This window comes from Sciurus carolinensis, chromosome X (assembly GCF_902686445.1).
Source record: "Sciurus carolinensis chromosome X, mSciCar1.2, whole genome shotgun sequence".
Lineage (NCBI taxonomy): Eukaryota > Metazoa > Chordata > Mammalia > Rodentia > Sciuridae > Sciurus > Sciurus carolinensis.
In genome coordinates, this window is record NC_062232.1 from 18,452,463 (window position 1) to 18,596,641 (window position 144,179).

The following is a 144,179-nucleotide window of genomic DNA, read 5'->3' on the forward strand; positions in this document are numbered from 1 at the left end:
CTTGCTTGTCTCACTCAAATCACATGAACCTCTTATTCTTCCTCATAAACTCCAAGGTTAGTTCTATTTCAGGGATTTGAATTTGTCTTTACTCTGTCCAGAATCCTCTTCTTCTAGATCTTTGTATCAATTATGCCTTCTTATAAATTCCAAGTGCTATTGTTGTTCCTCTTTCCTGTAACCAAAAGAAGCTTATTTTTCACTATTTCATACTTCTTAGTATCTCCAATAATGAGTAGAAAGAGAAAAATGAAAGGAGATTTAAAAAAAAGGCTCAAAATAATCTCAGTAAGGAGCAGGAGTGATGAGAAGTAGTAGTAGAGGAGATTAAAATTAACATTTGAAAGTAAACTGTTAGATTTTCTATGATGCAGTGAAAATCAAGAGGTCCCTGAGATTTGGTTCTGGTGCCACTACTATTTCTTTTGCAAAATAAGTGTGTTGGGTTTCTAGACACATTTTCAGCTCTAAAATTACTTGATTCCTCAATTCATAGTTTCCTAGGGCTTAAAGTTAGATAACATCAAGTGTTTCCAATGATTTCAGAATACAAAAATTAGTGTGTATGAAAGCTTCTCTCAGATATTTATGTCAGACCCATAAAACAATCCTGAGATGTTGTGCTTACATTATTCAAGGCTTCTGAAATATTCTAAATCAGTATGTTTTAAGAAAGGTGAACATGTGAATCAACTAAGATATTTTTTTCAGAGTATACATGTTTGAGCCCTGCCAATACCAGACTGAGTAAATGAAATTCTCCAGATGTATCAAGATGGGTTCTCCCAAATCAAATGCTGAAATGGAGTTTTGGGTGCAAGATGTTTGATAAGGATTAATACCTGTAAACAGGTGGGGAAAGGAATAGGATCACCTAGAAAGAGGAATATTACTGCCATATAGGTGAGACAATCCTCAGCCAACACAACAGGGGTCTCTAGAGTAAGAATAGCTTCTTGATATCCCACATTGAGCCAAAATGGCCATTATGCCTCTGCCTTGTGTAGTCACTGGATGCCAGCTTAACCACTCAGCCATATTCCCAGCTAGGTGATATGAGAGACAGGGTCTCACTAAGTTGCCAAGGCTGGCTTTGAACTCACAATCCTCCTACCTCAGCCTCCCAAACTACTGGGATTATAATCATGTACTACTTTGCCTCACTTTCTCCCTTAATTTTAAGATGGGGTTCTGTTAGGTTGCCCAGGCTGTCTTTGAAGGAGCCAGGAACTTTCAAACCTCCTGAGTAGATAGGATTACAGGCATGCACCACTTTTTATAAATATACAGCATTAGAAAACATAGTATTCCCTCATTTTCTACACAAACTTATTTCAATTTACCTCAGTGCCATGCCAGAAGGGAATAAATGATGATGATGCTTTTTTCAGAAGGATTCAGATTTGTTTGCTGCCTGGTGCCCTTGGTGTTTCCCAAGGCAATATGAAGCTTTGGACACCATGAGTAAAGATAACCACTGCCCATTCAGAGTTCCATTTGGGTATGAATCCTCTTATTCTACCCTGTGTTGGTCTTGTGTCAAGATAAGATGTCCTCATTATTCATTGTCCATTAATAGTACTGATTCTGGACCAGATGCACAGTGCACACCTGTAATTCCAGATATTAAGGAGAGGCTAAGGCAGGAAGATCACAAGTTCAAGGCCAGCCTTGGCAATTTAGTGAGACCTGTTTCAAAATAACAAATAAAAAAGGGGCTGGGGACATGGCTCAGTGGTAAAGCATTCTTGGGTTCAATCCCCAACACCTCCCCGCCACCAAATAACTAATAAATTGTACTGATTCTGAATCAAAACAAAGGAGGCCTGGACCAGTTACATGAGAATTACATTTTCGTGCTGGAGCTAAGGCCAAATGAACCTTGCAACACATAAAGCAGAACCTGACAATCTTCCCCATTGAGAGGTTGGTGGGGTCTGAAAGGGTCCCCTTGCTGTAGATAAGGATTCAGAAAAAATTTTACTGCAGGACACAGTGGTACATGTCTGTAATCCCAGTAACTTGGGAGGCTGAGGCAGGAGGATTGCAAGTTCAAAACCAGCATCAGCAACTTAGCAAGGCCTTAAGCAACTTAGTGAGACCCTGTCTCTAAATAAAATATATTTTTTTTAAAGTCTGGGGATGTGGTTCAGTGGTTAAGCACCCCTGGGTTCAATCTTAGGTACCAAAAACAAAAAAAAAGTATACTGAGATGCTATAGATGACAGGAGTTCATCTAAAGACTTGAGGTTTCTATATATTGGTGGTGCAGCTAAGATGACTCTCCAGCTGACAATGCCTGCAGTTGTCACACATCACTCTCAGTATAAATCTTCAAGAGTTTGCCATTTCTGAATCAGGGCTTGGTGGCCCTTGTCCCACCACTGCATGATGTATGATATGTCAATGTGACCCGGATACTGTGGTTCCTTATTTTCAGGTTGAGGCTGAGAAGGATCCTTCAATGGTATGACTCCTATGACAGTTTGTTCTTTGTGATTTTGGCATTCTTCTTGGAACTGGGTCCAGAAAGGAACCTGAGTATCCGAGAAGTCCTCTCCTGGAGTCAGCAGTTCTGGTAGGTGGTTCATAAACCTCAGAGGCAATTCAGAGTCCTATCCTCCCTGCACAGCCTGGATGGGCTGCGTGATCCCAGAGGATAGAAGAGGAGCAGATGGAATTGTTTGGTTGTCGCAGAAAGAATAAGAAGAAGGCAAATGATAACTCCCATCTGGGCATATGAACAAGTTCGTTTCCTGCAGTTGATCAATCAGCTCTGGTCTCCCACTTGTGTCACCTACCAAGAAATTTATGGGATCCCCTCTGCTCCACTCAGGGTACAGAGATCTTTGGTTCTGAAACCACATCTGAATGCTCAATTCCTGAATGCCTGTTTGTTTAGCCAGTTTTTTCCTGGTAGCAGCATCAGGGACGTGGTTCCTCTTAAAGGCTTGAACTAGGATCCTTCTCTGAGTTGTTGTAAGGGGTATCTGGTCTTGCCTGGCTTCTTTTGTTACGCATTCTTTAGTCCGTAACTGAGATTGATCATGTCCCTGGATTGGATCTTTTCCTATGGAGTATCCAGACTCCAATTTTTTCCATCTGGATCTTTGGTTTTTAAACCAAATCTGAATTTTATATCCTGTAATGCCAATTTCCTTGGCCGATTGTTCCCTGGTAGCTTTATCAGGATTAGAGTCATATTCAAACCACACCAGGAAGGTTTTCCTTTGGCTCTGGCTATAGACTATCCTGCCTTGCCAGGTGTCAAAGTTGATGCCTCTGAAGAGCCCTGTACAGGCCACCCAGAGAAGTTGCAGAAGAGATGTCTCTGGGAAAAGATCCAAGGAGTTCCCAGAGACACAGTCGAGGGAGAACAGGGGAAAGGGACAATGTCAAAAGAGAGACCCCTTTGGGGCACAGCAAGAGATGTGCACTCAGAGGAGAATGCAGGACACCTCTGTGCAACAGCAATCTGCTGGTGTGCTTGTTTTATTTTTTTAAATTATTATTGTTTTTACAGACAACATTTTGATTCATTGTACACAAACGGGGTATATCTTTTTGTTTCTATGGTTGCCCTACAACTTCTTATTATTGTTCCAGATAACTATTAATGTAGAATAAATTGATCAAAACTATGTAGCCTAAAACAACCAGCATTTGTTATTTCCCATAAATCTAGGGTGACCTGGAAGTTTCTTATGTTAGTTTTCCATCACTGTAACAAAATACCCGAGACAAACAACTTAAAGGAGGAAAGCTTTATTTTGGATCATAGTTTTAGTGGTTTCAGTTCATGGTTGGCTCCATTGTATCTGAACCTGTGGTGGGGTAAGTTATCATGGTGGAAAGGCATGGTGGAACAGCAAAGTTGCTCACCTCATGGTTGTCAGGAAAGAAATAGGGGGAGGGAGGGACTGGGAACATGACAGATTTCCCAAGGGCACACTTCCAAGGACCAATTCCCTTCAACTAGGTACACTTCTTGATGTTCACACCACCTCCCAATAGTCCATTCAGTTATGAATCCATTAAAAGTTTATTCCATTGATGAGGACAGAACCTCATGATCCAATTCTTTCCCCAAAGCCCCACCTCTGAACATTGCTGCACTGGGGACCAAGACTTCAGTACTTGAGTTTTTGTGAGAAACCGCTGTCTAAACTATAACAGTTCTTCTAATCTGGGTTAAGATCCTTTGATCTATTCTGGGCTTTATCATGCATCAATAATAGTCAGTGAACTGACTGATCTAGGATAGCCACAACTGGAACATCTTGGTTCTTTTTCATATGGTCTCATCATTAAGTAGACTAGCTTGGACATGGCAGGATCCAAGAAAGAAACCAGAACCACACAATACTCTGCTTTTCTCTTTCTTTCTTTCTTTCTTTCTTTCTTTCTTTCTTTCTTTCTTTCTTTCTTTCTTTCTTCTCTCTCTTTCTCTCTCCCCCTCATTCTCTCTCTCTTTTTTCTACTGGGGATTGAGCCAAGGAGCACTCTATCAATGAGCTATATCCCCAGCCCTTTTCAGTTTAATTTAATTTAATTTTTTTTGACAGGGTCTCACTAAATGCCCAGACTGGCCTCAAACTTATGATCCTCCTGCCGCAACCTCCCAAGTAGCTGGGATTACAGGTATGCACCATGAACCATGGCACCTCAGTCACACAAGTGCTTTTCTAAGCCTTTGCCTAATCATGTTACTATACTGTATCTTTGGCCAAAGCAAGTTACATGGTCAGTCCAGATTCCATGTGAGAGAGCACTATGAAAGGGTATAAATACAAGCTTCCATGAGAAATTTGGGGCTATTATTGCAATCAACCTACTAAACTCTATCACATATTTATTGGAATCATGTATCCCAGCACACTATTCATGCATGTAGCATGCCACAAAAGTCTATTGCTAATAACATGCTAAATAATTGAAAAGCATTGTTGTTCTTATCTCATTTATTCTCTGATTAATGGTTCCTTCAAGTTATCCTTTTGAAAACTAGCTTTCACTGAAATGGTATTGGCAGACTGTGGTGATTTCTTGACAACCCATTCTTTCCCCTCTTCCTTCTCAGTATATTTTCTTTTTCCTGTGATATGGCTTTTCTATGTCCACAGACTTGTACATCACTTCCAATTTTTCAGAGAATAAATTTGACTAGGTGAAAATATTTTTAGGTTTTTATAGGAACTCCTGAATTCAGCTATCTTCTTGCTACTCTTCCTTTCTCCTTCCCTCTCTTCTATTCATGCATTTATTTTACTTAAGAGTTCATACATTCTTCTGTTTATTTGTTATGAAAATATGGATCATTAGGATAAAATTTAATACATTTACCATTTCAATTTCTTCAATTACTTTAAAGTGTATTTGTTGCATTGCATAGAAGACCTTTGCAAGTCAATTAGTCTTACCTAGAAAATATTGTAAAAATGTGAAACGTATGCTGCATTAATTAAAAGAATGATAACATAATGAGATAACAGCTTTGACAATGAAATTAGAGAATGACAAAAGATAATACTTTGAGCAATCATTGATGCTCTCAGATTAGCACGTTCAAACACTGCTCATGGGAGGATACATTGTTAACAATCCTTTTGGAAAATAATTTGGCAAAAGTACTACAAAACTTAACTATGTTTCCACCCTTTTATTGAGACATTCTACTTCTAAGAATCTACTCCAAGGAAGCATTTGAACATGTAGGGAAAGTTTGAAGAGATTCCTTTGATATCTAATATTAATTACACACAAAGTAATATTTCAGTCAAGCTGTAGAAATTTATCCCAAACCTATCATTTTCCCCAGTTTAGATTGACTAGGTAAAGTGAATGAAGCTTCAAAAATTCATACTGTGTTCCATTTCAAGAAGTCCCATGGATATATAGTCCATGTTTCCATGCTATACATTCCATTCTATTTCCAAATAGGCTTGCATTAGGTTGACCAAGAATTTGTTTAAGTTTGTTGTTTTGATATTCTGCTGCAAAAGACACCAATGTGTTAGTCTCTAGAGCACTGGCAAACAATTCAGGTGTGGAGAAAAGGTTTGCTGGGATGATAGCTTTGGTTTCTCCTTGGGGAACTCATTAAAAACCTGAAAAGGGCTGAGAGTCTTTTAGAGCCTTGTTACACTAGCATTTCAACAACACTGAAATTCATTCTCCCAATTCTCAGTTGTCTAGGAAATGTCCTTATATGGATATATTCTATTAAGTCATCTCACCTTTCTATTGACGTGCCATGATCTTGCCTCTAATTCTTCCAACCAAAACTGTTATGATAGATCTCGTTAGAGGATGGAGATTGACACTAAATCAGTGTTGAGATAAAGAAAATAAGCTGAAGTCAGACATACCAAATATAGGAGTTGAGGGAAAACAGATGTGGTAAGTATGATATTACAACAACAATGCTCCTAGGAGCCAGGTACTGTGCTAAAATCTTTACACAAATCATTTCATTCAATTTTCCTAATCATACATAGAGGCAGGAGTTATCATGAATCCTGTTCCACAAAGGATGAAATGTCAACTCTGGTGATTTGGTTCCTGAGTCCCTGCCCTTAACCATGAGATAAATATGAAATGAATTTGAGGATGTAGATGTTGGAATTGCCAATTCAAGATCAACAACTTCAGAGTCCAGTCTCCAAAGAGTTTCTGAAAACAATAAATTTAGGTTCATACACCTAAACAAAGTTGGTTACCCTCAGTGGCAGGAAGAATCATGTTTCAAAGACTCAAATGCTTGGCTGGACCTGCTGGTACTTCCTTCAAGTGTTATCATCAACTGGTCACCTCTCTGTATAACCTGAATGAATCTTACTCGTTAGGGTAGTGGAAGATCTAAATAGACATAAAGGAATATTCCTTCCCAACCAGCCTATGATTTCCAATGCAAAATAGAATTGACCATCTTTTCCTTTGATTTATATAAGATAATTCTAGCATTCCTTGTATTTTTTAAAAAACTATTTGAATGTATGAGCAATTACACATTGAATGAGGTCAAGCTCTGTGCTTTTGGGAGCTTGAAATCACATGTTTCAAAAGATGGAAAATACAATATTAACACAACTCAAGATCCCAGTGAATGTCTGAAACTGCAGATAGTACTGAAATCTACATATACTGTATTATTTTCCTGTGTTGTTACTCCTCTGTTAAAGTTTAATTTATAAATTAGGCAGAGTAAGATATTAATAATAACAATAAAATACAACAACATTCTATAATAAAAGTTTTGTGAATGTGGTCTCTCTAGAAATATTTTATTATTAAATTAATAACTTTTACCATTTCACTTAAAGGAAGTACTTCACAGCTTCTCTTTGGCATATTCAAATTGCTGGTATCACTACTCTTGCAATTTAGGGAATTTTTAAAATTTTTATGTGTAGTTATACATGGCAGTAGGATCTATTTTGATATATTTTTACAAAAATGAAATATATCTTATTCTAATTAGGATTCCAGTCTTGTGGATGTACAAGATGTTGAGATTCACTTTGTTGTATTCATATATGTACATAGGAAAGTTTTGTCAGATTCATTCCACTGTCTTTCCTTTTCCTATCCCCACTCCCTTCCCCTTGTTCCCCTTTGTCTAATCCACTGAACTTCTATTCTTTCCCCATTCCTTCTTGTGAATTAGCATTCACAAATCAGAAAGAACATTTGACCTTTGGTTTTGGGGGGGATTGGTTTATTTCACTTAGCATGATAGTCTTCAGATCCATCCATTTACTAGCAAATGTCATGAATTCATTCTTCTTTATGACTGAGTAATACTCCATTGTGTATATATATCACAATTTCATTATCCATTCATCTACTGATGGGTATCTAGATCGGTTGCATAGCTTAGCTCTTGTGAATTGAGCTGCTTTAAACATTGTCGTGGCTGTGTCACTGTAGTATGCTGATTTTAAACACTTTGGATATACATTGAGGAGTGGGATAACTGGGTCAAATTGTGGTTTGATTCCTAGCTTTTTGAGGAGGTTTGATATTCAGAGTTGTTGCACCAGTTTGCAGTCCCACCAGCAATGTATGACTGTATCCTTTCCCCCACATCCTTGCCAAAATTTATTGTTACTTGTGTTCTTGATAATCTCTATTCTGGATAGAGTGAGATGAAATCTCAGTGTAGTTTTAATTTGCATTTATCTAGATTGCTAGATATGTTAAACATTTTTTCATATATTTGTTGACCATTCATATTTCTTCTTCTATGAAGGGTCTGATGACATCCAATTTATTGATTCTTGATTTTACTTCTTGCACTTTAAGAGTCTCGCTGAGGAACTCGGTTCCTAAGCCAACCTTGTTGGGACTACATTTTCTTGTAGTAAGTGCAGGATTTCTTGTCTAATACCTAGGTCTTTGATCCACTTTAAGTGGATTTTTTTGCAAGGTGAGAGGGGTTAAATTTCATTGTGCTACATATGGAATTCCAGTTTTCCCAGCACCATTTGTTGAACAGGCTATCTTTTCACTAGTGTAAGTTTTTGGCACCATTGTCTAGTATGAGATAACTGTATTCATGTGAGTTTGCCTGTGCATCTTTGATTCTGTTCCACTGATCTTCATGTCTGTTTTTATGCCAATACCATGCTGTTTTTCTTACTACAGTTCTGTAGTATAATTTGATGTCTGCTTTTGTGATACTTCCAGCTTCACTTTTCTTGTTAAGGATTGCTTTTATTCTGGGCCCCATTTTTCCAAATGAATTTCATGACTCCTTTTTTTATTTTGATGAAGAATATCATTGGAACTGCATTTAATCTGTACAGCACTTCTGATATTATGGCCATTTGACAACATTAATTTTGCCTATTCAAGAATGAGTGAGATCTTTCCATCTTCTAAGGTCTTCTTCAATTTCTTTCTTTGGTGTTCTGTAGTTTTCATTGTAGAGTTCTTTCACCTCTTTTATTAGATTTATTCCCAAGTATTTTATTATTGTGGCTATTGTGAATGGGATAGTGCACATGATCAAGTGGGTTCATCCTAGGGATGCAAAGTTGGTTCAACATAACACAAATCAATAAATGTAATGAATCACATCAACTTAAAGACTAGAACCACATTATTACCTCAGTAGATGCAGAAAAAGCATTTGGCAAAATACAACATCCATTCATGTTTAAACACTAGAAAAACAAGGGACAATAGGAATATACATCAACATTGTAAAAACTATATAAAATAAACCCAAGGCCAACATCATTCTAAATAGAGAAAAATGGAAAGCATTCCCTCTAAAAACTGGAAGGAGATGTGAATGCCCTCTTTCACCATTTCTATCCAACATAGTCCTAGAAACTCTAACCAGAGCAATTAAAGGGATATGAATAGGAAAATAAGAGCTCAAACTATCTCTGCCAATGACATGATCATATATTTAGAAGATCCAATAAACTCCACCAGAAAACTTCTAGAACTCATAACTGAATTCAACAAGGTAGCAAAATACAAAATTAACACACATAAAACAATTGAATTTTTATAGATCAATGATGAATCAGCTGAAAGAGAAATCAGGAAAACTATCCCATTCACAAGCTGCAATTTGGGCAAAATTTTAAGTAAAATAAGGGTTACTTGAACACAGGCACTGTAATACCATGATAGGTGAACTTGTAACCAAGATAACTAGTCACTGACTAATGGTCTCATAGTTCATATGGTGTGGACACAATGAGAAAAATGATTCATGTCCTTGCTGGGATAGAGTAGGGTGGTGTAAGATTTCATTATGCTACACAGAATGCCATTCCACTTAAAACTTAAGAATTATCTATTTCTGAAATTTTCCAATTAACATTTTCAGACCTCAGCTGACTGTAGGCAACTGATACTGTGGAAAGTGAAACTGGGTGGGAGGCTACTGTAGTCATAACCAGAATTCATTAAGCACTTGGTATTTGCTCAGTAGGCACATCAATAAGTACTTACAGTTAATCCTCATAAAACTAAATAGATGTGATTAGCCCATGTTTTACACATATGGAATCTGAGATACAGAGAGCTTAAGTAACTTGCCAAAATTTCCACAGTTAATTGGAACTTGGGTCTCTCTGATTTATAAGTTTCTATCTATAACTACTGCTGGGCTCTTCAAACTTTAAAGTGCATAGAAGTCACCTGGGAATCTTGTTAAAATGCAGATTTCCTTGAGTAGTCTGGAGGGTGCTTCAGATTATGTACGTCTAATAAATTCTTGGCTATAGTTGATGCTTCTACCCCATGGACCACTGTTTGAATAGCAAGGCTTTATAGCTTCCCCAGAAAGAGAAAAAACTGACTGGGTAATTTAATACTTGGGATTAAAGACTGAGAATTTTTCCAAATGTTTCCTTATGAGTAAAAATGAATTTTGTTATAAAAATAGCAATAGCCAAACAAGTCTACTCTTTAAGCATGTTTACCTCATTCAGTCCATAAATGAAGTACATATTATTACTCTACCCTTTTATAGATGGGTAAAATGAGGCACTAAGTAATCAATGCATACATCTTGTACCTCAATCTCTTCCTATTATTTCCTTATTCAATACTTTTTCAATGCCTAAAATCCTATAATAACAGATTAATTCCCTTGTTTCTATTTTTAAAATCATCCATGTGTTGGGGGAGGCAACATACTGCTTTATCATGTCTTTGTGCCTTATTCTCTCTTTTATAATGAAGGAGTCTCTTGGTTTCTCTTTAGATCAAGTGCAAAATATAGGAGGACTTGAGTTTCTAAAGAAGAGGAAAAGAAATGGAAAGAGAAACTAAATCTCTAATGAAGTTTGGTACTACCTGCTTCGCAAAGCCCCACTGGTTTCTCCCACACATATTCTAAAGCTGAAGCCAGTGGTAATTTCAAGATGAGAAATAAAATTAAGTTGTGGATTTATTAGCTATAGAGGGATCACCATGGAGACAACCAAAAAAACTCTCACCATGGAGACCTCTTATTCCTCTCTGTCTGAAATTATTAGTACATAATATAAACAGATACAAAAATGAATTTGGGGAGGAAGACTACAAAGCAAGTAGGCTAGGACCCCAGGAAGACTAGTAATGGGGTAGCTTAACAATCGAGAGAGAATTTCTAAGTTTGGTCTTCTATAGCCATATGTTTTTGAGTGAAACATAGTTTCTCTGTGGATGAAGACAGAATGCCAGAGCTTATCTCATGATTGGAAGAGAGTAAATTTGATAACCATTTCACCAACTAAAACCCTGTCATATAAGAAATCTCACATGTGATTATTTTCACTACAGGAAGATGTCCATGGCCATATGACTCCTACCTTACTCCTCTGGGCCATTTACAAAGTGATGAAATAAAAAGGTATGATGGACCAGTAACCTTGACATTGTGGGCTTTTGTCAAGCAGTCCTGAACCACTATAAGTTTCCTTTCAGAGAAAAGACTCCACCAAATAGAGCAATTTGTCCTCAGTGGGTATTTATAAACAATCTCTATTTTGTATAAAAAGAACATGGATGTATGATTACACGAATGGTGTAACTCTACATCATGTACAATTAGAAAAATGAAAAGTTGTACCCCATTTGTGTACTATGAATCAAAATGCATTCTGCCATTCTGCTGTCATGTATAACTTGATAGAACAGACAATAAAAAGTGAACATGGAAATAATATAGGCTAAGCTCCTCAGAAAGCAGGTTTTGAAGTTTAACATACAAAATATTTATTGCAGAGTATGCTTGAGACATGAGGGGAACGAAGCAGAGCTAGGAAAGAGGGAGAAGTAAAGCTATAGGCAGGTCCAATAACAGCCTCTGCTTTCAGAAAGCCTGGAAACTAAAATGAACCATCAGGATTGTTCCAGGGGGGCGATCCAAGATGGCGGCCTATAGGGTGACTGCACCCCCAGTCGCTCCAGAACCCAGGAGTTAAGAAGGGGAGGCATTGAGAGACTCGGACTGAAATAGAGCCACAGGTGAGTCTGCCCACTGGGTAAAGCTCGGCCCGGGTGGCAGGCCCAGATAGAGGTGGCTTATCGGAGCCGGGCAGGGCAGCTAGAGTCTTCCACAGGCAGCCCTGCGCACTCCGGCGGTGGGCCCCGCCCACACAGCCAGCTTCTCCAGGTTCTCAGAGCAGGCCCCCTAGTGAGAGCCTTTCTGACCAGAACAAGCTCCAAGTCCCGGAGTCAGCACAGCGCAGCGTACTCCGGCACGCAAGCAGCTTCAGGGACCAGGATAGGGCAGCCAGAGACTTCCCCAAGTAGCCTGAACCCCTGCAGTGGGAGGTGCCTTTCAAGGCTAGCTTCTCAGACCAGACCACCCAGTGAGAGGCTTTCTACATAGAACCAGCCACAAGTCCCCGAACCAACGGAGAGCTTCGATCCGCAAGCAGCCTCTGGGATCAGGGCAGGGCAGCCAGAGACCTCTTCAGGCGGCTCTGCCCACTCCGGCCACAGGCTCTTTTCATGGGGCGATCCAAGATGGCAGCCGAGAGGGTGACTGTACCCCCAGTCGCTCCAGAACCCAGGAGTTAAGAAGGGGAGGCATTGAGAGACTCAGACTGAAATAGAGCCACGGGTGAGTCTGCCCACTGGGTAAAGCTCGGCCCGGGTGGCAGGCACAGATAGGGGTGGCTTATCAGAGCAGGGCAGGGCAGCTAGTCTTCCCCAGGTAGCCTTCCACACTCCGGCAATGGGCTCCTTCCACACGGCCAGCTGCACGGTGCAGGCCCCCAGTGAGAGCCTTTCCGCACAGAGCCAGCTCCAAACCCTGGAACCAGTAGGGGGCTAGGAGCAGCTTTCTTCGGATGCACTGCATTATCAACTCCTCCAAGACATCAGGCTACTGAAGGCTGGGAGGTTATACAATGGAAATCTACCGGGACACCATAAGCCAATAGCAGAAATCTGAAATATCTCAGGATCCCACTGACAGCTGACCAATATGAGAAAACAAGGGAAGAAAATGTCCCAAACAAACCTAGATACTATATCAATAAACCCAATGACAGCACAGCAGAAGAAATGTCAGAAAAGGAGTTCAGAATGTACGTAATTAAAATGATCAGGGAAGCAAATGAGGAGATGAAAGAGCAAATGCAGGCATTGAAGGAGGAGATGAAAGAGCAAATGCAGGCATTAAATGATCGCACAATCAACAGTTAAAAGACCAAATACGGGAAGCAAGAGATCATTTCAATAAAGAGTTAGAGATACTGAAAGAAAAGCAAACTGAAATACTTGAAATGAAGGAAACAACAAACCAAGTTAAAAACTCCATAGAAAGCATAACCAATAGGACAGAACACCTGGAAGACAGAACCTCAGACATTGAAGACAAATTATTTAATCTAGAAAACAAAGTTGGCCAAACAGAGAAGATGGTAAGAAATCATGAACAGAATCTACAAGAATTATGGGATATCATGAAAAGGCCAAATTTAAGAATTATTGGGATTGAGGAAGGCTTAGAGAAACAAACCAAAGGAATGAACAATCTATTCAATGAAATAATATCGGAAAATTTCCCAAATTTGAAGAATGAAATGGAAAACCAAGTACAAGAGGCTTATAGAACTCCAAACATACAAAATTACAACAGACCCACACCAAGGCACATTATTATGAAAATACCTAACATACAAAATAAAGACAGAATTTTAAAGGCCGCGCGAGAAAAGAATCAAATTACATTCAGAGGGAAACCAATAAGAATATCAGCAGATTTTTCAATCCAGACCCTAAAAGCTAGAAGGGCCTGGAACAACATATACCAAGCCATGAAAGAAAACGGATGCCAACCAAGAATCTTATACCCAGCAAAACTTACCTTCAAATTTGACGATGAAATAAGATCCTTCCATGATAAACAAAAGCTAAAGGAATTTACAAAAAGAAAGCCAGCATTACAGAACATTCTCAGCAAAATATTCCATGAGGAAGAGATGAAAAACAATGATGCAAATCAGCAACAGGAGGCGCTAGCCTAAAGGAATAGCCAAATAAAGGAGAAACCAAATCATGTCAAAAACAAATATGAGTCATTGACTGGGAATACAATCATATCACAATAATAACCCTGAATGTTAATGGCCTGAACTCATCAATCAAAAGACATAGACTGGCAGATTGGATTAAAAAGAAAAATCCAACAATATGCTGCCTGCAAGAGACTCATCTCATAGAAAGAGACACCCATAGACTAAAGGTGAAAGGATGGGGAAAAACATACCATGCACACGGACACAGCAAAAAAAGCTGGAGTATCCATCCTCATTTCAGATAATGTGGACTTCAAGTCCAAAACTAGTCAGAAGGATAAAGAAGGACATTACATGCTGCTTAAGGGGAAGCATAAATCCAGCAAGACATAACAATCATAAATATCTATGCCCCGACATTGGCTCATCCACGTACGTCAAACAAGTCCTTCTCAATTCCAGAAATCAAATAGACCACAACACAATAAATACTAGGCGATGTTAACACACCTCTCTCACCTACTGGATAGATCGTCCAAACAAAAATTGAATAAAGAACTATAGATCTCAACTATACACAATCAACAATTTAGACTTAACGGACATATATAGAATATACCATCCAACAAAGAACGAATACACTTTCTTCTCAGCAGCACATGGATCCTTCTCTAAAATAGACCATATTATATGCCACAAAGCTACTGTTAGCAAATACAAAGAAGATAGAGATACTACCTTGTACTCTATCAGATCATAATGGATTGAAATTAGAAATAAATGACAGAATAAAAAACAGAACTTCTCCAATACCTGGAGACTAAAATAATACACTATTATATGATGAATGGATAACAGAAGACATCAGGAGGGAAATAAAAAAATTCTTAGAAGTAAATGAGAACAAAGACACATCATATCAAAATCTCTGGGACACTATGAAAGCAGTACTTAGAGGAAGATTTATTTCATGGGACGCATTCAAAAAAAGAAGTAGAAATCAACAAATAAACGACTTAACACTACAGCTCAAAGCGCTAGAAAAAGAAGAGCAGACCAATACCAAAAGTAGTAGAAGACAGGAAATAGTTAAAATCAGAGCTGAAATTAATGAAATCGAAACAAAAGAAACAATTGGAAAAATTAACAAAATAAATAGTTGGTTCTTTGAAAAAATAAATAAAATTGATAAACCCTTAGCCACACTAACAAAGAGAAAGAGGGAGAAAAACTCAAATTACTAAAATTTGGAATGAACAAGGAAACATCACAACAGACACGAGTGAAATACAAAACATAATTAGAAGCTATTTCGAAAATCTATACTCCAACAAACAGAAAACCTCGAAGACATAACAAATTTCTAGAGACATAGAATTACCTAAACTGAACGAGGAGGACATACACAACTTAAATAAACCAATTCAAGCAATGAAATAGAAGAGGTCATCAAAAGCCTACCAACAAAGAAAAGTCCAGGACCAGATGGGTTCTCAGCCGAGTTCTACAAAACCTTTAAAGAAGAGCTCATTCCAATACGCCTCAAACTATTCCATGAAATGAAGAGGAGGGAACCCTCCCAAAACTCGTTCTATGAAGCCAATATCACCCTGATACCTAACCAGACAGAGACACATCGAGGAAAGAAAATTTCAACCAATATCCTTAATGAACATCGACTGCAAAAATTCTCAACAAAATTTTAGCAAATCGCATACAAATATATATTAAAAAGATAGTGCACCACGATCAAGTGGGTTTTATCCAGGGATGCAAGGTTGGTTAACATCTGGAAATCAATAAATGTCATTCACCATATCAACAGACTTAAAGTTAAGAATCACATGATTATTTCAATAGATGCAGAAAAAGCATTCGATAAAATACAGCATCCCTTCATGCTCAAAACACTAGAAAAAATTGGGGTAGTGGGAACATTCCTTAACATTATAAAGGCCATCTACGCTAAGCCCATGGCTAATATCATTCTAAATGGTGAAAAACTGAAAGCGTTCCCCCTAAAAACTGGAACAAGGCAGGGATGCCTCTTTCACCGCTTCTATTCAACATCGTCCTTGAGACTCTAGCCAGAGCAATCAGACAAACCAAAGAAATTAAAGGGATACGAATAGGAAAAGAAGAACTCAAACTATCCCTGTTCGCTGATGACATGATTATATATTTAGAGGAACCTGGAAATTCCACCAGAAAACTTTTAGAACTCATAAGTGAATTCAGTAAAGTAGCAGGTTACAAGATCAATGCTCATAAATCCAATGCATTTTTTATACATAAGTGATGAATCTTCAGAAAGAGAATTAGGAAAACTACCCCATTCACAATAGCATCGAAAAAAATAAAATACTTGGGAATCAATCTCACAAAGAGGTGAAAGACCTCTACAATGAGAACTACAGAACACTAAAGAAGAAATTAAAGAAAACCTTAGAAGATGGAAAGATCTCCCATGTTCCTGGATAGGCAGAATTAATATTGTCAAAATGGCTATACTACCTAAAGTGCTATACAGATTCAATGCAATTCCAATTAAAATCCCAATGATGTACCTTGCAGAAATAGAGCAAGCAATTATGAAATTCATCTGGAAGAATAAAAAACCTAGAATAGCTAAAGCAATCCTCAGTAGCAAGAGCGAAGCAGGGGGTATTGCAATACCAGATCTTCAACTCTACTACAAAGCAATAGTAACAAAACGGCATGGTATTGGTACCAAAATAGACAGGTAGATCAATGGTACAGAATAGAGGACATGGACATAAACCCAAATAAATACAATTTTCTCATACTAGACAAAGGTTCCAAAAATACGCAATGGCGAAAAGATAGCCTCTTCAACAAATGGTGCTGGGAAAACTGGAAAACCATATGCAATAGAATGAAATTAAACCCCTATCTCTCACCCTACACAAAACTCAACTCAAAATGGATCAAGGACCTCGGAATCAGACCAGAGACCCTGCATCTATAGAAGAAAAAGTAGGTCTAAATCTTCAACTTGTTGCTTAGGATCAGACTTCCTTAACAGGACTCCCATAGCACAAGAAATAAAAGCAAGATCAACAACTGGGATAGATTCAAACTAAAAAGCTTTCTCTCAGCAAAGGAAACTATCAGCAATGTGAAGAGAGAGCCTACAGAGTGGGAGAATATCTTTGCCAACCATACCTCAGATAGAGCGCTAATTTCCAGAATCTATAAAGAACTCAAAAAACTCTACACAAAGAATACAAATAATCCAATCAACAAATGGGCTAAGGAAAGAACAGACACTTCACAGAAGAAGATGTACAAGTAATCAACAGATATATGAAAAAATGTTCAACATCCCTAGTAATAAGGGAATGCAAATCAAAACTACCCTAAGATTTCATCTCACCCCAATTAGAATGGCGATTATCAAGAATACAAGCAACAATAGGTGTTGGCGAGGATGTGGGGAAAAAGGAACCTCATACATTGCTGGTGGGGTTGCAAATTAGTGCAGCCACTGTGGAAAGCAGTGTGGAGATTCCTCAGAAAGCTTGGAATGGAAACACCATTTGACCCAGCTATCCCACTCCTTGGCCTATACCCAAAGGACTTAAAATCAGCATACTACAGAGATACAGCCACATCAATGTTCATTGCTGCTCAATTCACCATAGCCAGATTGTGGAACCAACCTAGATGCCCTTCAGTTGATGAATGGATAAGAAACTGTGGCATATTATACAATGGAATATTACTTCCGCATGAAGAATGATAAAATTATGGCATTGTAGGCAAATGGATGAAATTGGAGAATATCAATCTAAGTGAGATAAGCCAATCTCAAAAAACTAAAGGACGAATGATCTCGCTGATAAGCGGATGAGGACATATAATGGGGGGTGGGAGGTGTTAGCATTAGGTTTAGGGTTAGGGATAAGGAGAGTGGTAAGAATGAAGGAAAGAAGGACTGTATAGAGGAAAAGAGGGTGGGAGGGGTGGGGGGGGAAAAAAAAATAAACATCATTGCCCTATGTAAACGTATGATTACACAAATGTATGCCTTGACTCCTTGTAAAATATAGAAACAACATGTATCCAATTTGTATACAAATAATAAAAAATAAAAAAAGAGGATTGTTCCAGGTTGTGTCAAGATGGCCAGGTCTTTCTATCTTTGCATAGACTGGTCATTGGATGTGGGTCATCAGGTAAGAGATGAGACAATGGACCGATGGCTATTTGCAGCAGAAGCAACCAGGAAATGACTGACAGCCAAAGATTGCCTGCCAGCAGTACTGTCAGCAGCTATAAGGTAGTAAGCTCATTACTGAAGGAGAATCAGGGTGGCACATCAGTGTCCATCACAAATAGTAATGGTTTCAGAGTACCAAGAGCTCCAAAGTTAAATAAGAATCAAGTTTTTTTTAAATAAAAAGAAACCTTTCTGATAGACTGAAATCTACCTGAGATAAATAGGTAAGAGACTCTACAAAGTGTGAGGAATTTCAATAGCATTTGTATTCAGAAATCAATAAAAATGCATTTTATCCTCTCTTCTGAATAAAAACCAATAGATTACTCATTTGATTTTACAGTGTACATAGGTGTTTAAATGTCAGTGTGTATTTTTCCACTTCTTAGTGAGTCAGGGAAGATGCAAAAAGGTTTTAATAATGAATTACCATATATGTCATATTAGTTCATTTAGCAAATATTTATTGAGCATTATATTAGTTCATTTAGCAATATTTATTGAGTTCCATTATGTTATGATACTGCCTGGACATTGGATTTATACAAATAATAACATAGAATCTGACCAAATAATGATGCTAAAACAAATTCTGAAAGAAAAAAAAAGAGAAGCAGGAAGAATAGTAATGGGTAGAAAATGTGGGTATAAAGATTTACTTCTAACAATGTCCTTTTCTGTCTGCCATTTGATAAATAAAAGATAGGCATGAGCAGTCTCAGCGTGCAAGCATAATAAAATAAACAACCATCTGTTTTCTTAACTCTTAATTGCATTTCTTCAGTCATTTTGGTTGTATTTTCTTAGGTTGGGTGTCCTTCCTCTGGAGATATTAGGATTTCACAGGCTTCTTTCATGTTCTGTGGAATGCAGTTCTATAATTAACTTTGAATCAGCTTATTTTAAAAATTAATTGACACATGATAATTATGCATATTTCTAGAGTACAATGTGATGTTTTGATAAAATACACACTATGTAATAATTAAATCACTGTAATTATCAAATCTATCTCCTCAAACATTCATCATGTCTTCATGGTGGGAACAATAAAAATCCTCTTCTAGCTATTAAAATTACAAGACTTTATTGTTAACTACAGACACCCTACTGTGTAATAGAACACAGAACTCATTTGATCAATGGTTATTGCACTGGATGGTATCTGTGAAAATGGGTATCTGAAGGTATCAGTAGCAGAGATAGGTAGAAAGTACATTCCACTTTTAGTGAGAACGTAACAATTTGGAAAGACAAAGAATTCTCATCTTTAGCAATCTAAGAACTTAAAGAGATTCCAAAATTGGGAAATAGGAGCTAGAAAATTTTTTAAATTAAAAAAATTCATTTTCTGTTTATGTTTACATTCTTGAGCAAGTAAGTAAATTTAGTAGGAAGCAAACATCTTCAGTACAGGATATTTCTTGGTATCCTAAGGAGTAGATTTCACCCAAAGTTTGTACCACGCAAAAGTGAATAGACCTTTACAAAACAACCTCTAACAAAATTTACTCTACTTCTGCATGCCATACAATATAGATTTTTATTCTTTAATTGAATCCACATACCTTGATTCATTTATACTAGGGAATTTGCTACTTGATATATACCCCACTTTATTTCATTGAATTTAAGAAGTAATTCTAAAGTAAATCTCCTTATCTTTGTGATGAATTCTAAAAAAAAAAAAAACATGATTCAATGGCTTCTCTCCACAAGATCTGCTGCAGTGCAGGTAGAAGCTGTGGTCTGTGGTCAATGAGATGATTAAAGGTGGCTATAAATTTAAAACCTTGAACCAACAGCATCAGCATCTCCTGGGACTTGTTAGAAATGCAGAACTCAGACCCATCCCAGATTTTCTAAGTAATAATTTGTATTTTAACAAGATCCTAAAGTTAATCTTGTGCATACTAAAGTTTTGGAGACACTGAATTACATTACCTGTGGGAAAAATCACTCTTCTATAGTTTAAAAAAACTCAGAAGTAATGATTAATTTTGTCCCCTAAGTCTCTGTTCTTGGACTAGTAACATTGTATCCACTTTGGAATTCAAAAGACAATTATCAAAGAACCAAAGACTAGAGGGGACAAAAATCAAATACTAATGTAGTAATCTTAAATCCAACTGTACCAATAATTACATTAAATGTAAATGGACCAAACACTCCAATTAAAAGGAAGAAATTATCAGATTGTATAAAAAACAAGATCTAACTCTAAGCCATTTACAATATCCTTTAATATAAAGACACAGATAGGTTGAAAGTTAAATGATGAGAAAAGATATAATCTACAAATAATATGCATAAGAAATCTAGTATGGTTATATTAACATCAAACAAAGTAGACTTTAATATAAGAAGTAATACCAGAGATAAAGAAGGTGATTTTAATGACAAAAGGGATAATCCACCCAAAAGCCACAATGATACTAAATACCTACATATCTAATAACAGTGTCAAAAATGCATGAAACAATTTAGTGAACTAAAGAGGAAAGACAAACTAGAGAGCATGGTTGGAGATCGTAACTCTCTCAGTGATTGAAAGAATAAATATGTAATACAAATAATGTACAAAGACAAAAAATAATAATTGAAGCAATATTATTCACTCTCTCCATGAGGAAATTCAAAGAGAGAAAACATTCAAAATCTGGTGAATTGAAAAACCTCATTTAACTCAAATAATAATATAGATTTTATCATGTGCTATATGCTATGCAAAAAAGAACAAGGCATAGTTCCTCTTTTTAAATAATTTTTGGACAAGGCGAGGAAGTTTCATTTGCCTCTATTTCATTTTTAATTGGGAATTTCTACCTCTACTATGAGAATTTCTAATTCCTTGGTTTGAAGGCATTGTTCAAAGTAGGTCAGGTAGTCAAGTTTTCCATAAATACAGCTCATGGAGGTTGATGAGGCCATCTGAAATGTAGTCAAACTTTTGGAAAAGCTGAAATGGAACTTTTCATTCATTTGTTTTCAAAGAGTCTAATTGGAGAAAATATATAAGAATATATTGTGGGTGCAAAAAAGAATCTTCAAAATGGAACCAAAGGAAAACATTTAGGAAATGGTTTTAAAATGAGTCTGATAAAATGTACAAAATTGAACTGTTTCTCCATGAAAAGAATGCAGCTGGAGGCAGCATTTACAGCTGGCAGGGAAGTTTAGGGCAGCAAACTCACCCAATTTTACATCATTATTATACATTACGAATTTGGAAAAAAACATTAAGTATTCCTCTTTGCAAATTTGCTATCTCTTCAGACATGAAAGGCAACATATTTGGTATATCTACACAATAAAAAATGATGCTTCTGAAAGAAATCTCCAAGTTGGTCATTATCAGCTGGCCAAACAAGTCCTGCTGAAACATTTGAGTCTCCTGTCTCCACTCTGCACTCAAGCATGTGGCTGTTTCAGTAACAGGGATAAGTGGCTAGTGAAGGGGTCAAAAGTCTAAATTGGAGAACTCCAATCACATTCTTTGTTGTGGAGGACCAGAGTGCTATCATGCTTTTCTAACACAAAGACAGCTAGTTTTCTGGTACTGTACCTAAGTGTAATGAAGGACTCTCAGCTGAACTATCACTAATAGAAAAAATCCTGATTACATGTAGAAAGAAAATAAGGAATGCAAGTACAGCTGAATTGGAGCATAAGGTTCCAAAATAGAGTGCTCTATTCTAAAGTATCATGCTTTCTAATTCGAATTTCAATTATTTCTCACTCTGCCTCTAGTAAATTATACAGAACTGTTATTTTTACTTTATAGAAAGAGAAAGGAGGCTAAATGACTTGCCCACATTTGCACAGCTTTTCAAGAGAAAAGAAGTTGGATTTTAGGTTTCTGATTGCCATCCAGGAGACTGATATGCTTTTAACCTGCACAATTACACATTGAAGTGATTCACTCAACAACTTTTTATTGGTTGTTTAATGACTCTTCTTATTGCTTACTAATTGTTTCAAATGTGTAGTTGTTTCACAAGCACTTTCTCCAACTAGATAGCAAGTACCTTGTGGGACTAAGGTGGACATATTTTAATGGTCTATGAAAGCTGATTGATTAATTAAAAAGAAAAATTAAATATTTGGAAGAGAATGGAAGACAATGCAGCTGAGGAGAAAGATATATCTCTCAGAAACTAGATCCTAGTCATTTAAATTCAGGACATAATATCATAGAATGCACTTGAAATGATCACCAGAGGCAGTCTTACTTAACCTTTACCTAACTTTCTACATATTAAGGAATACTTTCTGTAGAACCCTTTGTTGGTAACTCTTATGTTTCAGATATGAGGTATTCCCCAAAGCTCCTCAGTTAATGCAGGAGGTAAACAATTAGATTATGAGTGCTATAACTTAATCAGTATATTAATCCATTTGCTGGATTAATAATTTGAATGGATTATTGGGTGGTACTGTAGGCAGAAGGACTGGGTACTATAGGACTGGAGGAAGTGGGTCACTGGGGGCATGTCTTGGGAATTATGTATTTTCCTTGGCTTCTCACAATCACCTCTGCTTCCTGATTGTCAGACCTGAGCAAATTTCCTCCTCCAAACCCTTCTATCATGATATTCCAATCACCTTGGGCCCAGAACAATGGAATTGGCTGATCAAGGACTGAAACTCTGAAACTATGAGCCAAAATTAAACCTTTCCTCCTCTAAATTGCTCTTGCTGGTTTTTTGGTAACTGATAAAAATCTAACTAATATCATAGCCATCTGGTTCTGGTAAATTTTTTTCTACTGATGTGGAACTTACTATCTTGTCCACTTGTCCATCATGTCCACTGGTAGACAGATTCATTCCTTAAAAAGATTTTGTTTATCAGTTCAGCAATTATTTAGTGAACACTATGTCTCAGATAATATGCTAGATGCCAGAGACACCAAGAATAGTTCATAATCTCTCTCATGTAAAGTCCAAATGGGTATTTCTGTTTGGTAGGCAGCTCTTTTCCAAGTAAGTTTGCTTCATATTGCTTCCATCTTTGGATCACCGATGTTCAAATTGCAGCTTTGAAGTTTACCATGCTTTTCTGCCACAAGCCAGAAGTGATGGAAAAGGCACAAAGGATATGTAAGTATATCTTTATGAGTCATGCTTGAAAGTGATGCACATCACTTCTGCTCATATAGATCTGTCACCAGATCTACACCTAACATCAAAGGAGGTTGGGAATAGGTGTCTAGCTAGACAACTATTGTAGAGCAAGGAAGAATAGAATGAAGGTTTGGTCATTGGATAGTAATTTCTGCTGCATACTTTCATTATAAGCACTTTACAGATTAAATGAATGATGGTACTCTCCAAAGATCATGCAAATGTACATAGTGCCAGGATTAACACTTGGGTTGTCTGAGCCTACAACCCACAGTCTCAAGTTATTCTTAATGTGTAGCCCTTGGATCAACATCACCTAGGAAGGCATACTATTGGATTTCATGCCAAACCTATTGAATCAGAAGCTATGAGGGGGTTACCCAACAATTTGTTTTAATAAGCTCTAATTCAGACACACATTCATGTCTGATAACCCTTGTACTATACTACACTACCTTTCATTTAAGGGTTTCCAGAGTATTTTCTAGTTGGCCATTAATGTTGTTGATGTCTGACCTTATTAATGGTCAAATAGTAATGTAAATATTTGATAAGTTATTTTTACTTCACATTGCTTTAATTTAAAAATGTCATATCTATTATAGCATTGCCTTGTTTTAAGTTTTACTTATGCAAATGTTTCTTACAATAATTTCTAATCATCTAGAATGCACTTCTGTCTCCCATAGTCCCATAGTAATTGCTTTCCAAATAGTAAGCATTCAATAACTGTTAGCTAAATCGAATGGGAAAAATATGGTACAACAATGTTTCTCATTAAATCTAAGATATATGGAGAGCAGCTTTGGATGCTAAATCTTTTCAATAATATTTTCCATGATTATTTAAAACTTCACAGAAAGGAAACTTTAATATCTTCATTGTAAATAGGTAGTAAGACTTAAAAACTCCTGTTTTCAGATATAAAAATTTACAATGAGACATTTAAAAAATTATGTTACATGCACAGCATTTTATTTTTCTTCTTGAAATACTTTTCTCAGTTAGTTAATACATAATATACACACTAAAAACATTAAAATTAACTTTCATTTTTGGATATTTCAAAGGTTCTAATGAAATTTTAGAATACATCAGTGATATAATGAAATATATATTTGGTCTTGGACCTTGTTTCATTACAGAACTCCCAAAGTCCTTGGAATCACCATAGACAAGTTTTTTGTATGCTAATGAGTTGACTGATGACTGACAGCCCCAATGTAGATTCAGGATGGAGGCTGTTCACCTGAAAGAGCAAGACCTGATTAGAAGGTTGAACTTTTCAGTTCCACACACCAACATTCAGGGATGGGAGAGGGACTGAAGGTTATGTTATTACCAATGGCCAAACATGTAATTAACCATGCCTAGATAATGAAGCCTCAATAGAAGCCCAAAAGGACAGAGCTTGAATGAGAATCCAGATAATGGAACATATGGAAGTTCCTGAAGGGTAAAGCATAACTGGAGAGAACTTGGAAGTTCTGCATCCCTTCTTCCATACCTTGCCTCATGCATGTCTTCATTTGTATACTTTGTAATATAACTTTATAATAAATCAGTAAATGTAAGCAAAAATATCTCACTGAGTTCTGTGAGTGTTCTCGCACATTAATTGAACCTGAGGAGGGAGTAATGGGGAGCGTCAATTTATAGATGATCAAACAGAAATAGAGGTGATATCCTATTACTTGCAATTGTGTTCTGAGATGGGGGCATTCTTGTGGAACTCCTGAACCCTTAAACCTGTGGGTTGTGATACTGTCCCCATGTAGATAGTGTCAGAATTAAATTGAATTAGAGTGATATCCCATTTGGTGCCTGTTGCAGAATTGATTGGTTGCTTGGTTTATAGGGGTAAAACTCACACATCTGATGTCAGAAAATGTTCCATGAAATCATAGTAGAAGAACCAGTTTGTTTTTTCCTATGTATATTTAATATCTAAAAAAATTTTAGTGCTTCCAATAGTTATTGATTTTTCATTGAAGTATTTATCAAATAAGAAGCTATCCTTAAAGAGACATGTATCTAGAATGTTATTTACATGGCAGCATCTCATGTACATTTTGCTATTAGATGACACTTTTATCTTGTATTTATTACTATCTCCTTTCTTTTACTTCCATAAATCCAGCTATTGTGTAGATAACCAGAACCCACTTCACTATGCATATATGTGATAGCAAGTAATCTCATCAAATTTTTTCCCATGTTTTTATCTTCAAACTTAAAATCAAATAGAAGCATTTATCTATTGTTTTAGTCAGCTTTTTTGCTCCTGTGACTAAGAATCTGACCAGAACAATTTTAGGGGAGGAAAAGTTTATTTTAGGACTCATGGTTTCAGAGGTCTTAGTCCATAGAAGACCGGCTCCATTTCTCAGGGCTTGAGTGAAGCAGAACATCATGGTGAAAGAGTGTGGCAGAGGGAAGCAGCTCTCACATCATGATCAGAGAGCAGAGAGAGTCTCCACTGGCAAGATACAAATATATACCCCAGTCACACCCAATTCCCACCTCCTCCAGCCACACCCTATGACTTCAGTTACCACTCAGTTAATCCCTATCAGGGGATTAAATCACTGATTGGGTTAAGACTCTCACAATCCAATCATTTCTCCTCTGAACCTTCTTATATTGTCTCACACATGAGCTTTTGGGGGACACCTCACATCCAAACCATATCATCTATAGATGGTGAATTTCACCAGTGCATTTAAGTATTTCTTTATAAATAAATCAAATATAATTGGGTATTATTGAACAAAGAGGGGTGACTCATGTGCTATTGACCAAGTTCTAATGGGTAACTAACAATTGTACATCATAGCCCACACCAAACCCTTTAGTCCACTATTATGACTAATGGAATTTTAATGAACTATGTGAGACCTTAGTCAAATGCACCTGTATATCATTTCTTTTTTAGTTTTCAAGGCTGTACTTCTAGGTTCTTGCTTTAGAATTTCTCTTATCCAAAAGTAGTGATGATGATCCCTTGGAATTTACCACCTTCCTTTCTCTTGTTACCATTCTTGATCCAGCATTACCCTTTGTAGACTATGAGATTGATCATAGCAAGTCTGATAATGGAACTGAAGGTTTTCAATGCTAACCTGAACATGCCAACCTGGCCCCATGTGAATTTGATCAAGCTCCCCCATTGGTTTGGCCCTCTTTTCTAGCAGGCTTGTTGGAAATGTTCAGTTTGAATTTTCACTTGGGTTTCCATTCAGTATGCTATTTACTCACTCCATTTCTGCCTTCAACGTAACTTTGTAATATTTCCAAGCACTCATACATGGCTCAAAATGATGCATTTGAAATGTTATTCAAGAGGACTGGAATAGGTGTGATATGAAAAGAGCTCATCCTCCAAGCTGATATAGATACATTTGTTGGTGAATAATAAAATTAAAACATTAAAATAGGATGAGGTCTGGCTTGGGCTTAAGGTGAGTGAATGAATCATGTGCCTGATTAAATTAGCATTGCACAGAAGTGGAACCAGAAGGGGGGGTAGAGAGTATAACAGCTCTCTTCCCTCTGGGGTGACTTTTCCATCTGTACACTGCAGTCCTGCTACCAGATAATGAATGGTGAGAAATTCCGAGATGACAGGTGGCAGAAGAATACAAAAGAATCCCATTAGCCAACTCCTATAATATATATTCTGGGTCGAGGAGTTTTTTTCCTTAAAGAGTACCCATAAGAGAAATAAATCAGAAATAAATTTTACCTCATGATTCTTTTTAGGGACAGGATTATATTAAAGATATTCATGGAAAAGTATAAAGAAGTGAGGATACAGATGTAACTTTTTGATGGAAAGTTTATTTATCTTATTTGTAAGATCTCAGGGAAATCAATCTCCTGTTTACAGCCCATAAATGTGAAGGTAGTACTGGGGTAGTACTGGGTTAGAGGCATAGCCAAGATTAAACCGATTTGGTATTTTGAAGTTCCCAGCACACAGTGATTGATTCAGTGATGGGCCCCATGATCATATAAAAGTCTATTAAAACACTGAGGTTATTCCCAAGGATTCTAGAGAAAAGATAATGTTCCCTGCTTTGCTTGAACACAAGAGGCCTATAGAAGTTGTATTATTGCCCTCATACTGCTACTATGTGGAAACCTGAGACTAATGCAATAAAATACAAGGTCAGAGATAGTGAGATCGAAGAAGCCAAGTCTTACTGACACATTTTGAGCACTTACTCCAACTGGCTATAATTAGTCCTGCCTTTGGACTTTTCAATATGTAAACCAGTAAGTTCCTTTAATTCCATTATTGTTTACACCAGTTTGGGTCAGCTATTCTTTTATAAGTCCCAAATTGCCTTGACTTACTTAGAAATGAATATAAATCAAGCAGCTCTGTAGTTGAAGATTGAGTCACAATTACAAAGGAGGCCCATACATTTGGAGATTTATGTAGTTAATAATCAACCAAGATCAACATCAACCCTTCATAAAAGTATGTTAATGGTTCAGAATTTTAAGTTATTCTATTGGTAAAGTTCCGGGATATCCATCTGCCAATTGGTTTTCAGTAATTAAGACATGACCTAAGGTCATCGCCACACTCTTAAGATAACTTCTGGTGTCTAGAGCAAGCAATCATTCATGTAATTTTATGACACAGATATTCTCAAAGTGGAAAAAGAGACAGAATGACAACATCTATATGACATGGAATAAAATGAACAATCAGCCTCCCTTTTATAGGGTTAGCATTCACAAATCAGAGAGAACATTTAGCCTTTGGTTTTTTTGGGGGACTGGCTTATTTCACTTAGCATTATATTCTCCAGTTCCATCCATTTACCACAAATGCCATTATTTCATTCTTCTTTATGGCTGAGTAATAGTCCATGGTAATATAGCCACATTTTTCTTTCTTCATTCATCTGTTGAAGGGCACCTAGGTTGTTCCATAGCTTGGTTATTGTGAATTTGAGCTACTATAAACATTGATGTTGCTGTGTCAATATAGTATACTATCTTTAAGTCCTTTGGTATAGACCGGAGTGGGATAGCTGAGTCCATTCCAAGTTTTCTGAGGAATCTCCATACTGCTTCCATAGTGGTTGACCAATTTGCAGTTCCACCAAAAATATGAGTACCTTTCTCCCCACCCTCCTCCTAACATTTATTGTTAATTGTATACTGGATAATTGCCATTCTGACTGCAGTGAAAATGGAATATCAGTGTAGTTTTAATCTGCATTTCTCTAATTTCAAGAGATGTTGAACATTTTTTCATATATTTTGAACCATTTGTATTTCTTCTGTGAAATGTTTGTCAGTTCTTTCCAATTTATTGATTGGGTTATTTATTTTCTGATCTTAAAGTTTTTTGAGATTTTATATCCTGGAAATTAATGGCCTTTTCTGAGGTACTGAACGGAAAAATTTTCTCCAATACCATAGGATCTCTGTTCACCCTTCTTGATTGGTTCCTTTGCTGTGAAGAAGTTTTTCATTCAATAATAGAATTCATTGGATTAGACAAATGAAAACAAAAGGAAGGGAGGGAGAGGGGAATAGGAAAGGTAGTAGAATTCCTAGTCCTTGTATTTGAATACATAACCATGGGTAATTCCACATCATGTGCCCCCACAAGAGTGGGATCCTAAATAGAATAAGTTATACTCTATGTATGTATAATTTTCCAAAATACATCCTACTGTCATGCATAACTAACAAGACAAATAAAAACTTTTAAAAGTGTTAAATTCTGAAAAAAAAGGCCCCTGTGGAGGAAGTTTGAGGGGATTTTTGTTTCTTAATCATCTTTTCATTCCTTCCTATATGTACTATATAATATTATTTTGAAACAAAACATTTTGTACATTTTTAAAAACAATGAATAATCAGGAGTGGAATATTATAAAAATATCTTCACCCCCCAAAAAAAATAACTGGAAAAAATTCAAGTATGATAATTTGGTAATGTAACGATTAATTGAAAGAAATAATTTGCTTAAATAATTCAACACTGGCTAGGTTAAAAATAACAATAAAGCACAATAAAACCAGTGGTTGTCAGAAGCTCAGGATTGGAGGATATAGAGTTGAATAGGTGGATCACTGAGGATTTTTATGGAAGAAAAATACTCTGTATTATACCATAATGGTAAATACAATCTAGTTATACATTTATCCAAATCCATCGAATGTACAAAACTAAGAGTGAATCCTAATTTAAATTACGGACTTTAGGTGATTATAATGTTCAATGTAGGGTCCCCAATTTTAACAAATGTGTCATTCTGGTCAGGATACTGATAATAGGGAAGGCTTGTGAATATGTGTAGGTATGGAGTCTATTGGAAATCTCTATAACTTCCTGACAATTTTGCTATGAACCTACAACTGCTCTAAAAGAGTCTTTTTAAAAATGTACCTGGAAAACCAAGAACAAGGCTTCAGAATTTACCAACTTCATTGAGAGAAATGCTTGTTAAACATAGAAAATCCTCTAAAATGTTCAACCTTTATTTAAAAGTTTGATTCTTTAGTTATTTCAACTTAGTTAAACAGTATGCAGTAATCAATGTACATACCATATGAATATAAGATACAATAGAGTCACAGTGACTTTAAAAATAAAATTTAATAGTGTATTCTAAAAATATCATATAGACTAGTGATTTTAATTTTTGATTGGGTTCCACTGATAAAAGGTTAACATCTTATATTCATAAACTAGTTGCTATACATAAAAATAAACATTAAAGTTGCCCTTTCCAAGAGAGACAATTTTAAAAAAAACCTTAAAAAGATGAATTTTGAAGTATAAATATTGGAAAACTCAAAAATCCAAGACCTTTCCATGACGTCTTTAAACCAATTGAAAGAAAAGTTCAGACTTTAGTTTACAATTCCCTTTTTTTAACCTGATGATCAAAAGGAATACACTACCCCCCCCCCACCTTTTTGAGCAGCACTTCAAAAGTTGATGAGAGAATGAATGGATTTATTAAATAAACCAGAGTATTCCCTTCATAATGAAGTAGCTATGTCCATAATAAGTGAATTATGATTCCGTAACACTGTTGGTTCAAAATAGATTTGTGAGGACAGTGGAGAAATTAGCAAGTTATTGTGACCAACAATATGAAAATTTATATCATGGTTTGAAATCAAATGAATTATTGGGAATCTTGACTCCATTATTTCCTTACTGAATGACCTTGGACAATTTATTGATCTTGTCTAAATCTTAGATTCTTGATCTATATAATGTATCTAATAATTTATATCTACTGACACTTAAATTTTTCATGTTATAGCAATTATATTTTTCATTTGTAAAGTTTTTTTCTGTGTCATGTTCTGCACTTAGCAGTACACCACGTGCATGCGCGCACACACACACACCACAAATCCTTTAAAACTATGAGATAGGTATTTTATAATCCCTCTTTTATAAGTGTAGTTATTGGTGCTCAGAAAAATAAAAATTAAAATCTTAGAATCCTCATGGCTTGGGTGTGATGAAACAGATTTTTACAAATTCTGTCTGAATGCATAGACAACCCCAACAACTGAATAACCCCTATATGCTATAATCAGAAAAACAAGCAAGGTTGACCTTGCACTTTGACCCAAATCATTACAATTCACAGTCTGTGGAGTGCTTGCTTATTTGCCTTTTTTTTTTTTTTTTTTTTTTTTTTGGTACTGGGAATTGAACTCAGAAGTGCTTAACCACTGAGCTATATCCCAGCTGCTTCATCCATTAATTTAGGAGTGTCCCCACATCTGAATCCAATGAACAAATTCCCCTGTATCTCATCCCATCTTTGGGCAACTGCTGGATCAGCACTGCAGTTAATTTAGGAACTGGAGGGGTGATGAGGGAGTAAGAAAAGACAAACCAACATACACATAGAGAAAAAGGTGGGGCCAGGTGGTTCAGCCAAGCCCTGGTGGGACTTGACTGACACCAGAGCTAGCTCAGCACATTTATTATATAGGTTTTGTCATAGGGTTATTTGTAAGAAAGTGTTAGCAGAACAGGCACTGTGAAGGACTCAGTGAAACTTGTGAGACATTGAAGTCATCTTGTTATGCCCAGACCCAAGAGTTGGTGTCTGAATCCAAGGTTTGGACTGTGAGAGCTGGGCACCTTGGCTGGGTAACCACACCTGGCTGGCATTACCATAGCAACTGGGGCATCTTGACCCACACTTTTGCATAGTTAGCTCCCAGCACAAATGCAGCCACAAAGGAATCAGAGACCAGGATTCAAGTCACTGCTCTCCACACCCAGTATCTTTATTTTTTATTTGAGACAGGATCTCTCTAAATTGCTGAGGTAGACTGCAAACCTGTGATCCTCCTCTTTGAAACCGTGAGCCCTCAAATAAACCTTTCCTCCTCTATAATTGTGCTGGTCAATCATTTTGTCACAGCAGCAGAAAAGCTGAATAAAACAACTCCATTGTTATACTAGGCTTCCCTCTCAACCCAGAGCTTCAGGCAAAACACTGACATGGATTGAGATTGGCAGATAATATGAAACTGGGATTTCATAGACACATAGGGCACAAAACTCCACTAACATAGCAAATATTAACTCCAGTGCAAAACTGAGCTAGCTCTAAAAGTTGTAGAGTTTTAGAAGTGATAAATCTTGGCAGATTCTAAATTGGTATTGAATACTGGAAATAAGACTAGAATTTAGGACAGGAAATAACCTATATTCTGGCCTCACCCTTTGAATCAGACATTCAAGTTTCATGTACTTTAATTATTCTTAGTCTGAACTTTAAGTGAAATCTGTTTTAAAGAACTTGCTTAATTATTCTAGGTGTTTTTCATGGAGAAACCCCAATATCCATGTTTATTTGGGAAGTTAAACAGAGAATAGCCCACATGATTGTCTCAGTGAGAGTTACCAAATTCTCTATAAGGAAAGTAGACCAAGAGTAATAATGGTCAAAACTTTGAGAGACACTTCTTCCTTCTCTATGGAGATGTTCTGTAAATCAAACAGCACTTTCTTTTTGCAGGTCATCCTAATTACCAATCCAGTAGCAGATTTCAAATCTAATTTGAACCTTGTCAAATATTTGACCCTGATTAATTCTTTTGCCTTCTTAAAATTATCTTCTTCTTGGGCTGGGGAGATAGCTCAGGTGGGAGAGTGCTTGCCTTGCAAGCACAAGACCCTGGGTTTGATCCCCAGTACTGCAAAAAAAAAAAAATTCTCTTCTCACTTGAGTTCCTTCTATCCTAGTTTTCCTTCAAGTCTTTTTCAGACTCCTTTTTAAAATTTTTTAAATTTTGATTCATTGTACACAAATGGGTTAAAACTTTTGGTTTCTTTGGTTGTATTTGAAGTAGAGACACACCATTTATGTAATCATACATTTACATAGGGTAATGATGTTCATCTCATTCTATTATGTGTCCTTTCCCCCTCCCTCTCCCCACCCCTCATTTCCCTCTATACAATACATCCTTCCTCCATTCTTCCCTTACCCCATCCCCCCCCATTATGTATGATCATCCACTTATCAAAGTAATCATTTGGCCTTTGGTATTTTGAGATTGGCTTATTTCACTTAGCATGATATTCTCCAACTCCATCCATTTACCTGCAAAAGCCATAAATTTATTCTTCTTTATGGCTGAATAATATTCCATTGTGTAAATATACTGCAGTTTCTTTATCCATTCATCTAATGAAGGGCATCTAGGTTGGTTCTACAATTTAGCTATTGTTAATTGAGCTGCTATAAACATTGATGTAGGTGCTTCAATGTAGTATGCTGTTTTAAGTTCTTTAGGTATAGGCCAAGAAGTGGGATAGCTGGGTCAAATGGTGTTTCCATTCCAAGTTTTCTAAGGAATCTCCACACTGCTTTCCAGAGTGGCTGTGCCAATTTGCAACCCCACCAGCAATGTATGAGTGTACCTTTTCCCCCACATCCTCACCAACACCTATTGTTGCTTGTATTATTGATAATAGCCATTCTAATTGGGGTGAGATGGACTCATAGGGTAGTTTTGATTTGCATTTCTCTTATTACTAGAGATGTTGAACATTTTTTCATATATCTGTTGATTGCTTGTAGATCTTCTTCTGTGAAGTGTCTGCTCATTTCCTTAGCCCATTTATTGACTGGGTTATTTGTATTCTTGGTGTAAAGTTTTTTGTGTTCATTATAAATTCTGGAGATTATGACCTAAGAATTAGACCAGAGACCCTGTACCTAATAGAAGAATAACTAGGTCCAAATCTTCATCATGTTAACTTAGAACCAGACTTCCTTAACATGACTCCTAAAGCACAAGAAATAAAAGCAGAAATCAATAAATGGGATAGATTCAAACTAGAAAGCTTTTTCTCAGCAAAGGAAACAATCAACAATGTGAAGAGAGAGCCTACAGAGTGGGAGAAAATCTTTGTCAGACTCCTTTATGAACTCGTTTTCTTTTGCCTAATGTTTGAATGCTGTTTTTCTCCCAGGTTCTCCTAGGGTTTACATGCTCTTGTCTTTATATATCTGTAGTATATATAACAAATACCAAATTTGGTTCATTTCATTGCTGTGATCTTATTTAAGTGCTGAAAGGCTATGTATTATCACAAGAAAAACACAAAACGCTGGACTGTTATAAAATGAACGCAATTTGATTCTGTTGTTGTCATACAAGAGAGGCAGAATGGACTACCTCAACTTAAAATTGTTTTAGACATTGACATTGATGACACTGCACATGTACCAAATTGGTACCAAGACATTTATTACTCATTTAATGAGACTTTCTGCAGAGAGTCAGGTAGGAACCCAAACAGATCCAGCATAACTGACTGTGGACTTTATTTTAGTTAGATGGTGAGGCAGAGGGGTGAAAATTCTTTGCCTGGGATGGAGCTTGCATGATTTAAACATTCTCTTGGCACCAAAGTATGTAGTATTCAGGCTTTTTATCCATTTGTCCAGATGTGTGGGAAGAGAGAGACATAGAGCTTGAAAATTATCAGTAGTCAGACATTAAAAATGGAGTCATACTCTTTATTACAGACACCCATCTTAATTAAGTCATATTAACTTAGATTTGACCACCATTTGTATATGCATCCTGAAATCTACAGTTTTAGTCTAATTGTCTTTTCTAAATTATTGAATTGCCAGGCTGATATATCTCCTTGGATGTCTGATAGAGCCCTCAAGTTCTACATGACAAAACTGAGTTCTTATTCCAACTTAAGTTAATGGCCTCTCAATCCACATAGTTTTCCCAATTAGAAATATAGGAAATATTCTAAATGTTCCTCTTTTTCACCACTCCCATGCTCTTTTCTATTAGTCTTAAGGTTCTACTGAGGTCCTATTGATCCTACCTTCAGTGACCTTACTGATTCATACCCTTCTCTTCTAGATCCTCATTGTACTACTTCAGTTCAGTCTCTAGTAGTTTTGATAACTGGATTATTGAAACAGCCATATTCTAATGTCTACTGTGTCACTCTCCCTGATATTCAACCCCATAACCACCACATTTATCCTCTTGATCCCAAATAAAAGTAGTACTTTGCCACTTTCCTATTTAAAACTCCTATTATTCTTGATTGGTCACAAGATAAAGAACAAATGTCTTAGAATGGCAGACAAAAACTTTCATATTTAGGTCTCAGTTTATTTATTTGTCCTTACCTAACCACTGATCCCTTTTCCTAACTCCCATCCTTTCTCATTTAGCCTAGCCTAAATCCATATCAAAATATTTTCAATTCTTCAAGTGACTTAAGTCACCTTTTATCCTCATGCCTTTTTATATACTGCTCCTTTTTGCCCAGAAAACTCTTTATGCACCTATCTTCTAGACAGTACTATATATTCCTCCACTCAATGCAAATAATGTCTCTTTTGTAAGGTTTTTCTTGACTTTCCCAGGTCACATTATAAACATTGCACTCTGTATATAATGAGTATGGTAAATATTTTCCATTTGTTCTGTGTCTGACTCTGTGTTAAGTCCCACATATACATTATCTTAGGCAATCTCTATACTAACTTTAAGAACTTGAGTATTGATATCCCTATTTTAAACATGAAAATATTAAAATAAAAGATTGCAGTGATTTACCCAAGATCACATTGCTATCAAGTAGTGGATCTCGAATATGACTCACATTTATGTCTCATTTAGAACAAAGCACATCATCACAATGTTGCTTAGGATTTACATGCTTAATAACATATCTCTCCTCATGGTTATTGTTGTATTTCCTAGGTCAGAGAGTAGGTACCTAAAATATGTGCATTATATATCAAAGAGATTAGGATCCGTGGAAGTGGAACTGAACAGAAGTCAAATAACAGTATAGTATAAACATTTTATCTATATTTTAAAGTTGAATTATACCATTATATTTAAAATCTGAGAAAATTGATTAGGAAAAAAATGAAAATAGTTTTAAATCTTCTTCTTTGTCCAATTTAAATGAGGTAAATAGCTGTTCCTTCTTAAAAACCATCAAATGATTGAAATGAGCATAATGTAAATGGTGTGTAGCACTCATGTATCACAGCATTCATGTCCCTCCATTATATCCATGGTCCATAAAGAGAAATGACTTTGACTTCCATCATCTGTTCCCTGCATCAAGAATGAATATCATGGAAAATCCAGAGAATGCATTTTATGCAAGAACTGTCACACAAAGATCAGATGTTAAGACCAAAATTGCAGCATTCAAACTGAAGAACTGAACAATAGCCAAAGATAAAGAAATTCTCACATCTGGCAAGTCTGGGAATGGAAGATGGGAAAATGAATCTCACTGTTTATCTGAATTTCAAAAATGAAGTCATTAATACCACACACCCTAATTGCAGCTTTATTTTCATTTCTATAGTGTCTTTTTGTGTCACTCAACTAAACCCACCTGAGTTCCATTCTTCCCTATTGATCTTGCTCATCCTTTATGAAATAGTTCAAATATTTCCTCCTTTGTACAATACTCCCTGGTTCTCCACTCAGCACTGATAACCTACCCTTCTTGCTCACAAAGAACTCTGTTTGTGTTTCAATTTAGAACTTTTTAGCTAGATTCAGGACCAAGATTGAGCTTCTTTAGAGCAAAGAACAATTGTTTTTTCTTCTTTGCTCCCGCCAACCACCTAATGCTGAGCTTATGCTAGGTTGAACTTATACTAGGCTCTCAGCAAAGGTTTGTTGGGTTGAAATAAATCTGTTGAGGTTAAGGAATGACTCAATTCTAAATATATTTCCTACACAAATGATTTGTTCCTCTAATGACAAATTTTAAAGAATAAGAAAGTCTCAAATAGTCTCCTTTGATAATGTTTACATGATAATGTTTACTGAAATTGTAACCCTGAATTCATACTTTATTAGCAAAAAATGACTTTCTCAGAGGCAAAGCTCAGATGTTGAATATAATTTTGGTTGGGTTATGACTTAATATCCCTTCTACTTTCCCAGCAGTAAACCTTGATTCTTTCTGTTAGATTTCCTGAAAAGCACCTGCAGCAGGTATTGCTGCTACTGTCACTACTTATGTTATCCAGGCTGTCTTTGCTGCAGCTATCACAGGTCTAGTCAAGTGCTCCTCTGACCAAAGAGAGACACCTGAAGATAAAGCATCCAGGAAGTGAACCTAAAATCCCAAAGTGTGTGGAAAATGAAAAGTGAGAAGTTTGAGCAGAGAAAATGCTTGATAAAACTGATTGTGAGAGAAGACAGTTTCTATCTTAGAAGTTCATAAATTTTATGTATTCATTGACCTATCAATTTTAAAAAATTTAGGGATTGTCCTAAGGCCATTTTGCAAAACTTAAGAAAACTATAATTATTAGTATGAATGTAATACAGATAGAATGACTCAAGCAGCATCCGTTTTCAGAGTTACGTGCTACATTTTCACATCAATTACAATGATTTTAGCTACAAGTAACAGAAAACCCAATTCAAAATGACTTAAGCAACATAACATTTATTATTTAACATTACAATATGTCCAGAGTTAAAGTGGCTTCATTCAATTGTTTAATGCTTTTATCATAGACCCAGGTTCTGTCTGGTAGCTCCCCTCTAGGTTATAAAATGGCTACAATGGTTCCACAATCATATTTTGATAAACTGAAGTACATAAGCAGAAAAAAATCTTATATACTTTTTGTTTCCCTACTTAGGGAAGCATCCTCTATTAAGAAACATTTCCCAGATATAGCCATATATACCCCACCCCAACCACACACAAATGACCACAGATTTCCTTTTATGTCTCACTTTTATGTCCTAATGGGTAGTTACCGGCCAGGATGAATGGGTGATAAAATCACTGTTTGGGTTTATTGACTCAAGAGTCAACCACTGCGGATAAGGTTGCAGCCACCTTTTCCTGAAGCACTGAAGCACCATATGGAGGAACCATGTAGTAATATAGTGTTTAAAGGTATATGTTTGAATATCACTTCAGAATCTCTTTCTCAGAATTTGTCAGGTGGAATGGCATTGTTTTAACAGAAATTACTCAAAATCACCATATCCAAAGGGTAAGAAGAAGAGAGGCAAGCTTCATCATAATATGTATTAATTTCTATAGAACTCAGGGCTAATGCTACCATGCAATTTGTTCTAATAACTGCCACATTAAAATAGGTAGGGGAAAGAAAAAATAATTCTATATACAGAATTGTTTTATTGACAGTCTCCTGTCATTGAGCACCTCACAGATATGATATATTTTTATTTTTTTAAAATTTATTCTTTTTAGGTATACATGATAGTACAGTATATTTTGAAATATTATACATACATGGAGTATAACTTATTATAATTAGGATGCAATTTTTCAAGTTGTACATCATGTGGAGTTTCACTGGTTGTGTATTCATATGTGAACATAGGAAAGTTATGTCTAATTCAATCTATTGTCTTTCCTATTTCCATTCTTCTTGCTTCCCTTCATTCCCCTTTGTCTAATCCAGTGAACTTCTAATCCCTCCCACACACTTATTGTGAATTGGCATCTGCATATAAGAGAGAACATTTGGCCTGTGGTTTCTTGGGATTGGCTTATTTCACTTAGTATGATATTCTCCAGTTCCATCCATGTACCAGCAAATGCCATTATTTCATTCTTCTTTATGGCTGAGTAATACTCCATTGTGTACATATACCAAATTTTCTTTCTCCACTCATCTGTTGAAGGGCACCTAGGTTGGTTACATAGCTTAGTTACTGTGAAATGAGCTGCTATAAATATTGATGTGACTGTGTCACTGTAATATGCTGGTTTTAACTCCTTCAGGTACAAAATGAGGAGTGGGTAATTGGGTCAAATGGTGGTTCCATTTCAAGTTTTCTGAGGAATCTCCATACTGTTTTCCTGAGTAGTTGCACCAGTTTGCAGTCCCACCAGGAATGTATGAGTGAACATTTTCCCCACATCCTTGCCAACATTTATTGTTACTTTTATTCTTGACAATTGCCATTCTGACTAGAGTGAGATGAAATGTTAGTGTAGTTTTAATTTGCATTTCTCTAATTGCTAGTGATCTTGAACATTGTTCATATATTTGTTGACTGATCATATTTCTTCTTCTGTGAAGTGTCTGTGGAGTTCCTTTGCCCATTTTATTGGATTATTTGGATTTATTTTGGTGTTAAGTTTTTTGAGTTCTTTATATATCCTGGAAATTAAAGCTCCTAGGTGCATGTGGCAAAGATTTTCTCCCATTCTGTAGCCTTTCTATTCATTTTCTTGATTGTTTCCTTTGCTGTGAAGAAGCTTTTTAGTTTGATACCATACCACTTATTGATTCTTAAATTTGCTTCTTGCACTTTAGGAATCTTGTTGAGGAATTTGCTTCCTAAGCCTACATGAGGGAGTGTTTGGCCTACTTTTTGTTCTAGTAGGTTCAGGGTATCTTGTATAATAAGGCCTAGGTCCTTGATCCACTTTGAGTTGAGTTTTGTGCTGGGTGAGAGATGGGGTTCTAATTTCATTTTGCTATGTATGGATTTCTAGTTTTCCCACACCATTTGTTGAAGAGGCTATCTTTTTTGCCAGTGTATGTTTTGGTTACCTTTGTCTAGTATGAGATAAATGTATTTATATGGGTTTGTCTTTGTGTCTTTTATTCTATTCCATTGGTCTTCTTTTCTGTTTTGTGCCAATACCATGCTCTTTTTGTTACTATAGCCCTGTAGTATAATTTATGACTTGGTATTGTGATGCCTCCTGCTTCACTTTTCTTGCTAAGAATTTCTTTGGCTATTCTGGGTCTCCTATTTTTCCAAATGAATTTCATGAGTGCTTTTTCTATTTCCATAAAAAAATGTCATTGGAATTTTAATGGGGATTGCATAAAATCTGTATAGTGGTTTTCATAGTATGGCCATTTCAACCATATTAATTCTGCCTATCCAAGAACATGCAAGGTCTTTCCATCTTCTAAGGCCTTCTTCAATTTCTTTCTTTAGTGTGCTGTAGTTTTCATTGTAGAGGACTTTCACCTCTTTTGTTAGATTGATTCCCAAATATTTTTGAGGCTATTGTGAATGGGATAGTTTTCCTAATTTCTCTTTCAGCTGATCCATCATTGATATATAGGAATGCAGTTGACTTATATGTGTTAATTTTATATCCTGCTACTCTGCTAAATTTGTTTATGAGTTCTAGAAGCTTTCTGATGGAGTTCTTTCAGTCTTCTAAATGTAGAATCATTTTGTCAGCAAATAGGGATAATTTTAGCTCTTCTTTTCTTATTCATATCCCTTTAATTTCTTTCTTTCATCTAATTGGTCTGGCTAGGGTTCAAGGATTATGTTGAGTCAAAGTGGTGAAAGAGGGCATCCTTGTCTTTTTCCAGTGTTTAGAGAGAATACTTTCAATTTTTCTCCATTTAGAATGATGTTGTCCTTGGACTTAGCATATATAGCTTTTACAATGTTGAGGGATGTTTCTACTATCCCTATTTTTTTCTAGTGTTTTGAACATGAAAGGGTGCTGTATTTTGTCAAATACTTTTTCTGAATCTATTGAGATGATAATATGATTCTTGTCTTTAAGTCTATTGATGTGATGAGTTATGCTTTCATTTCTGTATGTTGAACAAACCTTGCATCCCTAAGATGAACCCCACTTGATCATGGTGCACTATCTTTTAAATATGTTTTTGTATATGATTTTCCAGTACTTTTTAAAGAATTTTTGCATCTTTGTTCATCAGAGATATTGGTCTGAAGTTTTCTTTCCTTGATATGTCTTTGTCTGCTTTTCATATCAGGGTAAAAGTAGCTTCATAGAAAGAGTTTGGGAGGGTTTGCTCCTTTTCTATTTCATGGAATCATTTGAGGAGGATTGATGTTAGTACTTTTTTGAAGGCCTGGTAAAACTCCACTGAGAACCTGTTCTAGATTTTGCTTTGTTGGTAGGCTTCTGATGATGTCTTCATTTCATTGCTTAAAATTGATATGTTTAAATTTTCTTTGTCCTAATTAAATTTTGGTAGGTCATATGTCTCTAGAAATTTACCTATAACTTCATGATTATCTATTTTATTGTGGTATAGATTTTCAAAATAGTTTCTACTTATTGTCTGTATTTCAGTAGTATTGTGATATTTCTTTTATTAATCACAAATTTCATTAATTTGATTTTTTCTCTTTTTTGTTAGCTTACCTAAATGTTTGTCAATTTTACTTATTTTTTTTCAAACAACTAACTTTTCATTTTGTTGCTTTTTAATTGTTTCTTTTTCTAATTTCATTGATTTTGGCTCTAATTTCAATTATTTCCTGTCTTCGTTAGGTCTTGTTTCATTCTTCCCTTTTTAAAATTTGTCTTAATTATTTATACATGACAGCAGAATGCTTTTCATCTCATTATACACAAATGGAGCACAATTTCTCTTTTCTCTGGCTATATATAATGCAGAGTCACACCGCTTATACAGTCATACATGTACATAAGGTATTAATGTCCATCTCATTCCACCATCTTCCCCCCCCCAAACATACCCCTTCCCTCCCTTCAATCCTCTCTGCACCAAAAAACAACCCAATCAATAAATGGACAAAAGAACTTAACAGATATTTCTCAAAAGAAATAAAATGGTCAACAAATATATTTTGAACATATCTCACAATCAAGGAACTGCAAATCAAACTACACTAAGATTTATCTCATTCTAGTCGGAATGGTAATTATCAAGAATATGAATAATAATATATGCTGGTAAGGATTCGGGGAAAATGTATACTCATACGTTTTTGGTGGAACTGCAAATTAGTAAAATCACTCTGAAAAGTTCTGTGGATATTCCTCAAAAAACTAGAAATGGTATCACTACATGACCCAGCTATCCCACTCCTTGGATTTGTCCAAAGAACTAAAATCAGCATACTATAGTGATACAGCCACACCAATGTCTATAGCAGTGCAATTTCCAGTAGCCAAACTGTGGAACCAGTCCAGATGCCTGTCAACATATGAATGGATTAAAAAATGTGCTATGTAGACACAATGGAGTTTTATCCAGTCATAAAGAAGAATGAAATTATGGTATTTGCTGGCAAATCAATGGAACTAGAAAACAATACCATGTGAAATAAGCCAGACTAAGAAAATCAGTGGTTGAATGGTATCTCTCTTGTGCAGAAGTTAAAGCAAAGAAAGGGTTTAAAGGAGGATGTGGTCAGATATCATAAAGATAAGGGAAAGATCAGTGGAATAGAAGAAGGAGATTGAGAAGGAGGGAGGAGGAATGTGAAAGGGGAGGAAATAAAGAATAAATTTGACAAAATCATGCTATGTGCATATATAAATATATCATAGTTAATTCCACCTATACATATATCTATAAAGCACCAATTAAAATAAATAAATAAATTAGGGAAAGAAAGACAAGTAGAAATAATAGAAGAGGAATGGGAGCATGAGAAGGTGAGGGAAAGTGGGGCCACTGGAGAACAAAACAGAGTAAATTAAATTCCATGCATGTATATTTTTGTCAAAATAAACCCAAGTAGAGTATATAACTATAATGCACTAACAAAAGAAATAAAAGACTTGAGTTTACAGTCTATATTGTGAGAGATTCAGTATTTCCCAATATCTCTAAGAATCCTGAGGAACCCATATATTTTTCCTAGTCCTCTCTTGCTGCAATACTTGCATCCCTTGGATTAATACTGTCCAATGGTAATACAATAAAAGTCACATATACAATTTAAAATATTATAGTAGCCTAGTAAGTTAAGCAAATATAATAACTTTTAATAGCTTTTCAATCCAAATATGTACAAAATATTGACATTTCAACATGAGGCACAAGCCATAATCAAGTGCTCAATATTAATTTATGGATAATATATACTTTGCTGGGCAGCACAGCTCTATATCCTCACATCTCATTTCTATTTTTCTTTTATTTTTTACAGAATGAATTTTGATTCATTGTACACAAATGGGGTACATCATTTCGTTTCTATGGTTGGACTCAGTGTAGATTCATACCATTCGTGTAATCATACATGTACATAGGGTAATGATGTCTGTCTCATTACACCATTTTTCATACTCCCCTCCCTCTCATTTCCTCCTACATAATCCAAAGTCCCCCCATTCTTCTCTCATTGTCCACCCCCACCCCCATTATATATCATTCTCCACTTATCAGGGAAAACATTTGGCCTTTGGTTTTTCAGTCTTGGCTTATTTCACTTAGCATGATATTCTCCAATTCCAAGCATTTGTTTGCAAATGACATATTATTATTCTTTATGGCTGAATAATATTCCATTTTGTATACATACCAGAGTCTCTTTTTCCATTCATATGTCGAAGGGCATCTAGGTTGGTTCCACAATCTAGCTATTGTGAACTGACCTGCTATAAACACTGATGTGACTGTGTTACTGTAGTTTGCTGATTTTAGGCCCTTTGGGTATAAACCGAGGAGTGGGATAACTGGGTCAAAAGGTGGGTCCATTGTAAGTTTTCTGAGGATTATCCATACTGCTTTCCAGAGTGGCTGCACAAATTTGCAACTCCACCAGCAATGTAAAAGTGTGCCTTTTTTTCCCACATCCACGTCAACATCTATTATTGTCTGTGTTCTTGGTAATAGCCATTCTAATCGGAGTAAGATGAAATCTTAGAGTTGTTTTAATTTGCATTTCTTTAATTACTAGAGATTTTGAACACTTTTTCATATATTTATTAATTGCCTGTGTGTCTTCTTCTGTAAAGTGTCCAGTTCCTTGGCCCATTAATTGATTGGGTTCTTTGTATTTTTGGTATAAAGTTTTATGAATTCTTTACAAACTTTGGAGATAAGTGCTCTCTCTGAAGTGCATGTGGAAAAGATTTTCTCCCATTCTGTAGGCTCTCTCTTCACATTCTTAATTGTATCCTTTGCTGAGAGAAAGCTTTTTTTTTTTTTGAGTCCATCCCATTTATTGATTCTTGCTTTGATTTCTTGTGCTTTGGGAGTCTTGTTGAGGAAATCTGATCCTAAGGCAACATGATGAAGATTAGGGCCTACTTTGTCTTTTATTAGGTGCAGGGTCTCTGGTCTAATTCCTATGTCTTTGACCCATTTTGAGTTGAGTTTTGTGCAGTGTGAGAGATAGAGGTTTAATTTCATTTTACTGCTTATGGATTTCCAGTTTCCCAGCACCATTTGTGGAACAGGCTATCTTTTCTCCATTGTATGTTTCTGGCTCCTTTGTCTAGTATGAGGTGACTGTATTTATGTGGTTTTGTCTCTGTGTCTTCTACTCTATATCATTGGTCTGCCTGTCTATTTTAGTGCCAATACCATGTTTTTCTTTGTTACTATTGCTCTGTAGTATAGTTTAATGTCTGGTATTGTGATACCTCCTATTTCACTTTTTCTATTCAGGATTGTTTTGGCTATTCGAGGTCTCTTGTTCTTCCACATGAAGTTCATGATTGCTTTCTCTATTTCTGTGAGGAATGTCATTGGGATTTTAATTGAAATTTCATTGAATCTGTATAGCGCCTTTGGTAGAATGGCCATTTTGCCCATGTTAATTCTGCCTATCCAAGAACACAGGAGATCTTTCCATCTTTGAAGGTTTTCTTCAATTTCTTTCCTTAGTTTTCTGTAGTTTTCATTATAGAGGTCTTTCACCCCTTTGGCTAGATTAATTCCCAAGTATTTTTTTTTTTGAGGCTACTGTGAATGGAGTGGTTTTCCTAATTTCTCTTTCAGAGGATTCATCACTTATGAATAGAAATGCAATAGATTTACACATATTGATTTTATATCCTGCTACTTTGCTGAATTCATTTATTAGTTCTAGAAGTTTTCTAGTGGAGTTTTTTGGATGTTCTAAATATGGGATCCTGTCATCAGCAAATAGTGACAGCATTAGTTCTTCTTTTCCTCTTTGTACCCTTTAATTTCTTTGGCCTGTCTAATTGCGCTGGCAAGTGTTTCAAGGATGATGTTGAATAGAAGCAGTGAAAGAGTGCATCCCTGTCCCAGTTTTTAGAGGGAATGCTTTCAGTTTTTCTCCATTAAGAATGATATTGTCTGGGGGCTTAGCATAGATAGCCTTTAAAATGTTGAGGTATGTTCCTACAATTCCTATTTTTTCTAGTGTTTTAAGCATGAAGGGGTGCTGTATTTTATCAATTTCTCAGCATCTATTGAAATAATCATGTGATTCTTAACTTTAAGTCTATTGATGTGATGAATTACATTTATTGATTTCCGGATGTTGAACCCATCTTGCATACTGGAGATAAACCCCACTTGATCATGGTGCACTAGCTTTTTAATATATTTTTGTATGCAATTTGCCAGTATTTTGTTAAGTATTTTTGCATCTATGTACGTCAGAGGTACTGGCCTAAAATTTTCTTTCCTTGATGCGTCTTTGTCTGGTTTTGGAATCAGAGTGATAGTAGCCTCATAGAATGAGTTTGGAATGGTTCTCTCCTTTTCTATTTACTGAAATACTTTGAGGAGTATTGGTATCAGTTCTTTAAAGGTCCTGTAGAATTCAGCTGAGAATCCATCTGGTCCTCGACTTTTCTTTGTTGGTTTGGTTTTGATGGCTTCTTCTATTTCAGAGCTAGAAATTGATCTGTTTAGATTGTGTACGTTTTCCTAATTCAGTTTGGGAGGATCATATGTCTCTAAAAATTCGCCAATATCTTAGATATTTTCTATTTTGTTGAAGTATAGATTTTCAAAGTAGCTTCTAATTATGTTATGTAATTCAATGGTGTCTGTCATGATCTTTCCTTTTTCATCACGAATTCTAATAATTTGAGTTTTCTCTCTCCTTCTCTTCATTAGCGTAGCTAGGGGTTTATCAATTTTGTTTACTTTTTCAAATAACCAACTCTTTGTTTTGTCAATTTTTAAAATTTTTATTTTGTTTCAATTTCATTGATTTCAGCTCTGATTTTAATTATTTCCTGTCTGCTACTATTTTTCATGTTGATTGGTTCTTCTATTTCTAGGGCTTTGAGATGTAATGTTAGGTCATTTAGTTGTTGACTTTTTATTTTTTTAATGTATGAGCTCAATGCAAAGAACTTTCCTCTTAGTACTGCTTTCATAGTGTCCCAGAGATTTTGATATGTTGTGTCATTGTTCTCATTTACCTCTAAGAATTTTTTAATTTCTTTCCTGATGTTGCCTGTCATCATTGCATCATTCAATAGCATATATTTAGTCTCTAGGTATATAAGTAGTCTTGGTTTGTTATTTTATCATTCATTTCTAATTGCATTCCATCATGGTCTAATAGGATACAGGGTAGGATCTCTATTTTTTTTGTATTTACTAATGACTTTTTTGTGGCATAGCATATGGTCTATTTTGGAGAAGGATCCATGAGCTGCTGAAAGAAAGTATATTTGCTTGATGATGGATGAAATACTCTGTAAATGTCCAGTGAGACTGTATCATTGATTGTATTATTTAGTTCTATAGTTTCATTGTTCAGTTTTTGTTTGGAGTATCTATCCAGTGTTGAGAGCCATGTGCTAAAGTCCCCCACTATTAATGTGTTTTGGTCTATTTGATTCTTAAAATTGAGAAGGGTTTGTTTCATATACATAGATACTCCATTGTTTGGGGCATATATATTTAAAATTGTTATATCTTGCTGTTTTATGCTTTCCTTAAGCAGTATGAAATATCTTTCTTTATCCCTTCTGACTCATTTAGGTTTGAAGTCAACTTTATCTGATATGAGGTTGGAGACCCCTGCTTTTTTACTAAGATCATGTGCATGGTGTATTTTTCCCCATCCTTTCACCTTTAGTCTCTGGATATCTTTTTCTATGAGGTGAGTCTCTTGAAGGCAGCATATTGTTGAATCATTCTTTTTAATTCAATCTGCCAGTCTATGTCTTTTGATTATTGAATTTAGGCCATTGACATTCATGGATATTAATGAGATATGATTTGTATTCCTGGTAATTTTGACTTATTTTTGGTTTTTCACTTGTCCTTTGATTGGCTTTTCCTTTAGGGTAGTTTCTCCCTTTGCTGACTTGTATTGTTGTTTTTCACTTCCTCCTCATGAAATATTTTGTTGAGAATGTTCTACAGGGCAGGCTTTCTATTTGTAAATTCTTTTAACTTATGTTTATCATGGAAACATTTTATTTCGTCGTCAAATCTGAAGGTTAGTTTTGCTGGGTATAGGATTCTTGGTTGGCATCTGTGTTCTTTCAGAGCTTGAAATATATTATTCCAGGCTCTTATTACTTTTAGGGTCTGGGCTGAGAAATCTGCTGATATCCATTTTGGTTTCCTCTTATATGTAATCTGATGCTTTTCTTTTGCACCCTTTAAAACCCTATCTTTATTTTTTTATGTGAGGTATTTTCATTATAATGTGTCTTGGTGTGGATCTGTTGTGTCATTTTGTGCATCTGGTGTTCTGTGAGCATCTTGTATTTGATTTTTTATTTCATTTTTCAGGTTTGGTAAATTTTCTGATATTATTTCATTGAACAGGTTGTTCTTGCCTTTGGTTTATAACTCTGTGCCTTTCTCAATCCCAATAATTCTTAAATTTGGTCTTTTCATGTTATCCCATAATTCTTGGAGGTTCCATTCATAACTTCTTAGCATCTTCTCAGTTTGTTCAACTTTATTTTCAAGGTTAAATATTTTGTCTTCATTGTCTGTGATTCTGTCTTCCATGAGGTCTATTCTGTTGGTGATGCTTTCTATTGAGTTTCTAATTTGGTTTATCATTCTTTCATTTCAAGTATTTCTGTTTGTTTTTTATGTCAGAATCTCTATCTCTTTATTGATGTGTTCTTTTGCTTCTTGCATTTGCTCTTTTAGCTATCTACTGGAATGGTCATGCATTGTATGCATTTGCTCTCTTATCTCGCCTTTGCTTTATGGATCATTTACATCATGCAGATTCTAAACTCTTTTTCTGTCATTTCTACTGCCATGCTGTCATTGGAGTCTATCACAATAGCATCTTGGTTTGTTAGGGACACCTTCTTCCCCTGTTTTTTTCATATTGTTTCTATATAATCCCCTCTAGCAGTGAAGATCAGAGATACTGAAGTTCCCCCCTTGCAGGCTTATTATGACCCTGCAGTTTTCCACTACCTCTCCTTTGAAGGGGAGATCAATATCATAGCACCCAATACAGAGAAAATGAAGTCCTGAACCAGATAGCCCCTTCAAAGACTTTAATATTTTAAAAATAAACAAGATCAGTTTAATTACTATTTATAATATATCTAATTGTGAACAGGAGGATGGGGAAGGGTGTAAAATGTAAGTGAGTAAATAGAGGTACCTTTCAAAGGGCCTCCAGACTCCTGTAGGTGTCGCAGGAAGGGAGCTGCCCTTCCAATGATGATGGCCACGCCCTCAGAAATAATTTAAAATGCCTGCACCAGCCTCCAAAGAAGCTGGGGAGCCCCAGTGATGGGGTGCTGAGTCAGTACAGAGGCAGGTGCAGTGTCCTTCAGCAGTAGGGGGTCAGGCTGGCAGGCTCAGCTACCAGTCTCCAACCTCAGTGTGGCAGGGGCGGGCTCCTCATTTCTATTTTTTAATAGTACATTATAGGTATACATAATATTGGGGTTCATTTTGACATAATCATACAAGCATTAAATATAATTTGTTCCATTTTAGTCCCCAGTACTTTCCCTTTCCCTCCCCTCCCACCTATTCCCCTTCCTCTACTGTAGTAATATTTCCTCAGTTTATTTATAGTTTTAATAGATGCTTTATAAACATACACAATGGTAAAATTCACTGTGATGTATTCATATATGTGCATAACATATTTTGGTCAATTTCATTCCACTCTTCCTCATATCTCCTTTTTATTCTAGTAGTCTTTAAAAATTTTTAGATTTCTTGTTAGTTATACAAAACAGTAAAATCTATTTTGACATATTTATACAAGCATGGAGTATACCTTATTTGAATTAGGATCCAAATCTTATTGATGTACACAATGGTGAAATTCACTGAGGTGTATTTATATATGTATATAGGAAAGTTATGTTAGATACATTCTAAGAATAGGTCACTTTCCTATCTGCCAACCCTAACCTGAAACACAAAACCAACTCCTGGTTTTTCAAAGTAACCCTAACTATAGTTTTTGCTTGTACTGCACTTTAATGTCAAATTGGAAGACAATGGCAGATTATTACATCATTACACATCCTGCTTAACCACTAAGATTTGACTACTGGCAATACCAGTTTATTTTGTCATAAAGAAATGCTCTCTGATCACTTTTACCTAGGTTATAGCATCCTATCAGAATTCTAAATACAGTATTAATGGTAAAGATCATGGACATCTTAAGATAAATGTGTCACAGAACATATTTCAAAAAAGGAAATGAGATTCTATCATTCTGCCCATCTCAATGTCACATCTCACAAAATAAATATTAATCTTTATGGACAGTCAACATATTTTGCCTTGTAATAGTTCTACATTTATTTACTTATACTCTATCTCGTTCTCTACAGAATTTGAGACCTGCTTTGTTTTTAAGTTATGACAGTTTGATTACTTAATAATGTTTCCTTGCCTATTTAACGATAGCTCCTGACTGTCTCTGACTTCTGCTAGCACAGGAGCACTGATTGTTCACATCTAATCTCTTCTATTGCTTTCGATGCTCTTGTCACTCCCCACTGTTAATTTTTTCAACTGAACTCTTATCACCACCTGTTTCAGATTATCATGTCTTTGTGTAGGTATGTTTAACCAACATACTTCCTCGTGTATCCATATTCCTGATGTGTCTTTTAGTATATCCATCTTCCAGGGCACGGTTGAGCCAAAATAAGATATTATTTGTCATCTTATTTCTCTAAACTATAACTTAAGAATAAACATTGGTTTGTAAGACAAAGATCTCAAACTGAAAATGAGACACTGGCTAATGGAAACCAAATTATAAACAAAAAGAAACCACTCATCATGATGAGCCTGATACTTTGGTGGAATTTTTATTATGTCCTTAATCACGAAAAATAAAAGAAAAAACAGACATAAATGCAGCCATGGTAGGAGGCACTAAAGTGTGTTTGTGGCCAGGTACAGTGGTGCATGCCGTAATTCCAGTGCCAGTGAGACTGAGAGAAGAGGATTGCAAGTTCAAAGCCAGCCTCAGCAATTTAGTGAGGTTCTCAACAACTTAGTGAGAACCTGTCTCAAAATTAAAAATAAAAATACTGGGTGGTGGCTCAGTGGTTAAGTACCCCTGGGTTCAATCCTCAATACCAAAAAATAAAAAAAGTCTGTAGCAAAAATTAAAAAGTCTTTATTATTCTTAGAGAGTTTATAAATTTCCAAACCTCCTGGTTTACAAATAATAGTGAATAACCAATACAATCCAAATATGTTAAATTATGTATTGATAATCATCAAAAATAAAGTATAAAATATCAATGAAAATGTATCTCTTGATGAGAATGACATATTTTTTATTTAATTATGTGTTTGAGGATAATTATCACATTGCTAGAGTAAAACAGGTCAGCATCAATTCTTTTTTGTATGTTATGTTTGTAAACACTGAGGAAGGTTATTTGCATACAAAAGTAGACAAGAAGAAAATGAGTTTATTTGCAGGAATGCCACTCAATTTTTTTGAATGTCTTTTGAGTTCTATGCCAGAAATTACATGTGCCATATCATCAAAAACTACTTTTAATGATCTATCAACCAACAACTTGATGAAGTACTTTAATTTTGTTGAAAACACAGAATTAGAAACTGACTTGGCAATGGATTTATTACCCTCTCTTTCAAATCATTCACTTTTGCAACAAAGAAATCAATATTTTGAATTGTTCCTTTATGTGGCACTAGGGAAATTTCCACACCCAAAGCAAGTCAATACCCACTAGTCAGGTTCAGGTTGGTTGCAAAGTAGGCTTTGTTTCTTGTAAAGTGGGAAAAGTATGATTCCAAAAGCAAAAGTAGGAAAGAAAAAGCAGAATAATGGTAGGCATATTCTGTCAGACGGATTTTAGAAAGAATGAGTACATAGGAGAAATGAGGATCTGGAAGTTTATTTCTTTAAAGCTAGGACTGCCCACATTCCCTTCAGATAATTTTTATGTACCTGAAGTGGTCCACAAAACCCCTTAGTCTAAAGTCACCCAAAATAGAGCATACATGAATCCCTTCATCCACGTGATTTCCTTTGGCATTACTAAATTGTATCCAAGTGGTTAATAATCATTTACTACCTTGGGAATTCTCTTTCGTTTTTTATTTAGAATTATATATGGCATGGTGGGTTATTTAATTTTACCCCAAAATAATATTAATTAGTTCTTTTTTCCTAATTGAATTGTGAATTGTTGATTAGCAAGAGGTATTATTTATTGCCACCCCATTGTCATGCTCTTCAGAAAACTGAAGTTTGCTTGATGATTGGTGCATTTTACCAATGGTCTTGGTTTAGTTAATTAAGAAAGTTTTACCCTCCCTTCTGTCCTACTCTGCTATAAAACACTCCTGTTCAGATTGCTTATCCCTAAAAGTGGTTCCTACAAAAGAAGAGGTTCAGGTCTCTGTTGTTGTGGTCATCTGACTCTGCATTTAGATACTGACTGGCCCCAGACTACAGGCTAATGTTGCAGTGGTCCATAGTCATTCCCCCCTTATCATTATTCTTTGCATTTCTTCTAGTATTTTTTCTTTTCCCTATTTGGTGTAGTTTTGGCAAATTTTATTAATTTCTTTTTCTATTAATGTTTTTTTAAAGTGATACTATTGATATTTTGAGTGAAATATTCATGACTATCTTCAGGACTGTCTTCATATTGTAAAATATCTAACGTCCCTCACTGTCACTAAAAAATTGCTAGACACAAAATCTCTGGGTAACAACCACAAATGCCCCTACCTACACAAATATATCCTAGAGGAGTAAGGAAGCTCCTAATTGTTGAGAACCCATATGCCTGTGTAAATGACTTTATTTTCTTTCTTTTTCTTAAATTGGAGTTTTATAGTCTACATAAGTCTTTTTCAACAGTTTTAACTGCATCAAAATCAAGAACTTTTGCTCTGTAAAAGCCTTGTTAAAGGGATGAAAAGAGAATCTGAATACTGTAAGAAATTATTTCAAATAAATTATCCATAAAGGACTCATATCTATAATACATAAAGAACACTAAAAATTCAATAGTAAAATATCAAATATTCCAATTAGAAAATTGGGAAAGACATAGAAAACATTGAAAAGGATATACAGGTGGCAAATAAGCACATGAAAAGATGTTCAATATCATTAGCCATTAAGGAAATTCAAATTAAGATCACATGAGATATTAATACACAACTTTTAGAAAAGCTGAAATAAAAAAATAGTGACAACAACAAATGCTAGGAGGATAAGGAGAAAATATGGGTTTGTAAAATAGTATAGTTGTTCAAGACAACAATTTGGCAGTTTCATTAAAAAAATGGATATCCATGAGCAACATGTAAAATATCACAGCAACAATGCTAAAATAATTTTCTAAAGTGGTCAATATGGGCATAAACAGATTTGATGACCTGCAAATCTATATGGAAAAATCTTTGCTAGCATTTAAACAGGCTCAGAAAATATATTTTCACAGTTGACCAAATTAAGCAATCCAATCAGGAATCTCTGGAGTCAACATTCCTGGGAAGGCAAATGAGGATCAAAGTGCCATCATTTATAGTTCTTTGGAAAAATTCTGCCATTTCTCTAGGAGACTAATATGAAATTATATTTATTACCTGGAGATTCAAAATATTTGTTTGCATCACTAAATCATTATCTAAAATGAGCCTCTCCCTGACCTGCAGTGAACACCGAGGTTGGATTTGATTGAAAGTAAAATTAATTCTCATTAAACCCTTCAAGAAGGAAACAGCTTCTTCTTAAATAGTTCAAGTTCCTTACTTCTATATATCTTTCTTTTTTTAAAAGTTAGTGGGAGTTTGATTAATGTCTTGATTAAAATGCTTTCCCCTTTCCATAAGGAATAAAAGAGTCTATTCATGTTTCAAAACAAAATAAAGAGTGGACTATACCTCCTTTTCCTTTCTCTTTCTCTAGATATATGGCTACTGTTTGCTGTTTGTTAAGGAATTTGATTAATGCTAAATATTCTCTTTTATTTGAATTTCAGAAGGTCCTGAAAGGTTCACTAAGGTTTACCTGATTAGAAAGTACATATTGACATTACATAGGTCTTTTAATTATATCATCTGATAGCATGTATCAGAGGGCACTGTTTGATATTTGTGCACCCCCTCTCCCTTTAACAAATGAACACTTTTTCAATAAAGGATAATGATAATGAAAAATAGTAAGGTTTTGTGAATAATGGCACTTAAAACAGAAAGGGGCACATACACAAATTTTGAAAGAATAAGTAAATGGTGGTAAAAATGTTATTAAAACTTCAGACAGCTTTAATTGAAATGGAGCTAAGCTAAGATACTAACAAAGAATACAAAGACCTTCATGAACAATTATATAATAAAGTTATAATTGGCAACCCAGAAATAAATCAGAAAACCATTATTTAAATACATAAGCCATAAGTTATAATGTTGGAAGATGTTATATTAACAATAAAATCACTAACATGTATAGAGTTCTTTACAAAATAATTTCTACACATGTTAATTCAAGTGCCCAATAAGTTAATAAGCTCATGACATAATTACTTACAAAATCTACAATAAACCAAAAATGAAGTAAAAGAGTTGAAAAAGCTAGTACTTATGTTAAATAATGTTAGAAAGTCATTCTGAAGAGAAGATATATTCTCTACTGAATTCACAGCTCTAATCAAGTTATTTCAAACTGAAAAATCCTCTGAAGGCCCTCTATTACCAACGGAGTCAAGCTGAGAGTCCTTGGTGAGGACATGAAGGTATTCAATCTGTTTTTCAGCTTAACATTTTAGTCTTATCTCTAAACATTATTTCAATCTCAAGAACTTAACATCCAGTCACAACTGTTTTAGCAATTGTTCCCCAAACAAGCCATACTTTTTCCTTTTCCTTTGTTGCTACTTATTATAAAAAGAATTGAGTCTTGTTTTAAAAAAACTAACATTGTACAGAAGAAATATATAATATGAAAACATAAGTTTTCATTCCTCTCCAATATCCCCACCTAATATGATTATTCAAAAATAACCATTTCTGGTTATTGTCAGTTTGTTGGATATTTTTCAAGACATTTTAAATGGATATAAGATATATGTGAAAAATTATATATACAATATTAACTCTAACCCTATATGATACACGATATAAAATGTACATATATAGAATAATATAACATGCAATATAGAACATAATATATATTTCTTACATACTATGCATTTCCTATCTATATATATTCTACAAATAGGATACAATAGAACCTTTGTGCCTTAAACTGGTTTTGTCACAATGTCATATTCCAAAAAAATCCAAATTTAACCTTGTAAAGCTTTGAAATCTAATATATACTTTTACTGAACTTCTTGAGCAGAAAATAGGGAGTGTATAATAACATCTTTATATTCTCTACAAGATCATACACAAAAATTTCCAAAAAATCATCTTTAAATAAATCTCTTCTTCAAAATCACCGTAATCTCTCTCTTCTCCCTCTCTCGCCCTTCCTCTACCTCTGTCATGGCAACAACTCCAACCCACCCATTTCTCTTCTTTCTAGGTACCTCCATACTGTGCCTAATGTGAATCAAATTCAAGTCTTTAAGCTTCTCTTAATATTTCTACCTATTACCTCTAAACAAAACTAAAAAGATTCAGAATCTGAAAGAAACAAATATCTGCCCTAGGAGGTTGAAGGGATTGTGGGGTGGGGTGAGTAATTAATTATATATTCCCATGCATTTATATCTGTGTGTGTGTGAATGCATGTCATAAAATTGTTCTTTATTCTTTAACTTTTATTCTATACCTTGATATTGGGTGTTTTGCTTAGCAGTCTTTCCAAGTTATGTACAGATAATCTACCTCATTTTCTGAAAGTATTTTGATATATTACCATAGGTGTAGATATCATAATTATTTAACCATTTTTTCACTGGTGGATATTCAATTATTTTCATTTTTCTTTACTAACAGTGCTGATCCAATGCACATAAATTGTGGCTCTTTTTATGTAACACATTCTTTATTTTATAGTACTTTGTTATCCTACTATTTCTATATGTCAAAATCTCTGTAAAATGGTGTTGACTGTATTTCTAATACAGTTCTGAAGCTGAAAATAATGTGTTAATTATCCACACATTCTAACATCAGGGTCAAATTCTGCCAGGTACCCTCTCAGGGTTTAATAAGTGGTAGCCCTTTACTCCTATTATCTCAATCTATCCATAAAAGAGAGCCACTAAAGAAAGATGTTCCATGAAGGAGGAAATTTGTAATATTTTAGTGAATTGTTGAGCTAGTGGTGTGTAAACTGACATTTTTTTCCCATTTGTGTTCTGGCCTGTTTCCAACTAACAATATCTGCTACTCCTCATCTAAGGGCTTTTTCTGACATTGCGCATGCACAGGGAAAGCTAAAAATTTTGAACAACTGACATCCCAGGAATGTCCTCCAACAAATTCCCTGACATTTGTGTATAATTACCTTAGCTTCCTTGTACCTCAAGTGGAAGAACTCTGATGGCTTGAGTTTCCCAACTCCAGTTGCTCACTGATGTAGATTTCTTAATAACACACCACATACTGACTTCCTTTCTTTCACTTTTTCACTTCCCCTCTCTCCTACTTATATTTCTTTGGATCACCTTCCAAATAATCTACTTATATTTGAATCCCTATCTCAGGTTGGAAATAACCCTACCTAAGACATTGAGGTTGTCAGGAAGAAATGAAGATTGACATCTCACTCCCAACTGGGTGCTCACTGAGCTGCTAAGATACAAATTCATGGGCCTACAATATCACAAAGTGTAGTTTGATATGGATCTTTTGGAATTTGAGGACATATGAAACCAAAATGATTGTAATCTTTTTCTCACTTGGCTATTCCCAAATCACAGTGCTTGCTGGAGTAGTCTATAATACTTCAGAGAATAAAAGAAAACTGGCTGAGAGATTAAGAATGAAATGGATCAAGTGCTCCCTCAACCCCACTGTGAGGTCTTCAGTCAGGCCTGAGTTGGTGAAAGAGGGGAAGCTTTATTGGGATATGATATTGTAATTTAGACTACTCTGGACCTTTCAAGGTTCTGAAGCAATTTGTGTTTACTAAAATTGTTCTTATAACCAAAAGTGGTTGGAAATTTCCAAAATTTTCTTAACATGTCAACATGTGTAAGAGAATGAGTTCTTGATTGAATATTTTAAGTCAGTAGATAAGAAAAACAAAGTCATTTCTTTTGTTTGTACTCTCAAGTTAGGCTTTTCTTTTTAAAAATATTTTTAGTTGTAGATGGACACAATACCTTTATTTTTTATTTATTTATACGTAGTGCTGAGGATTGAACCCAGTGCCTCATACATGAGAGGCAAGTGCTCTATCACTAAGCTGCAATCCCAACCCAAGGTCAGGCTTTTCTATAAACTAATTACATATATCTTCTATACCAGCCCCTCCCAACACTTGCTATTTAGTTGATTTGGGAAAATTTTTACCCTCTTTATTCCTTAGTTTCCTTATCTGCATATTTAGTCCTCATAAGATTCTTTGAGGCATTAAAGAGATAATGTAAGCAAAATATTTAGCCTGATACACAGTAGTTGCTTGATAAATGCTGACCAGTAGTGTTATTGAGAGTTCCTTTTAATGGCATCACTATTCATATAGGTTTAAATGCACAAACTCAGTTTGTGATGTCTCCCTCAGCTTTATCTCATACACACGTAAGCAATTTCCTTGTTAAATCTACCTTCTCAAATCCATTGCTCCTCCTTCACGACTACTGCCATTGAACTATTTTATTTTTGAAATTTTTAGTCAACTAAACTTTTGTAATAGCCTCCTCCTTGCTGTTATCCCATGTCCACGTTCTTTCTCTTCCAAACAGTTCTGTAGACTAATGTCCAAATTAGTTTCCTAAAGAACTCCTTTGATCCTGGCCACCCGAGCTCAAAAAATGTTTCCCTTACCTGCTACAGAATGAAGTTCAGATTCCTAATCTTAGTATTAGAAGTCCTGTATAATCTGACCATATCTTATATGCCTGATGTTTTTCCACTACTATTCTGTGTGCATTTTTTGGTTTGTTCTATCTGACTGTAATATATTACTGTCTACTTATGGAAACATCCCACAATTTGTTGTCTTCATTCTTTTGGTTATATTATTCCTGTATTCTGGACTGTTTTTCTCTTTATCTCTACCTTTCAAAAACTAGTTATCTTTTTAGACTTATATTACAGGTCACCCGTTTTATGGCTTTCTCTAATTCCTGAACATGTATGTGATATTTATCTTTCAAATTGTCTCCGTGAATACCTCTTCTATGGCACATGTTGTATTCACTGTTACATTATAATTATTAAGCAATTGTTTTCTACTAGATTCTGAGGTTCATGAAAGCAGAACGATCTAAATCATTGTATATTCCTTATTGTATTCAATCAAGGCTTTTAAGCATCAACTTTAGTGCCTACCATATATAGCATAAAGTAACAGCCAAGTACAATGAATCCATGTTAGACTAAATACTATTCTAAGGATTATGAGGCATTTCAAGTTCTTTAAGAACAAAGTAGTCCATATGTAAGCAAATACATGAGTTGGCTTCTGAGGAGGCTTCAGTCCCAAAGAATCTCATTTACTTGGTCTTCAGTGGGGTTGAAGCATCATTTTTAAAATACCAACCCCTGTCACCACCTAGAATTCTAATATACAGCCAGGATTGAGGTCTAGGGTCTCTGATCTAGGATCCATAAGTATCACTGATAGAGATATCTCATATTCAAATTAAATAAAAGAACAATCAGCAAATACACTACTTACCTATTTTTATTTGTCCTTTGTAGATACACATGACAGTAGAGTATATTTTGACATATTATATATACATAGATTATAACTTATCTAATTAGAATCCCATTCTTGTGGGTGTACATGATGAGGAGTTGCACTGGTGATGTATTCATGTATGAACATAGGAAAGTTATGTAGGCCACTATTTTATGGAGCTTAAACCCAGTCTGAGCTAAAGTGGTTTCCTGTGTTAGCTGCTCCCCTGAAAAATGTCCTGAACTGATCTGCATGTTTTCTGACTTCTCAGACCAGTAATGTAACTTTTGCTGTGCAACCATATGTGTTATCATCTGTTCTATTTCTTTATAATCAGACTTCTGAAGGTTCTCAAAGTAATGCTCCTTCACCTTCATGATAACACCATCCTGTTTTTGAGAAAATTATAGGTATATACATAGCATCAATCATGGCATCAAATGAAGAGAGAAGGGAAAGGGGCCAGGATGGTGACAGAGCATGGATTAAAGTTATCTAGTAAGCCAGACCTGAGAAAGAAAAAAAAAAAAAAAGAAACTGGGCTTCTCCCATTGTTTCTCAAGGATTCTGGCCCTCAATTGAGCCTACAATGTGGTTCTCTCATGAAGAGCTTCTGTATGCCATCTTGGGAACTAACTATGAGAGCTCAATAGTAAAGTAGTTTTGGATTTCAGTCATGGAAAGTTGACAAGAGAATAGGACCAAGGCTAAATCAGATGACAAATGTAGAAAAGCTATCTCCGGTAGGGGTTGATAATCCAGATGACAATGGTCATTACTGGTGAGTTGGGCACAACTTTTTACATCATGTCAGGCCTTGGTTTCTCTGTCACCTCTGGCCTTCATTTACTCTCTAATATGAATCCATTGCAATGTCTTCATTTTGTCCACATCTTGCTTCTTCTAACCTAACATGTCATAAGCCAAATGTTTTGCTCTGAAGAACAACTGAGGGAAAGTCAAGAATGTCACAACTTACTTCAGCTTGGTTCTCCAGCTAAATGGAGCACTCTTTTTCTGGAAATTTTTATTGTATCCCCACTTACATTTCTACAATATCTCTGAAGCACAGGGATGTGCCTTTTTTGAATGGCAGACCCCAAAGAAAAATTCTACTAGAGATTTAGTTCTTAGTCATAGAAAAATGATTGTTACATAAATATAGACAGAATAAATAAAATGTACTTTCTGAGAGTTCATTTCAAATCAGGCAAGTAATTAGAGAACAAAGCATGTTATATGAATAACCAAGAATATTTGCCAATTTTAGTAGTCAGACCAAAACTCAAAACTATTTCATCAAAATATTGCATTTTAATTTATTGTGTGTATATGTAATATAAAATCTGCATATATAATTGAATTGGAGCAGTGCCATTAAGCAGTGGTGCAGGTCTTTTTTACGCATTTCAACATGTAAGTATACATAATTACTTTGGAAAACTACTAAAATTACATGCACACTGTTATGGTTTAGATAAGAGGAGTCTCCCAAAAGCTCATGTGTGAGACAATGCAAGAAAGTTTACAGGTGATATGATTATGTTATAAAAGCTGTAACCTAAACAGTGCATTAATACCCTGATAGGTATTAATTGGGTGGTAACTGTAGGAAGGTAGAGTGTAGTTGGAGGACGTGGGCCACTGGAGGGATGTGCCTTTTGGGTATATAATTTGTCCCCTATGAGTGGGAAACTCTCTCTGCTTTCTGATTATTATGTCCTAAGCAGCTTTCCTCTGTCATACCCTTCTGCCCTGAAGTTCTGCCTCACCTCAAGACCAAACCAATGGAGTTGGCCATCTTGATCCCCAAATAAAATCCTTCTCTTATATACTATTCTAGTCAAATCTTTGGATCATAGCAGCAAACAGCTGACTAAAACACTCACTAACAAATGACTCAGTATTTCCACTCCTTGGTATACCTAAGAAAAATGCATGCATATGTCTACAAAAAGACAAATTGAATAATGTTCATCAGAACTTTATTCCTAAGAGCCAAAGACTTGAAACAAGTCAAATGCTCATCAACAAGAGAACGAATAGATGGATGGTAGCAATATTCATACAATGGAAAACTATATAGCAATAAAAAGAACGATCTGCTTGTACACATAACAACATGGAGAAATGCCACATATATTAATGTTGAGTAAATAAGCAATACAGAAAAGAATACATATATATGTTTCCATTTTAATCAAATTCAAGAAGATGAGAACCAGCTAATGAAGATAGGAGACAGAATATTGTTTACCTGGGGGTGAGCATAGAGGAGCAAAGAGAATAGGGAACTTTGGAGTGTATTGGAAATATTCCAAAGCTCGATCTGGCTTCTGGTTATCAGAAGGGGAGAAATAAGTTAGGGGGATGTGTACTAATACAGTAAAATTTACCAAGCTGCACAGTTAAGGTTAGCACACTTTACATAGTTTACTTTATGTCTATTATATCTCAAAGAAAATTTACTCCAACACAAACTGTCATAAAAATGTAGAAGCAATTTTCCTTAAGCAATTTACATTCAAATGGCTAAAGCCAGATATCTTTCAATGTTCAATACATATGTGTGTCTGAAATGATTAACCTTCAACAGATCTGATGGGTTGGCGTAACAAACTTCATTGGTGATTACATAGTCATTTTTTGTTCAAGTAACACAAAGGCTTTATAAACTGATTTCATGATGTGAACATTTATAAACAAGGTAAGTCTAATTCATAAGAACAATTATCTTGTATCCCAAAAAGGGTTAGTTTTATGAAAAAAAATTAAGGCTTAAAATCTGAATATGGATTCCTGTTTTTGTTTATCTTGTTATTGTGCACATCATAAATGCCTTGAGGATTTTCATAGACCACTAAAAAACTTAAGAAGCAATACAACCTAGTGATTAACAGACTCTCTCTCTTTCTAGATGTATGACCCTAAGAAACAGCCTTAGTTTAGGAATAATAGTTCCAAAGATTATCAACTTTGGTATTTTGGGGGGCTGTAATTCCTGGCACATATTATGTACTAATACATGTTAGCTCCCTTCACCACTTAAAAGAAATCAATTTGTCCCATGTACAGAAGAAATTTGGCTAGCCTGATGTCTCCTTTACAATATAAAAGTCAACTTTAAAATATATATATATATATATATATATATATATACTGATCACTAGTCAAAAATTTTAAAAAGTCAACTTTTTGTGACTGACCTTTATAAATCAGGATGCAGATGCATTTTTCCAAAAGAGCAATATTCTCTTGTGTCTTAATTCCTTCAAAAACAGTGGTTGTGTGGGTATAATAATCTTAGGACATGTGAATTTTCTCAGGCTAGGAAGCATACAGAGATCTCCTAGTTGATCTGTAGAACTGTAAGTAGGAGAAGAAATGCTTATTGTATAGCACTGAATTTTGAAGTTCTGTTATTTAACATTGTGTATAAATAGCTGACTAATTCACTAGGCAGTTTATAGCAGAGATTGGCAAACTATGGGTTATGAGCCAGTTCTCACCCAGTTCTCACTTCTTTTATATTATTCATGAGCTAAGAAATGATTTTATGTTTTTTTAAAGAGTTGTCTTTAAAAAAAGAAGTATATGCAAGAGAAATCTTACAGGGTCTACAAAGCTAGAATACTTACTGCATTATATGAAGCAGTTTGCTGATTTCTGGTTTAGAGTAAAAGGTAAGGAAAGAGAAATTCTCATTAGAGCTATGACAAAGAAGTGACATTTTGATGGACTACATCCCTGACTATATGGCTGGCCCTGATATACTTTGAATATTTATTTATGAGTAGAAGATCACAGCACATCTCGGGGAGACCACACATGTGGAGAGACAGGAGATTTGTAGGACAGGAGAGACTGTAGGGATTTCTTTAGACCATTGACACAAATAACTCCTGGCCATGAGCAGTATTCTTAGTAGGTAGCATTGTTGACATGGATAACCTAAAAAGAGATCAGTAAAAAACTTACAAAATGAAAGTAAATTTCTGCAGGTCTAATAATTCAGGGTTCTTTGTTTCACTATACTTAGTTAAGAAAAATTCCTAAACTTTATTTTTCTCTTATAGTACTATTTATACATATGATGTTTCTTTATCTACTTTGGTAGTACTTGTTCTCATTGAACAGTGGGCTTCTGGAAAATATAATTGAAACAGTGTCATAATACATTGAGCATGTGCTGATACACGCAGCTCCTCCCCCATGTAGTTGTTCACTTTGCAGATGCTGTTGAGCAAGCAAGTAAAGGCAGTGAGAAGTGATGCAGAAACATTGAATAAGCAGTATTATATTAGCAGAACACACAACAGCTGGCAATGAAAAGTAGCCACTGCCAATATCCAGATGTCCATATTAGGAGACAAAATTATATACTACCACTCTTGGTGAGACAGATCTTGGAGGGATACAGTTCACTAGTCCACAATATTTATATTTGATAAATATTTATGTGCTATATAATATTTATATAAATATTTATATGTTATCAACAAACTGAAAAGTTTGTTTTTGCAGACAAAACTTTGGACTTGAATCTATATTCGGTACTTACTTTCTCTAAAATGCTATGTACAAGTGGTCAAGTGAGTGTTGCAACACAGTTATTTTCTTATTTTTAAAAATCTCACTTGTATTAACTATGTTTTATAACATTATTTTGTGTGGTATACATATGCAAGGGAGTTTTACTCAGCCATAAAGAAGAATGAAATTATGTCATTTGCTGTAAATGGATGGAACTGGAGACTATCATGCTAAGTGAAGTAAGCCAGACTCACAAAATCAGGGGTCAAATGTTTTATCTTATAAATGGAAACTAAAGAAAGAGAGAACAGAGAAAAGAAATAAATATGGGGATCTCATGAAAATAGGAGACCAGTAGAGTAGAGGAGACCAATAGAAGAAGGGAGAAGGTGGGCATGGTGGCACACACCTTTAATTCCACCAGCTTGGGAAACTGAGGGTAGGAGGATCACAAGTTCAAAGCCAGTCTCAGCAAAAAGTGAAGGCCTAAGCAACTAAGTGAGACCCTGTCCCTAAATAAAATACAAAGTAGGGCTTGGGATGTTGCTCCGTGGTTGAGTACCCCTGAGTTCAATCCCTGGTGCCAGAAAAAAAGGAGGAGGAGGAAGGAGGGCAGGGCATAGGGCAAGTACTGGGAGAAGAAGTCTTCTAAATTATGCTGTACCCATGTACAAATGTACCACAATGAAGCCCACTTTTATATATTGAAAAGTCTAATTCAACACATAGTCTAACATATAATTAAAATGAACAAATTAAAATAATAATAACAATAACAATAATAATAATAATAGAAGGAGGAGTAGAGCATGTGGATCAGAGAGAGAGTATGGGAGGGCAAAGGAAGGTACTGGGGAATGAGATTGATCAAATTATATTTATGTACATGTTCAAATATGGCTTAATGAATCATACTATTATGTATAATTATAAAGAACCAATAAAAATAAATAAAATTTTAAAACATATCATTTTGTTTTTATAATTTGAAAAGAGCCTGGAAATCAAATTCCTAATTGGGAATGAGGTTCAACACTATTTGTATATACATGTTATGCCTAAGAAATAAATGTCCCTTGTAGAAAAGCCAGAGATTTTGATTTGTCTGAGTCATGTAGTTGTCTGCCTCTCTCTGCATAGGATGTCTTCCATTTCTGTTATTTTATACTTCAGTCTAGCCTTTGCTGACACTTTGATGTTGCCAATACAGCATCTGAGTCTTAAATTTGTTCTGCATTTTTAAAAACCTGGAGCTATATACTTGCAATTTGCAATTACATTTACTTGTGAGAACAAAAGAAAACTGAAAAGTAGTTAGTGACCTGAAAATAGTATATATTTAAAATCACGTACTGTGTGGATATGATGATCTCAGGGCAGAAGTGTGTATTTTGTCAGGCTGAGGTTGATGGTACTTATGAAAAGATTTGATACTGTACTAGGCTTATCTCTGCAGCTTTTATTACTCCAGTTAATTCATCTTATTTGTAATTTCCTATAAGATCTAGCTCAAGCCTTTGTAAACTGTTTTTAGGGCAGCACAGAAGACCTCTTCACCCAATACATCTCATCAACTGGGTGCTTGAAATGGAGGTGGTATTTAGGAGCAAGTAAAAAGCCTTTTTGGAGGCATTGAGATACTCTATATTCTCAGTTTCTCAACTTTGGAACTATTTTCAGGGTTTGTGGGGAATAGCCATAAAACTTGTCTTTAAACTTAATCCTTTGAGAATAAGCCATTATTTGTGAATGGCTGGAGTTCTCTGGAGAAAAATCTCATTAGGACTTCAGAATGAAGGGTTTCCTGTCTTGAAAGGACAGGGTGCAACCTTCCCCAAATGCAAGGAAGTGGGCTTGGTGAAATTCAAATGGTCATTCTTTTGTAACCTCTGGTTGAATGCTGGTAAAAACAGGATGTCTTGGCTTCTGAAGGACTCAGCAAAATCATAGTTTTCACTGACTATTCAATCACACTTTCATAATAAAACATTCAACACGTACTTGATTGACTTACAACTTTTTATGTTTTAATACAACTTTCCATTTCCTACTTTACTTTTATTTATCCCATCCTATTTCATCCTAATGTATTTCTTTTCATTCTATTCAATCCAATTTTCATTCCACTTTTCTCTGTGCAAAGCATTATTAATACTGTAAGATGTAGATGAACTTGACATTGTAAAATCTTCAAGGAATGTTGAATCCAATTGCAGAGACTAGAACACACATATCAAACAAATAGAAATAACACAAAGCCAAAATGCAAATAGTGATAATTTGTAAACACACATTCAGTATCTAGCTGAGGGTATCCTCTGTAATCTAGTTCCCCACCTGTGGTTCCCCGGATCTAGACTTGTGGTAAAGAAGCAGAAAGTTCATTCTGGTTTCAGATCTAAGCCACATTCTGTAATGCAACATTTGTAGAAATAAAACTGATACACTGACTCCTATTTCTTTCCTTTATCCTTTCACCAATTGGTTCAAAATCCAGAGAGACAAATATAAATAATTATTAGTTATAGATGATAGCATAAGGCATTATTGAATATAACATATTTGAGGTGGGTACAAGTGAAGGGAGCAATGATGAGAGAAGACTGGCCAGTCATAGGGCTTGTGGCAAAAAAACAAACAGATAATGATCTGTAATAAGAAGGAAGGAACAGGTGGTAAAGATTTTCTCCCACTCTGTAGGCTCTCTCTTCACATTCTTGATTGTTTCCTTTGCTGTGAAGAAGTTTTTAGTTTGATGCCATCCCACTTATTGATAAATGGTTTTACTTCTTGTGCTTTAGGTGTCTTATTAAGGAAGTCAATTCCTTAATGATATGTTGGAGTGTTGAGCCTACCTTTTCTTCTAGTATATTCAGGGTTTCTGATCTAATACCTAGATCCTTGATCCATTTAGAGCTGAGGTTTGTGCAGGGTGCAAGATAGGGGTTAAATTTCATTCTAATACATATGGATTTCCAGTTTTCCCAGCCCATTTGTTGAAGAGGCTATCTTTTCTCCATTGTATCTTGCAGGCACCTTTGTCTAGCTCGAGATAACTGTATTCATTTGAATTTGTCTCTGTGTTTTCTATTTTGTTCCATTGATCGTCATGTCTGTTTTGGTGCCAAAACCAGGTTGTTTTTCTTACTATAGCTCTGTAGTATAATTTGACATGGTTTTGTGTTACATACTGCTTCACTTTTCTTGCTAAGGATTGCTTTGTCTATTCTGGGCCTCTTGTTTTCCCAGACAAATTTCAAGAGTGCTTTTTATATTTCCATGAAAAATGCCATTGGAATTTTGATGGGAATTGCACTGAATCTGTACAGTGTCTTTAGTAGTATGGCCATTTTGACACTATTAATTCTTCTTATCCAAGAAAATGGGAGGTCTTTCCATCTTCTAAGGTATTCCTCAATATCTTTCTTCAGTGTTCTCTAGTCTTCATTGTAGAGGTCTTTCACATTTTTTTAGATTGATTTCTAGATATTTTATTTTTGAGGCTATTGTGAATGGGATGGTTTTTAAAATTTCTCCATCATTGGAGTATAGGAATGCAATTGATTTATCAGTGTTAATTTTGTATCCTACTACTATGCTGAATTCATTTATCAGTTCTAGAAATTTTCTGCTGTAGTGTGTTGGGTCTTGAAAATATAGGATCATGTCATCAGCAAACAGAGCTAGTTTTAATTTCCAGGATATATCAAAAACTAAAAAAAAACCACCAAAAGAAAACCAAATATCCTAATCAATAAATGGGCAAAGGAACTGAACATATGCTTCACAGAAGAAGAAATATGAATGGTCAAGAAATATATGAAAAAAATGTTCAACATTTCTAGCAATTAGATAAATGCAAATTAAACCTACACACAGATTCCTTCTCATTCCAGTCAGAATGGCAATTATCAAGAATAAAAGTAACAATAAATGTTGGTGAGGATGTGGGGAAAATATGTACGCTCATACATTGCTGGTGGGGCTGCAAATTGGTGCAACCGCTCTGGAAAGCAGTGTGGAAATTCCTCAGAAAACTTGGAATGAATCCACAATTTGACCCAGGAGTGTGTTTTTTCATTGTACAGACTCATACACTGCAGCATAGCAGAGTTAGGAGTCATAAGAAACACACCGTGTGAAACCTGACATGACTGTAGTGGGCAAAAGTTCTTCAAAGAGGAAGAGAGGAGACTGCTTTGTTATGGATGGATTCTATGAGCCATAAGGATATTCCCACTAACTTAGGCTTTCCTCAGAGGTACCTGCTTATAATTCTCTCAGTGGGCACATGGTACTAGTGCCAGGAGAAGCTTTGAAATGAGTGCAGTGTCCATAGAGAGGCTACATTGAAGATGTGCTTTTGAATAGGAAGGATAGAGCCAGGTATAAGGAAATGGAATTTGTCTCTCAGCTTCACAACTCGGCTACCATGACCTTTCCCTTTTCCTTTCTAGTGGTCCAAAGTTATCTCTATCTCATAACTTAATTGACAGGAAACATTACTAAAGTTCCTTGAATATTAACAAAAGTCCCTTCCTCTGGAATGTAGGATTTGGAATTGATATTTAAATCCTTCAAATTTTTTAATGATCTTAAAGCATCTTTAAGGGGAGACTGGGGGATAAAATACAAGTCCTGAGTTCTGCTCGCATATCACTTTTCCAGTGACCACCTTATTTATCAGGGTACTCCCCTGCTGCCTTACTCACTCCCTACTTCAGTACTCATCCTCTTCCAAAAAACTCTATGATTGACTTATGGTGTTAACTATTTCTCTCCCACTTGAATATAAAATACCTGAGGGCAGGCATTTTCATGTTGTGATCACAACTATACTTTAGCCTCAATGCTATTTGATACATGGTAAAAAGCCAATCAATATCTGTTGTATTAGTTTCATCTTGTATGAGTGTTCAGATAGGAAACAGCATATATAGTTTGCCCCCATACCCTCAGACCCTTGAGAGCATACCAGACTGACCTCCACCTGCCAGCACTTGCATCTTTTTTACTTGGGGAATTTCTTCGACCATCACTGACTGTTCTGCTCTGCAACACATGACAGGTCAGAAGGGTAAAGAATTAACACTCTACAGGAGGATACCTCAATTAGTGACTGACTGACAGGAGTTGGTGGATTAAAACCCTAGATTCCTCAATGCATTTAAGCTCTAGTAGCCCATAGTGAAAAATGTTTAAGTTAATTAATGATCATATTCTTATACTACTTTTTATGTCTGTGGAGTGGGCAGAAAACTGATAGACTGTAGCTGAATTTTGCCTGAAAATGTGGATTTTAGGGGGATGAGGAAATAGCAATATTTGATATATTCATGTATTCAACTTGTATTTCATATCCACATATTTTCCCACAGCCCCTGCTCCTCTTTATTGTATTACCTATAGTGACTTCAAAGATTTTATTACCTGCCTGGATCCTAGGACTAGGTGTAGACAAATATTTTTCCACAGTACACCAAATAGTAAATATTTTAGACTTTATAAATCATATGCTTTCTGCCATAACTGCTCAATTCTGCCACTATCATGTGAAACCAGTCAAGTATATTTAAATGAATGAACATGACTATGTTCCAAGATTCATAAATCTTTATGAATGAACATGGAAACTTGAATTTCATATATTTTCCCATATCACAAAATATCATTCTTCTGTAGAATTTTTCAAACATTTAAAAAATGTAATAATTACTCTTAACTCTTCAGCTATACAAAAAGAGGCAACAGGCTGAAACTGGTCAGTGATCTACAACTTGCCTAAGATCTTCTACAATTTTTTTCTATTTGTAGAAGATGGAAAGATCTCCCATGCTCTTGGATAGTCAAATTAATATTGTCAAGATGATCATACTACCAAAAGTGTTATATAGATTTAATGCAAATTCCTATTAAAATCCCAATGACATTATTCATAGAACTAGAAAAAGCAATCATGAAATTCATTTGGAAAAATAAGACCCAGAATATCCAAAGCAATCCTTAGCAAGAACAGTGAAGCAAGAGGCCTTATCACAATATCAGGCCTTAACTATACTACAGAGAAATAGTAACAAAAACAGCATGTTATTGGCACCAAAATAGACAGGTAGAACAATGGTACAGAATAGAAGACACAGAGACAAACCCAAATAAATACAGTTATCTCATACTAGGCAAAGGAGTCAAAAACATACATTGGAGGAAAGATAGCCTATTCAACAAATGGTACTGAGAAAACTGAAAATACATATGTAATGAAATGAAATTAAATATCTCTCACCCTGCACAAAAATCAACTCAAAGTGGATCAAAGACTTAGGCACTAGAACCCTGTGCCTAACAGAAGAAAAAGTAGGTCAAAATCTTCATCATGTCGGCTTAGGACCTGACTTCTTTAACAAGACTCCTAAAGCACAAGAAGTAAAATTAAGAATCAATAAATGGGACAGATTCAACCTAAAAGTCTTCTTCTCAGTAACGAAAACAATAACGTGAAGAGAGAGCCTACAGAATGGGAGAAAATCTTTACCATATGCACCTCAGATAGTGCACTAAACTCCAGGATATATAAAGAACTCAAAAAACTTAGCACCAAAAAGCCAAATAACCCAATCAATAAATTGACTAAGGAACCAAACAAATACTTCGCAGAAGAAGATCAACAAACATGAAAAAGTATTCATCATCTCTAGCAATAAGGGAAATGCATATCAAAACTACTCTAAGATTTCCTCTCACTCCAGTCAGAATTGCAATTATCAAGAATACAAGCAATAGTAAGTGTTAGCAAGTATGTGGGGGAAAAGTGCACTCATACATTGCTTGTGGTACTACATATTGGTGCAACCACTATGGAAAATGGTATAGAGGTTTCTCAGAAAACTTGAAGTGGAACCACCATTTGACCCAGCTATCTCACTCCTTGGTTTATACCCAAAAGACTTAAAAGCAGCATACTACACAGCCACAGCAATGTTTATAGTAGCTCAATTCACTATGGATAAACTATGGAACCAACCTAGATGCCCTTGAACAGATGAATGGATTAAGAAAATGTGGTATATATACACAATGGAGCATTACTCAACTGTGAGAAGAATGAAACTATGGCATTTGCAGGTAAATGGATGGAACTAGAGAACATCATGCTAAGTAAAATAAGCCAATCCCCCAAAACCAAAGGCTGAATGTTTTCTCTGATAATCAGATGTAGATTTATAGTGGGGGAGGGTTGGGAAGAATGGAGAAACTTTGGATTGTGTAGAGGGGAGTGAGGGGAGAGATGAGGTGGTGGGGATGGGAAGGACAGTAGAATGAGACAGACATCATTACCATATATACATGTATGGTTACACAACCAGTGTGACTCTGTACTATGTATAACCAGAGGAATGAGAAGTTGTGCTCCAGTTGTGTAAAATATGTCAAAATTTATTCTACTGTCATGTGTAACTAATTGGAACAAATTAAAAATATAAAATTAAAAAAAGATTGACTGTCATGGTATTGCAGTGTTTGTGTTCAATACCATTTTACTTAACAATGACCCTAAAGTATAAGAGTGATGCTAGAACATACTAGAGCATAAAATGTGGAAGGACATATTAACTACAGTACTATGTAGCAATATTTCATAGTGAATAGAGGGGAAATCAGTGTATATATTATTCAGTTCTATCTGCACCAGGCATCCACTGGGGGGATTAAAATGCATCTCTCATGTATAGTGAGGCACTACTGCATTAGATCATTTAAATTACAATTTTATAATTCCAGATGAAAAGAAACTCACATGTATTATGTATTTATTAATAAAGGAAGATTTGAAAAAGATATTTCTTAAAGTTCTCTAAGCTTCCTAAAATTGGAAAATAAGATAATGTCATTATTTGTGTGTGAAATTAGATTTTTTTGCCAAAATATTATTGGAGTTATTTTCATTTTGAAAGATAGTTGGCATGACTAGGAAGAATTGAAATATTAAGCTGTCTCTAGATTACTGAAGTTAGCCAAGAAGACATTTTGCAATGTTTTGAAATTTATTTTATAGCCAAAGGGCAATCATTGAAGTTTTATGAAAATGTGACTGAAGTTATAAGTTCTAGAACTGTGAATCTCTGTTCTGTGTGAATAATAAATTGGAAGGGCTACTAGAGAATAAATGTAGGACTAGCACTGCTCATGTATTAATACAATCTTCCTAGCTTGAAGGAGTGTGTTATAGAATCAGGCTGCTGGCAGTGAACTTGGAAAAGAAAGGCAGGATATAAGAGATAATGTGAATAAAAAAATTCGCAAAAAATTTGTTTGCAAAGAAACTAGTAAGAGAAAACTATCAAGGATGACTTTGAAATTTAGAGCCCAGGAAAATGTCCTGCCATTTTCTACCCTAAAGTAATACCAGGGAGCAATAGGTTAATAGCTAATTTGGCTTCTTTTCATTTTTTATTGGTGCATTATAATTGTGCATATTGATGGTATTCATTATTACATATTCAAATATACATACAATATAATTTGACCAATATCACTCCCCAACACTTCCCTCTCCCTCTCTACCTCCCACCACTTGGTCCTTTTCCTCTACTGATTTCCCTTTGATTTTTAGGAGATCCACCCTCACCTTTGTTTTCCTTTTTCCTCTGTTACTTCTGTTTATGAGAGAAAATATACCTGCTGAGTTTGACTTATTTCACTTAACATGATGGTCTCTAGTTTTATCCACTTTCCTGCAAATGCCATAATTTCATTTTTCTTTATGGCTGAATAAAACTCCATTGTGTATATACACTTCATTTTCTTTATCCATTCATCATGGATGAACATCAAGACAGGTTCCACAGTTTTGCTCTTGTGAATTGTGCTGCTGTAAACATGGGTATGCATGTATCACTGTAGTAAGATGACTTTAATTCTTCAGGGTAAATATCGAGAAATGGTATAGCTGGGTTATATGGTTGTTCCATGCTCAGTCTTCTGAGGAGCCTCCATACCGATTTCCACAGCAATAGTACTAATTTACAGTCCTACTAACAATGTAAAAGTGTTCCTTTTTCTCCACATCCTCTGTAGCATTTATTATTATTTGTATTCTTGATGAGTTCCATTCTGACTTGTGTGAGATTAAATCCCAATGTAGTTTTGATTTGCATTTCCCTAATTGCTAACTTAGCATTTTGATGTTCTCCTGAGCTGTAGGGAAATTGACAAGTAACCTTAAATCTTCTGAATTCTAATGTTAAAGTAAGCAACTTTGGGAGCATGTGCAGTATCCTGATTTGTAGCCACAAGAGGCCTGAGCTATGGTTCTTTTATTCAAGATATCCATAAGGATTCTTTGGTGAGAACATTCAGAGAATGACAGACCCACCATAGGAGCTAAATTCCTTGCTGTCCAAATTATAATCCATTTTACTGTACTTTCTGAAAGTGGTATGAAAAGAATGTTTATTGTGAGATTTCTGGAAACACATGTTCCCTTTACCTTTTTAAAAAGGGCAGAATTAGATGCCTTTGCCAATTCTCTAACTCTCTGGGGACAAGAAAGAATGTGTTTAATTCTATTTTTCTCTGCTTAAAATTAGATAATTTGGGCTGGGGTTGTGGCTCAGTGGTAGAGTACTGCTTAGCATGTGAGGCACTGGGTTTGATTTTCAGCACCACATGAAAATAAATGAATAAAATAAAGGTCTATCAACACCTAAAAATATTTTTAAAATTAATAAATAAAATAAAATCAGGTAATTTTGAATTTACCTAGCTGCACTTGACATTTGACTACTCATACTTGTCCACATCCTTTGTAGAAATGATGCACTATGTCTTTGATTTTCTTCTTTAAAAATATTTTTTTTATTTTTACAGATTGCATTTTGATTCATTTTCACATATGGGGTACATAATTTCGTTTCTATGGTTGTGCACAATGTAGATTCACACCATTCATGTAATCATAAATGTACATAGGGTAATGATGTCTGTCTCATTCCACCATTTTCCATACCCCCTTCATTTCCCTCTGTGTAATCTAAAGATCCTCCATTCTTCTATCACCTCCCACTCCCTATCCCCATTATATATGATCATCCATGTATCAGGGAAACATTCCGCCTTTGGTTTTTTTGGGATTGTCTTATTTCACTTAGCATGATATTCTCCAATTCCATCCATTTGTCAGCAAAGGTCATCATATTATTCTTCTTTATGGCTGAATAATATTCCATTGTGTACATATACCACAGTTTCTTTATCCATTCATCTGTTGAAGGGCATCTAGATTGTTCCACAATCTGGCTATTGTGAATGGAACTGCTATAAACATTGATGTGATTGCGTGACTGTAGTACGCTGATTGTCAGTCCTTTGGGTATAAACCGAGGAGTGGGATAACTGGGTCAAAAGGTACATCCATTCCAAGTTTTCTGAGGAATCTCCACACTGCTCTCCAGAGTGGCTGCACCAATTTGCAACTTCACCAACAGTGTAAAAGTGTGCCTTTTTCCCTGCATCCATGTCAACATCTATTATTGTTTGTGTTCTTGATAACAGACATTCTAATTGGAGTAAGATGAAATCTTAGAGTTGTTTTAATTTGCATTTCTCTAATAACTAGAGATGTTGAACACTTTTTCATATATTTATTAATCACCTGTGTATATTCTTCTGTAAAATGTCTGTGCAGTTCCTTGACCCATTTTTTGACCAGGTTCTTTGTATTTTTGTTGTAAAGTTTTGTAAATTCTTTATAAATTTTGGAGATTAATGCTCTATCTGAATTGCATATGGAAAAGATTTTCTCCCATTCTGTAGGCTCTCTTTTCACATTATTGATTGTATCCTTTGCTGAGAAAAAGCTTTTTAGTTTGAATTCATCCTATTTATTGTTTCTTTCTTTGATTTCTTGTGCTTTGGGAGTCTTATTGAGGAAGTCTGATCCTAAACCAACATGACGAAGATTGGGGCCTACTTTGTCTTCTGTTAGGTGCAGGGTCTCTGATCTAATTCCTATGTCTTTGATCCATTTTTTGAGTTGAGTTTTGTGCAGGATGAGAGATAGAGGTTTAATTTCATTTTACTGCACATGGATTTCCAGCACCATTTGTTAAACAGGCTCTTTTCTCCATTGTAAGTTTTTGGCTCCTTTGTCTAGTATAAGGTAACTGTATTTATGTGAGTTTCTCTGTGTCTTCTACTTTGAATCCTTTGTCTGCCTGTCTATTTTGGTGTCAATATCATGCCATTTTTGTTACTATTGCTCTGTAGTATAGTTTAAGGTCTGGTATTGTGATACCTCCTGCTTCACTTTTCTGCTCAGGATTGTTTTGGCTATTCAAAGTCTCATTCTTCCAGATGAAGTTCATGATCACTTTTTCTATTTCTCTGAGGAATGTCATTGGGATTTTAATGGAAATTGCATTGAATCTGTATAGCTCCTTTGGTAGAATGGCCATTTGGACCATATTAATTCTGCCTATCCAAGAACATGGGAGATCTTTCCATCTTCTAAGGTTTTCTTTAATTTCTTTCTTTAGTGTTCTGTAGTTTTCATTGTAGAGGTCTTTCACCTCTTTTGTTTGATTGATTCTCAAGTTATTTTTTTTGAGACTATTGTGAATGGAGTGGTTTTCCTAATTTATCTTTCAGAGTATTCATCTCTTATGTATAGAAAGCATTAGATTTATGAGTGTTGATTTTATATCCTGCTACTTTCCTGAATTTATTTATTAGCTCTAGAAGTTTTCTAGTGGAGTTTTTTGGATTCTCTAAATATAGAATCATATCATCAGAAAATAGGGACAGCTTGAGTTCTTCTTTTCCTATTCGTATCACTTTCATTTCTTTGGTCTGTCTGATTGCTCTGCCAAGTGTTTCAAGGAAGATGTTGAATAGAAGTGGTGAAAGAGGACATCCCTGTCTTATCCCAATTTTTAGAGGGAATGCTTTCAATTTTTCTCTGTTTATAATGATATTTGTTGTGGGTTTAGCATAGATAGCCTTTACAATGTTGAGGTATGTTCCTAGTTTCCCTATTTTTTTCTAGTGCTTTGAGCATAAAGCAGTGCTGTATTTTATCAAATGCTTTTCCTGCATCTATTGAAATGATCATGTGATTCATAACTTTAAGTCTATTGTTGTGATGAATTATATTTATTGATTTCTAGATGTTGAACCAACCTTAAATTCCTGGGATAAACCCCACTTGATCGTGGTGCACTATCTTTTTAATGTTTTTGTATGAAATTTGCCAGAACCTTGTTAAGAATCTTTGTGTCTATATTCATAAGGGATCTTGGTCTGAAGTTTTCTTTCCTTGATGTGTCTTTGTCTGCTTTTGGTATCAGTGTGATACTAGCTTCATACAATGAGTTTGGAAAGGTTCCCTCCTTTTCTATTTCATGGATACTTTGAGGAATATTGATATTTTTTCTTCTTTGAAGGTCTTGTAGAACTTGACTGAGAATTCATCTGGTCCTGCACTTTTCTTGGTTGTTAGGTTTTTGATGACTTCTTCTATTTCAGTGCTTGAAATTGATCTGTTTAAATTGTGTACGTCTTCCTGATTCAGTTTGGGAGGATCATATGTCTCTAAACATTTGTGAATGTCTTCAATATGCTCTATTTTGTTGGAGTATAGATTTTCAAAGTAGCTTCTAATTATGTTATGTATTTCAATGGTGTCTGTCATGATCTTTCCTTTTTCATCACAAATTCTAATAATTTGAGTTTTCTCTCTCCTTGTCTTTGTTAGTGTGGTTAAGTATTTATTAATTTTTTTACTTTTTAAAGAATCAACTTTTGGTTTGTCAATTTGTTGAATTGTTTCTCTTGTTTCAATTTCATTGATTTCAGCTCTCATTTTAATTATTTCCTGTCTTCTACTATTTTAATATTCATCTGTTTTTCTATTTATACGGCTTTGAGATGTAGTGCTAGGCTATTTAATTGTTGACATTTTTTTTTTTAATGTACGAGCCCAACGCAATGAACTTTCCTGTTAGTACTGCTTTCATAATGTCCCAGAGGTTTTGATATGTTGTGTCATTGTTCTCATTTACCTCTAAGAATTTTTTTTTATTTCCCCTCTGATGTTTTCTGTTATCATCGCATCATTCATTAGCATATAATTTAGTCTCCAGGTGTAGGAAGTTTTTGTTTTTTATTTTATCATTGATTTCTAATTGCATTTCATTATGGTCTGACAGAACACAAGGTAGTATCTCTGTTTTTTTCTATTTACTAATGGCTTCTTTGTGACATAGCATATGGTCTGTTTGGAGAGGCATCCATGAGCTGCTGAGAAGAAAGTGTATTTGTTCAATGATGAATGAAATACTCTGTAAATATCCATTAAGTCTACATCATTGATTGTATTGTTTAGTTCTATAGTTTCTTTGTTCAGTTTTGTTTGGAGTATCTATCCAGTGTTGAGAGCCATGTGTTAAAGTCCCCCACTATTAATGTGTTTTGGTCTATTTGATTCTTAAAATCAAAAGAGTTTGTTTGATGTACATAGATGCTCCATTGTTTGGGGCATAAATATTTAAAATCATTATGTCTTGCTGGTTTATGGTTCTCTGGAGCAGTTTGAAATGTCCTTCTTTATCCCTTCTGACTAACTTAGGTTTGAAGTCTACTTTATCTGATATGAGAATGGAGGTCCCTACTTTTTTACTAAGTCCATGTGCATGGTGTGTTTTTCCCCATCCTTTCACCTTTAGTCTCTGGATATCTTTTTCTATGAGATGAGTCTCTTGAAGGCAGCATATCGTTGGGTCTTTCTTTTTAATCCAATCTGCCAGTCTATGTCTTTTGATTGATGAGTTTAGGTCATTAACATTCAGGGTTATTATTGGGATATAATTTGTATTCTTTGGTTTTTACCTTGACTTGGTTTCTCCTTTGATTGGCTTTTCCTTTAGGGTAGTTTCTCCCTTTGCTGACTTGTATTGTTGTTTTTCACTTCCTCCTCATGAAATATTTTGCTGAGAATGTTCTGTAGTGCAGGCTTTCTATTTGTAAATTCTTTTAACTTTAATTTATTGTGGAAAGATTTTATTTCATCATCAAATCTGAAGGTTAATTTTGCTGGTATAGGATTCTTGGTTGGCATCTGTGTTCTTTCAGAGCTTGAAATATATCATTCCAGGCTCTTCTTACTTTTAGGGTCTGGACTGAGAAATCTGCTGATATCCATATTGGTTTCCCCTTATATGTAATCTGACACTTTTCTCTTGCAGCCTTTAAAATCCTATCTTTACTTTGTACGTGAGGTATTCATTATAATGTGTCTTGGTGTGGATCTGTTGTAATTTTTTGCATTTTGTGTTCTGTAAGCCTCTTGTATTTGGTTTTCCATTTCATTTTTCAGGTTTGGGAAATTTTCTGATATTATTCATTGAACAAGTTGTTCATTCCTTTGGTTTGTATCTCCATGCCTTTCTCAATCCCAATAATTCTTAAATTTAGTCTTTTCATGATATCCCATAATTCTTGGATGTTCCATTCATAACTTCTTAGCATCTTCTCAGTTTGGTCAACTTTATTTTCCAGATTAAATATTTTTTCTCCATTGTCTGAGATTTTGTCTTCCATGAGATCTATTCTGTTGGTGATGCTTTCTATTGAGTTTTTAATTTGGTTTATCGTTTCTTTCATTTCAAGTATTTATGTTTGTTTGTTTTCAGATTCTCTATCTCCTTATTGATGTGTTCTTTTGCTTCCTGAATTTGCTCTTTTAACTGTTTAATGGAATGATCATGCATTAGCTCTCTTATCTCATCTTTTGCTTCACAGATCATTTTAATTATGCAGATTCTAAACTCTTTCTGTCATTTCTACTGCCATGCTGTCATTGGATTCTATCACAATAGAATCTTGGTTGGTTAGGGACACTTTCTTATCCTGTTTTTTCATATTGTTTCTGTATATTTCCTTCTAGCAGTGAAGATATGAGGTGCTGTAGGTTTCCCCCTGCAGGCTTTTTGTGACCCTTCAAGTTTCCAGAACCTCTCCTTTGAGGGGGAGATCAATATTAGCAGCTCCCTATCCAAAAAGTAATCAGCCCTAAACCAGATAGTCCGTATAAAGACTTTAATAGTATTTTAATAAAAAGCATGAATTCATTTATTATCTATGGTATAGCCAATAGACTTGCATTGAGCTCTACAACTTCTAGTGGTGGATGAGGAGGATGGAGAGGGGTGTGGGATGCAACTGTTAATGGGAAAATAAGTGAGTAAATAGAGGTACCTGATCAAGGGAAGAGTGAGAATGGAATCAAAAGAAGTTGGTCTTTAGCATGAGAAAAGGGAAAAGGAGACTCCAAGGGAATAGGTAAATAGAAGGAAAATAGAGTGAGAAAAAAAGAAGAAATTAAAAGTTTTTAAAAATCTGTGGTTCACAGTCATCCACCACTCAAACCTCCCAGTCCTCAGTATCTCCATGTGAGTGCACTACCTATCAAAGGCCTCCAGTCTCCTGTAGGTGTCTCAGGAAGTGAGCCACCCCTCCAAGGATGGTGGCCACAACCTCAGGGATAATTCAAAATGTCTGCACCAGCCTCCAAAGAAGCTGGGGAGCTGCAGTGCGGGTGTGTGGGTGAGCCGGGAGTGGCTGTGGCGGAGTTGGGGGGTAGGTGTGGTCTCCCTGTTTTTCTTCTTATTTATGATTTATTTATTTATTCCTATCCTTCTAATTAACACATTTTTTCTTCTTAGTTGTTAACTATAATGGAAGAGTATTAATTTTTGAGTAATCTCCCTGAATAGTTAATGTCCTTTCATTTTAGTACTTTAAAAAAGTACTTCCCATGTAATTTTTGTGACATTTGTGATTTTATGATGATGAATTGTATATTATGTCATGTGAATTACAAGTATTGAAGAATGGATGAAATGGAATCTTAAGAATTTACAATTAGATGAGTGGGAAAGCTTCTAGAAGAGTAGAAAGAGAAAAATATGAACATGAAAAGAGTGTCATAATTCAAGGACAGAGGAAGTAACTCTTTTTAGGTAAGGAAGGAAGAATAAAATCAAATAAATATTTTTATACTAAAAGTTGAGTCTCCAAGTTACTTGGTATGAAGGCTGTTCCTTAGGTGCGAACACCTGTCTACTACTTCTGTAAGATGTCTTATGTAAGCCTCATGGTATCTAAAAAACTACAAATAACAAAGATAAAATCAAAGCTTAGCACTACAAAAATTATCAAATCACAATGAAAAAGAAAACAGGACAAGCTTCTACAAAACAACAAGAAAACAGTTAACAAAATGGCAGATCTATGTCCTTACCTATTAATAACAACCTTGAATATAAATTGACAAAATTATCCAACCAAAATACACAGAGTGGTTTCATGTATTTTTTTAAAGAAACAAGATACAACTATATGATGCGTATAAGAGACCAACTGAAACTTAAAGGGCACGCATGGGTTGAAAGAGAAGTGATAGAAGATATTCCACACAAATGGTGGCCAAAAGACAGCAGTTAACATTTTCTTGAACCTTAGATAAAACATACAATTCCCCTGTCTACAAGTGTGGCATGCTTGTAAGATTATGTCAAAATGAACTCCAACATTGTGTATAACTATAATGTACTAATAAAAGCATTTAAAAAAGAAAAAAAAACATAGAAAAATATAACATTAAAATTGACTAACTAGAAAACCTCAAGTAAACATTTATTGAAGAATCCCAGTAGCTAAAAATTAATTTCCATACAAGCACAAAATATTAGGCTTAAATAATTTTATGGGTGAATTCTACCAAATATTCAAGTAACACACAATGCTAATATTCCATTAATGCCCCAGACAATAGAAAATAAGGATACATTCAATTTTTTTATTGATGCTCATATAATCTTGATACCAAAAACAGACAAGGACATTTTAAGAAAGGAAAATTGTTAATCACTAATTAGTATAAATGTAAAAATCCTAAAATTATTAATAATATTTTAATAATTATCAAAATGTCATCAATGATTTTTTTTAATTTGGAATGCTTGCATTTTAATATTTTAAAATGTATAACGCAATCAGATTAGCCTTAACTCAGAGATAGAAGTGTAATTAGTAAATTGAAGGGCTTATTGTAGGACTCATGGGTTATAATTAGAAAACAACTTTGATTTCTCTATTGCCAGTTTAAATCCATTCTGTGGGATTAGATTTTCTTTATCCCTTGGATCAGAACTAAGGCAGTTTCCATGACTCTTGTGTATTTTGGTTATGTTTTATCACAGCAGACTCTCATTTTAATTAAAGTATCAGAAATAATTAAAACGTTAATATTTCTTTAAAGTTCAGTTTTCTTCCACCTCTCATCTCAGACCTTCTGTAGACTGAATAGCTGAAGTTAGAAAGGGAAAGTGGCAAGTATTTTCTCATTTTCTCTGTAGAGTACTTCTAACCCTGCCACTTTGCTTATGAGAGTTCACGATCCCTCTAGAATTGCACCAGAGTAGGGGATAGGTGAGTGGAAGAGTTTGCTCTATATTGATTAATAATGCTATGAACCAACATCAACATTGTCTGAGTCTAGCTGATATCTAAAACCAATTTGTTTTCTTATGCTGTATTCTTGTGGGCTTTTCTGCAATGTTCTTGTCCTTTGTATCTTTCAAACAGAATTTAAAAAATACTGTACTGGGTCTTTTGAGATCTGGTGACAGGTGTTCCACCTTGAAGTGGTTCCTTTGAAGCTCCTTTTCCTAGGCTTAAGGTGAACATGATCCCTGCTTCCAAGTCCTTCCACTAGAAAGGATTCAGATTCACAGAATGTCTATAGCTTTGTCCTAACTCCCCTTCTAATTTCCAAGACTTTTCTTTGCCTCTCCATCTTCTTTTAAATATGAATACTGCTGCTCTTGGTCGGCTAAGGGTCACAAAACCTATTTATAACAACCTCCTTCATAACACCAGCATGGTGGTCTCACACCTCACATTGGAATGTGTTGTTTATTGTCTTGGGTCCTCAGCCAAACCACAGACTGAAATTTTTCCATTTAAAAATCCTGTATAGGGTTGGCTTACTGTTAGGAAAATCCATTAATGTAATTCATCACAATAAATAAATAAAGGATAAAATATAATATTATCTCAATAGAAGTGGAATAACTATTTAATGGAGTTCAAAGTTTATAACAAAAGAAATCTTATAGCCTACCATTAGAAAATAATGTCTTAATCTGATTGGGCATCTATCATAAACTTCCATAGTGAATATCATATTTAATGATAAAATGCTAGCAGCTTTATTTTTTCATCAGGATTATGTGTATGGTTCACTTGAAAAAATGTAATATACCAATCACTGACATATGCTAAGTGGAAATTCTTTGACCCTACATCAAAGAACTGGTTAAGAACATGTACCTCCAAATTTCAAGTTAAAAATGAAATCCTGAAAATGTATTTCATATTTATGGGTCACCATTTTGCTTTCACTAATCAACCTACTACTATTACTGTTTTTGCATTACCTTACCTGCTTATTTATTTGTGGTAAAAACATTTAAAATCAATTTGGTAATTTGCAAGTATACAAGAAGTTGTTATTAACCCTAGTCATCATGTTGTATGATAGCTTGAAATTATTCTTCTTGCCTAACTGAAATTTTGTATCATTTTACCAATATCTTCCCAATTCTCCTCTTCCTCCAGGTTCCTGGTAACCACCATTCTATTCTCTGCTTTTATGAGTTCAACTTTTTTAGATTCCCCATATAAGTGAGATCACACAGTATTTGTCTTTCTGTGCCTAAATTATTTCACTTAACATAATGTCTTCCAAGTTCATCCCTGTTATCATAAATGACAGAATTTATTACCTTTTAAAGGATGGATATATTCCATTATTTTTATATACTACAGTTTTAATCTATTTATCTGCTGATAGGCATGTAGGTTGATTCCATATTTTGGCTAGTGTGAATAATGTAGCAATGAACATGGGGATGTTGGTATCTCTTTGACATACTGATTTCATGATCTTTTGATGTATACCCAGTTTTTAGCATTAATGAATTATATGACAGTTGTATTTTTAATTATTTTGAGGAACTTCCATAGTTTTTTCTATAATGGTTCTAATAATTTCCATTCTCATCAGCAGTATACGAGGATTATCCTTTGTCCACATCCATACCAATGCTTGTTGTATCTTTTTGAAAATAGCTCTTCTAATAGGCATAAAGTGATATCTCAGTGTGATTTTAATTTATATTTATTTGATTATTAGTGATGTTGAACATTTTTTTTTCATATACCTTTTGCACTTTCATATGCTTTCTTTGGAGAAATATGTAGGTAGTTCCTTTGCTCATTTTATTAAGGTTATTTGTTTTCTTGCTGAGTTCTTTGAGTTTCTGATATATTTTAGATATTACCCCTTATCATATACATGGTTTGGAAATATTTCTTCCCATTAAATTTTCTCTTCATTTTGTTGATTGTTCCCTTTACTGTACTAAAGCTCTTTATAGTTTGATGTAGTCCCATTTGTCTTTTTTTTTTTTTTTTTTTTTTTTGCTCTGGCTGCCTATGCTTTTGGAGTCATTCAAAAACTCATTGCCTACACCAATGTCACAAAACTTCTCTCCTATGCTTTCTTTTAGTAAGTTTACAGTTTCAGGTCTCTCATGTAAGTCGTTATCCATTTTGACTTGACGTGTGTGTGTATGATGTGAGATTTGGGTCCAAGTCCATTCTGCATGTGGCTATTCACTTTTTCTGACACTATTTATTTAAGAGATGTACTTTTCCCACTCTGTGTTCTTGGCAACTTTGTCATAAATCATTTGACCATAAATGCATGAATCTATTTCTGGGTTATCTATTCTGTTCCATTGGTCCATGTCCGTTTTATGCCTGCACCATATAGTTTTAATTAACATCGCTTTTTAAAATATTTTGAAATAGGTACTATGATGGCTCCAGTTTTGGTTTTCTTGCTAAATAGTTCCTTGTTCCTTTTTCAACAGCAATTTTATGAAATAATCAGTAATAGGTGTCTAACAAAAGATGTACACAAGCTTTATAGAGAAAACTACACACTGCTACTTTAAATCTTCCAGGAAAACCCAAAGAAAGTATGAGAATTGCCATGTTCATGGAAAGGAAGTTGTAATAATATAAATATGTTAATTTCCCCCAAATCAAAGAATTCAATAAAATTTCAATCAAAGACTTTATAGGAATAATAACCTAAATTCTGGAGTGGGGAAAATGTGAGAAAGAATATACAAGGATTTCTATATTTTTTTACAATATTTTATTTTTTAATGTATTTGGTACACAGGTGTTCATTGTATTCTTTTTTTGTACTTCTGAAGCAATATATTTATAAAAAGAGTACTGAATACATGACTTTGGTATTGCAGTGGTGTCAACAAGCTAACTCACAAAGTAACTGAAAATTTGGTATAGATTCAAATCTACATACATTTGGTTACACTCTGCATTCTCTATCTGTTACTCAGAGGGTATTTTATTCTCTTAATCCCCCACAGTTTTGGGATTTATGAAATATAGTTGTTGTAAGGAATTTAAAAATTAAAAAAATACTTTTGAATATAGGACAAAATATGAGGAAACTCCAAATTTCAAGCTATAATTTTTCTATTTCCTTTTACTGGATGAACAAAATACTGTAAGCTAATACACATAACAATAAAACACAAGCATGTACTCTGTCATGATTGAGATCCCAGGCCTCAGACCACAGTTCAGCACCTACAGCATGATATGTTAAGGGTAGTCTCCTTACCATACAAACAGTGCTAATATGAATATCCAGCAAAGTAGGCTTAATTCACATACTACCCACTCATGATTTGAGGTGGATACAATACATCCATAGATCCCCAGTATGTGACAAACACCAAGATAAATTTTTCAGTCACTGTATCTCTATAAACTTAATTACTATTATGTGAAATACTTTAAATCATAAGATGGAGAATGGTCACAACTACAAAAGAGGTAAGCTTTAACATCATATCTGACAGACTTATTTTACTGTTAAACTCAAAACAAAACAGAGACTTATTACACTTTTAATAAGAGTGAGTAGCCAGAAAATAAATATATAAGTCTCTCAAATTCAAATTCACAGTTAGGGATTTTAAAATAATAGCAGACTTTGGTTCCCTCTAGATGGGATTTTAAATTGATGACATAAATGAAAGAATCATTCCTTTTGTAATTAGGTATCAAGAAAGAATGATGAAGGTCAACTTGCTGAATTGTATGATTTTGTTTTACAATTGAATCTTTATTGAATCTTTTATGCTCATGAAGATTAAATCCAAAATAAAAAGTCTGTTGGAAAAAATAAAAAAATAAAGAATAGGACAAAGTATGCTCATAATAAATTTTACTTTATGTTTCTGTGAGGAGAGATTATCAATCTGGTTCAGACAGTGAAGCATCTGGGAATCAATCCCATTTGAAAAACACCATGAAATTCTTACATATTTAACTCGATCTTATAAACTAGGAGCAGATTTACTCAAAGGAAACATGACATATATATGCCATATACAACTACAACTACACATGTGCATAAAAAGTATTTCTAAATTAGTCCAGTAGCCTACATTTGCTGCCACTTCAATCAGTTTGTCATATGCTAGCACTCCTAGCAATCAATGTGAGAAGAATTTATGAATGGAATTATAAGAGTGAAAAATTCTCATGTATTAGCCTAATATTTTCCCTTTTGAATGGAGAAAGAGCATCAATTTTGGAGAATAGGTAAAACAATCTCAACTGGTCTTGTGTAAAAAATAAATCTCTGGCATGCAAAGTCAACAGGTTGTTGAAGAAAAGGCCTAATTGCTCTCCAAGCAGAATGAAAACATTTTAAACACTCCTATCAGTTTCAATATAACAATTCTTTCTTTAAAAGATTTCTGACTTTTCGATAAGAACTAATTTATCTTATGTTAGGTCAAATATTCCTTCATTTAAAGACAGAACTTATATTTTAAAACCCAAATCAGGAACTGTTTGAATGCTTGCTTCTTCTTAACAAAGTTAAAATGGTCACTCCACAGTGTCCATTCAGATAATGAGTTTTTATCAAGTGGGAATCAGAGAAACTGCTCCTTAATGTGGTAATGCCCAGGCATTCTAAATTTTGTTGTGTGTAGACTTTAATTAGTTTATAAAGATAAATGAAGATTTGCTGGTGTTCAAATTTCCCTTTATGACTGGAGGGAAAAAGAAAAGAAAATAGAAATTCCCAGACACCTTTTCTTTACTGGCTGTGCAGGCCCTACAAAGACACGTATAGTCAGTCTGCTTTCTGAAGATTGTTCAGGAAATTATTGATTAATTAATCCAATAATATTTATTGAATACCCACTAGGTTACATCAGTGTTCTAAATACTGGAGATAGAACAGTGAACAAAATAAAGTTGATTAATGAACATGTATATAATGTTAGTAGTAAATGTTATATGAAGGAAATTAATCAGTACATGAAAATAGAATTGTGGTTGATGCTATTTAAGATAGAGTGGTCAACAGAGGTTGCATTGAATGTCAAAGGAGTGGGGATGGTTAAAGGCCAGGGCTCCCCTAGGGTCTGTCCCATGGCAGATTTTGGGGCTGGACTTTTGCCTGGGGTGTGTTCAGAATCTGACATGAGATCTTGTGTAGATCTTTGCTGTGAATTCCCCTAGTGCATGGCCACAGTGTGCACGTCTGGCCCACCATCTCTGTGGGGTTGCAGTGGTATTCCTTTTGAAAGCTGTAAACCAAGTCAGTAGGTTTTGATGAGCCAACAGGGTTCAGTCCAAGATGTGTGAGCCCTGCAGGCACCTGGTATGCCTCAACCCCACTCTAGCTCTGTAGAAAATGGGGGAGTTCACCATAGCTCTTGGAATTGGATTCTAAACTTCAGGATCAAGCAGTGAAGGACTTGGAATAAGATACCTCCTGAGTCTCACAGAGGACCCCAGCAGCTATGACTGCCTTTCTCTTCATACCCCACTCCCTCTCTTTCCCCTTCCTGCCCACGTCATCTTCCTCACTCTTCTATGCCCCATTAATCCCTCTTGGTCACTCTCACCTCCTTCCTCTTTCTTTCTTGTTCCTTTCCTGCTGCCCCTTTCTTGTCCCTTCTCCAAACCTTCCTCCTATCTAGGACTTCTTTTTCTCCTCTTTCCTCCCACCTCCAACTTCCTTTTCCCTCCATTCTCTCCTCCCCTTTCTCCTTCCATCTTCTCTCCTCACTTCCTGCTGTGCTCTCTACCCTCCCTTTGCCCCACCACATCCTCTCTGCCTTATCCCCTCCTTCTTCCCCTGCCTCTTCCCCCTGCCTCACCCCTCAGTGTTTGCAGGGGTTGGCCTACCAATGCTCTGCCCTGTCCCACTTCTTGCAATTGGGGTCTTGCTTCAAGGTCGATGTCTCCTCCTGTACTCAAGCCCCAGGGCAAGGGCCTCCTGTCAGCACCCAGCTCTGGTGAGCACAGTATGAAGGCCTGAGGAGGCAACAGAGGACCCAGGTCCACCTCCTGGTGTTCCCCAAAGGAGGGGGCATGCATACTTCTGCTGGATCCATGATCAGTGCTGTTTGGAATAACAAGGAAGCAAGGAGCTCCCTGTCTCTGGAAGAGGGAGATTCTGAGGTAGAGGGGATTCTGGAAGAAGCTCACAGAAGCCGTCTTCAAACTCCTGAATCTCCATGGCACACACACCTAGAGATGTATTGCTTAGTGCAAACCTTCCACCATGAAACCAGTCAAGTGAAGCCTGAGGGTCAACTTGTGGATTCTGACCAAAGGCTCCCTCCAGAAGGAGACCTACACATGTTCAAAAACAGTCAGGAGACCCTGCAAGGAACCAAAATCCCAGAGACAACCCAGTGTCAATGTCAGGTGGGCAGTGCCCAAATAAAGGCAGCAGGACCCAGCTTAAAAACCAGCATTCAGTGTCTTCCTTTCATAAAAAACTCACACGGGTCTGGTAAACCTGCTCACTATCAGTTTCCCCAGGGGAAAACTCCCAGGATTTCCAAAATTCTCCAGAACCTGGGCTTATATGGCCCAACCTGAAGTTTTCTAGTTAGCCGTGGGTCTCAGCCTTGAGGCCCTCTATGGATTCATCAAAAAGTCAAAGAGACAGAGCCTCCAGCTACATGCAAGAGCTGGACTATCCCAATTGTAAGAACTTCATAGTGGGAATACGATCTTGATCTTCAGAACATCAAGTGATTGTCCAGATCAGATTGTTCATCATTTAGAATCAAATAGTACTATCTGATCAACACAGCCCCATTCTGCTTCTCTAAGAAGAGTTCTCTATGAAGCCCTAGATGTCCATTCCTTGGGGGATCCAGTAGGACGCCTTCTTCCTCCATAAAAGAGAATTTTTTAAATTCATTTTTATTGTAAACAAAAGGGATACACCTTGTTTCTCTGTTTGTACATGAAGTAGAGGATACCATTTGTGTAATCATACATTTACCTAGGGTAATAGTTTTTGATTCATTCTATTATTTTTTCTCCCCCCCACTCCTCTTATCCCTCTTTAGAGTCCTTCCCTCCTCCATTCTTGCCCCCTTCCCACCCCGTATATGTGTCATCATTCGCTTATCACTGAGATCATTCGTCCTTTGCATCCATTTGCCTGCAAATGCCATCATTCTATTACTCTTTATGGCTGAGTAATATTCCATTGTGTGTATATATATATATATATATATATATATATATATATATATATATCACAGTTTCTTTATCCATTCATCAATTGAGGGGCATCTAGGTTGGTTCCACAATCTGACTATTGTGAATTGAGCAGCTATGAACATTGATGTGGCTGTATCTCTGTAGTATACTGATTTTAAGTCCTTTGGGCATAGGCTGAGGAGTGGGATAGCTGGATCAAATGGTGGTTCCATTCCAAGTGTTCTAAGAAATCTCAACACTGCTTTCTAGAGTAGCTGCACTAATTTGCAGCCCCACCAGCAATGTATGAGTGTACCTTTTTCCCCACATCCTCGCCAACACCTATTGTTGCTTATATTCTTGATAATCGCCATTCTAATTGGGGTGATATGAAATCTTAGGGTGGTTTTGATTTGCATTTCTCTTATTACTAGAGATGTTGAACATTTTCCCATACGTTTGTTGATTGCTTGTAGATCTTCTTCTGTGAAGTGTCTGTTCATTTCCTTAGCCCATTTGTCGATTGGATTATTTGTATTCTTGGTGTAGAGTTTTTTGAGTTCTTTATAGATTCTGGAAATTAGTGCTCTATCTGAAGTATGATTGGCAAAGATTTTCTCCCACTCTGTATGCTCTCTCTTCACATTGCTGATAGTTTCCTTTGTTGAGAGAAAGCTATTTAGTTTGAATCTATCCCAGTTATTGATTCTTGCTTTTATTTCTTGTGCTATGTGAGTCCTGTTAAGGAAGTCTGATCCTAAGCCAACATGTTGAAGATTTGGACCTACTTTTTCTCCTATAAGATGCAGGGTCTCTGGTTTGATTCCGAGGTCCTTGATCCATTGTGAGTTGAGTTTTCTGCAGGGTGAGAGATAGGGGTTTAGTTTCATTTTGTTGCATATGGATTTCCAGTTTTCCCAGCACCATTTGTTGAAGAGGCTATCTTTTGTCCATTGCATATTTTTGGCACCTTTGTCTAGTATGATGTTACTGTAGTTATGTGGGTATGACTCTGTGTCTTCTATCCTGTACCATTGATCTGCCTATTTTCATTTTTTTCCCATCCTTTCACTTTTAGTCTGTGGGTATCTCTTTCTATGAGATGAGTCTCTTGCAGGCAGCAAATTGTTGGATCTTTCTTTTAATCCAATCTGTCAGTCTATGTCTTTTGATTGATGAGTTCAGGCCATTAACATTCAGGGTTATTATTGAGATATGACTTGTATTCCCAGTCATTTTGGCTTATTTTTGGTTTTTAACTTGACTTGGTTTCTCCTTTATTTGGCTATTCCTTTAGAGTAGTTCCTCCCTTTGCTGACTTACCTTGTTGGTTTTGTTTCTTCCTCGTGTAATATTTTGCTGAGAATTTTCTGTAGTACTGGCTTTCTTTTTGTAAATTCTTTTAGGTTTTGTTTATCATGGAAGGATTTTATTTCATCGTCAAATCTGAAGGTAAGTTTTGCTGGGTATATGATTCTTGACTGGCATCCATTTTCTTTCAGAGCTTGAAAAATGTTGTTCCAGGCCCTTCTAGCTTTTAGTGTCTGGATTGAAAAATCTGCTGATATCCGTATTGGTTTCCCCCTGAATGTAATTTGATTTTTTTCTCTCGCAGTCTTTAAAATTCTGTCCTTATTTTGTATGTTAGGTATTTTCATTATAATGTGCCTTGGTGTGGGTCTGTTGTAATTTTGTATATTTGGAGTCCTATAAGTCTCTTGTACTTTGATTTTCCATTTTATTCTTCAGATTTGGGAAATTTTCTGATATTATTTCATTGAATAGATTGCTCATTCCTTTGGTTTGTTTCTCTAAGCCTTTCTCAATCCCAATAATTCTTAAATTTGGCCTTTTCATGATATCCCATAATTCTTGTAGATTCTGTTCATGATTTCTTACCATCTTCTCTGTTTGTTCAACTTTTTCTCAAGATTAAATATTTCTCCTCAGTGTCTGAGTTTCTGTCTTCCAGGTGTTCTATCCTATTGGTTATGCTTTCTATGGAGTTTTTAATTTGGTTTATTGTTTCCTTCATTTCAAGGATTTCTGTTTGTTTTTTTCAATATCTCTAAGTCTTTATTGAAATGATCTTTTGCTTCCTGTACTTGCTCTTTTAACTGTCGATTGGTGCTATCATTCAATGCCTGCATTTGCCCTTTCATCTCATCCTTCAATGCCTGCATTTGCTCTTTCATCTCCTCGTTTGCTTCTCTGATTGTTATGTTTATGTACATTCTGAACTCCCTTTTTGACAATTCTTCTGCCATGCTATCTTTGGATTTTATTGCTATATCATCTAGGTTTTTTGGGGACATTTTCTTCCCTTGTTTTCTCATATTGTTCAGGTATCTACCCCTCTAGTAGTGAAACTCTGGGATATTGCAGATTTCCTCTATTGACTAATATTGTCTCTGTAGATTTCCAATAACTCACCTATTAGCATTCAGTAGCCTGAAGTCTTGGAGGAACTTGATAATGCGGTGCTCCACTAGGAACCTGGCCTTCTAGGGGTGGCTCTGAGTTGGTCCCGAGTCTCTCAATACCTCCTCTTCTTGGCTCCTGGGTCTTGTCAAAGGTCCTCTAGCCTCCTGTAAAGTGTCTCAGGAAGGGAGCTGCCCTTCCAATGATGATGGCCATGCCCTCAGGAGTAATTTGAAATGCCTGCATCTGCCTATAAAGAAGTCTCTGGCTGGTTCCGTGGTGGCAACAAACCTGGGTGTGGTGATTGGGCGGGGGTGTTCAGTGATGGCGTCTGTCTTTGGCCTGGTGGTTGGTCGGGTTGGCTATCCCCTGCTCAGCTCCGCAAGGCAGGCGAGTTGGGTACCCGCCTGCTACCTCTGCAATGCAAGCAGCCTGACTCATGCACCAGCTCACTCCGCGACTGACCAACCAGTGATGGCACCAACCTAGGTGCAGGGGTCAGGTGGGGTTGTTCAGTTTTGACTTCTGTCATTGGCCTGCTGGCTGGGTGGGTTAGCTGCCTGCCGCCTACCTCCGTGATGTAGGCGGCCTCGCTCACCCGCCAGCTCGCTCTGAGACTGCGACCAACCAGTGATGGTACGGAGAGCTAGGTGTCCTAAAAGAGAATTTTGAAACAGAGAGTGGGAACTTTAGCCAATGAAGTGCATAAATGATACCTATGAGTCAATGGGTGTAGACAATCTTGTTTTCAATATTTTCTGAATCCTCAATATATGCTGGGTAATATGAGTCTGAGCATTCAAAAAAAAAATAAGATAGAGTGGTCAGAGAAGACCTTAACCAAGGAAGTGACTTTTCAGCAGAGGCTTGAATGAAGCTAACTCTGTGGAAATATTGGGGAAGGCAGTCCTTGACAGAGGAAAAAATGTTAAGTGCAAATTCCCAGGGCCAGGGGGTATTTTTGTCTTAGAAGAAGAACATGAGATTACTGTGTGACTTGAGCTTAGTTAAAAAAAAAAAATAGAGCCAGTGACAGGAATTGAGGGCAGAGAAATAGCCAGAGATCATAAAGTAAAGACTTCCTTGGATCACAATAAATACTGTAGATGTTATTGTAAGTGTGATGGGAAACCACTGGAGAATTCTGCATTTGTATGGGAATGATATACACTGGCTTATGTGTTTAAAAGTGTCATCCTGTAAACTATAGAAGGATGAACTATAGAGGAATAAGAGTGAAAGGTGGGAAACAAGGTAGGAAGCTATTGCAGTAATCCAAATAAGAGATCATGGTGACTAAGATCTGTAGTGTACTGGTAGAATAGATGAGATGTATGAGAGTAGAATCTGTTGAATTTGTGGATTATCTGTGACATGTAAGAAAAGAGACTAAGTGATGACTCCAACTTTTGTAACTTTATCAAATGTATGAATAGTACTACCATTTATTGGAATGCTAGAAATACTAGAGAAGGAGCAGGTTTAGGGAAGAGGTGAAATCTAGGGTTCAGTTTTGGAAATGTTAATTTTCAGATTTCTGTTATAAATCTAGGATCACATAGTAGATGTGAGACTGAAATCCAATGGAAGGTTAGAGTTGGGGGCATTTGAGGAATGTTAGCTTATTAATTATAGTTAAAGCAATGAAATCACCTGAGGAGAGAAGGTAGAGAGGAACTAGTGTCTGAGGTTTGATACTAAGGCATTACTGTGTATATAAATTTGGATAAGAAAATAGTAAAGAAGGGGCTGGGGAGATAGCTCTGTTGGTAGAGTGTTTGCCTTGTAAGCACAAGGCCCTGGGTTCAATCCCCAGCACCGCAAAAAAAAAAAAAAAAAAAAAAAAAAAAAGAAAATAGTAAAGGAGATTCCAAAGCAGGCTGCAAGCAAGGGAAGAAAAGCAAGTCCTGGGAGCCAAGTAAAGGAAGTATTTTGTGATAGAATGATCAACTTTGAAGAATGGCACTGAGATTTTTCAAGTATATGAAAATTGAGGGTTAACATTAGATTTTGGTGTGTGAAGGGGACTTAATGTACCAGATTTTAGTAGAGTATTAATGACTAAAAACATATTGTAGTGAATTTAAGGAATAGTTGAAGGGAAAGAAGTGAAGGTTGAATAGATAATACTTTCAAAGATTTTGGCTATAAAATAGAATAACAAAATGTTGAGTATTGAATGTTGAAACAAGGAAAATTTTTGAGTGAAGCTATTATAGCATGTTTGCTGATAAAACGTTAGCAAAGTAGACATGGGAGAAAAGGAAGATAACTCCAGAAGCATTATTCTTGAGGTAATGAGAAGGATATGGGTGGTGATACATACATGGAGGAACATTGGTCTTAGGTAGGAGTCAGATAATTTATTTGTTGTAATTTGAGAGAAGGCAAAGTGTATGGGTACAGATATAATGAGATTGGAAAGTGTGGTAACAAAAGACATGGAAATTAGAATTTTTCTTGTTTTTTTTTTTTTCCAGTGAAATAAGAAATCATCAGGTAAGTGAGGAGTAGAGAAAAGGTGTTGGGGTTTTGAGCAATGGGGTGGTATAATCATCTTAAACAATGGGAGAAGGATTTGATCTTAGGGAAGTATATTTGAACTACCAGGCAACACTGAAGGCTCATAGTCATAAATCAAAAATGAGCTTACCTGCATAACTAATTGTCAGTCATATTTATAAACTGAATTACAAGAATGCATTAGATGGTGAGATGAATTAAACTAAGGTTGAGGTTTTGCCTATGGCTACATGCATAGGTCTAATTTATGACATTTCTCTTAAAGCTGTATAAGAAATATGTGAGGCTGCACATTAGAATGCAATATGTAGACTAGAAATTCACCTGAATCAGGGATTTGAGAAAGGAGTGACTTGAGATAAAGCTGGGGAGATAAAGATATTTCCAAGAAAGACATCATTAATTCCTCTGATTTTTCCATATAAATCAGTCTTTACATAACCAAATTTTGTGATGACTTTCAATTACAGAAAAAAAAGCAAGAGGCAAATTCACTTTTTGAGTGAATTCACTTTGGGGTATTTCTTTCCAATTCCCCCATCATTCAATACACTATTTCTACCAAAATCTCTCAGAGAAAGAAGTGACATCAAGCAATTGTAGGCTTAACAGTGAGAAGAAATCAATGAGAGGTGAAAGCAGAATTGCTCAACAAACCTCGTGAGGGCTCTGGTCATTCTCTAGGTCATCTCTTCTCTTCCTTTTTAGGTGGGACATATTTGATATAGTATGAAAAGGAAATCCCAGCAAGGAAACCTAATTGTCTAAATGGATGCCTAGAATATTTTATGGTGGTGGAGAATAGCAGTTGTAAAACTTTTACCTTGTGCTCTAGTTTTTAAGAAGTTAGAATGGAAACATTTTCTAAAATAATCTTTTAAAAAATCAATTAATTAGAAAGCCTTTCTTGGTAGAAACATTTAAGAAGTCCTTCATGTGTGTGTGTGTTTTGTGTGTGTGTGTGTGTGCGTGTTAGCAGGCATGATTTCAACTAAGGCAGCTGTTAGCAATAGTTCATGGCACATAACTCTGCAGACAGCCCTACATACCCCAGCAGTTCTCTGTGAATTTTCCAGTTAAATATATGCTGTGCAATAGGCTTCATTTTACAGACTTGGCACATTGGCAGTTGTTTTGCACACTGGCAGCTGTTTTGTTGAATTTTTTAATTATACAACTGATGACAGCAGTCTAAATAGCTTTCCATGTTTTCTAATTCTTCCTTAAGGAAAATGGGCCAACACTTCCAATAATCATACATAGAATCATGGCTCTTTGAAAACTTTCTGGTCCATATCATAAAAAAACATGTCATGATAGACCTTATGAAAATATTAATGAACCTGGTTCTTATCCTAAAATTAATAACAAGAGGACAAGAAAAGAAAGTGTTTTTTAACATTTATTTTAAGATAAAACAACATAGTTGTATCTCTTAGGTTATTCTGCTGGTCTTGCCTGGATTCCCTCCTCAAGTAGAATTCAACTAGTCTGAGATGACTTCCGTTATATGCCAGGCAGTTGGTGCTAGCATTTCATCCTCCATTTGTGCTCTCATGGTTCAAGAAGGTAAACTGTTTTCCTTATGTGGTAGCCTCAGGGCAGTATGCAAGAGGAGGAAAGTGAAATCTTCACAGTACTCAACATCACTGTTCATTAGGGAATTGCAAATTAAAATGACAAGAAGATATGACTTCATACCTCTTAGAATGGCTATTCTCAAAATTATGAAAGATAACAAATGTGGCAAAAAAGGGAACCCTGATACTCTATTGGTGAGAATGTAAATTAGTACAGCCATTATGGAAAGCAGCATGGAGGGTCCTCAAAAATTTTAAAATAGAACTATCATGTTATTGAACTGTCCCACTTCTGGGTATATATCAAAAGAAAATGAAATCAGTATATACAAGAGATAGTAAAATCCTCATGTTTATAGCAGCACTATTTATAATAGCCAAGATGTGGAATCAATTTAAGTACCTATCAGCAGATGAATGAAAAGGAAAGTGTGACATATATAAACAATGAAACACTATTAAGTCTTAGAAAAGAAGGAAATCCTGTCATTTGTGACAACATGGTTAACGTGTGTTAAGCAAAATAAGTTAGTCACAGAAAGATAAGTACTATATGATGTGAATTATATGTGGAATCTTAAATAGTCAAATCATAGAAGTATGATGGCAGTTACAGAGTCTGGGGACAGGAGGGGGTTCAGGAGATATTGGTCAAAGAACATAAAATTTTAGTTAGGAGTACGTTTGGGAGATCGATTATATAACATGATAACTATAGTTAAAAACAATTTCTTGTATACAGATGTTCCTTGACTTGTGATGGAGTTACATCACAATAAACCCATTGCCAGTTGAAAAATGCAATAGGCTAAAAATGCTTCTAATACACTTAATCTATCAAGCATCATAATTTAACAACACAGTGTGCTGTAGATTAGTGGTTGTTGACCCTTATCATTTTGTGGCTAAGTAGAAACTGCAACTTGCTGCTGCCCAGCATCAGGAAAGAGTATCATATGGGATATTGCTAGCTCAGGAAAAGATTAAAGTTAAAATCTGATAGTATGGTTTTTCTTTTGAATGTATATCACCTTTGCATCGTTTTAAAGTTGAAAAATCATTAAGTAGAACTGTCTTAAGTCGGGGATCTTCTGTACTTTAAAATTACTACAACAGCAGATTTTAAGTGTTCCCATTTTACAAACTTACTGCTTTTAACAAATATATTGACATTATATTAACAGCAAAGTCACTTATTTTATTCAATTGCATTTTAAATCATTTTGTAACAGAGGAGTTTAGACAAGTGAGAACATTTGTACCACGGAAGTAAACTAGGCCATTTTTTAACAATATTTTATTTTAATTATGCTATACTCGCCATAATATATATAAGATTTTAAAGTGTGTTAATCTGTGTATTTCCAAAATGTACATATATAATTTAATACAATAAACTTCCTTGTTTTGATTTTATGTTTTTTAAATAATGAAGAACATTAGTGCAATAAAATACAATTTTCATTTTTATATGGGAAAAGTAATATCTAATATTAATGTCAACAGTATATTTGAAAAAGTAAACCTTTCTTGAGGTAGTAGGATTGCAAGTTCAAATCAAGTCTCAGCAACTTTGTGAGGCCCTAATAAACTTAGCAAGACCCTGTCTCCATTAAAAACAAAAAATCTAGGAATGTGGCTCAGTAGTTAAGCACCACCCTTGGGTTCAATCTCTGATATGTATATGTTTATACATATATAAATTTCTCCAGAGGTCATTGAATTCTTAAATATTCAATGGTGCTCTTGGGAGATAATAGGGAGATTACAAGAAGTTTGCATCAAGAGATTATTACATTTATTATACAAATGCAGTGATGTACATGGAACCCTTTAAAATCAGTATCAGTGTGCCATTTTCTATTAATATTTACCTTAAGATGTCAGTTAAAGCCCTGACTCTTTTCCTAGATGACATTGTCTGTGAAAAATATGAGCTTTGGCTCTTAAGGGTTTTTTTGTGGTCCCATATAAATTTTATGATTGTTTTTTCTATGTCCATATCTATGAAAAGTTCATTGGAATTTTGATAGAGATGGTGTGTAATCTGTAGATCATTTTGGGTAGTACAAACATTTTAACAATATTCTTCCAATCCATGAACACAAGGTAATTTCCCATTTACTGTGTCTTCTTCAATTACTTCATCAATATTTTATAATTTTCAGTGTAGGAATATTCACTTTCTAGGTCAATTTTCTTGGTTAATTATTTTATTTTTAATGCAATTGTAAATTTCCTTTTGAGGTTGTTTATTTTCAGTATACAGAAATGCAAGTGATTTATATAAGTTGATTTCATATCCTGCAACTTTGTTGACTTGTTTATTAATTGTAAGAGAGGTGTTATGGCTTAGATATGGATGTCCCAAAAAAACTCATATGAGACAATGCAAGAATTTTCAGAGGTTAAATGATTAGATTATCATAGTCATAACCTAATCAGAGGGTTAATCCACTGATTAACTGTGTGATAGCTGTAGGGTGGTTAGGGCATATATGGATGAGTTAGGTCAGTTGGGCATGCCTTTGGGGTTTATATTTTGTCCCTGGTGAATGGAGCTCTCTCTTTGCTTCCTTGTTGCCATGTTCTGAGCTTTTTTAATCTGCCATACCCTTCTTCCATGGTGTTCTTTATCACCTCAGGTTCAGAGCAATGGAAATGTCTATCTATGGACTGAGACCTTTGAAACCATGAACCCCAAATCAGCTTTTCCTGCTCTACATTGTCCTTGTCAGGTCTATTGGTCACAGAGACCAAAAGCTGAATATAACAAAAGGTGAATATTTTAAACATAGAATACATTTTTCTTTTTTAATCTGCCAAATGACCTTCACTTTGCATGTTTGTCTTCCTACACTGCCTTTTTAAGTTAACTCTTCTTGTCTTCTTTAGGCCTCTAAAATCATGAATAAAAACTAGTGTACAGAGTCAAGTTGCTAAAATGCCCAGGAACAAGCTTTAGTTAGGTCCCTCCAAGATAACAGAACAGAACACAGACAGGCTGGGTAGAATCTTCCCTAATTGGTGATGTGGGTCTGGCAATGAATTTTGATTGTGCTGTAGACCAGGAATTACAAATGGCACCAGGCCATTTCTCTTTGTCCTAGAAAACCCAAATTTCACAAAGCATTTCCTGTTTCCTTAGTAATAGTCACTGTGGGTAACACTGTCAGTTTCCATGTTGCAGGCTTTGTATTACTTCAAAGAACTTCTCAGGCATATTTCCAAAGGCTTCATAGTCAGTTAAAAAATTTTTTTAACTACACAATGATTCCCTAAGATTAAGGCAATTTTCTACATTTCACAGCAGCATTTCCAATGTAGTTGATGTAAAATACTGTTTTCCCTCAGTTCAGAAGGACCATTTAAATTGGGTTTCAGATAAAGTGAGTTCCAGGTGAGAGAGGTGCCCTCTCGTCAAAATACAATAAACATTAAAGCAATATTATACCTGTCAAATTTAAAATGTTTATGCCTTAACAATTTTATTTATAAGAATAGAAGCTAAGAAAATAATCTGAACTAGAGAAAACATATATTCCCATATACATTTATTATAACATTATTTTAATAGTGAAAAACTAGTAAAACATACATAATCAACACTGGAAGGATGGTTCAATTCATCATTGAATGTATACTCAAAAAGAGATTTTGATAAAATTAAAAATTACTCAAAATATTAAAAGAAAAGTTCATTTAAAAGTAGTATAGATAGTCTAACAAAAATGTTTTTCAATAAAAACTCAAAAAATTGTACATAGGAAAACATTTGACAAGAAATATACCACAGCAGCAGTGGTTTCCAAATTTTCATGTATGAAAATCATTCTCTTTTTTTTGCACTGAGTATTGAACCCAAGGGTGCTTTACCACTGAGCTGTTACATCCTGTTACATCATCAGTCCTGTTTGTTTATTCGTTTGTTTGTTTATGGTACTGTAGACTAAGCCCAGTAGTGCTGTACCACTGAGCTACATCCCCAGTCATTTTTATTTTTTATTTTGAGAGAGGGTCTCGCTAAGTTGCTTAGGGTCTCACTAAGTTGCTGAGGCTGGCCTTGAAATTGTGGTCCTTCTGCTTCAGTCTCCAAAGTAGCTGGGGTTACAGATATATGTTACCACACCTAACCCAGATTTCTTAATATCCAGTTTTGCTTAAAATTGTCTAGTTAGGGTTCTTTGATTAAGTTGCCACTCACAAAATATTTTAATAGTAAGTTAATATAGCAACATATATGAAAGTGCAGTCATATGCTTTAAACACATGCAGTTAACTTCACATATAAAAAATTAAATTTTATATTTGAAATTTCAAGTTTTACCACTCACCAAGCCATCCTCTGAGACATGGGCCATATTTTATTAGCCTGCTGCAGGGAGAGCCTAGTATCTGTTAATCTCTTGCTTTTTTTTTTTCTTGTCAGCTGAATTCACTAAAAGTAGGTCTCCTGTTTCTACATGTGACTACCTGTGTGAGTGTTAAAGACAAGCATATAGCCCAGCACTAAGAAAATCAGTATACAAGCTACATTTTCTTTTGTATTTATTTATTTAGTTATTTATTATTTGCAGTACTGGTGATTGAATCCAGAGGTGCTCTATTACTGAGCTACATCCCCCAACACCTTTTATTTTTTCTTTAGAGACAGGATCTTGTTAACTTGCCAAGGCTGTCCTTGAACTTAAGAGCCTCCTGCCTCAACCTCTGAGTTTCTGGGTTTACTGGCATGTGCCACTGTGCCTGGCTGAAAACCATCCTTAATATGAAAATCAGATTATAGAATTCGAGTTCTGGACATACTGCCACAAACATTCATAGGAAGACTCTAAAAGGTATAAAGAAAAAAGGCAGACTGCTTAGGGACCTCAGGTCTTAAGGAATGAAAGAAGTGAGTTCCTTGGATTTTCTTGTTGCCTCCTTTCTTGTTAATCACAGTTGGTGGGATACAAAAGTTTTCAACTTGGAACCACCAGCAAACACAGATAAAAACAAGTACAAGGAAAGCCTGATCCTCCTCAATAAAGGACTGGGAAACCACTACCTAAAAACAAAACTGGTTTTTTTTTTGTTGTTGTTGTTGTTGTTGTTTTTTACCAATATTATCCCCAGTCCAACCAAACACCAACAGAAAAATTACACTCCTTGAACTGACAGTTTCAGTGAGGCTCAAGCGGGAACTGAGGTTTTATTCCTACCCTGCAGCAGCAAAGAAATGTAAGTCGACCCTTTTCTTCCCTTCTCTCTGATGTCAGAGTGTCTAGTAGAGTGCTGAGACCATACCCTACTCCAAGGCAACAAGGAAATGAGAATTGGTGCCTATTATTTACCAGAAATATGTCAGCAATATCACAGGGGCCTCTGAACTTGCACTCTATCCTACCTATTTATAATGAAGTAATGTAAGGTCACACTTCTAACCAAAAAGGATGTATGCAAAAAACTTTACAGTACATATTAAATAAAATATAGCATATTACAATAAAATATATAAAAATATAACATATTAAAGTATGTGGAGAACAGTTAAAGCAGTGTTGAGAGAAATTTACTCCTGAATGCTTACATTAGAAAGAAGAAACATTTAAAATCAATAATCTAACTTTGTTCCTCAAGAAACTATAAAAAAAGAGCAAAGTAAACCAAAAGCATGCTGTAGTAAGTAATAATTATAAGGTGGGAAATCAATAAAATTAAAACAATGGAGAAAATGAATGAAATGAAAGTTGTAGGGAGAAAATCAACAAAATTGATAAACCTTTGGGAAGACTGACAATGACTAAAAGAGGGAAGAAAAAGATATCAGATATCAGAAATAAAACAAGGGATAACATTATAGATCCAGCAGAGAATACTACAAATAAATTTATACTTAAAAATAAATTCTAGAGTTTGGGGAAATGGAATAATTCCTTAAAAGCTACAAATTCCAAAAGTAAACCAAGATAAAACAGATAATCTGAATAGTTCAAGAAACATGAAGATATTGAATTCAAAATTAAAAACCTCTCAAAAAAGAAACCTCCAGGCTGGATGATTTCACTGAAGAATTTTACTAAGTATTTAAAGAAGAATTAATACTAATTTATGCAATCTCTTCTAAATAATAGAAAAAGAGAATATCTTATAACTCATCTTATAAGCATCAAAACCAGACAAAAACAATGAAAATATAAAAAGGAAAGGATGAACTGCAGACAAATATCTCTCAAGAACTTTTATGCAAAAATTCTCAATGATAAATCAACAAATTCAATCCAGTAATAAAAGGATTTATTCAAGTCATGCAAATTCCTCTTAGAATTCAAAACTTAATCAATGGAATCCACCATGTCAGCATACTGAAGAAGAAAAAAATCATATGATCATATGTAGAAAAAATATCAAACACTTTTATGCTTTCAACTCTCAGCAAATTAGAAATAAAGGGGAACTTCCTTAACTTGGAAAAGAACATCTACAAATCTACTTTTGCTTTAAGATCAGGAACAATACACTCTTTCAAATTGATACTGGGAATTTTTGTAATAACCACATTTTTAGTTTCTATATTTCGTGCTGTGACATCTTGGGGACTTGCTGACCCTGGAATGTCCCTTCTGAGATTAGCCAATTCCTAGAGATAGTAAAGAAATTGCAAAAGTGTGCCTTTCATATGCAAATAATCCAGAGCCCACAACCACCTCCTTTAAAACAGTCAGGTTCTTATTCCCCTGCCCTAATCACTTTTGGGCCAGGTAACAGACTTCTAGACACAGTCCCTAAACCCCAGAGTCCACCAAAATTATTCAAATTTGTTAATCCTAAATTTATTCATCTTTTCTTATTGTTCTTTCCTATTAAAAAACACAATGAAGGCTCCTGCCTATGTTTTCCCCATTTCTTCCTCTACCTTCTGACTGACTTGGAACTTCTCCATGTGCCTTCTCCCACTGTGGCATACCCCTTCCTCTTGGATTTTTTAGTATAATAAGCTATCTTCTCAGTGGAAATCATCTCCTGGTCTGTTGGCCTCATATGTGAATAATAATCCTACATTTCAAAACAGTTTTAGATGCTGCATTTAGGCAAAAATAATGAAATAAAAGGCATATAAAATGAGCAGAAAGAAAAACAACTGTCCATATTCACAGATGGCATGACTATCTGTGTAAGAAATTTCAGGGAATCTATAATAAAAAAACACAAAACAAATCAAAAACCTTCCTAGAACTAATTGATGAGTTCAGGTTTCAGAACTAAAGATAAACACACAAAAAAATTAATTGTGTTTTTATACATTAATAAGAAATAGGTAGAAACTGAAATAAAAACTCAATATCATTTACAATTGCTTAATAAAAAGATTTAGGTATAAATCTATCAAAGCCAATATAGGATCTGAAATCTGAAAATTAAAAATGCTGATGAAATAAATTAAACAGTACCAAAATAACTGGAAAATTTTACTGTGTTCATAGACTGAAAGACTCAACACAATAAAGATGTCAATTCTCCTTAAACTGATATGCAGGTTTAAGGAAATTCCTATTGAAATTGCAGCAAGATTTTTTATAGACTTTGAAAGTTTATTGTAAAATTTACATGGGAAGGCATTAAAATAGCTAAGATAATTTTGGAAAAGAATGAAGTGTGAATATAGTGAATAAATAAAAAATAAATTGCTTTAACCTGATGTTAAAGTTTACTATATAGCTACAGTAATCAAAACAGAGTAGTATTAGCAAAATGCTACACATACAGGCATATGGAACAGAACAGAGAACCAAGAAACAGACACATAAATATCCCCTACTGATTTTTGACAAAGGTCAAAGGTGCAAAAGCAATTTTATAGAAGAAAAAATGGTACTGGTACAATTGGGCATCCACAGGCAACAAAATAAACAAAAAACCTCAGCCAGGGGAAAGGTTTATTTTGATGAGGTTCAATTTACTGATTTTCCCTTTTATGTGTTGTGCTTTGGGTGCAAAGTGTGCTACTTCTGCCTGTCAATCTCTAACATCTGGGCATATATTTTTATTAATAACCATAGGGGTCAGATATAGACCCATATAATCCTTAAAGAAAAGTGCAAGGGATGCAGATTAAAAGTGGAGCAAAAAGAGAAAGACCCATTTATGAAGCATTTTATATCATAACCAAACAAAAAAGGGTGAAAGATCAAGACTAGGGTAGTGGTATGTATGGGCATGGTGGAGAATAAACATTGTATATGATTGTTCTGTGGAATTGCTTTATTTACCTGCAGTAACTTTCTAAACAGATTACATTTTTATAAACTATCCCCCATATCAGCTTTGCTAATTGGCAAAACCCAACAGCAACCTATGTTGCATGACTAGCTCAAAATAGCTTCCTCATGCCTGGACTATTATACCACAAATTTTTTCTTTGGAAGTGCATTTCTTTGAGCCTCTGGAGTTTCTGGTCTTTAACAGTTGCTTATGGAAATACTTCATCTTAAGTCCACTTTCTGGAATTAGCAGGCTGTAAATTATAAATAAAAAAATGAAAAATAAATGTTAAGACATGAATACCTCTGAGATTTGTAATACCTCAGCTCTTTCACCTTGATTTGCTGAGAATTTTATCTCAAGTAGAGCTGAGTCTGGGGCCCTAAAGAAACCCAAAGCAGAGATGAGAAGTAATGCTGTTCTTGTTCATGGCCCCACTTCTCACATCTGGTCACTGTTAAGATTAAAGAACTCATCACAGCAATAAGAAGAGTTTATGGTTCTTACTAGGTTCACTAGCAAGAATGCATAATTCTAGGTTTCTTTATCAAAGTTACGCCCCCACACACATTTTCTGTTACTGCCTATCCTTGATATCAGGGCATTTTTGTTAGATAAAACCTGAAGGGATAAACAAAATTAAAGTTTAATTTCTTATTTATGTATTTATTTAATTGAATTAATTTTTTGTATTTAAAATTATGTTAATTAAAATATATAAAATAATAAATTTCTGATTATAAAATTAATATGTATTGATTAGAAAGAAATTTTGAGGAATAAAAAATTAAAAATTAAAAATTCCAATTCTATCATTGGGAGACAGATACTAATATTTTACATAGAAATTAACTTTAATTTTAATTGAATATCATCAGAAGATAATGAAATTGAAAGTGAGGGAATTAAACAGGCAATATTTTTGCTTAGGTGATTTCTTTAAAGTAATAAAAATTGTGATCAATAAGAAGTTCGATTTTTAGATTTAAAAAACATGCAAATTCATACATGTAAGTTTAAATTTATAGGAAATAAAGTCAACAGCCTCATAATACCTTTTAAAAAGTGCCATTAATGAAAATGATTAGAATGATACCAAACCAAAGCAGTCATTAAGTATTAACTTTTTAGGATTATTTTCACCAAAATTTACATTTAAAGTGGTCTTTTTTAGGATATGATTTTAGGGAAGAACTGATAAATAGTCAAAATGTGCCATAAAATAACAAATAACTTTTAAGGATAATTAAGTGAATAATGCATAAATGATTAGAGTTATAATTTATTGTAACCCCAAAGAGAGATTGCAAGAATTTAGGGAATCAGTTGACCCTCTCCTTCTTCCTGGATTATATAATCATTGAAGATGTGGTTTTGTTGTATTTTACTGTCCCCATTTGTTTAAATCAAACTTCATATTTAAACTTTAACTTTCTTGAAAGTTTTTCTGTTTTTCTCACATATGCTTTGCCATTCTGTTTTCTTGATTAGAAAAGTCAGATTTCTTCAACTAATTAGTAGTGAGCCATAGGTGTACTTCCATATTCCTAATCATGTCATCACTATTGCCATAATTTGTAAGTTGTATCAACATTCCTCTTGAAGATGTTCATTCTATACCCTATTTTTTTTTCTTTCACAATGAGTTTATTTTCCATAATTTATATCTCTGGTAACAGGATCATTGTGCAGAAGAAGAGAAAGGAGATAGTTATGATCGTTACAGGTGGAGTCCAAGGGCCACCAGACCATACTACGGACAAAAATAATGCTCCCCCATGAGGGCACCCAAAACAGAAATATGGGTTGCTCAGTCTCTGTAAGAGCCAGACTTGGCTGTTCAACCTCCACACAGAAAGGAGATGGAGGCTTTTTACCTCAGTTAGGTGTGGATGGTAGAGTGTCTAGTGATATCCCAACTCACAAGTTTATACTATCCTTTTCTTCCACCTCATTTAGGATTTATAGAAGATTAGGCTTGGGAGATAGGGGTTCAATTGTGAGACTTAAGGCAAACCACTTGACCTCTGCCATTCTCAGTTTCTGCCATGACTAAATTGAAAGTATTGGTGTAGAACTGTGTATTTTAACTTTATCATTTCAACTATTGTTGTTTATGCAACAAACTTTTTACAAGTGGAATTATATGCACAACACAATATATATACAAAACACATTATGCAATACAATATGTAAAACATGAAGCTAAATGTTCAATGGAGGCTGAAAAATCACAGAATGCTTCCCACTTGACCAACCCCTTTACCCATATGTACTCTTTATACACTAATTTGAACAATTTTCATTGAGCACATGCTGTGCCAGGAACTATTCTAGGTGCTGAGGTACATTGGGGAATAAAACAGACCTAAATCCCTGCATCGATAGGCTTCCATTCTGGTGGGGAAAACACAAACAAGAAAAATCAATAAAATATTTAATTTTATTAGATGTTAATAATTGCCAAGGAAGAAAATAACCCATTGAAGGGAGACAGGAAGTGAGTATGAGTGTGGTATGCATTACAACTTTAGCATGTCAGGAAAGGTTGCAATAAGAAGGTGACACTAATAAAGATTGAAGGAGCTAAGTCATATCTGAAGAGAGGGTATTGGTATTTGGGTATGGTGGGGGACAGGTGTAAATACCCTGAGCCTATGCTTGGTGTTGTTGAGAAATATTCAGGATGCTAGTTTGACTGAAGTTGAGGAGCAAGAGGAAAAGTAAGAAGGTATGAGAATAGAGGTAACATGGAATCAGATCAAAGAGGACTTTGTAGGTATCATTTAAGATCTTTCACTTTTATACTTGAGGATACTGGAAACAATTGGAAGGCACTATGGTTTGAATACGGTTCGAGTGTGTCTCCCACAGGTTCATGTGTTGGGAGTTGGTCCCTAGTGTGGCAGTGTTGAGAGGTGGTGGGATCTTTAAAAGGTGGGGCCCAATAGAAGGGTGCAAAATTGGCCCCTCTCCCTCATTCTAGCTTTCTGTCTTACCATGTGATCTTTCTAATCTTTTCCTCTTTAATGAGCTCCTTCCATTGTAGTCCCTTTCACCATGAGGTGATGAGGTAGACAAGGGTACCCTCACCAGAGCTGGCACTATGTTGTTTGGACTTTTAGTCTCCAAAATTGAACTAAATGAACCTTTTTAAAAGTACCCCAACCTAAGGTATTTCATTATGCTAATAAAACACAGACTAATACAGAGGGTTTGACTAGAGCAAAAAATATGATTTGACTTTCATTTTAACAAAATCACTCTGGTGGCCATAAAAGAGAATATACTATTAGGAGAAAGGGCAGAATCAGAGACCATTTAGGATGTTATATACTAAATTCACATGAGAGTTTATATTACTCAGACCAATGTGGTATCTATGGAGATGCTATGAAATTGTTTGATTTGATTGCATATTGAAGGCATAAATTCCTGCCCCAATGGACCTTCTATTCAGCAAACAGGGTTTACTGATGGATTACATAAGATGTATATGCAAGAGTGTGCTGGTAAATGTTTAATAACCAGATTGGGGATAGAGAGGGGAAGGGTTAGGGGAGTCCTGATAGGTACCATCTGTTCATTTTCATAACGTAGATACTCCTAAAATGACTAATTTCAAGCTACCAGTGTAAAATCACTGAACACGGGGAAGATATGCTCCATTAGTTGTTTTACTTTTGATTGCTTGCTTTTGTATTTTAGTACTGGGGATTAAACCCAGGGGTACTTAACTGCTGAGCCACATCCTCAACCCCCTTTTAATATTTTATCTAGAGCTAGGGTCTTGCCAAGTTGCTCAGTGCCTTGTTAAGTTGCGAGGCTGGCTTTGAACTTGCAACCCTTCTACCTCAGCCTCCCAAGTCACTGGGATTACAGGCATGCACCACTGCACCTGGGTCATCATTAACTTTTATATGATGGTTTGAGCTGGCTCCAGAATACCACTAGCTATAAGAGAAAAAGAGGAGTGAAGTTTAATTCTAGGATTTTTTTTTTGTCCTCAGTAACTGCAGAGATAGTGTAGTCATCATATAAGATGGGAGAAAATATGAATGGATCAAGTTTGGGAGTGATTGAATATCAGGGGTTCAGTTTAGGACATATTAGTTGTCAAAAATCTAATATCATTTTGAGATGTCAGACATCCACATGGAGGTGTCAAGTAGGTAGTAACCTGTATGATTCTGGAGTTCAGAGAAGAAATTTGGAATGGAAATATGAATGTGGGAGCTAAGAACATATACATGGTATTTAAAGCCATGAAACTAAATAAGAACATCAGGAAAGTGAGGGCAAAGAGAGGAGAAATAAAATCCAAGGACTGAGCTCTGGATGCTGCAATGTTTAGAGATCTGTCAAGTGAGGAGGAATCAGCATGGGAGACACAGAAAGACTAGCCAGAAGTTAGGAAAGAAACTAGGTATGATGTTCTGAAAGCAAATGTTTTGGATAGAAATATTGATAAACTGTGTCAAATGCTACTGCTAGGTCAAAAAAATGAGAATTGAGGATCAACTATCAAGAAAACTGCACAGAGGTTAGAGCTTGAAATTGTTTTAAAACTATTGAACTACAATATTAGGACTCTTTTCTAGTCTTAATGTCCTCATACAGCTGACTTCTGCATGACTCATCATCAGAAAATATTTGTTTTGTTTTGCTGCCAGGGCATTGCTATCTTTGCAGACCTCCCTGACCCTAGCCAATCATCTATCCTGCAATATATCACCTACTTTCATACTTTCCTGCAAGAATTAACTTCTTCCATCATCTGTTACTAATAGACTCAATACCACCCTTAATCCTGGGCAAATGTGCCCCTATACCAGGCACCCAACGCCAGGCTACAAGAGGGTCCAGTGCTTTAGAATACCTCCCTTAGAATTTCTAAGCAGCTTTCTGTCGCTGGGATTGGCTGGGATCAAAAATCTCTTCTAGGAGGTTCACTTCTGGAAGCAACTGAGAATGAAATACTCCTGCTTTTTCTCACTCTGACCAAGTGTCCTTTGTCTGCTCTTCTCATTTGTGGTGGTGTATGGGAGGAAGGGGTACAATCCTACTCAAGCAATATAGTGATTATGGAATAAATGGTTCAAGAAAATACATGGTTGAAATATGTGTTGTTCTATGTTTACTCCATAAAATTCTGAAATATTATTATTATGATGAGAAAATGACTTATTCATATTTTCCCACATACTCTGGTTAAGATTTGCATGTATGATTATCATTAATGAAGTGTAGTAATGACTTTTGAGAGAGTCACTAGAAGCCATTACTTATGAACAACACAATGAAGATGCAGGATCATAAGTAATGCTACAACCACTATTAAATAAAAGGTCTTAGGTAACTACAGAGGCAATAAGATTGATATTATTTCAATACAAGGAATGAAGAGTCATGGTACTGTGTATGAAAACGGTATTGTTACCTTTTTCTCCTTGAAAGGTGTGAAATTATCCAGAAATGTAACTTTTGACAATAAAGAACATGAATGGATAGTTCTCGGAATTTAATGGGAAGAGTTGATGCCTAGACACCACAAAAATTCTTCATATGCTCTAATTGAACAATAAATAAATATGTAAGTGCCTTTTTACCCATAATTTTAAATATTCCTCATTAAATCAAATGGACCCATGAATTTTGTCATACATTTTTAATCCTAATTATTTATTTAATGAGAATTCCTACAAAAGTATTTTCTTGGGATTCATACACCCTAGGGAGACACAAACTGTGTTTGTGACCAGGATTTGTCTTCCCCACCCCATTCCATGGGGCATTTTGGTTTTCCAGTCCCTCGACCTGTCAATGTCAAGTAAGCTTAGAATACAGGTATTGACACTCCTTAATTGGAAAATTTTGTCACTCATAGTGTAAATTTTTCAGTTTTAGATATATACATTTGTCTTGGAGATTGTAAGATAAGAACAACTATCTGCTTCCCCATATCTTTCTAAGGTTAGCATCCATTAAGGCAGCCTTAGTTCTTAGAAGGATTTTACTTCAGTTAATGTCTGGTTATCTTAGACCTTTCAAAATCAAAGCATCTTTACTAAGTGACTATGTGTATAACACAAATCCTCCTCTGGAAGCTAGTTGAGGATTGCAATATACAATCATTTCTAGGAGACCTGCTAAATAAAGATGTTAATCACAGTCTGACAATAGACATACCTAAACATAACTGTAGGTGAAATGGTTAAGCTTTCTCTATTCATTTGGTAAAATATTATGTCAATAAAAAGTAATGGAAGATAGATAGTAAAAGACAATGAAGCTCCTTCCTGGTTTACTTTCATGTAAGGCCCACCCTTGGAATTTAGCTACCTCATTTTGGGGAAATCCAAACAACTTTTTCCAAGCAACATGGAAAGGTCACACGTGGTGTTTCTACTGACAGTTCAAACTAAGTTTCAGCCAACAACCAGCATGGACCAAGACACACGTGAGTGAGCAAGACATCAGATTCCAGCCCCCAGCCTTTGAAATGCCCCAGTTAGTGCTGAAAGGAACAGAGTCCAGCTGTCCCTGCCAAGCCCTGCCAAAAGTGAGGATTGTTAAACCAAATTAATCTTTTTGTTACAAGCCACTAAGTCTTGGAGTGATTTGTTATGAAGCAATAGATAACTGGAATAAATTATATAAAAATGAGAAAAATAAAGCTTAGAATATATTAGGTGAAAAATTCAAGAATCAATATGTAATTTTGCCTAACTAATTTATTCTATGTATAGTCCCAAGGCTGGAAGAAAATACCTAATGCTTACAGAGTTTGTGTTAGGTGGTTTCCCTGCACTTAATTAATTTTTATTTTTTTAAATTTTGAGACAGGATCTTAATAAATTGCTTAGACTGGCCTGGAACTTGCAATTTTGCCTCAATCTCCCCAGTCAGAGATTATAGGTGTGTGCCACCATGACTGGCTGCAGATAATTTTTCTTCTAATTTTCCAAATTTTCATATACATATATGGAAAAGAAAAACTAAACTCATTTGTTGCATTTTTATAAGTTTTTTTCTGGTTTAATATAAGTATTTAAGGAACCATTAAAGCAGTTAGTTTTCTTCCTATGGGCTGACTCAGTCTCTCATTGTGTGCCAAAACATTCCCAGTAGCTTTTATTGTTGATTAACCAAGCACACACCAAATGTAAGGCAGACATGATTGAAATGTATTCATTTATCATAAATTAAAGATTTTAATTGGAAACAGATACCCAATGCAGACATTCCCATCTGCTGTTGGCGATGTTGACATTAAAAATGTCAGTACAGTGAAACTCATTAATTGCCTATTCTGGGGACCACAAAACCATTAACTTTCATCTGAAAGGATTCAGACAAATAGCTCTCACATTCTGACTGCAGGAAAAGAGAGCCCTGCTCACACCTACAAACAATGCTTGGAATTTTCCAAGAAAGAAATGATAAGCAACTGAATCTATTTTCTTATATTCATTCACCTCCTCTTATTGACAAATCCTTAGGAAAGCTCATTAACGACTGACCAAATTTGGATCAAGAAACAAATTCAGAGTTCTCTTGAATAAGTCCTCTATCCTTTGTAATACAAAATTTCTTAACTTATATTTTCTGATTATGAAAACAGAACAAATATCAGCAAGTATGAACTTCTAGTCCACCCTTAATTTGGAATCCCACTTAGGGTTTTAGATCAGATCTACTCAAGTGTGGTCCCTTGCAAGCGGTATCAGCATCTCCCAGAAACTTGCAAAAATCTCACGTCTACTCCATAATCACACTCACTGAATTAGAATGTCTGTAGTGAAGCCCAGGTATCTGCATATTTGCTAACTCTGCATGTGAATCTAATGTTTACTGAAATTCGGGAAACACTGGTCTAGTTTACCCGCACACCAAAATACATTTCTAAATTTATGACCTTAAAATAGCACCAAGAGATACATTCCTATGTTTTTATACCATTGACCCTCTTCACCAACCCACACAAACCAAAGCAATAGACAAAGAGATAAAGTATTGTTTTTAAGCAGGCAAAATTCTAAATAGGTCACAAGTGCTTTTGTTTTCCTCTATTCCTTTCTCCTCTTTCCTTCCACCCATCCCTTATATATCCCTTCTTCTAGATATATTCCTTCTATTATCAGCTTTCTCTTGCGTTTCAGGCCTCCCCTAGTTCAAGGTGATACTCAATTTTGTCTGAACTCCTGGTAAAATATAACTGTCCTAAGTCTCTCTGTCTCAGCACTCTGCTTACTAAATGATAGCAATTGGTTTGTTAGTTAAACAAAATCTTGGTAGAAGATGCAAGGTTTATTTCAAATCATCTTTATTGGGGATTTACTTGCATACAATAAAATGTGCCAATTTAGATATACAGTTCAATGAATTTTGACATATTTTTAACTCATGTAACCACCATCACAATCAAGATACCACATTAAAAAATTTCCCTTATACCCTTTATATTTAGTCCTCCCTGGCTCCAGACAACCTCTGACTTGCTTTCTATATAGATTAATGCCTCCTTTTCTACAATATCATGTAAATGGAACATATGGTATATAGCATTTTGTGTCTGGCTTTTTTTGCTTAATATAATGCATTTGAGATTTGTCCATGTTTTTTTCCTTTTTACTATTATGTGGTATTACTTTACATGTATATACCTTGATTTGCTTTTCCACTCTCCTGTTGATGTATATTTGGATCACTTATTGTTTTTGTGGCTATCTTGAGTACAACTATGAACACTAGTGTTCATAATGTCTGGGATTTTCTGGTGTGAATTAAAATATACCTGGACTATATGTGAATAACATATCATATTTTCCAATGGTAAATGTTACAAAAGCAATGATGAAAAGGTGGGACATTTTAATTCAAACATGTAATTGGAGGATTGAATATTGGGGTAAACAAGAATCACTGCTGTTTGTGGCACACATCTCATTTGTCTCTCTGTTGTATGCTTAAAAAGGACATATGTATAGACTCCCCAACATTATCCTACTAATATATTTAAATAGAGCAGAAGACAGTCCTTATACCTTGTCTTCTCACTGCCTTGATATATCTGCATTTTGCTAGATGTGATGCTGAAATATTAATGTAGCCCAGTGGCAAGCATATTTAGGTCCAAGTAACAAAGATAACTAATGACTTTTTAACTAGTCTTGTTCAAATGGGTCTATTTATTTGTAAAATAAAAAAATCACCTCCCCTCTCCCTGAAATGCTCATTGGTTTATTTTGTGAATGTATGTAGTTGGCCTGCAGGGTAGCCTTTTCATTTATCAACACTGAGTCACAAAAACTGTCATTACATAGTGGCTTTGATAACACTAGTTCAAAGTTGTTCACTTTTATATTATGTGCCTATTTTTTAAAAATCAAATAAAAGATTGTATACTCTTGGACATTGGAGCTTGCTTTGAAGCATTATGCACTTTAGGAAGAGGGGAAAGAGTTCTATAAAATAAGATATTTCTCATTTTTATTTTTACTTTTTGGGTGACACAATAGAGTTTAAGCCATATGAATGTTCTAGGAAAGCTGTGTCAAACTCAAGGATTTGGGAATTGATGAAGTGATCAATTCATTACTAGAATTCATTCATTCATTACTAGATTTAATTACTAGATTTATTTTTTCATTGACTTACTCCAGGGAGATTGTCTTAGTTTGTCACCCTTCTACAAAAGGACTCTGCATTGATGTTTCAAGTGCAAGTAGTTTGAGAGATGATCCCAAGAAGCCCACGTAGGAGAGTTGGAATTGAAACAGAGAAGGGAAGGAAGCAAGTACAGAATGCTTTATCAAAGAGGTTGTCACTATGAGCAACTGGAGCTCAATTCTACTGAAGAGCTCTGGGAGGCAATGTGGAACAATATTCAGCAGAGTCTACTTTCTACCCCATTCCCAAAAAGCATGGAAACTGGGATTTATTTTCCAATTGCTGTTTGTCACTAACCTGGGCTTGACTCCCTTAAAATGCTCTGGAACCATGTATACTAAGGGGATAGGGTCTGAATAACAGCATCTGCTACAGAGCTCATCTCTAGCACTATAAATTATTTTCCATGTCTACCCATTTCAAAGTGAGCATTGTAAAAAAGTCACTCACTCTGTACATTCTATCACAAATATTCTAGAGTATCGGCCACCACACTTGTATTTATCTTGCTAAATAGACAAACAATGATTTTTGGTTTGAATGCTTCTTAATTCTAAAGGATTTCCTTCAAGATCACAATACAAAAAGAATATCACAAAAGTAACTGAATACTTCACATATTTCCACCACAAAGAAACAATATGGTATCATTTTAGAAAATTATTTAAGCATTAATTCTAATAAGCTTCATAGATGACTAATCAACTGTTTGTATTTTATTTGTAAATTACTATTTTTAGAACAAGGATTCTTGTAGAGGTCTAGTATCTACACCAGAAATGAAACTTGAAAATATGTATTTCTTTTTTTAATTATTTATTTATTTTTAATTTTTTACAGACTGCATTTTGATTCATTGTACACAAATGGGGTACATCTTTTCGTTTTTGTGATTGTACACAATGTAGATTCATACCATTCGTGTAATCATACATGTATGTTGGGTCTAATGACACGTTAACTAACTCAGGCCAACTCCTTACTTCCTGGTGAGTAAGCAAGATCAAGGCCTCAAAGGCGGTTTCAATAGTTAATGACAATAAACCAGACCACCATCAGGGATTGTTTAACAACAGTTCCGCGAACATGATCAGCTCGTGCTTGCCATATAGTCCAATGGGACTCTCGTCTGCGTGAACCCGCCCTGCCTTGCTGACCTTTAAGCTGATTGGTTCCCGACTAGCCGCCATCCTACATAAAAGCTGTGGGATTTCCTCAATAAACGAGTTCCTGCTGTGACGGGTCTCCCTGATGCGTCTGATTGTCCTCCGCCGGGAGGGCTGGGGAGCGGGCAGTCGGTTGGCCCTACCTATCCTGGTCTGACCTTGTTGGGGAGTGTCCCCTTCCCTTGCCGCTGGTCGAGAAGGGCAAGGGGGCTTAAGACCCCGACATCTGGCACCCAACGTCGGGCCCCTCAAGGCTGATCCGCAGCCAAAGTGAAGAGGCAGTTTCGAAACCGCAAGTACTGGCAGATCGGGCCAAGCAAGTTCCGAGATAAGGCATCCCTGAAAAGATGGGGCAAACACATACCACACATGGTGACCCTGCACTCTCAGCTCTTAGACTCATGCTGAAGAGTAGGGGCCTTGAGTTGTCAGATACACAGGTGGAAAAAGCCTGGGATACCTTTAATCAGGTGGCCCCTTGGCTTCCCGCTGCTAATCTTTTTGACTGGTCCACATGGGATCGTGTAGAACAACTTGTTAGGAAGAGGGAAATCAATTTAGGGGAGGGTCCCCCATTGGGAGTCTGCCCTACATTATCCGCCCTTAAGGCCTGCTTCTCTCCAGGACCTCCCAAAGGGGGCTCCAAGTTTCTCCCCAAAGAGTCACCGCCTAAAGAACCGCCAGCTCCTCCCATTGCATCTCCTTCCAGAAACTTGCCACATAGTAAACAATGTTGGGAGACCTTTAATGAGGAGCCCAATCCATCTCCATCCGCTCCTCCCAAGGTTGAGGAACCATGAGGGCAGCCAGCCTCTACACATAGGGAGGGCCCACTACCGCCCCGGGGAGGATCATTGCCGCCATCTTGTATTCTGGGGCCACATCAGACTCCAATGAAAGCCCTCGTCCTCCTCCTTCCAGATGGTGGGAAATCTTCCCGGTGCCCATTTTGTGATACTGGGCAAGAACTCACAGACTCTAACCTCCCCCCTCCCTGTATGGCCTTCCTGGTAAATGTTAAAATGTTAGTTTTGGAAGGAATGACTACCGATCACAAATTGGCCTGTGCAGGGATGAATGATCGCTCCATGGGAAGGTGGATTGTGACTACCAAAGATATTGGCACACAGCTTCCACAAGCGAGTGGGCAGATGGAAAAGGATTTCTTATCTTCAAGTCTCTTCTTTCTTGCGCTTCTCTGCTCTTCCTGCAAATGCCTCCTTCTTCTCCCCCTCTTAATCCCTCCTCCTCCTCCAACTTTGACTCAGCTGTTTCTGCTTCCATTCCCTGGTCCTGCCCACCTAGTCCTCCTGCCACGAGGTCCCACATACGCCGGTATGGAGGGAGTAACCAGCCCAACCATCAGTGGCATGTATGATATAGTAGCCCCAGTCCCCACAAGTATTGGGAGATAATTGTTTCAAAATTTTCTGCATCCAAACCTGAATTGATTACTAACCAGGATTAAGGGTTAAAATGCCCTAGGTATCAAGTTTCTGCTAGAACATTTTGGCCCCTTTCAGATCCAAATCTCAGTCAAGGCTTACATTGAAATGTAAATAGAGAAAGCCTGAAGGCTCAGTAGGAGACCAGTCTCAAAAAAAAAAGAAAAAAAGAGCAAAAAGTCTTACCTGAACTCCAGCAAAAGAAAATTTTATGGTGCTTTACTAAAGTAATTAATGGCGGTATCATTTTTCCAGGACTCTTGTTTTTTTGAATTCTACATATTTTTTTTTGAGCTCATGACTTTTTTGATCAGTTCTATTTTATTCAACTAGTTTTTGAACATCTGTTACATTGCAATGGAGATTCACCTATAAAGTTTCAAGACCTTTGATTTTGTGTTATGTGTATGTTGTGCTGTCTGATGTCATGTTTTGTCTGTACCAAAACTGAGCGCTCCTAAAATTAAAATTTAAAAATGGATCCAAATACTTTTAATTCACGTGATTTAAAAAGATTCAATTTAAATTGGGTAAACTAATAGAAGTAAAATGTCTTGAAAATAACTTGCAAGTCTCTAGGTGGTGAAACTAATAAAATGTTGATGTTAATAAAATGTCTAACATCAATTTTTCTAGGACTTTCCTTCAACAAGAGAAAGATGGCAAATACTGTTCAGGACACTTGTCTGATATCTTGGTTTTTACAAAATAAGTGAATTAGCATTGACATGCATGGGATTACTCAAACGTGTTTGTAGAAAAAATTGTTTTGTGTCATCACTAAACTAAAAACAAGTTTATTAAGAGTTATGTCCTAACAGGTATAATTCTATATACAAAGGGTTCTAAAGGTTTCAACTGTGTTTCAATTAGAGTACTATAAATAACAAAATATTTAATCTTATTAAAATGGAGTAATTTATATAAATTAAGAAATTTCATAACAGTTGTTTCAGAAGGTGAACAAAAAGGGGTCAACAGGAAAGAGAAAATAAAAGGTTCTGGGTATGGAAATATGATTAGCAAAAGGGAAAAGGAAATGTTTCTGGGTAAGAAAGTGCTTGTGTGATGAAATACATGAGGGTCTAAGTAAGTGCTAAGAAAGTCTATGTAAGTGAAGGGCAAGTTTCAACAAGTTTGCATGTAACTAAGTTGGTTGTATGTATATGACACAGTTAAAGCTATTTAAGGTTTTTTCCTAAGGTGAAATACTAATGTTAATATAAACCAAAGTTTAATCTATACGGTAAAATAACAAGGATTTCTTAGAAACACTAATTTACTCTTAACTTTGTGTCTATTAAGTTTTATTCTTTAGAACAATTAGTCTTAAAAATTGGGGTTTATACAATTATGGTTAAGCAACTGTTAGAGTATTGTACTATGTTACAGAGTCTAAATTTTTCTTTAAAAAACTAAATTTGGTAAGATAAAAGTGTCAATGTAATTGTGAAATGGTCACTCTTTGTATATTAAATGTGTTCATATTTTCCAGGTATATAAGTTTTTAAAGCAGGGAATTCATCAAGCTGCTATTCTCCAAACTAAACTTTGTCTGTAATACTAATTTTAAACTTAAAAAGAGTAAATTTTATTGGGGATTTATTTCTATCATTTAATGTTCTATTATAGGACCTGTCATCAATAGGGTATATGTAAAATTTGTTAAATGTATTTCTGAAGATTATTGAGAGACTGATTTGTTTAAAGGTTAAACATAAAAACATTTTGCCACTTCGTCACACAAAAGGAAAGTTAAAAGCTCTCACAGCATTTCTTTAATTCATGTTTTAGATATGATGTTAAATTGCGTTAACTAATGTTCATGTAGACTCAGGAGTCAATATACGTAAACTGCTTAAAATGACATTTAAGAAAGAGTGTAATGCACAGTAGCAAAAATGGGACAGCAGTGATTAAGATTAGGGTCTCTGACCTCATGACTTTGGACAGTGGACTTCCTTGAGAGCTACACAGAGCTCCTAACATTGCACTTTGCAGCTCTACCATCTTAGATCTACAGGTTCAATTTGATTCCTTGGCTGCTGTCATCCTGCAAAATCGTCGTGGTTTGGATCTGCTAATGGCATAGGAAGGAAGGCTTTGCCTGTTCCTTGGTGAGAAGTGCTCTTTCTACACCAACTGCTCTGGCATTGTACAAGATAAAATCAAAAACCTACAAGAAGATCTGGAATGTCGTAGGAGCGAGCTCCACTTGAATTTCCTCTGGACTGGGTTATAGGGGTGGCTCCCCTACCTCCTCCCACTTAGGGGACCGCTAATCACCATTATCCTTGTGTTCACCTTTGGGCCTTACATAATCAATAAACTTATCCATTTCCTGAAAAGCTAGGCTAAGTCTGTGCAGCTCATGGTGGTCTGACAGCATTATACCGCCCTTCATAATGATGATTGGGAGCCCTATAGGATCATGGATCACTCGTATCAGGACACTGGGGTCTAAGTGTCTCTCCCTTAAGCCCTGCTCCTCCTGAGGGGCCTGCCTGAAGTGCTAAGGTGGTAGTCAAAGACGGGTAAGATTCATGGGGAGCTCATACCGACCTAAGACAGGAAATGAGGGCTAGAGCCTCATTGTCCAATGACGGGTAAGGATGTTGCTCTGCCGTGGACAACCTAAGACAGGCACACCTTCGAGTAAGGCGGACCCCCAAACTGCTAGGGTGATGTTCCATGATGGGTAAGACCCTCCCAGGGGCAACTTAAGACAGACACACCCTTAATATAAAACAAAAAAGGGGGATGTGTTGGGTCTAATGACACGTTAACTAACTCAGGCCAACTCCTTACTTCCTGGTGAGTGAGCAAGATCAAGGCCTCAAAGGCGGTTTCAATAGTTAATGACAATAAACCAGACCACCATCAGGGATTGTTTAACAACAGTTCTGCAAACGTGATCAGCTCGTGCTTGCCATATAGTCCAATGGGACTCTCGCCTGCGTGAACCCCCCTGCCTTGCTGACCTTTAAGCTGATTGGTTCCCACCTAGCCCCCATCCTACATAAAAGCTGTGGGATTTCCTCAATAAACGAGTTCCTGCTGTGACGGGTCTCCCTGATGCGTCTGATTGTCCTCCACCTGGAGGGCTGGGAGCGGGCGATCAGTCGGCCCTACCTACCCTGATCTGACCTCGTTGGGGAGTGTCCCCTTCCCTTGCCGCTGGTCGAGAAGGGCAGGGGGGCTTAAGACCCCAACACATGTACATAGGGTAATGATGTCTGTCTCATTCCACCATTTTTCATACCCCCACTCCCTCTCATTTCCTTCTACTTTAATACAAAGTTCCTCCATTCTTCTCTCACTCCCCACACCCCCACCCCCAATATACTTCATTCTCCACTTATCAGGGAAAACATTTGGCCTTTGGTTTTGGGGGATTGGCTTATTTCACTTAGCATGATATTCTCCAACTCCATCCATTTATTTGCAAATGCCATAATATTATTCTTCTTTATGGCTGAATAATATCCCATTGTGTATATATACCACAGTTTCTTTATCCATTCATCTGTTGAAGGGCATCTAGATTGGTCCACAATCTAGCTATTGTGAACTGAGCTGCTATAAACATTGATGTGGCTTGTTACTGTAGTATGCTGATTTTAAGTCCTTTGGGTATAAACCAAGAACTGGGATAACTGTGTCAAAAGGTGGGTTCATTCCAAGTTTTCTGAGGATTCTCCATACTGCTTTCCAGAGTGGCTGCACCAATTTGCAACTCCAGCAATGTAAAAGTGTCTTTTTCCCCACATCCATGCCAACATCTATTATTATTTGTGTTCTTGATAATAGCCATTCTAATTGCAGTAAGATGAAATCTTAGAGTTGTTTTAATTTGCATTTCTCTAATTACTAGAGATGTTGAACACTTGTTCATATATTTATTAATCACCTGTATGTCTTCTTCTGTAAAGTGTCTGTCCAGTTCCCTGGTCCATTTATTGATTGGGTTCTTTGTATTTTTGTTGTAAAGTTTTGTAAGTTCTTTATAAATTTTGGAGATAAGTGCACTATCTGAAATGTGTGTGGAAAAGATTTTCTCCCACTCTGTAGGATCTCTTTTCATGTTCTTGATTGTATCCTTTGCTGAGAAAATCTTTTTAGTTTGAGTCCATCCCATTTTTGATTCTTGCTTTGATTTCTTGTGTTTTGGTAGTCTTGTGGAGAAAGTCTGATCCTAAACCAACATGATGAAGATTTGGGACCAATTTTTCTTCTATTTGGTGAAGGGTCTCAGGTATAATTCCTAGATCCTTGATCCATTTTGAGTTGAGTTTTGTACAGGGTGAGAGATTGGGGTTTAATTTCATTTTACTGCATATGGATTTATAGTTTTCTCAGCATCAATTGTGGAAGAGGCTATCCTTTCTCTGTTGTCAGTTACTGGCACAATTATATAGTATGAGATAACTGTACTAATGTGGGTAAGTCTCCGTGTCTTCTATCCTGTACCATTGATCTACCTGTATATTTTGCTGTGAATACCATGCTGCTTTGTTACTACTGCTCAAGTATAATTTAATGTCTGGTATTGTGATACTTCCTGTTTTGCTTTTTCTACTCAGGATTGCTTTACCTATTCTGGGTTTCTTATTCTTCCAGATGAATTTCATGATTGCGTGCTCTATTTCTGTAAGTACATCATTGGGATTTTAATTGGAATTGCATTGAATCTGTATAAAACTTTTGGCAGTATGGCCATTTTGACAATATTAATTCTGTCTATTCAAGAACATGGTAGATCTTTCCATCTTCTAAGGTTTTCTTTAATTTCTTTCTTTACTGTTCTGTAGTTCTCATTATAGAGGTCTTTCACCTCTTTTGTTAGATTGATTCCCAAGTATTTTATTTTTTCGAAGCTATTGTGAATGGGGTAGTTTTCCTAATTTCACTTTCCAAAGATTCGTCACTTATGTATAAAAATGCATTGAATTTATGAGCATTAATCTTATATCCTGCTACTTTACTGAATTCACTTATGAGTTCTAAAAGTTTTCTGGTGGAATTTCCTGGTTTCTCTAAATATATAATCATGTCATCAGCAAATAGGGATAGTTTGAGTTCTTCTTTTCCTATTCATATCCCTTTAATTTCTTTGGTCTGTCTAATTGCTCTGGCTAGAGTTTCAAGGACGATGTTGAATAGAAGTGGTGAAAGAGGGCATCCCTGCCTCTTTCCAGTTTTTAGGAGGAATGCTTTCAGTTTTTCACCATTAAGAATGATATTGGCCATGGGCTTAGTGTAGATAGCCTTTACAATGTTAAGGAATGTTCCCACTATCCCTATTTTTTCTAGAGTTTTGAGCATTAAGGGATGCTGTATTTTATCAAATGCTTTTTCTGCATCTATCAAAATAATCATGTGATTCTTGACTTTAAGTCTGTTGATATGGTGAATTACATTTATTAATTTCCAGATATTGAATCAACCTTGCATCCCTGGTGTAAAACCCTCATGATTGTGGTGCACTATCTTTTAATATATTTTTGTACTCTATTTGCTAAAATTTTGTTGAGACTTTTTGCATCGATGTTCATTAAGGATATTGGTCTGAAATTTTCTTTCCTTGATGTGTCTCTGTCTGGTTTAGGTATCAGGGTAATATTGCCTTCATAGAGTGAGTTTGGGAGGGTTCCCTCCTCTTCTATTTCATGGAATACTTTAAGAAGTATTGGAATGAGCTCTTCTTTAAAGGTTTTGTAGAACTCAGTTGAGAACCCTTCTGGTCCCGCACTTTTCTTTGTTGGTAGGCTTTTGATGACTTCTTACATTTCATTACTTGAAATTGATCTATTTAAATTGTGTGTGTCCTCCTCATTCAGTTTAGGAAATTCATATGTCTCTAGAAACCTGTTGATGTCTTTGAGATTTTCTATTTTGTTGGAGTACAGATTTTCAAAATAGCTTCTATTTATGTTTTGTATTTCAATTGTGCATGTTGTGATATTTCCTTGTTCATTCTGAATTTAATTAATTTAATTAATTAATTAATTAATTTAATTAATTTAATTTGAGTTTTTTCCCTCTTTCTCTTTGTTAGTGTGTCTATGGGTTTATCAATTTTGTTTATTTTTTCAAAGAACCAACTATTTATTTTGTCAATTTTTTCTATTGTTTCAATTTCTTTGATTTCAGTTCTGATTATAACTATTTCCTGTCTTCTATTACTTTTGGTGTTGTTCTGTTCTTCTTTTTCTAGGGCTTTGAGCTGTAGTGTTAGGTCGTTTATTTGCTGATTTTTTTCTGCTTTTATTGTATGTGCTCCATGAAATAAATTTTCCTCTAATTACTGCTTTCATAGTGTCCCAGAGATTTTGATATGATGTATCTTTGTTCTTGATTACCTCTAAGAAGTTTTTTGATTTCTTTCCTGATTTCTCATGTTTTCCATTCATCATACAATAATGCATTATTTAATCTCCAGGTTTTGAAGTAGTTTCTGTTTTTTATTCTGTCATTTATTTCTAATTTCAATGCATTATGATCTGATAGAATACAAAGTAGTATCTCTATCTTCTTGTATTTGCTAACATTAGCTTTATGGCATAAAATGAGGTCTATTTTGGAGAAGGATTCATGTGCTGCTGAGAAGAAAGTGTATTCGCTCTTTGTTGGATGGTATATTCTATAAATGTCCATTAAGTGTAAATAATTGATTGTGTTATTGAGATCTATGGTTTCTTTTTTTTTATTTATTTTTTTTATTATTGTACACAAATGGGATACATGTTGTTTCTCTATTTGTACATGGCGTAAAGGCATACCATTTGTGTAATCATAAATTTACATAGGGTAATGTTTGATTCATTCTGTTATTTTTTTCCCTTCCCCCCACCCCTCCCACCCCTCTTTTCCCTCTATTCAGTCCTTCCTTCCTCCATTCTTGCCCCCCTCCCTAAACCTAACTCTAATCCTAACACTAACTCTTCCCACCCCACATTATGTGTCCTCATCCACTTATTAGCAGAGATCTATGGTTTCTTTGTTCAATTTTTGTTTGGAAGATCTGTCCAGTGGTGAGAGAGGTGTGTTAAAATCACCTAGTATTATTGTGTTGTGGTCTATTTGATTTCTGAAATTGAGAAGGATTTGTTTGACATACATGGATGAGTCAAGGTTTGGGGCATAGATATTTATGATTGTTATGTCTTGCTGATTTATGGTTCCCTTAAGCAGTATGAAATGTCCTTCTTTATCAGTTCTAAGTTTGGCTCGAAGTCCACATTATCTTATATGAGGATGGATGCTCCAGCTTTTTTGCTGAGTCTGTGTGTGTGGTATGTTTTTCTCCTCCTTTCACCTTTAGTCTGTGGGTATCTCTTTCTATGAGGTGAGTCTCTTGCAGGCAGCATATTGTTGGATCTTTCTTTTTAATCCAATCTGCCAGTCTGTCTTTTGATTGATGAATTCAGGCCATTAACATTCAGGGTTATTATTGAGATATGATTTGTATTCCCAGTCATTTGGCTCATTTTTGTTTTTTTAACACAACTTGGTTTCTCCTTTATTTGGCTATTCCTTTAGAATAGTTCCTCCCTTTGCTGATTTACATGATTGTTTTTCATCTCTCCGTCATGGAATATTTTGCTGAGAATGTTCTGTCGTGCCGGCTTTCTTTTTGTAAATTCTTTTAGCTTTTGTTTTATCATGGAAGGATTTTATTTCGTTGTCAAATCAGAAGGTAAGTTTTGCTGTGTATAAGATTCTTGGTTGGCATCCATTTTCTTTCAGAACTTGAAAAATGTTGTTCCAGATCCTTCTAGCTTTTAGGGTCTGGATTGAAAAATCTGCTGATATCCGTATTGGTTTCCCCCAAATGTAATTTGATTTTTTTCTCTTGCAGTCTTTAAAATTCTGTCTTTATTTTGTATGTTAGGTATTTTCATTATACTGTGCCTTGGTGTGGGTCTGTTGTAATTTTGTGTATTTGAAGTCCTATAAACCTCTTGTACTTGATTTTCCATTTCATTCTTCAGATTTGGGAAATTTTCTGATACTATTTCATTGAATAGATTGCTCATTCCTTTGGTTTGTTTCTCTATGCCTTCCTCAATCCCAATAATTCTTAAATTTGGTCTTTTCATGATATCCCATAGTTCTTGTAGATTCTGTTCATGATTTCTTACCATCTTCTCTGTTTGGTCAACTTTGTTTTCAAGATTAAATATTTCATCCTCAGTGTCTGAGATTCTGTCTTCCAGGTGTTCTATCCTATTGGTTATGCTTTCTATGGAGTTTTTAATTTGGTTTATTGTTTCCTTCATTTCAAGGATTTCTGTTTGTTTTTCTTTCAATATCTCTAACTCTTTATTGAAATGATCTTTTGTTTCCTGTATTTGCTCTTTTAACTGTCGATTGGTGCTATCATTCAATGCCTGCATTTGCTCTTTCATCTCATCATTCAATGTCTGCATTTGCTCTTTCATCTCATTGTTTGCTTCTCTGATCATTTTAATTATGTACATTCTGAACTCCCTTTCTGTCATTTCTTCTGCCATGCTGTGATTGGATTTTATTGATGTAGCATCTAGGTTTGTTTGGGACATTTTCTTCCCTTGTTTTCTCATATTGCTCAGGTATCTACCCCTCTAGTAGTGAAACTCTGGGATATTGCAATTTCCTCTATTGACTAATATTGTCTCTGTAGATTTCCAATATCTCACCTCTTAGCCTTCAGTAGCCTTAAGTCTTGGAGGTACTTGATAATGTAGTGATACACAAGGAAGCTGCCTATTTAGGGGTGTTGGCCTTCAGGTGGGGTATATTCTGTGCCAGTGGGCAGAGGCACCCCCACTTGTTGACCAATGGGGAACTAGACTGTGGGCTGAGGCAAGGCTTGTTTGGGTCTGTTTCTCTTGTTCTACTGCCCTTGTGGTAAAGCCTCGCCTGGCAGGGAGGACTCACCGGGTGGGACGTCTCACTGGTCAGCTCCCCTCCTAAAAGTTCCCCTCAATCTAGAACTACCGCCTGGGCTGGGAAGCCCTCCTCTGCAATGTTCCCGGGGGCCGGACTTACCTCCTGAACCCAGGAGCCTTGCCCTGAACCAAAGCTACTCGTTGGGCGGCCCCTCCTCAGGGGACTGCCCACAGTCCTGGAACCTTTGCTCTGCCCCTAAGTGTCTCTCTGTGTGGCTCCTCCTCCAAGAAGTCACCTAGGGTCCTGGGACTGTGCTCCACCCTAATCGTCTGGCAGTGCAGCTCCTCCTCAAAGCAGCTGCCTGGGGTCCTAGGGCTGTCCCTTGCTGGGTGTCTCCTCCTCTACAATGCTCCTGGTTGTTCAAGTTCACTGCTGGGGGATGTCTCGTTGGGCAACTCTATTTCACAAAGTTCCCTGTGTTCCAGGACTATGACCCCATCTGGGGCGCCTCCCCAATGGGAGAGACTCACCCAGCAGCTTTGAGTTGATTCCGAGTCTCTCAAAACCTCATCTTCTTGAATCCTGAGTCCTGGAGCAAAACGAAATGCAGTCACCCTCTAGTCCGCCATCTTGAAACTCCTCTCTATTCATTACTTCTTGATCTTGAGTCCAGCTGGTGTCGTTGGTAGGCTTTTGATGGCTTCTTCTATTTCAGTGCTTGAAATTGATCTGTTTAGATTTTGTACGTCTTCCTGATTCACTTTGGGAGGATCATGTCTCTAAAAATTTGTCAATGTCTTAGATATTTTCTATATTTTTGGAGCATAGATTTTCAAAATAGCTTCTAATTATGTTTTGTATTTCAGTGGTGTCCATCATGATCTTTCCTTTTTCATCATGAAGTCTAGTAATTTGAATTTTCTCTCTCCTTCTCTTTGTTAGTGTGTCTAAGGGTTTATCAATTTGTTTACTTTTTCAAAAAACCAACTTTTTGTTTTGTCAATTTTTTTGAATTTTTTCTATTGTTTCAATTTCATTGATTTCAGCTCTCATTTTAATTATTTCCTGTCTTCTACTATTTTGGGTGTTGATCTCTTCTTCTTTTTCTTGGGTTTTGAGATGTAATGTTAGGTCATTTAGTTGCTGACTTTTTATTTTTTTCATGTATGAGCTCAATGCAATGAACTTTCCTCTTAGTACTACTTTCATAGTGTCCCAGAAATTTTGATATGTTGTGTCATTGTTCTCATTTACCTCTAAGAATTTTTTTATTTCTTCCCTGATATCTTCTGTAATCATTGTATCATTCAATAGCATATAGTCTCCAGGTCTATGAGTAGTTTTTGTTTGTTATTTTATCATTGATTTCTAATTGCATTCCATCAGGGTCTGATAGGATACAGGGTAGTCTATACTTTTTTGTATTTACTAATGGCTTCTTTGTGGCATAGCATATGGTTTATTTTGGAGAAGGATCCATGAGCTGCTGAGAAGAAAGTATATTTGCTTGATGATGGATGAAATACTCTGTAAATGTCCATTAAGTCTATGTCATTGATTGTATTATTTAGTTCTATAGTTTCTTTGTTCAGTTTTTTTTGGAGGATCTCTCCAGTGGTGAGAAGTGGTGTGTTAAAGTCCCCCACTATTAATGTGTTTTGGTCTATTTGATTTTTAAAATTGAAAGGGTTTGTTTGATATACATAGATGCTCCATTGTTTGGGGCATAAATATTTAAAATTGTTATATCTTGCTATTTTATGCTTCCCTTAAGCAGTATGAAATGTCCTTCTTTATCCCTTCTGACTAACTTAGGTTTGAAGTCTACTTTATCTAACATGATGACGGAGACCCCTGCTTTTTGCCTGAGTCCATGTGCATGGTATATTTTTCCCCATCCTTTCAGCTTTAGTCTGTGGATGTCTTTTTCTACGGGAAGAGACTCTTGAAGGTAGCATATTGTTGGGTCTTTCTTTTTAATTCAATCTGCCAGTCTATGTCTTTTGATTGATGAGTTTAGGCCATTAACATTCAGGGTTATTATTGGGATATGATTTTTATTCCTGGTCATTTTGGCTTATTTTTGTTTTTTACCTTGACTTGGTTTCTCCTTTGATTGGCTTTTCTTTTAGGGTCGTTTCTCCCTTTGCTGACTTGTATTGTTGTTTTTCACTTCCTCCTCATGAAATATTTTGCTGAGAATGTTCTGTAGTTCAGGCTTTCTATTTGTAAATTCTTTTATCTTTTGTTTATCATGGAAATATTTTATTTCATTGTCAAATCTGAAAGGTAGTTTTGCTGGGTATAGGATTCTTGGCTGGCATCTGTGTTCTTTCAGAGCTTGAAATATATTATTCCAGGCTCTTCTTATTTTTAGGGTCTGGGTTGAGATATCTGCTGATATCCATATTGGTTTCCCCTTATATGTAATCTGATGCTTTTCTCTTGCAGCCTTTAAAATCCTATCTTTATTTTGTGTGTGAGGTATTTTCATTATAATGTGTCTTGGTGTGGATCTGTGTAGTTCTGTAAGCCTCTTGTATTTGATTTCCCATTTCATTTTTCTGGTTTGGGAAATTTTCCAATATTATTTCATTGAACAGGTTGTTCTTGCCTTTGGTTTATATCTCCGTGCCTTTCTCAATCCCAATAATTCTTAAATTTGGTCTTTTCATGATATCCCATAATTCTTGGAGGTTCCATTCATAACTTCTTAGCATCTTCTCAGTTTGTTCAACTTTATTTTCATGGTTAAATATTTTGTCTCCGTTGTCTGAGATTCTTTCTTCCATGAGGTCTATTCTGTTGGTGATGCTTTCTATTAAGTTTTTAATTCGGTTTATTGTTTCTTTCATTTCAAGTATTTGTTTGTTTTTTTTGTCAGAATCTCTATCTCTTTATTGATGTGTTCTTTTGCTTCTTGTATTTGCTCTTTTTGCTGTCTACTGGAATAGTCATGCATTGCCTGCATTTGCTCTCTTATCTCGTCTTTTGCTTCATGAATCATTTTAATTATGCAGATTCTAAACTCTTTTTCTGTCATTTCTACTGCCATGCTGTCATTGGATTCTATCACAATAGCATCTTGGTTTGTCAGGGACACTTCCTTCCCATTTTTTCATATTGTTTCTATATATTCCCCTCTAGCAGTGAAGATCAGAGGTACTGATAGTTCCCCCCTGCACACTTATTATGACCCTGCAATTTTCCAGTACCTGTCCTTTGAATGGGAGATCAATACAAGTAGCACTCAAAACAGAGAATTCTCAAAACAGAGAATTCAGACTTGAACCAGATAGCCCCTATAAAGGCTTTAACATTATTGTAATAAACAGGATGAATTTGATTACTATTTACAGTGTTTTTAGTTGTGAGCAAGACGATGGGGAAAGGTGTAGTCTGTAAGTGAGTAAATAGATGTACCTGTCAGAAGGTCTTCAATCTTCTGTAGGTATCTCAGGATTGGATCTGCTCTTACAATGATGATGGCCACGCCCTCAGGAATAATTCAAAATGTCTACACCAGCCTCCAAAGAAGCTGGGGAGCCCCAGTGAGGGTGCGCTGAGTCAGCACAGGGGGCAGGCGCAGTGTCCCTCTGTGATTGCAGGCGAGCGGACTCAGCGACCAGCATCTGTCCACGGTGGGGGAGGGGCAGGTGGGCTCTGAAAATATGTATTTCTATGAAGTTGGGAAGAAGAATAAAACATTGCAATGACATACATATATTGAGATAATAATGAACATTTGACACTGTACACAATTTAACACAACACTTTTATTAGAAATTCACCACAAAGGAACAAACTTCACTTTCAGTGTATTCTCCTTTTAAAAATTTTTTATTTGTTCTTTTTAGTAATATGCAATAGTAGAATGTATTTTGACATATTATGCATAGATGGAGCATAACTTTCCATTCTTGTGGTTGTACATGATGTATAGCTACACTGTATTCATATATGAACATATAACCTATTCTCTTTTAACTACATATTGAACTATTTGAGGAAAGAGTTTTATGAAAGAGTTATTTGTGAGAATGAATGAGTGAGGTCAGCAAATTGCAATGATTTTATCCTTTCAACATACTCCATATTTAGGGAACCTAAATATTTGGTAGCAAATAAAACAGTAAATAATATCAAAATGCACTGGAATGTGCTCCTTCACATATCTTTTCATTAGTCTTAATGCACTATCCCATGAAGGCATGAATGAATGTTGAAATTTCTGCCAAATTCCCTTGGGTAGAGATTATTTCTTTGTAATCCCTGACCTATGAGTTTTCTTTTTAATAATCTCTTTTGCATCTTTATGAACATTTTCCCCTTAGTGCTTTTTACTTTTGTTTTCTCTGTATTAACATACATATAGTGTTTAGCACATCTTCAACACAGTCATATTATTTACTGCTCTGTCAACAGTTCCTGAACAGATCTGGAAATTCTTGTGTCTCAACATCACAACAGAATATACATGGCCTTGCTCAAGTTCCTGTAGAGACTTCTCACTGAATTTAAAATATCTTTGTGTTTTCTTATTCATAAAATTTAGGTAAAGACAGTGCTGGATTGCCATTAATGAGAGGAAAGTTTTATAGCAAGGCTTTTAAATGTCAGACAACCCTCAAAACTAACATGCATGTGATGTTTTTATGTACATACTAAATGACTAGTTAGATTTGTTGCTTCTTGAGAGATACCTCCAATTTATAGAGAGACTAGGTGGAGGCAAGTAAGGCACTTCTGGGAGGCACAAAATTTATGGTGATACCAAAAATCTCAGTAATCAAATGTTTTAATGCAGTACCTTAAAAAACAAATTAATGCAGAAATCCATCATGAATTACAGTTAAACATTTTAGCAAAGATAGTCAGATATTACTGACTTCTTTGTGCCAGGGATTGAACCTAGGGGTCCTTAACCACTGAACCACACCCCCAGGCCCTTTTATGTCTTATTTTGAGACAGGGTCTCCCTAAATTGCTAGGGCTTTCCAAACTTGCTGAGGCTGACTTCAAACTTGCAATCCTCCTGCCTCAGCCTCCCAAGCTGCTGGGATTACAGGTGTATGCCACCACAACCAGCTCTCATTTAATTTTGCCTCAGGCTTCAATAGGTCTGAGAAAGGCACCGTTTCTGATTTTTTCTTTATTTTAAATATTGATATTCTGTTCTACAATCTCTTGGATGTTTGCTTATATTAGGTAGGTTATATGGAACCTTAAATACTCTGACTCAGACACATCATTTTTATGGGTTCTTTTTAGTTATACATGACAGTAGAATCTGTTTTAATAAAATTATGTGTGCATAGATTATACATTGTTCTAATTAAGACCCAATTCTTGTGGATGTACATGATGTTGGGATTCACTTAGGTATTTTCATATATGTACATAGGAAAATTATGTCAGCTTCATTCCACTGTTTTTCCTATTCATATCCCCATCCCTTCCCTTCATTCCCTTTTGTTTAATCTACTGAACTTCTATTCTCCCCCCCCCTTTATTGTAGTTTAGTTACCACATATCAATGAAAACATTCTGCCTTTGAATTATTGGGATTGGCTTATTTCACTTAATATCATAGTGTCCAGATCCATCCACTTACTAGCAAATGTCATAAAGTCATTCTCCTTTGTAGATGAGTAATTTTCCATTGTGTATATATACCATGATTAATTTATCCATTCATCTGTTAAAGGGCACTTAGGGCACCTCTATAACTTAGTTTTTGTGAATTGTGCTACTACAAACATTAATGTGGCTGCATCACTATAGTATGCTAATTAAGTCCTTTGGATATATCAAGGAGTATAACTGGGAGGAGTGGTATAACTGAGTCAAATGATGATCCCATTCCTAGTTTTTTGAGGAATCCTCACACTGCTTTCCAGAGTGATTGTGCCAATTTGCAGTCCCACCAACAATGTATGAATGTACCCTTTACCCCATACCCTTGCCAACATTTATTGTTACTTGTGTTCTTAAATAGTTGCTATTCTGACTGGAGTGAGATGAAATTTCAGTGTAGTTTTAACTTGCATTTCTCTAATTACTAGAGATGTTGAAAATTTTTTCCATATATTTGTTAACCATTCATATTTCCTCTTTGAGAACTGTCTGTTTTGTTCTTTTGCCCATTTATTGATTGGTTATTTGCTTTTTTGTGTTAAGTTACTTGAGTTCTTTGTATATCATGGCAATTAATGCCCTATCTGAGGTGCAGGTGACAAAGATTTTTATCCCATTCTGTGGGATATGTACACATATGTGGGATATGTGATCACTCTCTTAACTTTCTTGATTGTTTCCTTTGCTGTGAAGAAGCTTTTTAGTTTGATACCATTCCATTTATTGATTCATGATTTTACTTCTTGTGCTTTAGGAGTCTTGTTGAGGAAGTTGGTTCCTAAGCCAATATGATGAGAATTCAGGGTTACATTTTCTTCTAGTAGGTACAAGGTCTCTAGTCTAATGTTTAGGTCTTTGATCAACTTTGAGTTGAGTGTGCAGGGTGAGAGATAGGGGTTAAATTTCATTCTACTACATGTGGATTTCCAGTTTTCCCTGCACATTTGTTGAAGAGGCTATCTTTGTGCCACTATATGTTTTGGGCACCTTTGTCTAGTATGAGGTAACTGTAGTCATGCGAGTGTGTCTCTATGTTTTCTATTTTGTTCCATTGATCTTCTTGTCTGTTTTGGTGCCAATACCATCATGCCATTTTTGTTGTAGTATAATTTGAGGTCTGGTTATGTGATGCCTCCTGTTTCACTTTTCTCACTAAGGATTGCTTTGTCTATTCTGGGCCTCTTATTTTTCCAAATGAATTTCATGACTGCTTTTTCTGTTTCTATGAAGAATGTCAAATATCATCTTTTATCCTTTAGTTAACCCATGGCCAATTTGACCACACACACTTAGGTTTTTTTTCATCAAATTACTGACTAAATCTTGGCACAGCACAAACCTTGGCCAGCCAGAATAAATACCAGTCATTTAATCATATCAATGCATACCAGATGAATGCCTATCATGATCAAATCACCAGGTGAATTTCAGGTATTACACAAATGTCAGGGATAATTAAGGCATAAAATTGAATAGAATTTCATAGTTTCTCATACCTGAGATCTTAGGTTTTATCACTTTTGCTATCTTACTGCATTCAATAACTTTATTTCTTTTCTATACATGAAACATACACACTGTAAAATAATAAAAGATCAAATAATAAGTCATTAAAATCTCAGAATCCAGACATATACTCTCTTAATGTTTTAATGTAAGGTTCTTCTAAGCTTCTGTCTATGCAGATATAAATATGTATGTAATTTTATATAAGTAAGATCACACTATATGTGATTTTTGGTTACATGATTTTATAAACCACTCTGTGTTATGGACATTTTCTCTGTCCATAACTCTAAATGTACAAAAATCATTGCATGGTATTCCATTACGTAAAGTGTAGCTGACACCATCATGGGCTGCTTTCATCCCCTCAGGTTGCTATAACTTTTTGGGTGCACCAATCCCCCAGCTCCCATGTACTTTGCTTTCCAATAGTTTCCACCTGTGACCTTCTTTAGCAGACATTCCTTGGGCTGATAGAACTGCTTTGCCAATGTAATGGAGGGATAGAAATGCCTAAGTGTTTTCATGTCCTGGGACAGCCCCTTAGCCAAAGTTTAATTGATACAGGGGGTTGAAAATCCAGCCCAATTTGCCTCAAGGTGAGACAAACTCTGAGGCATACTTGATACTCTGAAGCTCCCTGCAGGATCAGACTTAGACTGAGACTTCATTTGAATCACACCCTTTCATAGCTTCCTCTGATTGCCTATCCTGATTTTCCCAGAAACACTTCTTTAATAAATTACTCGTGTACAAATCCTTGTCTTGATGTTTATTACTAGAGCAGTGCTATCTCTAGAAAGGCAAAACAAGACACAAATAGGAGTCACGTATACAATTTAAAATTTTCCAGTAGCTACAATTAAAAAGTAAAAATAAACAGATGAAATTAATTTTAGTAATATACTTGATTTAACCTAATATACAAAATTTATTTTGGTATGAAATAAAACAAAAATATTAATGAAATATTTTATATTATTTTCATATTATATTTCTGAAATCAGGTGTGTATGGTGATATAGGGAAAAATAGGGTGTATACTCATACTTCAAGTGTTTACTAGTTACATGTGGCTAGTGGCCACAATTTTAGACAGCATAGACTTGTAGAATCCAAATTAAGAATAAACTATCATATTTTACTTAACTGGTGACTTATTGATGAATATTGACTTTGTTTCCATTCCCCTTCCATTATTTAATGCTCTGATGAGTATCCTTGTGTATTAGGGTTATCCAGAGGAATAGACTCAACAGGCAGTACAATTATTAAAAGGTGATTTATTAGACGGGCTTACATGACCAGAAGCTGGATAGTCCACAATGGCCATCTTCAGGCTGGAGAGCTGGAAGAACCAGTAGCTGTGCAGTCCAAGAGATGGGAACCCCAGAACGAGAAGGATCAACAGTGCTACTCTAGTCTGAGACCAAGGTTTCTGGCAGAATCTGCTTTGGAAGAGTGAAGAAGTAAGAGTCTCATATCCTCAGACGACCAAAGCAGCAATCAAGAACCAGTTCAAGGGCTGGGGATATAGCTCAGTTGGTAGAGTGCCTTCCTTGCAAGCACAAAACTCTGGGTTCAATCCCCAGTACTGCCAAAAAAAAAAAAAAAAAAAAAAACACCAGTTCAAGAAGAGTCAAGCTTACATCTGCATCTGCTTCCTTGTTCTTTCAACTTTTATTCCATCCAAGCCACCATCCTATTGAGCAGTGCTACCCATGCTTGGGGAAGGTCTCCACTTCAATTCACTATCCCACATTCCAATCATTCCTAGACATGCCCTCATTGACACACCCATTGGCAATCATCAGCATCTGTTAGTCCAATGAACTTGACAATTCAAATTAACCATTACACCTTGGGCCTATTATATCAAGGTGATTATTTTTTAAAATCCAGAAAATTGCTGTGGTGTATGAAACTGCCTTCTAGAAGGATAATGATTCATTTATCTGCACCCTTGGCAACAATGGATTTTGTTTTCATATTTGTAAATCCAATAATGAGAGTTTAAGCTTTAAATGTTTCTTCACCTTTTGGCAAAGCTAGAAACAAGTTTTCTTTTATGTATCCTTTCTCATTGTTCTTGAAGACAGCAGATTAATAGAGAATTTCTACTACCATTCTCGTCACATGAAAGAGTCCTGCATGCACATAAATATTTAATGTCAAAGCACATAAAATAAAATTCTACACTGCACCCTCAGCCTCTATTAAATTAAACTAGGGGATAATCTAAAAATAGTCTGTGGGACATTTTCATTGATTCCTTCAACCCAGTATACCTATGAATGTCTGATTATCAGAGAGAAGATTTAAGGAAACTAGAGGCAGTTACAGTTTGATGAAAATTGAGGCCACAGTAATAATAAAATGTGGTGTGATTTTAATGTACCTTACAAACATTCCATTTTCATGGCCTTCTTGATAATATACATGTTCTTAAAGGGAATTTATCTAAAGGTCCATATGGATATTGATTTTTAAATAAGGAAGATAGCCAAATAAATTTAAAGTAGCATCCAAAACAGTCTCTTGGGCTCTAAGTTGTTTATGAGTCATTTTGCAGTACAAGTGAAGTCATTTATCATGACTCAGAATTGGTGGTTTCTGAGACTCAATGATGATTAGAAACACCCCATTCCTGATATAAAGGACGTCATTTTCCCAGATAACCAGGAAAACATACTCTGAGTGTATATATATATATATATACACACACACACATACATATATAAATTAAATATATTAATTTAATATATTAATTAATTAAATGAACATATTTAATTTATATATATATATATATATATATATTTAATTCCTAAATTTCAAACAGTTTTATTCATTGGATCAATTGTCTTGTTATTTGGGGAACATTTTATAATGATCTTATCTTCTAGGACCTCATGAATATAGTTTTTAAAAGTAAATGCACCATAGCATTCAGACTGAAAATCTTGTATTCACCCTACATTCCTGTACTTTTAAAAAATTTGAAGGTTAAAAAGATTTATCCAATATTATATGATTCCAAAATTTGCGATTTTAAACAATGACATTCACGATTCTATAGCACACTTTTCCTATTCTTACATACTTCTTGCAGTTCATGCTTATAATATAGGTACCTGGTTTTTTAATAGATTAGGGGAAGATATAAGCCCTTAAATGTTTGTAAGAAAATAGCAATGCATCACCCCCAATGCTACCATCTGTCACCTGAAGCATTTGGCTATACACTTTAAAAAGAAAAAAATAAGCAATTATGCATTTTTTTAATGCAGCACAAGCTAAATTTAGTCTCATTTAAACTATGTAACACAAATTATGTGCTTCTATCTATATTAATTTATGTCATGATATATATGGCTAAATTGTATCACTTCAACTGGTAACAGATTTTCCTTCATTCAAGCCATGGTTTTGACATGTACTACTAGGATCATGGCTTACTGGTATCCCATTTCTTTTTTTTTTAACCAATAGGGAGGATTTAATTGTATTTAATATTGGGCTCTTATTTTGAAGGCTTGTTTTGTAGGATTACGCCTATGTAAGGAGTTGTATAGAACTGAGTCCTGTCAGAAAAGAGAAACCATGCTAGATATTTTGAACAGGGAATTTATTTTTTATTTTTTAATTTGTTCTAATTAGTTGTACATGACAGTAGAATGCATTTATACATTTTGATAAATCATACATAAATGGAGTATAATTTCTCATTTTTTGGGTCATACATATTGTAGGATCACATCGATCATGCAGTCATATATGTACATGAGGTAATGTCTGTTTCACTCTACTATCCTTCCTACCCCCGTACACCCTCACCTCTCTTAACTCCCATTTACCCAATATAAAGCAACTCTATTCTTCCTTAGCACCCCGCCTTATTGTGAATTAGCATCCAAATATCAGAGAAAACATTTGGCCTTTGGTTTTTTGGGTTTGGTTTATTTCCTTTAGCATGATATTCTCCAACTCCATCCATTTACCCGCAAATGCCATAATGTCATTGGTCTTTAAAGCTGAGTGCTGGTCGGGTCCTTTAGTCATGGCAGTGAAAAAGCTGACTAAAACACTGGTTATAATTTCCAGAACTCCACTGGGTTCTTCTGACTCCTGGCCTCTGATAATACCATCTTCTCCATTCTCCCTCCCACTCTAGCATTGTTCAGTTTCTAATCCTTGGGTTAGTTCACTATTTCCTGATAGGGAATTTATTATAGGAAGTTTTTCATAGAAGTGATCAAAGATCAAAGGAACCCAACAGGAAATATCTAACCCAAGGATTAGTAACTGAACAATGCTAGAGTGGGAGGGAGAATGGAAAAGATGGTATTACCAGAGTCCAGGAGTCAGAAAAGCCCAGTGGAAATTATAACCAGGTGTTTTAGTCAGCTTTTTTGCTGCCGTGACTAAAGGGACCAACTAGCAAAATTGTAGAGGAGGAAAAGTTTATTTAGGGGCTCACCATTACAGAGGTCTCAATCCATAGATAGCAGGCTCCATTCCTCTGGGCTCTTGCTGAGGCAGAACATCATGGTAGAGTGTGGCAGAGAGAAACAGCTCATATAATGATGAGGAAGCAGAGACTCCACTCACCAGCTACAAATATATACCCCAAAGCCACATTCACAATGCTCCACCTCCTCCAGTTTACCCCTCAGTTAATCTACCAAAGGATTAACTCACTGATCAGGTTAAGGGTCTCACAGCCCAATCATTTCTTCTCTGAACTTTCTTGCATTGTCTCACATGTGAGCTTTTGGGGGACACATCACATCCAATCATAACACCAGGAAATACCTGACTAGGGGAGACTGGGTCCAGGAAGGGAGAGACTTCCTGAAAGGAGCTAAAGTCATGGAAGAGATACAGCTGCTACCAGAGACAATGACCACAACAGGAAAAGAAGGGGAAATATTTTCTGGTTTCTCTCCTCCTTTCACCATCCTGGCCTCCTTCTGTACCTCAACTGGCTTATCATATTTGGATGCCAGTTGAAAAATTTCTTGCTCTATAGAGAAAACCAGATAAGGAAAGAAAATGGATCTGAAGGTAAACCAGCAAATAACTGGCAGGGGAGCCTCTACACTTATACACTCACACCAACTTTGGGAATGAACTCGATATTTACTTTCCTTTTATATATTTTGCAAATATTACTGTAATTTCCCCTAGTATTTTTCTGTGCATTTGGGAATTGATTTATTTGAGAATATTTTGCCAAAATAAAATAAAAAGGGCAAAATGTGGTGTGTGTGTGTGTGTGTGTGTGTGTGTGTGTGTGTGTCTGAGAGAGAGAGAGAGAGAGAAACTCATAAACAAACACAAATAAGTCATAAAAGCTGAGGGTGACTATTGAATTGTAAGACTAGCCCATCATTCTCATGTTTCATCTAAAAAGGGGACATACAATTTAAAAAGAAAGAACATGAAGTAAAAAGCAGAAAATGCACTTTAATTTCTAGAACTGCCTTTAATTTTGTGAATAATGGATTAGCATTTTTAAAATAGTCTCTCCATGTATGGTAGCTCCACAATTATATTGGAGGGTGCCTAGAAATACAGATACATCTTTTTTGTGTCTTTTTTGCTGGAGTGAGCTTCCTAATCAGCTGATTTTTTTCATCAAGATCTTTGTTTAGTGTTAGGTTGGTTTCCTTTAAACTATTAAAGCTATTAAAGCTCAATTTTTTCTCTCCTTTTTTCAAACTAAGCTTTGGGGAGATGAATCTCCTTTTGGCCTGAGTTTCCTTTGCTTTCACTTCCTTCCCACACACTATCACTCATCATTTAATCAGAATAGACAGAACTGACAGATTTTACTTTTAAAAACTTAACATACAAGGACTGTTACCAATAATTCTTAAATGTGTCACCTTCTAGGAGCTTAAAAGATTGTCTGGCTACATGGAAAATTCTTGTTCTGCTTTTTCTCAGATATTTCCATCAGTATCTTCACTGGACTTTGGATTTAATAGTTTAGTAGTGATGATTTCTCAGTTTCCATAACTTAATTTCTACTAGTATGGTCAGCTCTTGAAGTCATAGTCTCAATTCTCAAAGTTAGAAGGTAAAGATGGTGATCTTGTCACCATCCTTTAAAACCACCATCCTTAATGGGGATAAAGTAATGGATAAGTGGATAAAGAAACTTGTTACTAAGCAAAGACACAAGAATAATTGTAATAAACTTGAAGAGAACCTAGTTAAATGAATAATTTATGGACATGTTGAAATTCAATGGCACACTGGTTTTCACAAAGATTTTATATTATGTATATATTCCTGTGAAAATCACTGAAAGTGTTGACTTGAAATTCCATGATTGACCATTGAAAACCTTCAATGATTTCACATGAGAAGAGGGAAAAGAACATTCTGAGGTGGTTGTGGTGGGTACACCTGTAATCTCAGTTACTCAGGATGCTGATGTAGGAAGATTATAAATTGAAGGACATCCTAGGCAATTTAGCAAGACCCTGTCTCAAAATAAAAATAAAAAGGAATGGGGATGTTTCCCAGTGTAGAGTCCTTGCCTATCATGTATGAAACCTTCATTTCAATCTGAACTGCCAGAAAAAAAGAACTTTCTGTAAGGTGTTGGGATGAATAGCTCAGGTGAAAACAAGGACATTTATTCATTCATTCCATAGATACATGTTGAGCACCTACTGACAATGTGCTAGTCAACCTAAACACCTATGTAATAAAGGCAAACATGATTTGTTCCATTTACTCTTGCTAAGTAACAAATAATTAAAAATTAACAGCTTAATGCATCATTTTATTGTGCTCATGGATTCTGAGGGTCAGGAATTCTGACAGGGCACGAAAGGGATGGCTTATCTTTGCTTCATGATGTCTGGCATCTCAGGTGAGAAGGATGGAGGCAAATCAATGGCTGGAGATTGGAATTATTGAAGCCTTTTGATTCAGATGTCTGGCATGGGTTTGGAATGATATGATGAAAACAACTGCCAACTGGAGCACCTATATGAGGCCTTTCCATGTGACTTGGCTTCTTCATATCAAAGCAGCCTCAGTGCTTCTTACATATTACTTCAGTATTTAAAGTGCAAGTGTTCCAGTGAAAAAGGGATTTGCATTGATTTATGACTTAGTCTTGGAAATCACGTAATGTCACTTTTAACATACTCTATTAACCATAGCAGTCATAAATATGCCCTAATTCAATGGGAGAATAATCAAATTCCACCTCTTGATGGGGGAATTCACAAAGTTACACTGTAGAAAACCAAGTATTGGTTATTGTTATTGTCTTTGCGAAATACAATTTCCCAGAATCTCATTCTCACAGAACTTAGAACTACTGGATGATTCATATGCAAATAAAATAGTCACACATATGAGTGGATTGAGTGTGAGGAAGACAAGGAATATGGTTATAAAAGTACAAATAAGAAAAGAATCTGACCAAAAATAAGGATTTTGCAGTTTCCCTAAAGTACCAATTCTCAAACAATTGTCTAAAGGCTAAATAGGAATGAGCCAGGCAAAGTGTTTGGAGAATGATTGGTCAGAAAAAGAATTTCGAATTAATTTAACAACACATCTGAAAGTTTTGTGGTAGAAGATACCAGATAACTAGAGTACTAAAGAGAGAATCCAAGATGAAATAAATCTAGAGAAGGAGGTGGGAAAATGATCAAATATATAAGACTTTATATACCATGCAAAAAAATTTGGTCTTTATCCTAAAGACAATGGACCCTCTGATAAATTTTAGTAAAGGAAGTAACAAGGACAGATTTGGTTTTTAAAAAAGAGAAATTTGCTTTTAACATGGAGAATTCATTGAAAGGGGGCAAGGACTCAAAAAAGAAGCAAAGCAGTTAGAAAACTGTTACCATATTGTAGTTAAGAGTGACCAAAAACTGGACAAGGTCATCACAGGGTAAATGAAGATAAGTGAAAACATTCAAAGAAAATTAAAAAGTCAAATTCACAGAATATGAGAGTGAGGACAAATTGATGCAAAGGAAACAGAAGGTGTCTGGGATAATACCTAGTTTTGAGAATTTTATAACAGGGAGGATACTGATGCCATTCACTGGGATAAGGAATACAGTAGAAGGCCATTTGGTTGTGGAAGATCAAGGCACATTCTGTTGGAGAGGCTTATGGAACATACGGTTGAACATGTTGATTAGGCAATTTGATGCTGCCAGGTGAGAGGCTTAGACCTTGGAAAAGAGATTCAGGATTCCAGTAGGTGGAAGAAGGATAAAAGACACAGTTAGGATAATACATCTGCTTTATTCAGGGTCGGCAGTAGCCTCTAGCCAGCCCCCAGTTCCAGCTTCAGTCCCCAGTCAGTTCCATTTAGCCCCCTGAGCCATTTCCATTGGCCTTTTCTTTTAATGCAGGTCAGACAAAGAAGGCACACCATCAATAGGTTATATCTGTGGGTGCATGCTCACAAGCAAATGTTTATGAACTTGAGTACGTATGCTGAATCAGAGTGTTCATGACTTTGGCTATACCCTAAAAACATAGCCTGATGGAAGTCTCAATGAGGGAGTCTATAGTCATTTTGGGCCTACCCAACATATGCTCACAGGAGGCATTTGTTTTGGAAATGTAAATTTAGAAGTTATCTGCTTATAGAGGGTTATTGATGTCATCAGCATAGAGGACATCAGGTGTACCTTCTAGATACAATATGTTGAATTTTTTTACTAATACACATTAATTTTACAAATTAATAGATTTTACTATGACATTTCTACATTTGCATATATTGTACATGGATCATATCCAACATCTTTCTACCATCTCTCAGTCCCTCCTCTTTTCCCCATGCCCTTTCCAGTTCCTAAGAGTCCCTCTTCTACTTTTGGGTAATCTTTTTTTGTTCATTTGTTTAGTTTCTGCATATGAAGAAAACATGTGATACTTGTCTTTCTATATCTGGCTTATTTTCCTTAACATGATGTCTTCCAGTTCCAGTCATTTTCCTGAAAAGGACAGGATTTCATTCTTATTTATAGCTGAATCGTACTCCATTGTGTATGTATACCATATTTTCCTAATGCATTCATTTGTTGGTGGCACCTATGCTGATTCCATATCTTGGTTATTGTGACTAGTGCCACAATAAACATGCGTATGGATGTGTTTCTTTTGTATACTGCTTTCCATAGTGGCTATACTAATTTACATTCCCACCAACATTGTATAAGAGTTTCTTTTTTCCACATCCTCTTCAGCATTTGTTAATTTTTTATAAGTCATTCTAAGTGAGGTGAGTTGAAATCTCAATGTAGTTTTAATTTTCATTTCCCTAGTGGCTAAATATATTGAGCATTTTTTCACATGTTTATTGGCCATTTGGTATTCTTCTTTTAAGAAGCATCTTTTCAGGTCATTTGCCCCCTTTTTTTTTATTGTAAACAAATGGGATACATGTTGTTTCTCTGTTTGTACATGGAGTAAAGGCATACCATTTGTGTAATCATAAATTCACATAGGGTAATGTTGTTTGATTCATTCTGTTATTTTTTTCCCTCCCCCCCACCCCTCCCCATTTGCCCCTTTTTAATTGGATTACTTGTTTTTTATTGTTAAGTTTTTGAGTTCTTTATATATTCTGGATATTAATCCTCTGTCAGATGAATGACTGACAAATACTTTCTTCCATTCCATAGGTTGTCCCTTAGTTCTGTTGATTGTTTGCTTAGCCGTGCAAGTCTTTTAATTTGATATAGTCCTATTTGTCAATCCTTTGAGCTTGTTTTATGAGCTATTGATTTCCTACCCAGGAAATTGTTGCTCTTGCCAATATCCTGAAGTATTTCCCCTATGCTTTTTGTAGTAGTTTCAAAGTTCTAGTTTTGGTTTCAGTTTTAGTTCTAGTTTTAGTCTTCTATATGTGAATAACCAGTTTTCCCAGTACCAGTTTTTGAGAAGGCTACCTCTTCTCCAGTGTATGTTTTTGGCACTCTGTCAAAAATCAGTTCACTGAAGATGTGTGGATTTATTTCTAGATCCTCCATTCTGTTTCATTAGTCCATAAATGTGTTAGATTTTTGAATGCTTGGGATGTGAAAGGGAACCTTTCCTCCTTCTCTCTTCATCTCTTAATCCAAGTGATTCTCAAGGGATACATGGAACTTCACAGGTCACCCAAAGCTCAGTTTGAGTCTGATCAAGCTCAATCTACTCATTTCTTAAATGAATAAACAGATTTAGATACATTATTAGCTGAGATAGAACTGGAGTCTCTCAACTGCTCCCTCATTCAGTCACTGCTCAACATACACAGGTAATTACTGAAAGTTTCTATCTTTTGTTTTCCCATAATAGAAAGAGATGTTTAGTTACCTTGTTTATCATAAATGTCATAGAAAAAATAGATCTTCTCTCAATCTTACTGAAATAAATGCCCAAAGTATATTTTGAGACAAACCTAGAAAGATAAATCTTTTAAACATGTTGATACAGATCAATGGTTGAGCAGACTTCTCTTTATTTTCGGAGATATGTAATACTCAACAAAAGTTCCTTGGTCCCATGGTGATTAAGAACTTCCCTTTGCACTCATTTTCTATATTTGAGACAGATGTGAACTGTTTTAATGTTTTAATTTCAATTATACCTCAAACAATAATACTAATCTGAGTCATCTATGGCTCCTAAAATTGTTTACTTTAAACCATTCTAATACTGACTGAATAAAACAGTCTCTCTATTTTTGGCCAACTTTGTCAATATTGATTTGGAACATTCCATTAAGCAATGATATTTTACCAAATGATGTTGCATCTTTATAAAATAGACTATGGTTAAATTCATGACCAGGTTATATTCGGCCTTAGAATGAGTTCTGAAAATGCATCAAAGATTGCACTGATAATCTATAAGGGTCCTTAGAGTCCTCTAGGATGAATGTCTTATAACTTAACAAGGGTTGTGTTTTCATTTTCTTTCATTGGTATCTTTAGTGGAAAATCATGTGATGACCACTACTCATCCTATCCATGTATACACATAAAGGTCATGGCTAATTTAACAATCAATGAACAGTCAATCTTAGAGAAGAGGGCAGTAAAAATTGATTCATGCCATATAGCCAGGTCACCATCATCCCAATTTGCTCAGAACAGTCCTACTTTATGTCTGTTGTCCTGGTTTAAGTATTAATAGTGACTCTCACTTTCATATGTGTCCTGGATTAGATGTCTAACTATGCACCTCTAACTTATTATCATTATCAGTTCAAAAATTGAATATATTAGATTTTTACTCTCCATCATTTGAGTTGAAAAATGAAGTTAGGCTTCTATGATTAACAGTGAGGACTGAAACTGAAAATTCATGAAGGATGTGGGAGGGCAGTGATAGGCCATGAGTGAGTCAACATTATGAGTAATTCAAATTTATGAATAAGTACGAGCTCCAAACTTAAGCTAAGAGTTGCATAATAAAAGATGAGGAACTACTGTAGCTTTGAGAAGACACTCACAGAATAAACCAACATGTTTTGTGAATACTCGAGATCCTGGCACCAAACCCATTTGCCATGAAACTGAGTCTCAATACATTTTTCTATTACTTGAATTCTAATCAGAACATTTCTTCCTTACTGATTATTCTAGTTCAAGTTCCCCCAAAAGCAGACCTTAGGACAATTTTGGTGAAAGTAAATTATTTGGGAGATTATCCAGGAAAGCACTAGTAGGGAAATGGGAGTTGAGGGGAGTATGGAGAAAGGAGGGAAATCAATATAATTATGTTAATGAACATATCATATCATTGCTATATGCAATGAGGGTTCAATCATGTTGGAGACCCCTGGGAGACAGGGTAAAAGATAACTCAGAGTCATCCACACAAGAAGAAAGGAAACTGAGATATTTATTCACCACTCCCAATCATCATTGGTGGAGGACTGCTTCCAGGAATGTGAACCCTAAGGCACTTCAAGTTGCCCCTTGCTTGGGCTGGGCATGTTCCTGTGGCTGGAGGAAACTCTCGAGCAGAAAATCCTATGTGTTCGAAGTAAGATATCATTCATGGGAACGCTGAGAAGCAAAAGGGTATGAATGGGCAATGACAGAAACTGTCACACTGACCACATTTCAGGTAGTTTGAATGCATGTCTCTTTATCGCTATAGAAATTGCCTAAGATAGTCTCCAATCATTTATTTTATTCTTTAATTCTAAAAATAGTGATTTTGCAGCATCTGTCAAACTATTATATTTTATGAGTTTAATTGGGATAATGGAAATAAGTAGGACAGATCATTTTAAAAAGGATATTTGGCCCCACAAGAGTGGCCTCTGGATTTATAGGCTATGTGAGAAATAATCATTTATTAGTATGAACCACAATGATGATGCTGAAGTTTCCTTAAGATGCATATCCCTTTCCAATCTGTGTTAATTAGTCATTTTCAAAGATTTAACATATTGTTGAATCATGGAATTGAACATGTCCATAGAAATTACCTAATACAGCCTCTCTCTAGTGCAAACATTTGCTCTATATCAATACGTGGACATTCAGTTTGGGCTTTAAGTAGCTAAATATATTTCAGAGGAGCATTGTTTCTGAGAAGGAGATAAGCTGGAACTTATTTATAGTGACATACTTTGGTTAGGGATTAGATTTATGAAACTCCCAGCCAAGTTATTAAAATACATTAACATATTCACCCAATTTTGATCATTTTCTGCCCCAACACAGTTTTATTATTCTCCTAATTCAGAAAATGACACAAATGTGGATGTAAATAAGATACAAATAAGAAAAGTGGCACTCATATTGTCTTCTGAAGTAGGATTATTTGTCTTTATTATTAAAACAACAGAATTTTTGGAATAATTAACAATTTTAACTCAAACTCTCTTTAGAGTAAATTTTGTAACATGATGAGTTAAGATCCATAATCATTTAAAATACTCAAATACATTTTACAAACATAATACAATGAAACATTCTTACAGTAGTTGTTTAAAAGCTGAAGCAATAACAGTGGGTGATTAAAGTTTCTCTAGTAATAAATAAATAAATAAAACCTCAGCTGTTGGATCTTCTTTTCACAGGTATTCTCTGAAAATATGCTTCTTTTTCTTAATTGTGGTAAAATGTACATAAGAAAAAATTGGCCATTTTAATGATTTATATGTGCACAGTTCAGCAACGTTACTCATAACTATGCAGCCATCACCACAGTCCATCTCCAGAACATTTTAAATCTTCTAAAACTAAAATTCTATACCTATTAAACAATTACTCCTTATTTACCCCTTCCTCCCCAGTTCCTTCTAACCACAATTCTGCTTTCTTCTCTATGAATTTGACCACTCTAGATACCTCATATAAGTGGAATCATAGTGTTTTTCTTTTTGTGATGGCTTATTTGAAGTTGTGCTTCTCAACTCTTCCTTCCAAACTCACTAAAATCCATGTAGGGTGTCAGGTGCTTCTGTTTTCTACTGAACTCAAGCTCCTGCACATAGTTCACTGATGGTTAGAAAACAGCAACAAACATATCTCACCCTCTGGCCAAAAAACGTCATTTCATTGTCCTTGCAAGAAGATTCACAGAAGGCCCATCCAGGTGCTTTATATAAAAATAACAGTTCCCTCCAGCTACCTAACCTAGATTTTAGGTTATATAAAATGAGTTACTTGGAAGGGAAATGCTGAATAAACACATTCGAGGATTGTGGCAGTGTGGTTATCCTGAATTGTTGGGGGGACACATCCATCTCCCAAAAGATTCAGGAGCAAATTCTAACTGGTCTCTGTGAATCTTGGACATCTCATTTCTTCTTTGCCAGTGATTGTTTGGGAGGCAAGTGTGAGCCCTGATTCTGACCAAGAACTAAGGGGAGGTTAGTCAAAAGGCTTCTGAAAAAGGTTGTCTTGCTCTTAAAAAATATTTACATGGGAAACATCAGTCATTTTCCTTTGGCAGGACATTTTCACTCCTACATATGGTGCTATCTTGTAACCATGAAAAGTGCTAGCCTTTGTTACAAAGTCACCATTT

General features: G+C 35.6%; 1 protein-coding gene and 1 pseudogene across 1 annotated transcript; one reads left to right on the top strand and one right to left on the bottom strand.

Annotated features, from left to right (window-relative positions):
• Nucleotides 1–2,321: 2,321 nt before the first annotated feature.
• On the bottom strand, nt 2,322–5,903 carry LOC124972287 (double homeobox protein B-like). The gene is made up of 3 exons (XM_047536558.1): nt 5,864–5,903; nt 2,726–3,331; nt 2,322–2,575 (listed from the first exon to the last, which is right to left on the bottom strand). The coding sequence occupies exons 1-3, from the start codon at nt 5,901–5,903 to the stop codon at nt 2,322–2,324; spliced, it is 900 nt and encodes a 299-aa protein (XP_047392514.1).
• A 12,298-nt stretch (nt 5,904–18,201) lies between these two features.
• LOC124972288 (uncharacterized protein C9orf152-like) lies at nt 18,202–86,465 on the top strand (annotated as a pseudogene).
• Nucleotides 86,466–144,179: the final 57,714 nt, after the last annotated feature.

Bases quoted from the DNA above. Each gene is read 5' to 3' on its own strand.
- LOC124972287 (XM_047536558.1), bottom strand. From the start codon at position 5,903: ATGGACTATATATCCATGGGACTTCTTGAAATGGAACACA. The intron at 3,332-5,863 runs GTATGAATTTTT...ATCTTTTCCCAG, and splicing joins ACTTCTTGAAATGGAACACA to AGACATCTCTTCTGCAACTT. The intron at 2,576-2,725 runs GTTATCATTTGC...ACCACCTACCAG, and splicing joins GTTCATATGCCCAGATGGGA to AACTGCTGACTCCAGGAGAG.